Here is a 121,896-nt window from a genome sequence, read left to right as displayed (position 1 = left end):
TAAAACAACCACTAAAATATGCATTTTGGTCTTGTAATTTTTAAAAATTAAAAAATAGTTTTTAGAAAGTAAATCATGCTATCACATAGAGACATAGGAAGACACTTATTCAACCATCTAAATCTCAAAATTTCTCTCCATCTGAGTAGGTGCATCATATCAGAATATATTCATTCCAACATTTCATTTCTTTTTGTTATCCACCTTAGAATGCATAATTGTTCCTATGGACAGTAGTGAGAAAAAAATGAAAACAAAAAATAATTAAATCCATAAAATTTGATTAATTTTAATATCATATCATTGCCACTTACATTTTAGGAGGTAAATACCATTACACAGTGATAGGTTTTGGACCACTAAACCAATCAATCAATAATATTTTCTCAATTTACAATATGAAGAATGAAAATTGAAAATTGTGATTCTCTGACCAATCGGAAAGTCAGTATGAATTAGTTCTTAACAAAATAAAATTTGATCAATAATTAAACAAAGAATTTACAGATGAAACCGTAGCCTTATTCCCCTTTTTGATTTCATGATATTCTTCGATCACATATCTACCACTTTCAAACGGCCCATCGAAGAACCGAAAATTGTGATCCCTAGCCAATCTATTAAACATTACAGAATAACGGAAAGTTATTATGAATCAGTTCTTAACAAAAAGCAAAATTTTTGATCAATAATCAAACAAACAATTTACCAATGAAATATTATAGGCACGTATCCTATTCCCATTTTTTTTATTTCATGTTTTCCTACCACTTTAAAACTGCCCATCGTTGTAAAATGGTCTAACTTTCGTAAATTTAAGTAGAGGGATAATGAAGCGTGGAACTATTGCAAAATATGGAACCCATCGTTGTAAAATGGTCTGACTTTCGTAAATTTAAGTAGAGGAATAATGAAGCGTGGAACTGTTGCAAAATATGGAATACAAAGGTTTGTGGGAATAATCATTGGTAACTGCATATTGTAAGTACATGTTGAATGAAATTAACGTGGAAGGCAAAAGGGTTGGAAATTAATGGGAAAAGGTTTGGAACACAGAAGGTTGGAAGTTATGGATCGAAAGATAGAAGTTTGAGGTTGCTGATGTGGAATATTGTGGAGACAACAGCTGAAGTGGAAAATCCCATTGATCAAGAAAAGGGAGACTTTTCTTATACGATAGATTTTGATGTATCTTTTAATCAATGTCGATTTTAATCAATGAATGGATCTTTTATCGTTACAAATGTTGTTGTTTTGATTTTCTGAGTATGAGTTTGTTTCGTGGATGCATATACGGAAGTATTCTGTATGTGCATCTATAGAAAAAACAATATTAAACAAAATAAAGAAGTGTTTCCTGAGATGCATTTACGAAAGTACGAAAACAATTTTGCAATTCAGTGGTGTGTAAGAGACTCATGGAGTGAGATGATAAATTTTCTTAGGTGTATCTAACCGGGAGAATAATTATATCTAATTTTTTAAATTGAATTTAGGTACTTTGCAAAAAGAGAAAAAAAAATTAGTATAGTCACTACGCTCGTGGGTTTGGCATTCGCTCCAGAAGAAAATGCTGACGCGTAAAGTGGCGCGGCCATTGACATCGAATTCTTCATCTCACTTTCACTCTCTCTCCGACCACCACCAACTCCTCCACCGACCCATTTCCGAACTAAACTCCATCATTAGCTCCTACGTCCGCCAAGGTCAACCCACCTCCGCATGGAACCTCTTCCGCTCTCTCCGTCGTTTACGTCCCGACCTCGATGCTCACACATTCACCCCTCTCTTACGTCCATCTCCTCCATCACTCGGTAAACAATTCCACGCGCAAATGATCAGAACCGGTGCAGATTCCGGAACTGTTCCAAAAACCGCACTCCTTGATATGTATTCAAGGCACGGCTCATTGGATGATTCCCTTAAGGTGTTTGATGAAATGCTTCACAGGGATGTAGTTGCTTGGAACGCTTTGTTGTCGTGTTTTTTGCGATGCGGGCAACCTCGTGAGGCGATTGGTGTTCTAAAGGAAATGGGGAGAGAGAATGTTGAGCTTTGTGAGTTTACATTGTGTTCTGTTTTGAAGTGTTGTGCTTCTTTGAAGGCTTTGGAACTTGGTAGACAGGTTCATGGGTTGGTGGTTTTGTTGGGGCGTGATTTGGTTGTTTTGAGTACTGCTCTTATTGATTTTTATTCTAGTGTTGGGTGTGTTGAGCATGCTTTGAATGTGTTTTATGGTTTGAATGGTTGGAAAGATGATATGATGCATAATTCGTTGATTTCTGGGTGTATTAGAAATGGGAGATATAGGGAGGCGTTTAAAGTTATGAGCTTGATGAAGCCTAATGCTGTTGCATTTACTAGTGTTTTGGTTAGTTGCTCTGAGAAATTGGATTTGGTTACAGGGAAACAGGTGCATTGTGTTGCGGTTCGTCGGGGTTTTACTTTTGATACCCAATTATGTAACGTACTGTTGGACATGTATGCAAAATGTGGGAAGATTTCACTTGCCAGGTCAGTGTTTGATGGAATTCGTCGAAAGGATGTGATTTCATGGACTTGTATGATTGATGCATATGGAAGAAATGGGTGTGGAAATGAAGCTATTGAGCTCTTTCATATTATGAGGGAAGATGGGAGTGAGGTGTTGCCGAATTCTGTGACTTTTTTATCTGTGTTATCAGCTTGTAATCATTCCGGGTTGGTGGAGGAAGGAAAAAAATGTTTCAATATGTTGAGGGAGAAATATGGCATTGATCCAGAACCGGAACACTATGCATGCTTCATAGATATCTTAGGTCGAGCCGGTAATATAGAAGAAGTATGGTCTGCTTATCAAAATATGATTGAGCGGGGTACTAGACCTACTGCAGGAGTATGGATATCATTGTTGAATGCTTGCAGTATTAGTCAAGATTATGAAAGAGGTGAATTTGCTGCAAAGCATCTCTTGCTGCTGGAACCCGACAAAGCTAGCAACGTTGTGCTTGTATCAAATTTTTATGCAGCCATTGGTAGGTGGGATTGTGTTGATGAACTGAGAAGCATAATGAGGACAAAAGGGTTGGTCAAGGAAGCTGGGAATAGTTGGATAGGCGAAGGCTTCAATGGACATGCCAAGTCACTATCTGCTTGATTGTTCAACTAGACAACTGGAAAAGTGAGAGCCTTACTTCTGTTGGGGTGATTTGATTTCTAGTAGAGTCAACCTGGCACTGTTTACATGAAAGGAAAGGAAGCAAGTCAACCGGTAAATATCTGCTTCCCTATTCCTATAAAATTTATCTCCTTGCTATTCTGTCATTTTATGTTTCCATTTGCTTTTTTTTTGTGTATTTTTTAAGTTTCAGCATATTTTTGGTATATATGGACTACGTCAAATAAATTTTCCATAGGAAGAGATTTTCTCATGATGGATTTTGCTTATGTTCTTTTTTTTTCCAAAAATAGATAGGCTAAAATAGTCCTATCTCCTAAAACTATCACTCACTTCTAAAGCTGCAACTCTTCCGAGTTTCACTACTTTTACATTGAGTGGTGGCATGTTGTGGGAGACATATACTATTTCATTGTGCTGCCAACTGCTTGACACTGCTATTTGTCATCTGGCATGCCCCCTATCCATGACTATGACCATGACCACTATCCCACTCCAATTTTAGTAATCTAATGAGACTGCACTCAGGTATGTTCAACTCTCTAACCTAAATATTTATTCTTAATTGTCCTGTTATTTGACTTGGGCGCATTTTTATAGATTTTGTTGCTCATGCACCAACCACTAGGTAGGAAATTCGTTGGCTTGACCAAGGAAGCAAACAACCCACCCCCAAGTTTTCAAGAAAATGTATCGCATTTTTTTTCCTCTTGTTTTATTAATATTTTAGTTTTATAGTCCCCAATCCGGGCCCCATCATTACATGCATGTAGAATGCATGACGAATGATGGATGTATTTTAGAATAGTTTAGAATGCTTATTTGTAGTTTGGAGTTTCCTTATTAGTTATTTTTCTATCATTATTTAAGTGTACCTTCATATAATTCCCTAGTTTCTCCTGTGATTGTGACAGGAAAGTATGCAAAATTGAGCTTAAGGATCAAAGCCAGACTTTTGTAGGGTTAGCAGAAGCTCAGAAAAAAGATGAATTTGGTTCTAAGTCTTCAGTGCTTCACACTTAATTTTCTATGCCTATGCACTTTTGAGTTCAAGAATCAAAGTTTACAACTTCAGCAGCTTGACATCCATAATCAATGTCTAAGCACCCGAAAATGACTCTCTCACGAGTCATGAGACACGATAGTTCTAGTAAAATTTGATCCTTCAAAAAGTAAAAGGGTTGTGAGATTAAAAATGTGAGTCTCGTGTGAAATGTTCTCCAGAGTGAATCTCAATCCCTAGACACTCAGACCTGCAAATGTTACAACAATTTCTTTTCTTATCTGGATTGGATGTATCTAACACCCAAAAAAGAAACTTCTTGAAATGCCATTTAGTGCGTTGAGTAGTTGAATAACTCAGTTGTTCATATTATCAATTTTCTGTTGTATTCAGCTAGTAGTTGGCTTCAGTCAACCATAGTTAGTTATGCCTTTCCAGTTACTCTTTATTGTAATTCTGTTAGGCCTATCAGTATCTTATTATCAGCTGATATAAATAACAAAATATGAGGCTTTGTAATGTTCAGTTGAAACAATCCAATAAATCAACAATTTCATCAATGAGGCCCTTTCTTCTTTCTTTCTTTAGCCGTGCCATGTTTAGTTTTACAACACTCAAGACAAAGGAGACTTGGAAATTAAGGTTCTTGAAGCAAGTTTTTTGGGGTTTTCTATATAGATTCACCTTTCTTGAAGGTAGTTAAGAAGTTTTCTTCACTATTTTATTGATTCATAAACTTTTTAAGTTACAGTTTGAATGACTCAAATGGAATAGTGATAGCTGGTCTAATAATATGTGTTTTCCTTGTAAGTATCATGAAACATGTACAACTTTGAAAAGTCTGCAGATTTTTTTCTTACCTTTTATGATGCAAGATAATTAACTCAGAAGCAGGCATGAGCCCAATAATTTTAGGGGCACCAAAAAATTTTCTTTTTACCCCTATATATATTAAAAAGAAATTTTTTCTATTTTAAAAAAACTTAGTCAGAATTTTTTTAAAAAAAGTATTGGCTTACAAATTACAAAATTATATAGGCACTACAAAGTCAAAATTAATAAAAGAATTTATTTTTCCATAAATAAAATATAGAGTAGAATAACATCAATTAATTCTCCTAAAATAAAATCAATTAATATATCCATAATTTCAGCAACTAAACAATTTAATTGAGACACTAAAATTAAAATAATGATATAGAGAATATTTTATATTATTGATAATGTTATTTGATAGGTTAGAAATCTTCTGACCGTGTCAAATTTGAATTAAGCGGTTGATCTTGATGGTGAAATTTTATTTGAAGAATTGAAAGTTATTAGAGAAGTTTTAACAGTTGAATCAAAATTAAGCTATATGATATTGAGTTTTTTAAAGACTTTTAATTGTTTTCCTAATGCATGCATAGCTTATAGAATATTATTGACTATTCCTATCAGAGTTGCATTTGCTGGAAAAAAAATTTAATTAAAATTATTAAAATTTTATTTGAGATATACCATATCACAAGATAGATTAAATAGTCTTGTGTTGATTTCAATTGAAAATAATTTTTTGAAGAACCTTGTTTATGACCAAATTAATAATGATTTTGCAAAAAAAAAAAAATTCTAAGAGGATGATATTTAAATAATTTCAAAGGTTTGGTCAATTTTTTTATAGGAAAAAAGATTGAATCAAGAAGAAGAAAAAAAGAAGAAGAAGAATAACTCTCATTATAGTGGTTTATTTTTTGATGTAGTATAAACATTGATTCAAATATCCATACTTGTATTTTTTTTGCACAATGTCAAATGAAAATGTGTTTTTTTATCTAATTATTTCTGTTTTCCTTATGTATTTATTGTTTAAAAAAATTATAGGGGCACCACTTTTTTTATTCGCTCAAGGCACCCAAATTCAAAAGACCGACATTACTCAATGATAAGACGTTGTCAACTTATGAATTATTTGTGACTAAACTTGGAACTCTTCCAAATTTGCTTTATTTTTTTATATTTCAAAAACAATATTTTGTAATGCCATAACAAAGCATAATACTTACTTACCTCTGTTTTTTTTATTATAAGTCGTTTTAGATTTTTCACACATGTTAAGAAAAATAATAATTGTTGTATGAAAATGAGAAATTATGAAGGTTTTTACAAAATTATCCTTCATTAATGACATGTGGAAGATAAATTTACATAATTGAAAGGAGAGAAATTATACATAATAACTAAATAATGGACTTTGTTAACTAATTTCTTATATTTCATTAACCAATTTTATTATTTATGTTTAGACACTCATTAACCACGGTAATTATCAATCTTTTAAACTCAATTAAACAACATTGTTTTATTACTTAACTTTTTTTTTTATGACCGACACTCATTAGCAAACTTATTAACTAAATTAACCAATTTTTTACCATTCATTAATGACTTTATTTTATAACTTAATGACATTATTTTTAATGTTTAGACACTCATTAACAAAATTAGAACTCTATTAATAAAATTAGAACTCTATTAGCCAACATATATTTTTTTTCTTCAGTGGCTAACATTTCACCTCTTAAACGTGAATAAGTGAAATGTTGAAGTTCGAACTCACACTCATGCTTCTGATATCTCTGCACAACTATCAACCGAACTGTTTTAAGGAGATTAATCATATTATTACACATATTAATCAATTTTCTATACTTTATTAACCAACTTCTTTTTACAAGATGTGATTTTAATTTTTTTAATGTTTTGATACTAATTAACCAAATTATGAACTGCATTAAACAATCTTTTACATTCCATTAGCCAAATTTTCTAGCACAAGAAATATTTTATTCTAGTATGTAAAAGTGAATAAGTATCACTTAGCTACATGGTTAGGTATTTGTATTCATGGTCTCCCGACCTAACTATTGACTTAGGTTATAACTTTGAACTCTTCCTAGAGACGATTCTTTAGCTTATAAGTTTGGTTACACATAATTTGCCTTTAATCCAATAGTGAGTGAGTCATCCTTTCAATGTAGGAGAATATATAATTTAGTCAGCTTTGAATAGAAAAGTCTCGTAACTGTTGGAACATGCTCGGTGAATCACCCACCTCATATAAAGCAATGGGACATGGATGAATATCCCTACATCTGACATGTCATCGACCATGCTCTCACTTCTTTTTGGTATTCTCAATCCCACTTACGAGATGTTAGGCTAATGAGCTGAATCCATTGACACTTGTTGGACATGAATTAAAACAGAATGGTACATAGTACCTTAAACATGATACATGTAAGGGTGAAGTGGTTAAGTAAACATATAAAGGTCCATGGTCCCTCAAGCACGAAGCATGTAATGTCGAATTGGTTTAAGAATTAACATGGCAGACCATAGTTCCTCAAACATGAGACTTGTAAGAGTGAAATGTTGAAAAAAATATCAATCCAGGTTTAGTTTATGTGGTTAGTTTATGGTTCATTTTGTTTGCTTACCTTTATAATTTATTATTTTGTATGTTGATCGAGAACTATTTTATAACCTAAGATTAGTTTAATAGGCTCAATACAAGCCTTAAATATTGATCCACTCTTGACAACTATTTTGATAATCATATCCAGTATTTTCCCCCTTATTGGTATTTTGCCAAGTACATCATAACTCGGTGAGTTCATTCAATTTTTTTAAGCGAGGTAACATATTTATTTGGTGAATACATATCAAGTTACTAAATTGATTTAGATGATCTTATATATGAACTAGAATGATCAACTATCTTATTATTCTCACAACTATGTTGCCGTTCTTATTAAAAATTAGGTGAGTTTATCTCGTCCTTATTGTCAAAATATTAACGAGTTTTCTCTCGTCGTTTGTATTGAAGGTTGAGTATCTTTAACTTGTGGCTCTTATTGGAAACTGGAATATTATTTTGATGAAGATTAAATTCGTTCAAGCATGTGACTAATATAACTCGCCTATTAAATTCATTATTAATGTCTCGCCTATATGAATTTGGGAGATATTGAACAACACCATTTGATTTTCATTGATTTGTCATTGGTGAGATGAATACATATACGTCAGAGTGAGGTTTCCCAAGTAGTATTTAATGTGACATATCCCTAAAATAGTGCAATCATACTCCCTAGAAAAAGAGGAGGATGTGTGTAGAATGCAGAGACCTTAATCTGGCTAGCCCCAAAACTCCTTATTTATTACCTAACATTGATAGATCAATTGATGAATCGTTAGGACATAAGACCATGAACATCATGGACGCCTACTCCAAGTATAACTAAAGGAAGATGAATCACATATACACGCCCAAAACTGTCTTCATGTCTAACAAATATAACTACTACCATAAAGTCATGCCCTTTGGTCCGAAGAATGCAGGCGTCACCTATCAGAGGTTGATGGAAGTTTTCTTTTTAAATCAGATATGGCAGAATCTTGAGGTCTTTATAGACGACATGGTCGTGAAAACCCCAAAGGAGGAAAACCATTGCAGGATCTAGAAGACATTTTGAATTCAATCAGGAAGTACAACACGTGTTTGAACCCCGTCAAGTGTTCATTCGAAATCCAAGCAGAAAAATGCTTGGGATTAATGCTAACCATGATAGGGATATAATTTTATCTAGACAAATGTCGTGCCATCATTGTTATGAGGAGCCCAACCTTAATAAAAGAAGTCTAACAGTTAATAAGATAGTTAATAGTACTCTCTCGCTTCCTCTCCTATGGCGGAGATAAAGCTTTCCATTTCATATCCATCTTGAAGAAGAAATAGAAGTTATAGTGGAATGAAGATTGTTTTAAAACCTTCTTAAAACTGATGACATTTTTGGCGACTTTACTGTTTTTTCTCGCCTAACAAAAGGTGCATCGTTGTTTTTGTATTTATTAGTAACCCACAGAGCAATGAGCTTCTTGCTTGTCCAAGAAAAAGAAAGCGGCGAGCAAATAATCTACTTTGTTAGCAAGGTATTCAAAGGTTCATAGATAAAATACTAGAAGATAGAAAAAATTGGCATTAGCGATAGTGATAATGACGAGAAAATTGAGGTCTACTTCTAAGGGCATATATTTATGGTGAAGACAAACTACCTCATTCGCCAGATATTAAAGAAACCAGACTTAGGAAGAAAGATGATTCCACAATCCACCGAGCTTCCAAAATACGACATTAATTTCCTCCCAAGTGACAATATAAAGTCTTAGGTGTTGGCTGATTTCCTAGTCAAATTGAGCTCATCATCTAGTGAGGAAGCCCCTCACTTGTGGACCTTATTAGTGGACAATGTGTTAAATCTAAAAGAAAATGGAGTCAGTTGCTTCTAAAAGGTCTCAAGAGTATTATAAGAAAGAAATCTATAAGGTTAGAATTCAATGCCAATAATATTTAGGAGGAATGCAAAGCCTTGATCATCGGATGAATCTAGCTAGATAGACACACACGTTCAGTTGATCACTAGCAAGGTCGCTAAAGAGTACCTGTGAAAGAGGCACAACTCGCCAAATACCTCCAGAGAGTACAAGACCCAACCAAGAATTTAAATTTTTCGAGGTGATCTACGTGACCATGGAGGAAAATGCTCGGGTTGATCTCTTATCCAAGCTTGCTAGGACAAAAAATCCTGACCACAACTACATGGTTATGCAAGAGACTATAGTCATACCTAGCAAAAAAATGAAATGGTCAATGGTATTGACAACCTTAATGCCACATGATATATAACACTATTAATGCAATACTTGACAAGGGATGAACTGCCCCTAAATAAGGGTGAGGTGATAATGGTCATGTTTGTCTTGGTAAATAGTAGGGAAAAACAAGTTTATTAGCTCTACCACTACAGTCATATGAATCAAAGTGACTAGAACTACAACCATAACTCCCAAACATCCCCAATTATACAAGATTCCACTTGACCCCCACTAGGTCACCTTGAAATTTCCATGTAGTTTTTCACACCTCATAAATCCCCTCTTATTTCCTTGGTTCTACAACAATTTCATTTTCCTCGTTTTCTTTGAGAATCACCATCCCTAAACGGGGAAAAAAAGAAAAGGAGGGATGAGTTCAATACCTGTAGCGTGTTTGACAAAGTGTTGGAGATAAATTTGAAGAAGGAAATTACTACCCTTATGAAAATGAAAATACATTAGAATGAAATGATGGAAGGAAAATACCATGGCTTATGTATTTAAAGGGTTTTATTTTCCCCTAGACCGAGTGGGATGATGTTCACCTAAATAGTAGAGTGGCTAATATGACTATAGGGACACAACATAAATGGTTCTCACCATGAGCATCCAAACAAATTAACGTCTTATATAATTTGGCCCTTCCTAATGCAATTCCATCATTACAAAGCAGTTAATGCACCACATGCCCCAAAATCTTATTTGCCACATCTGTTTTAGTCGTGACCTCGATATCACGGAACATCATGCCCCAAAAATAATATTGAATCTTTCACGTTAGCTATGCCTAAATTACTTTACCTTATAGGCTTTGTCCTTAAGGAACTGTGAATTAGGATGACCTGCCTTAATCATATCGCCATTCCAGAATTTGTGCTTGGGAGACTATGCACTAGAATAACCAACATATTAATTATCTAGCTTGAGAATGATGTGGAAAAAGGTTAGGTGCTAAAGGGCGAGATTTTGCGATAGTCTTGAGATAACGCTCGATCCAGCCCAATATATTTCGGTCAGGGATCACGCGACCCCGTCCAATAGGTCTCTACCATAGATAATATGAACACATGTCATGCACATACTAGGGAGGAAAATAATGTGAAAATATGTGCTTGCAAGTATACTGATTGCAGCAATCTGGTGACCCATTTGATTTTGATGATGACAACACTTTAAAGTGAAGTTTTCATTACAAGTGTTAATCAAGGCTATTTGGTTTTGATGGTGACAACATTGTGAAGTGAAGTCGACATTTGATGTAATGATCAATTTGTGGCACTTGAAGATCAATATGTCTTGTGATGTAATGATCAAGTTGTGGTACTTGAAGATTAATATGTCATCTGATGTGATAGTTAAGGTATACAGCTTGGAGATCAAGTTGTCTAAGCCTATTTTTGGAGGTCAACACCAAATGTCAAGCGACGTTCGTCACAGTCAGTGAAGATCAATGATCAAACAATCTCTTTGATAGGTGTGCCAATCAAGAAGAGTTTTCAAGCATCATTAAATATAAGAAATAAAATTTTAGTTGAAGTGCTAAGTCAATGTTGAATCTATAAAGAGATCATAAATCTTCAAAGTTATGAAAGAGAGAAAATGTAAAAACTTGCCATGTTTGCGTCAATTGATATTCCGCCAAATCACAAAGATATTTTAAAATTACTTAGGCTCTGTTTGATAAAAATAGCGGTTGACTGATAAGTTAGCTGATAGCCGGTAGCTTATGGCTGATGGCTGATAACTTATAACTGATGACTAATGACTTATAACTGATAAGATAATTGAAGTGTTTGGTAAAATTAGTGGTTCAACTAGCTAATAAATTAAATTGACATAAAAGACATTTAATACATAATTATTTATTTTAAATTAAAACAAATTATAGAGGGTAAAAGTGGATTTTGGTTAAAATAATAAGGGTAAAAATGGAAGGAAAATGTTAAGCTATAAGCTATAAGCTAAATTGCTATTTGAAATAGCGTCTGGAAAATAAGCTATAAGTTAGTAAAATAAACTATAAGCTCGTAATGAAAATACTGTTGCCAAAAAAATCTTTTATCGTCATATGAGCTTATAAGTTATAAGCTAAAAAAATAGCATGCGAGCCTTACATGTTATGGTGGATTGATAATTTTTTATTGGACAATAGTGAAAAACTATTTTATACTATTAATCAATATTTTAAAAACCGAATTAGAGAATGAATTGGCAAAACGTGTGAGTCAAGGTTCAATCGGTTCAACTGATTAAACTGTGGTTGAACCGCATATTAATGTAAACTAAAAAATTCAATAAATATATTGTTAAACATCCTAATAAATTGTATTTTATATCATAATTTGTAAAATAAAATTCTCAAACAAATATAATAAACAATCTTACAAAAAAAACATGCAATGTAAGGCCCAATAAAAAAATCAGAAAACTAATTAAGCACTAATAGTTATATATTTACCTTAATTCCTTAACTCACACAATGTGATCTCCTTCTATTTGCATTTACATTGTGTCATGTCTCCAATTTTATTTTTCATCTTCCATCTATATAATTTTAACGGTATGTTATAATCAATTTTTTAAATTTAAACAAAAAACAAGAAAAGTAAAACATAAAAATTAATTTTAATTTTTTTAAACCGTCTGATTTAGCAAAATTAATCTCAATTTTGTGATTATTTTAGTTTTTTGTGGTTGAATGCAATCTTAATAACTCTAAGATTATAAAAAGAAAACGATATTATCTTCAACAGTGCGACTTGTAATGTTAACGATATCACTTGGGAAATCAAATTGAAGATTTGGAGATGGTCGTTTTTTGGTGATATTGCTTATTCCAAGTGTAATTTCTACGATTTTTGTAAAAATCCGTTATTTTACCTAACGTAGATTATAGTTGGTTTGTAATCTCTCCGCGTCAGAGCTTTTCTGCTCTTCTTTTGTAAGCGGGTTTGAGTACCCCTAGTACTCTTTCTAATATAATCCTTGCTTATAAAAAAAATAAAAATAAAAAGAAAACATAAAATTAGAGAAATATGTAGATGGATAATAAAAGGTTAGATTATTTTATAGAAAAATAATTGGGTTAAAAAATGTTATAGAATAACGATATACAGTATACCTTTTTCAAAGGAAATAGAAATTTATACAGATTTTAATTTTTCTTTTCTAAAATTTTCACTACGAGTCCTCTTTTCTAAAATTTTCAGAGATTGAAGAAGAGTAAAAGAACTAACGACATACTCAACAAGCTTCGCAATTGGATCTACAACGAATCGAAGATCACAAATGTCACAATCGCGCGATTCATAGATCCGTCAACTACAATCACCACTCTTCACATTTTCTTCATCACAGTTCTTCTCAGTCTCAACAATGGACAAGTCAAGCGCCTTAGAGTACATCAATCAAATGTTCCCTAACGGTATTTCATTTCATCAATTTCAGTTCCAGTTTCAATTTCAATCTCAAACTGTTTCTAATTGATGCTTGATTTCTCAAATTCTTGTGAAATTCGTGAAATTATATACAGAAGCATCGTTAACCGGTGTTGAACCGCTAATGCAAAAAATTCAGAACGAGATTCGAACCGTTGATGCTGGAATTTTAGCTGCAGTTCGTCAACAGGTATTGAGATTTTCAATTGATTAACACTGCATGATTTATTTATTATTATTATTATTTTTGCTTTTTGATTATGGTTTTGTTTCTTCTTTTGATTTTAGAGTAATTCTGGAACTAAGGCGAAAGAGGATCTTGCTGCTGCTACTCGTGCCGTTGAGGTGAAATAATTAGCTCCTCGCTTTCTAGTTTTATTTTTTATTTTTCAGAATTTGAACCTTTCTGTTGCATTCTTAGTTGTTTTATCTGTGTTTTTAAGCCTTTTGGTTTTGTTATGTAGGAACTTATGTATAAGATTAGAGAAATAAAAACTAAGGCTGTTCAGAGTGAAACAATGGTTCAAGAAATATGTAGGGATATTAAGAAATTGGACTTTGCAAAGAAGCATATAACCACTACAATTACCGCGCTTCATCGTCTTACAATGCTTGGTATGTCTTGGTTTTTCCTTTTATATAGTAACAAGTAAAAACACCTTTGTTTATTTATTAATAATGGTTCTTAAGCTGGCTAGTTTAATTGATTCGGAGTTTGAAATTTATAGTAGCTCGATAAATATGTTAATTAACATGAGCAAGTGTAGTTTTTAGAAAAAAAGTAGATATTATACAAAGACAGCCATGCCAAGTAGAAAAACAAGTAGGACAACCACTAAGTGATGGTTTCAATTGTAATTGTATTTGAAACATCGACTTTGAATAAAGTATTAGACTATATTTCTGATGCAAATAGTAAAATGGGTCAGTACATTTTTAACTTACTATTTGGAAATGTAAAACAATACAACTATTATATTTGTTTGTTTCATACTTGATAGTTTTAGGCAAGTTATACGGGGGGCCCTTTGATAGGTAGTCCACATTAGAGCACTATTTTGAAATTTCTTAAACTTGTAATGACGTTTGGCATTGTCCATCGGAAGTAGAAGCTACCGATTCTTCTGGTCTTCACAAGTGAGTCATCTTAGGTGTCAATTCGACAAAAACAAGGGCAAACCAGCATGAGTGTCTCAAACCTCAGCTTATATATGTTTCCCTTATATTTCTGTCAAACTAGCACAGATCAAGTTACTATCTCAGTATTGAGAATATGGAGTTTGGGTGATTTCAAATGCCTGTCCAGCATAAGAAGCTGTCAGTTTTTAAAATGCATAGACATCCTTAAATCCTTGACTTAAACTGGTTTACCTATTATATGGCAGTCTCTGCTGTTGAACAACTTCAAGTGATGGCTTCAAAACGTCAATACAAAGAGGCAGCCGCACAGCTGGAGGTATCTAATATATCTTTATACATTGCTTTTTATATGTTTATTTACTCTATGGTGTGTACCTTGCTATTATATTGGTGTTTTGTTTGTGTATCCTGGAGGTGGTTTTATAAAGCAAATCTATCGTAGTTCTAAAGATATGTGATGAAATGATATTTGTGATTATTGTGTTAGTTTGTAACGCATTTGTAGTATAGAATTTGGAGCTTGTACGTAGGGTTTAATAATGGTTTATTTAGGATTACATAGTTTAGCTGGTTAGATCCTATGACCATTAATAGACAACCTGGTGCTATGAAGCTCCATGTGATGGCCTTATTGTGCACTTGTAAAAGGTTGATTCTACAACTCAAACTTGTGAACTTCTAGACACACAGTAGCGCCACTCCAACTATTGTGCCAAGGCTCCTGTTTGGATCACAGTTTATTACCATTTAGGTTAGAAATTTATTTTCTATTTTTAATTATAGCCTTTTGTTCTTAAGTTTGGGTTGTTTGTTTTGGAGTTTGAGACTTTAAGTTGCATATGCAAAGCATGTAATCTGACTTATGCTTTTAACTTTTCGGCCTTACCGTTGAATTTGAATAATAGTGTTACATTCTTGTATAACTTTCCCCGGTTCCTATTCCCTTGTTGCATTAATTCAGTATCAGGTTATTCTTGTTCTACCCTTCTTGGCCAATCAGGAAGAGGCAGAAATTAGTTCACACAATTAAATTTTTGAGTGGATCATTGATTGAATCAGATTGTACATGTCATTTTGCATCGAAGAGGAAGTGTAGATATTGAGATTTATGAGAAGTTGTCTTTTTTATTCTAGATCACATCCTTGGAGTAATTGAGAAATTTTTATGAAGGCTCAAGCCATTTAATACAATGTATTCTCTGCAAAGGTGTTTCCTTTCAACGTCTTTGTCACATTACTAGGAGTACTTAATGCATCTTAACCAAAGAAACCAAAAGAGTGGGGAAATCATAAATATTTTATTCCAGGAAGGATTCTAATGTGGCTCTTATGTTATGCAGTCTTTATGGATTTTGTGATATGTTAGGATATAGAATAAAGGGAAGTCAAAGTAATTAAGATTAGTTAAGGTATATGGTAAGTTAGAGGAAACTCTATTAGATACTTGAAAAGGCCAAAAGGGATATTCAGGTATTATGTTTTTATGTTAAGTTTAACTCATCCCTGCAAAACTGACTTGTAAGAAGAGAGTTGACACTCTTTTTAGTCCTCATCTCTTTTCAATATGAGATTTGGGTTCTACCCAACATCAGGAAATTGTGTTTGGTAAGAGGAAAACCTTTGTGAAGGTTAAACCCTCGGACGAGAATTCTTTCTCCTTATTTCCATTCAATTGCGTTCAATCCATGAAAATAGTCTAATCTGTGCTTTTGGATGTATGCCTCCTTTTAGCTTTTGGATAGGTTATTGTGTCTCTTTCCACCTAGTTAGATATGGCTTGATTGTTGATTGACTTGTTGCTGAATAAGTTATTATTACCTCCGTTCTTTAATATAAGACAGCTTTGAAAAAAGGGACCAAACCTTAAGATAGTCTTATATTTAGGAAAGGTAGTATATACTATGGAGGCCTACATCAGTTGTACTTGCTCTTTAGTAAATAATAATATTTTATGTATTAATTAGTTTTGTTCTTTCTCACTGAGAAAGTATGGCTCTTGTTTTTTATAAACTTATCTATAAAACTGAGCATTTTTTTTTTTGTTGCATTATCTATTAATTTTTGTTATTTATAGAGTAATTTGTATTTCAGGCAGTGAACCAGTTATGTAGCCACTTTGAGGCCTATAGGGATATTCCGAAGATCATAGAACTGAGGGAGAAGTTTAAGAATATCAAGCAAATACTCAAGTCACATGTGTTTTCTGATTTTTCTAGGTACATTGTTACTATTTCCATTTTCTGCCGTGTTTGAAAATCTCCTTGGGCTCTGCAATGTCAATTAGATACACAGTGTCCATTTAGATTGCTTGTGTGCATTTTTCTTTTTTCATTAGTCGTTTGTGACATGTAGTTAACCTCACTAGTTATGGAAATGGTTTGGTTGTAAAGAGCTTATGTGTAACTGGGTCTCAATTTTCTGTTTTTGTCTCAGCTTAGGTACTGGAAAGGAGACAGAAGAAACCAATTTGCTACAACAGTTGTCTGATGCTTGCCTGGTTGTTGATGCATTAGAGCCTTCGGTAAAGGAAGAGTTGGTAAATAATTTTTGCAATCGGGAGCTTACTTCGTATGAGCAAATATTTGAAGGAGCTGGTATGTTTAATTAGTATGTAACATCTATTTTATCCTCAGTGTATTTGGATTAATGTTTGCAAATGTACTTTTAATTAAAAATGAGTTCTCTCTGACGCGTTTTTTATATTTGGATACGTATTTTCAAACGTATGCTTTACAAGATGGAAACAGAGGTTTAAATAGTCTAAAGACTTTTCGAACAGAAACAGAAAAATGACAAGCATCAGAAGTCTTGCTTTTTCTTGAACAGTGTTTCAATCGAATTTCCTTTTACCAACTGTTATCAAACACAATTAAAAATAATTAAGGCCAAGGCACATTGAGAGATCAAACGGAAATCCAAACATGCTCCTAGTCATAGAATGCTTTTCAAATGTCTGCAATTTTGTCTTTTTAATTTTGTTTACATCCTATAGAACTAGCAAAGTTGGATAAAACGGAGAGACGATATGCATGGATTAAGCGCCGGATGCGATCAAATGAAGAAATTTGGAAAATCTTCCCATCTTCATGGCACGTTTCTTATCGGCTGTGTATTCTATTCTGCAAGAAAACGAGGTATGGTATTTATTTGTTTGAGAAACCTTTTTAACACAATTTATGCGGCAGTTGATTTATCTTGCCTTACATGCATTATGAGAAGGCATGGCCATAGTGAGGCATGATTATCATAGTTTGTTGTAAAATGATATTTTAATTTATTGAATAGATATTATTTTTGCTGCTGCTTGGAAAGTTGTTTAGATTTTGTTTTCCCTCTCTCTCATTTTGAATTTCCAACATCAATTTAATCTACTTCCAGTTTTGAGACAATTTTGCTGTATACTTAATTACTTAAATATATGTTTTTACAGAAGTTAATGGGATTAAGCATTTTGCAGCACCTATACCAAACTCAGTTTATGGTTATTCCATACAAAAAATATTGTTGTGCTTATGTGACCTGTCTCTGCAGGAAACAACTTGAGGACATTCTTTCTAATTTAAAGGAAAAGCCAGATGTTGGGACTTTGTTATTGGTAAGCCATCAAATGATGAATATACTTGCATTGCTGTTCTGATAACTGCTTCACCTGCTTCGCTTGGGAAACTGATTTGGGTTGAACTGAAAACACTTTATGTGTTATTTCAAGTGTTTCATATGTTAATTTGTTGCAGGCTTTACAACGAACTTTAGAGTTTGAGGATGAGTTGGCTGAAAAATTTGGTGGAGGCACTCAAAACAGAGAGATTGGGAATGAGATTGAAGAAATAGGAAGAGGTGCTAATTCTAGTAATAATGCTTCAGATATCCGGAAGAAGTATGAAAAAAGGCTTAATGCACATCAAGGAAGTGAGAGTGAAGTATGTACATGGATAACTGCTAATACTTATTCATAAGGACTTTTAAATATTGCAATTTACTGATGACCATAGTGTTTTGATTTTGTATCAATAGGAAAAAAATGGAACCAAAGATTTGGCAGTTCCTGGAGCTGGGGTACGGTTTTATATGACTATTTTCTAATACACGTAATTGATTTTGTATGTCAAATGCATGCATTTAAGTTTGTGGCCTGAGGTGTTGTCACAATGGTATAGATGCTTTTGGAAATAACTTTTCTGGCTGGTGTTATTGTGTTTTTTCTTGCATTTCTTGTTCACTATTATCCGGTACCACTCTTTATTCAATAATCTTAAGTCTGTCACGCCGAGTTTTATTTGTACAGAAAAACCCAAAATATTCTACATTAGAATATTACTCCATGTTTAAATTTTTGAATCTTGTGTTGTGGTTATTTTCTCCTACTTATTTTATCAATTAAAACCCTTAAAATTTCTGGACTAATATTTTCTTGATTTCATAATTGCTGTTCCTTTGATCCCGAGTTTGGGCTTAGCTGTCAACTTTGGGTCAAATAGTTGTCTCTAAGTTAATTTACTAATTATTTCATATTTACCGAAATGGGAAAGTGGGAACTGAGAAATCTGCTAGTATTAAATTCTTGATAAAAATAAGTCATGTGAGATTGATGTAGAAAAACTCACCGGTCTCTTTGTATTTTCTCTACTGTTGAATGCCAGTGTGACTATTGCTTTCTTATAGGCGTTTTAATTTTATTGCTATTGATCTGTTTCATTAAAATTTACCTGATAAACATTTGGTTGTTTGAACAGTTCAACTTTCGTGGAATTGTTTCATCTTGCTTTGAACCTCATTTAACAGTATATGTAGAATTGGAAGAAAAAACACTAATGGACAGTCTGGAGAAACTTGTCCAGGTAATCCATGTCTTACCATTCAGATACGCACTCTGATTTACTTCTGGCTTTTTCCTTGATTAAAAGTTTCATCCACTGCAGGAGGAGACATGGGATATTGAGGAGGGAGGTCAGAGTAGTGTTTTATCCAGTAGCATGCAGGTGAGTCAGTAGATCTTGTTACAGATTATATGTTACAGTGTTATGTTGTTTAATGTCTTATAAGACCTTGATATTTCTTATTGGGATAAACTGATCTGTTGCAAAAGGGTAATATGGTTAAATAGCTTAAATCTCTTCCCCTTTATGACCAGTTTTGGTATGTTTTATGTTAACTTGGTTATCTTTTGTCATGTTACTTAGTTGTTTCTAATAATCAAGAGAAGCTTGAAAAGATGCAGTGCTTTGACGAAGAGCCAGACACTATTTAATTTGTTTAAGGTAAACTCTTGAACTATACAACAACAACTAAGCCTTGTCACACTAGGTGGGGTCGGCTACATGAATATTGAACTCTTGAACCATAGAGTTTAACATTTATATTAATGAAATACATAAACTTTTCTCATTTTATTTTCCCTGTTTTCATTTTTTGGTGGTTATTTTTAATGAAGCCCAAATTTGTGGATGGTTGCTCTTATTGTCTTTTGGAATTCTGCACTCATATTTCTGGCTCTTACTGCTATCATTTTATCTCTTTATAAAAGGGAAAAATAAGTAGCTAGAGAAAAATTAATACTTTTCGAAATCCAGTTGAAGGGTTCCATAATATGTGATTCTACTAAGTTAACTTATCATTATTCCTTGAACTTCATCAAAATTAGGAGGCCTTTGATTCGATTCATGAGACTTTTAGAAGTATGATTTTCTGTTCCATAATATGTGATTCTACTAAGTTAACTTATCATTATTCCTTGAACTTCATCAAAATTAGGAGGCCTTTGATTCGATTCATGAGACTTTTAGAAGTATGATTTTCTGTCTGAAGAAATTTTCCGCCTAAATAATTCACCACATTGTTGCTGTTAAGAAATGTGGTTGAGTCTAACTCATCCCTATAAAACCGGTTGGTAGGGTGAGGATTGCCCCCACTTATAAGCACATGTTTAGGCCATATATTGTCCGATGTAAGACTCTTAACACACCCCCTCACGCCCAGGAACACACAATTGGAGCGTGGAAATAAATGGTGGGTGGCCGGATAGCAGAAACCGGAATAGGTGGCCCACCGGATCTTAAACAAGGCTCTTGATACCATGTTAAGAAATGTGGTTGGGCCTAACTCATCCCTACAAAATCGGTTGGTAGGGTGAGGATTGCCCCCACTTATAAGCACATGTTGAGGCCATATATTGTCTGATGTGGGAATCTTAACAGTTGCTAACAATTACTTCTTTTCATCAATCCAAGAAAAGAGAATTCTCAGGTCTGGGCAGGATGGTTCATGGCAATGTTGTTAAATACTCCCTCTGTCCCAAATTATAAGTCACTTTGCCAAAAATATTTGTCCAAAATTATAACAATTTCAATATAACATTAATGATATTTTTCCCAATATATACCCTCTATCATTTATTACGAGATACGCAATTTAGTACAAAATTGGTCAAATAGCCGCCACAGTAGCATCGGTGTTATCAATAGTGGCCGATAGCGGCGCTATCCCGGGATAGCGGCTCGGAGCGGTGACCCTTCGTTATGGAGGAGCGGTTCGCATCTCAGTTTGAGATGGTGGCCGCTATTTGATGTTTAGTGAGTAGCGGGAGGGGAGCGCTTCCCGGTCCAAGCGGGTTTGAACTGTTTTGAACGTGAAAATCTAGATTTACCTCTTCTGTCATTTCTCTTCTTTCTTATTTCTTTTCTTTATTATTCTATTTTTTTTAATTCTTCTTTTCCTATTCTTTCTTTCTTTTCTCTTCTTTCTTCCTCTTCTTTCTTTTCTCTTCTTTATTCATGCTGTCCTCTTTTTATTTTTTATAGTAATAGTCATTTAGTAACTCTATTTCTCTTCTTCCTCTTTTATTTGTTTGGTTTTACATTAAATATATGTTTTATAGATTATTCATATAATTAGTCTAAAAAATAGTCAAATAGTAGTTATCCCGCTATCCCATTTTTGGGGTCGGCCGCTCCGCTCCGCTATCTGGAATTGATAACTCTGAGTAGCATTATTGGATAGCAGATTTTAACAACCCATCTATTTTCCGCTATCCGCTATTGACAATACTGATTCATGGCTGATTTCAGACTGAGCTGCACATTCTTCATGCAATAATGTATGTTATAATTTAGCAGCGGTGTCCAATATTTGTTCTATATTTTTTAAGAGTTGGTTGATGTAGCTTAATGTATTAAGTGTAATTATATGTGACAGAAGATTTACAAGAAGGCCACGTGATCTACAATCTAAGATTCTCTTATAGTAGGCTGTTAAGGGGTTAAAAAAAGTATTATTCAACTTCTAGGGCACAAAGGGAAATGATTTCTGATTGCAATTCACAATGCATATACTTGAACATTATGAACTCCAGTTTCATGCAGTTTATGACTCTTCCATTTCAACCTAATTATATGTGACAGAAGATTTACAAGAAGGCCACGTGATCTACAATCTAAGATTCTCTTATAGTAGGCTGTTAAGGGGTTAAAAAAAGTATTATTCAACTTCTAGGGCACAAAGGGAAATGATTTCTGATTGCAATTCACAATGCATATACTTGAACATTATGAACTCCAGTTTCATGCAGTTTATGACTCTTCCATTTCAATCTTAGGTTTTCCAAAGAATTCTTAAAGCATATGCTACAAGACTCTTTGCAAGACTTCCAAAGGGGGGCACGGGAATTGTTGCTGCGGCCACAGGCATGGATGGGCAGATAAAGGTATCTTGAAAGGAATTGTTTTTTCATTATATGTGATAAGTTACATATTCATGTTATCAAACAACTTTCTTTTATATGCCAAAATTAATCTTTGGACATGTTGAACAGACATCTGATAGGGATGAAAGAGTGATTTGTTACATTGTCAATTCAGCCGAATATTGCCATAAAACGGTTAGTTGCTTTTACATTCTTCATTCAGTATAAAACGAGGAAATGCCAGGTTTACTAAATACTAACTTAGCGCTGTGCTTGACAGGCTGGTGAACTGGCTGAAAGTGTTTCTAAAATAATTGATCATCAATTTGCTGATGGGGTGGACATGTCAGAAGTGCAGGTAATTGTGTCTGTTAAATAATTCATTTTCTTATGGATTTCATTCTAACAATGCTATGCAATTATGCAGGATGAATTTTCAGCTGTTATAACAAAATCCTTAGTAACCTTAGTGAATGGCCTAGAAACCAAATTTGACATTGAAATGGCAGCAATGACACGTGTTCCTTGGGGCACCCTTGAAAGTGTTGGTGATCAATCCGAGTAAGTTGAATTCCTTTATAAATTTAACCAACAGTTCTTATTCCCGGCAAAGTTCCTTAATTTAATTGTAATGTTTTCTTTGTAGGTATGTTAATGCCATAAATTTGATTCTAACCACTAGCATTCCGACACTTGGAAGTCTTCTTTCACCTGTCTACTTTCAGTTCTTTTTGGACAAGGTAAATCACCAATACTAGAATAATTTAGAACTAAAATGCCTGTATTGCACAACTAAACCGTACAAATTTATAGACAAGGTATAATCTCTCAAAATAATGAAAATAGGAAACTATCAAAGGTAATAAAGATAAATAATAATCTTAGTTATTGTTATGATCAACACTCTCCCTCAAATTGAAATATATCTATCATATGCATCTAGCTTGTTACATATATGATCAACACTCTCCCTCACATTGTAATACTTTACCGGAGAGAAGGTATCATTATAATCTAGTCCATACACTTTTGTGTACCCTTTGTCCATCAATCGGGCTTTCAAACTATGCATGTATGACTTTTCCAGTGGAAATGGAATTAGGGTTCATGTATGATTGGACTCCAAAGCAGTCATCTCATCAACCATTGCCCGTTGCCTTCCTTGATTAGATTATACTTCTTAGATAATCTTAGGAATAGTGAAAGACGATGACCAAGACGACAATGATACAAAAGAACATTCTACTTGTTGGTCTTTATTGTTTCAGAAAAAAGGAGTTATTGCTGAGTAAATTTGGAGGCAGATTCTGGTTATCCAAGTAATAAAGGTCATTCCATTCTCTAGCATTTCCAATCTCCCTCTTCGAATTCTTGTCCTGAAAAACACATTGTTATAAAGAAACATTACATGATATGTCTTTTGTGGGTTCCTGTGTGGAAGTTAGTCTAGTGGACAACTACGTGTTGGTTTTCTTGTTGCTAGGACAAGGTGAATAAGTGGATAAGTGTGTAGTAGGTAAGGGTGTCATGTGGTTAGTGGCTCCAAAATCTAGTATCAAATATTGCTTATTGGGTGTATTCGAAGCATTAAGTCCAAAAGAAAATTTAAACTTGCCCAGCGGATGTGGAAATGGAAACACGCCTGACTATGCTAGAGAACAACTACCTCTTTGGTTTCTCCAACTTATCGAGGAAGGATCTCACCCTCTCTACTTCATCTTGGTTGAGCTGGCCCGAAATTCCTCTGCTTTCTTTACTAGTGCCTGTTGTGCAGCTATATGCGTGTGTCCTCCCTTTCTTGGTAAACCCCCCTCCCCCTATTCTCTACTAGGTGGATTTTCATGTAACTTCCCGCACTTTTAAAGAGTATGACAAGGCTTGTTGCAATTGGTACACCATACTCCTTCACCTTTTTTCTTCATATTGGTTCCTCCCCTTTCCTTTGGTCAGCCATCGTGACCAACCAAATCCTTCTCAGCTAGCATTGCTGAACTTTCCACTGACGGGGCTTCAAGCAGTGACCCCCTTCCACGTTCTTCACTTCTCATTGTAGCCACTACTTCATTAATTCTTGCTACTTTCTCCTCACCAAGAATATAAACTCTAACCTGATCAAAGTCAGAGTTGAATCTCACCTAGAAATCATAGACTTTATCCTGCTCAGTATACTCCTTGAGTAATATTGAATCTTCTGAACACACAGTTTTATAATCCTGTAATGTAATATAATGATCCAGCTCCATTCACAGCTTTGTGGTGATTTGGTACTCTGTAACAGTCTTGTTTTTCTGTTTTGTAGCCACAGTTTTCACCTTTACATCATATATTTGGAAATCCACCAAAAAAAGATGAAGACAGTGTAGACCCTATTAAACTGGCAAATTAAAGAGAATGCAATGAATGCAGTAAAAAAAAAAACCGCAATGAAGGCGGCTAAGGTTTATGTGGAAATGAGACCCTGAAGAAAGAAAGCTCTAATACCATGTAGAAATTATTTCTGATATATTTCAGGGTTATGAATATTGTACAAGCAGTTATTTGTTAAATCGTCATAGACTATTCTAAACCTAATGGGCTTGATTTACAAATAAGTGAATACAATTATAACTAATAATTATAAATATGCATTATTTAGAACAATTTCTATTAATGTATTGGCAATTTTCAAGCCTCTGTTCTGACAGAATGTAGTCAATTTTCTCTTAAGCTGGATATTTCCATATTTTCTGTACATCTCCTAGTAGTTCAACAATTTAATCACCCTTAATAATTTGTATTGTATGTAGTCAGCTGTCTTTAAATATTTCTCTTTTTCTGCAGCTTGCATCTTCTCTGGGCCCACGCTTCTACTCAAACATTTTTAAATGCAAGCAAATATCAGAAACTGGAGCTCAACAGGTACTGACTGCTTTTCCTTTTTATACCGACAAGAATTTTTTGATGGAAGAAATTTTATTAGAGAGGATAGAGGGGACAATTAGGATATCCTCCAAAACACAAAAATTTAAGGTGAAAAGAACTTTAAAAAAAAATCAAGCGAGGCTGACTGGTTTTTTTTGATACCCTAATCAGTTCTTATCAAGAGCCTTTGAAAATGTCGGACATAGAAGATGGTTATAACTTTAACAATATATATCATTGAGCTTCTCACTTGAATGTTTGTGAAAGGATTGGCAGTTGTAGTTTCTTCTACTTTTGGAACTGAGAAACCTTGGAGTTTGTGGAAGGCTTGGCAATTGAAAAAGCGAACATGTCTTGGCTAGATACTTTGATAAATCCTAGAATGCTCATAATATCATATATGGCAGAATGCTCCTTGGACTCTAGTTTTAAAACTCTGAATAAGAGAAATATTAATTATCAATTATGCACAACTCTCCCTGAATCATTTTTCCATTTTATTTTGTTCTTATAATAATCTTTGTAATATGAGGAACTCCTTGGATCTCTATTTATGATGTACTGCAACGTTAATAGAACAGTAAAATGATTTTTGCAGATGCTATTGGATACACAAGCTGTTAAGACAATCCTTCTTGAAATTCCTTCCCTTGGTAGACAGGTAATCTAGCATATGCAAATTATAGTTTACAATCGTAGTTACTACTGTTTATTCTGAAATACTACTCCCTCCGTTCCTTTATAATTGTCACTTTTTAAGTTTTTCCACGTACCAAGACAACCAATGATTATTGTTACTTTTTAAGTAATGATTATTCTTTTTCCAATAATACCCTAAACTTTTTAATATTTTATTTAACTTTTTCTCTCTCTATCATAATGATTAGGGGTAATTTTGACAAAATAACAAAAATACTTTCTTGAACTTTGAAATGTGACACTTAAAAAGAAACAAATTTTTTTCACAAAAGTGACAATTATAAAGGAACGGAGGGAGTACTAGATAATGCCATTGTCCTCGCTGCTAGAATTATCACCGTCACAGCAAACTTGTGTTTTTCTGTTCTCTTTTGGAGTTTGTATATACTATATAGTGGTTCTGACCTGATCTCTACATTTCAAGTATTTTGGGGAATCTTGTTGACCAAATGCTTCTCTTACTGGAAGCATTTTAATATTTTCCAAATGTAGTTTTCAGATGGACTGTATTTATTGTAAATAAAGTTTTACAGAAAAAATACACACTTATGTGGAGTAGAAATTGATATTTTATGATTAATTCAAGCTAAATAAAAAAAAAAAAAATCAAGTTTCAGCTTTTGCAGGTTATCCATTATAAGTTATATTAAATTCTATCCATACTAAAATACTTTATTTTCCAAGCGGCATTGATGCCCAGCTATAAATAAACATAAATGATTGCTACGTCAATTTGCATTCAGTTCTTGAAACAGAAGGTAGAGCAGGGAGAGAAAAAGTGGCTGCCTTATACTCTAAGGGTTTGTTTGAGAGTTGGTTTTTGAAGGGTTTTGGAGGGGAAGACTTTAGAGGGCTGCATATATATCTTGAAATGTGTTTGATATTCTTAATAAGTTCAAAAAATAATATACTACATTAGCATATAAAACCATATAATTTTTTAAACTTTTTAAAAATACCAAATACATTTCAAAATATAAACGCAACCTTCTAAAGTCTTCCCCTCCAAAAACAAACTTCCAAACAGGCCCTAAGTAACCTGAAAACTGAGAAAGCAACGATTATAAACTATCTGGATCAAGCAATTATTCTATCTTGTATATATATTATACTGCATCAGCCGAAGAACCCCTTCCAGCTCTCTGGAATTCATAGGAACTCACTTGTCATGTAAAACAAATATTGAAAACAACATACTTCTCTTTGCATATCTAATTGTAGTTTTCTCTTGTGCTTGCCACTGGTTTTTCCCATTAAACTGACTGCTTGTTCTATGCGACAGACATCAAGTGCTGCAAGTTATTCCAAGTTTGTAAGTCGTGAGATGAGCAAAGCCGAGGCCCTTTTGAAGGTTTGCCTTACATTTAGTAATGAAGTTTTAAAAAAAAAAATTTATTATGTTTTTATTAGATTGCTGTTGTGGTCTAAGCATCTTACAGTTAATATCTTTACCATATGAGTTTTAGGGAAAAAAAATTGTCCCAAAAAATCAAGCATAGCCAAATATCTATGTAGTTATTTCTGATGCAAATTTGTGTGAATGTCTATGATTAGGTTATACTTTCTCCAGTTGATTCTGTAGCAGATACTTACCGTGCACTGCTACCTGAGGGTACACCCATGGAGTTTCAGCGGATATTGGAGCTTAAGGTTAAAATTATCTATTTCTTACTAGTTCTTCTATCAAATTCTCTAGTATGTTGATTACTTGTTGCAGTATTTCTTTGTTTTGTTGGCCCTCTGGTCATTGAAGTAAAATCTGTCAGTGTTCTTTTATTGAAATATAGAATAATTTTTTCATGGATAGATCAATGAATAAATAAAAATACCACGAGTTTATTACCAATTTGGCTTATTAATTTTATACGGAAAACTTGAGGATCATAGCTCAAAAGTTATTTCAATATCATTTTAGGAAAATTCGTAAATTCTTCACAAATTAGATAATCTGTGACTACTGTTGTTTCCATGGTCACTGGTTCAATAGCTAGGGATGTCAATTGCATCTGTTAATGGGGATCCCTGTGGGGAATATCTGTGCGGAGATTCGAAGTTGGGGATTTTTTTCCCCGTGGGGATGGGGATGGAGGGAAAAGTTCCACCGATAACACTTTGGGGCGGGGATTGGAAAAGTATCCTCCGTCCCCGTGGATTCCCCGACTCCGACGATATATTTTAATTTATATATTTTATATATTATATAATTATATAATTATATAATTTTACATGAAAATATTAATGTATTAGAAAATGAAGAGTCATTAGAAGTTATAGATTTGTCACACATAATCAACCACTTACGTTGGACGACATCGGTATTGTTGTAGTAAATTAGTGGAAGCACGGTAGCAAGTTATGTTACTATTTATTTATTTATTTTTACATAAAAAATATTAGCAACATCAAGTTCTTTTGCTTTTTTTTATTTATTATTGATGCAAGATGTATTTTTATTTTTTTTATAAAATAAAGATGCAAATATATGCGTTTTAAAAAATACGGAAAAAAAATAACAAAATACTAGTGTCATATTTTTGATCAAAAAGTGTAGAAATTTTCTTAAGATTCGATCTCCGTGGATATCCGTGGGGATCTGTGGGGATGGGGATGGGGGAAATATTCCCCCGTGGCGGGGATTGGGGATGGGGATGGGGACTAAATTTGGGGGTGGGGCGGGGAGCGGAGAAGCATCCTCCGAACAATATCTGCCCCGTTGACATCCCTATCAGTAGCACATCAGGACATCTATAATTAATTAAAATGTTTAAAGAAGTATAAAATCGAGAGAAGATGTATAAATGACTGAACACGAATAGGAACTTTTAAAAGCTAAATGATTCAATATTCATCAATATTTTATATTTTGTTTATGGCTGCTATTGTAGTGATAATGGTTTGTCGGTTTTTCCGATTCAAATGCAATTGAGTGCATGATCGGTAAGCTATGCACTTATGCTTCATATTGGGATGACATATTCGTTGTTTTTTCAGGGTCTTAAAAAAGCTGATCAACAAAGCATACTGGACGACTTCAACAAACATGGGCCTGGAATTAAGCAAACTCCAATTACACCTACTATTGCACCAGCTCCTCCAGTAGCCCCTGTAGCACCTATTCCTACTGTAGCACTTGGACTCGTAGGTTCACGGGAGGATGTTCTAACTAGGGCTGCTGCACTTGGACGAGGAGCTGCCACCACAGGGTTCAAGCGGTTCCTAGCACTAACTGAAGCTGCCAAAGACAGGAAGGATGGCCCTTTCCGAAAGCTCTTTAATCCATAAAGAGAGTAATTTAACCCATTTCACTTGTAATTTTTTTCTTTTCTCTCTTTTTCATTTAGTTGTATGTTTCTTTTTTCCTTTCTTCTCCTTGATTCTTTCTGTAATTTTAGTATCATGTTTATCTGTAATTCACTCAATCAAATGGAAGCTGATTTTGCAAATAAAAATATTAACATGTTTCCGCAATTCTCTCTTTAGTGAACCTTCAATTAGTCACTCAAGTATCACTCTCTCTTACTTAGATTTTGTCAAATCTATCATTTTATTTCCTGTTATTATATATTTCATGAGATGTCGCACAAATTGGAATCCATTATTTTTTTGTGTGTGAGCATAGTTGAAATCCAAACTTAGAAATTTATCATTGAATATTACAATAGTCTGACTTATAAAAAGTTGAATGTAAGAATTTTAAGATGAATATTTTATATTTAGTTCTTTAATTTGTGCTTCAATTATTTTAAAAATAAAATAGGAGAGTAATACTTCAGAGATTAAACTGAAAGTCTTCTTTGGATCTTTCAACCATTCAATGGAGGATTGACCCACAAAGAAAAGACAACTACATTACAAAGGAGAAAGAAAAAAAATGTAAATTAACAATCGATATTAACTGCAGAATAGATATATGAAAATAACCAAAAATTTCAATAATTTTCAGTATGCAATGTAATTTGATATTTGATCTCCAATATAATTTAAGTTTAAGTCTAAAATAAACAAAGTTACTTTATGCATAAAAGACTAACATAATTTTTTTAAAAATTAAATAAAAATATTTTAATGGTAAACAAGTTAAAAATATATTAATTATATTAAAATAAATTAAAATTTAATTGATTACTTTTTAAAGTTAAAACATAATAACAATATCATAAGCCTTGTATTAGTATAAAGAGGCATGAAAACAATATTTTAATATTATTGATTTTGTGGTTGATGTAATTCTTCTCTGCCAATGCAGATTCCTAGTTTGATTGCCGATTGGGATATGATTGAATACCATATTTCTTTTTTAATTTTAACTTAATCTTTCATTTATCAAATAAAGAAGAATAAATGATTGAAAATAATATGCAGTGGAGTGCAAATGCAGGTTGAAACCCTTGTATGAAAATGAAGATTCTTTTTGTGATTGGGACGCAAAAGGATAAGACCAGAGTTAGTTTATAAATTTTCACGATTACTTGTGGATCTTTTAACTAAACCAAATATACTCAGAATTTTTTATATAATTGTTATGTCACATCACTTTTTAAACTATAAAAACTTCTTCAAAAATATTTGATTTAATAATAAAATCTATTAGTAATGGTGAAAATTTATTAATTAACTTCAATTATACTTATTATTTTGAACATAGATCTCATAAGGAATAAATGAAAGCAGAGACATTAAAATGATCTTATTAGTGCATACGGCATACCACTGCATATTATTTTCAATCACTTTTCATGCATCATTATACTAGTACTAGAATATGCAAGAGGATAATGTTAGAAGCATATATACACTTCTTTATATTAGTTTCTTTTAAAAATAGTCAATATTGATGGTAATGTTGATGACGGAATGTAGGAAGGTAAAAGTTTGAATTTATTTTCTGTTAAGAATTTGAATCATTGACTAATAAAAAATAATAATCGAATGGTAAATCAACATTAAAAACCTTGTAATCTGCATACAATAAAAAATTATCATTAAATTATTCATTTTTATTAGTCTATGATTCAAGTCTTCAACACAGAAAATAAATTCAAAGTTGTTGACACATTATGTCAAATTTGACATACACCTACAATTTTTCAAAAGATGAATATAATCAATTCAACCATTGAATTAAAAATTCTCGTTAAGAAGATCAAACATTTAAAATTATATGATATTTCAACAAAACATTTTATTTAAATATATAATAATACCTTAATAATCTCTTATTGGAGAATGACTATTTTAGTTAAGTTGTTAAGGAGTTAGTTAAGTTGAGTGTATAGCTCTTGAGTAATGTTATATTGGATTATTGGTTACTTGATGAACCTTATTCTTTACTGTTAACCTGATGTAATGCCTCACCACCATCAATACTAAATACATTAGCAGAAATGAAGTGGATAGTCATGCCTTTTGTAACATATATTTATGGTGTGACATGATCTATTGCATTGAGTGCAAAACCTGGTGTCTTTTTTTATAATTGTTGAAACCAGTGGATGTAAATGCTTTACCACAATCTTGTGGTTTTTTTAGGCATAAGCATTAATAAGAGTATAGGATTCTTCATAATTGACACTATGATTAGGTTTAGGAAGTAATTCCACGTAGTTACTTTCCTCTTGAACAATCAGAGTAAATTTTATGATTGGAGGTAGATGCTCCATTAATAAAATTTGAGTTTTAACAACTGCAAAATTTTATTGTCAAAAATTGAATGATTTGATCTTCAAATCAAAAATTACGCGCATAACACATAGAATTAGATATGCATTTGTTGAGTTTGCCTTGTAGATAATGTCAAGAGAGCAAGGGTACGGTTTTTGGATATTATTGTAATTCGAATCATTAGTATCTCGATATATGTTTGTAACACTGAAATTCAAACGTGTGTAATTCATAACAAGTCAATAAGACAGAACTATAGTTGCTTTATAGTCGCTGACGTAGACAATTTGACAGAACTGTATGAATAAAGTTTTTGTGTGTTTCTCTCTACTCTGATGTGCATTCGCGTAATTGTTCCAACAACATTAATAAATGTAAGTACAAGCTGACATGGATCTCTAATTAAACTCTTTCAAAAGTCCACGCAACTCATCGAGATATAAAAAAAAAACTTGGAACCTTGCTTGAGATTATTGATCTCAGCATGAAGATTTGAAACACAAAGTTGACCAGCTTTAGGAAACTTTCATTAAGGTCAATCCATACATCAATGTCGTTTTCAAAAAACACAACAAGTTGAGCAATTGGTGTAGTAATAAAGTTTAAAATTCATGAATGAGCAGGATAATTGCATTGTTTCCACGCAACTCTATTGAGATCAAGAATTCAGGAATAGGAATGGAACCATCGATAAAATCAAGTTTGTTTTTGGTGTCATGAGCTCGTTGTTTTAATCTAGACCATGACAAATAATTGGATCCATTCAAATTGAGATAAGGGATTCACAAAGTTTGGATTTTTACTTGGATGAACATAGTAAACTGAATCAACATCTCCATTAGAAGAACGAGTTGTAGCACGAGTTGCTCGCGGTGATATGATAAAGGATAAAAAATGCACAAACATATGCAAAAAAGAGGATGAAGTGAAGAGTTCTTAGATACATGTAAAAAAATTGAAGAAAAATCAAAGAAATTGTGACTCATACCATATTAGAAATGATCAAAATCATAATATTCTTTAGTTTGAAAAAAAGAAAGAATTGCATAATGAATCCCTCAAATTGATCATAGCATGAATATGCTTTATATACATGTGGTTGAGCATTCCTTGGCTGCATTTCTTCACCACTTATGACTATGACTTGCAAGGCAAGAAACTGCAAATGTAACTAACTAAAAAAACAAAATTGCAACTAATTTCTTAAGTCTTAACAACTTAGCTAACTCAACAAACTTGACTTAACTAATTCTTTAACAACTTAATTAATTTCTGCGTTTAGTAATACCAACAATAAAAGTATGCTGTGTTGGTAGTCTTTGTGGACTTTTCCAATAATTAGTCTCTACTTATACGTAAAAAAGATATTAAATTGTTTGAATTTTTTATACAAAATAATCAACATAATACAAAGAATTAATAAAAAGTATAAGTTTGGTAAAAGTTTAATATTTATGTTGCATTGAATTGACTTATCAACACCCTTATAATTATATAACCAGTTGATAACCAATCTTTTCATCATTAAACTTTGTATCAAATGTGATTAATTTCTCCTTTTTTTCCCTTCTTTTTCTCAATAATAATTCAATTAGCATGAATAATACTCAATATAACATGAATAGAAATAGAAGAAACAAAATGGAATAGAAACATGGCTGTAGCGAAAATGAATGATTCTCATCTTAATAAATTTTAAGTAAGTATTAAAATTCATGAAATATAAATGTTCTATATATGATTGTTATTGATTAACAGTATAACATTAATTTACACGGTGCATTATCTCTTTTTTCTTAATTCAATTGATAAATTATATTTAAAACTCTGAATTTAAATATAAAATTCTTTTCTTCTGTTAGTTAAGGTGTGTGAATCTACACGGTGTATGTTAAATAATATATATATATATATATGTATATATATATATATATATATATATATATATATATATATATATATATATATATATATATATATATATATATATATATATATGTATATATATATATATATATATATATATATACATATATATATATATATACATATACATATATATATATATATATATATACATATATATACACATATATATATATATATATACACATATATATATATATACATATATACACATATATATATATATATATATATATATATATATACACATATATATATATATATATATATATATACACATATATATATATACACATATATATATATATATATATATATATATATATATATATATATATATATATATATATATATATATATATATATATATATATATATATATATATATATATATATGTGTGAGATTGTAAGAATGAATCTGAATCTCATATTCTCATATAAATATGACATTCTTACAATGTCATATTTATATGAGAATATGAGATTCAGATTCATTCTTACAATCTCACATATATATATATATATATATATATATATATATATATATATATATATATATATATATATATATATATATATATATATATATATATATATATATATATATATATATATATATATATATATACATTTGTTTATCACCACCGATTTAATCTGATTCAAGAGTCAGTTCTAACATCAAGTAGTTTCAACCTTCTCCGAATAGATTTGGATGTATATAGAAAAAAAGAAAGAAGGAAAATTGAATAGCCTAGATAAGCTTCTAGGTGACTGGGAGACCATATAATTTGTTGTGTAGATGGAGAATAATATTAGTGAAGAAATACTTGCATGGATACGAACCTAAATTCATATTTTTAGGCACAACCAATGAAAAGAGAGAGAATATAAATTTATTTAAATTTTAATTTCGATTTTAATTGCCATCATGGGGTGGTTGAGATAAAAGAGGAGAGAGACAATTTTATTTTTATTTCTTAATTAATAAAAAAAATATGATTGGTTATGTGTAAGTACATATGTTATGGTTTTGTAAGTACACGAGAGAGACAATTTTATTTTTATTTCTTAATTAATTATTTTCCATAGTAGTATATGCCACAGTCGTCACTCGTCATTGCTATGGGCCTATGGCATTTTTTTCTGCCAGTTTTTCTTGTATTACGCATGCTACCTGTCACTTGAATCATCACGAGAAAGCACGCGCCAAAAGCGTGTGGTCATACTCGCTTGTTCAACCGATATGACGCAACGCAAGATATTCTGGAAAATGGAGGAGAGAAGTCAAATTGGTTGAGCGCGTGAGTCTGCTGACTATTAGAATTTTTCAAAATTCAAAAAGTTTAGGTAATGGTAAGCTAACAAATATTTCAACCGTGAAGAATAAATTATACTTTTTTATATAAAATAAATATATATTAGATGTCTCTTTATTGCTAATATATAAATTAAATTTATCAAAAAAAAATATATAGAGTGAAGATTACACAAGTTAAATTAATTCTTAAAAAAAAATTCAGATTATATTAATCATTCTTTTAATTTTTTTATTTAAATCGGTTTTTTCTTAATTTTAAATCGTGACTAGACTGCCACGTTGGATTTTATTTATTTTTCATTTTTTAAATACTAAATTGATTTTTGTTTCAATTTCATTTTTAAACAATTATGAATTAATAATATAAAAAGTTAAAATTATTTTATATAAGGAGTTTAACTCAAATCCTTTAAGCCACATCTTACGTCTTTAACGCTAGACATCTAGACCAATGTACATTCATGATAAATAATTCTTCTGATTTCTACAAATCTTAAACAATTCTGAATATAAAACAAAAAATACAAAATTTGTATCAATAGGGTCTCGAACCCAAATTCCTTCAAATTAAATGATAGTAATTTACTACCATAAAAATTGATTTGTCTATTTGTAAATGATAGTCAATTTACTAACAATAGAAATTGATTTGTCTAGTTGTTATTGATAGTCACTTTACTAATCGTCGAAATTGATTTGTCTAGTTGTAAATGATAATCACTTTATTAACAATAAAAGTTGATTTGTCTAATTGTAAATGATAGTCACTTTACTAACAAGAAATTGATTTGTCTGGTTGTAAATGACAATCACTTTATTAACAATAGAAATTGATTTGTCTAATTGTAAATGATAGTCACTTTACTAACAAGAAATTGACTTGTCTGGTTGTAAATGACAATCACTTTATTAACAATAGAAATTGATTTGTCTAGTTGTAAATGATAATCACTTTACTAATATTAGAAATTGATTTGTCTTGTAAATAATAATCACTTTACCAACAATAAAAATTGGTTTTTTTAGTTGTAAATGATAGTCACTTTATTAACAATAAAAATTGATTTGTCTAGGTGTAAAGTGAATATCATTTAACTTGTATAGGTAAAAATTTATGCATAGAATTTGTTAATATTAGTAGAAATCATGAAAATTACTTGTCATGAATATACATTAACCTATTGGTAAAGACACATAAATGTTTTTTTAAGATCCGAGTTTGATTTTTTATAAGAAACAATTAACTTTTTTTTGATAATATTAATTTATAATTGTTTAAAAATGATATTAAAAATAAAAATTAATTTGAAAAATATTAGCAGCTGGTCAAATTTTTAAAGGATTATGTCGGGTTTTTTTATGAGGAATTAATTTGACTTGTATAATATTTATATAATATTTATGAGAGAGCAAAATGAACCACTCAAAGATATATTTACCAAAGACATACATAAAAAGGAGGCCTAACTATGAGAAATTTGAAATTGCTTAGCATAAATTTGTTAGATAAGTAGTGTTGGAGGATGATGAACGAGAGAAAAAGGTTGTGATTCATAAAAATGGAATGTTGGTTGATATATCTAACATTGGTTTCAGTAGTACATCGACTAAGCAAAACACATTTTGAAGATTCAATAAAGAATAGGGAATGCGGGAGGAAATTGGTTCAACCATAATCTATGAGTTCTTGAAAAATACAAATAAAGTTTGAGTTCAATATGAACCTTAGTTGAAGGCTGGTGTTTTAACACAACTATCTAGAAGATTATATAGTTTCCTTTTCAAAAATTCAAAACTATTTCAAAATTCGGATGTTATAATTTCTCTGGTATATTCATATTGACAATCTTGAGTTTTATAAATATTTAATTTCAAGTCCACGTAGAAATATACTAGTTTGCTTTTAAATTATTAGTATTTAAAATGTTGTGAAAAACGATGTCAAGAACAAAATATAATAGGAAACAATATCTCACATAAAAAATGACAAATCTTTGCTCATTTTTCATATGCATTCAATTGGATGTCTATTTCAAATAAATAACATAGCACAATTGGTAAGGAATAAAATTTGCAAATGGTAAATATCAAATTTTGGGCTTTTTGGATGTGGGTTAATTCCTTTCTTGGGTTTTTAACCTAATTTCTAACATTATAAATATGACCATTGGCAATCCTATTGGGGGTTGATTTTCACGTACAAATTGTACACACTTTTTTCCTACGCTTTTCTCCTCTTTCTTGAGAGTTTGTCTTGAACAAACCCCAGCCGTGTTGTTGTCGATCAACAAACAACGATCACAAACCTTTTCCTTTTTTCAAAACTTTTTTTTAAACTCAAATTTCTCAAATCAAACTTTTGGCCGATGACTAATCTATGAGGCATCCCTTTATTAAAATTCAAGCGTTTTGGCCAATGAATTTTTATGAGTTCTCCCCTCTACTTTTCAATATTTTTGTTAAAAAAACTATATTTATTTATTTATTTTTGGCCAATAATTAAACCTTCAATATGAGGCCTCCTATTGAATTTCAATTCTTTTTTTAAATTTGTTTGTTTTAAACCATAAGATGATAAATATGATGGTATAACTTTAAATATATTTTCATATTTTTAAATCAATTTTCCAAAGTTGTTGTTCTTTACGAACAACAACAACAAGGTTGTTGATTTTGACGAACAATGCCAAAATTGTTGATCTTGACGAACAACAACAATTAAAACCCAAAAACCTCATTTTAAAATCTAAAAGCTAAATGGGTCCCCTTGAGTACAAGGGAGACAAATGGTGTCTAAGACCTTCCCTTTGCCTAATTTACCTACATACCCAGATCTTTTATTTTAAGGGTTTCCTAATTGCCATGTCCTTTCATTAGGATAAAACAAGTAGTGGGTGACAGCTCATTTAAAACGTAAATCTTAAAACCGGTTGCTACAGGTATTTATAAAAATAAGTTTTTGTGGAAGAGGGATGGTGTTCTAAATAATGTCATTGACGAGAAAGTCTTTGTTCCACTGCGGAATCAGAAATAAGTGAGATTGGAGAAATTACGGCGGAGCGACGTGTCATGACTGATTTTGTGATATGATACCGTATATCGAAAATTGCGGTCACAATGCTTCTTCAATCCGAGAAGTTGATCTTGAAATGATGTCGTTAATCGGTGTTGATCTTGAATCAAGATTTATTATATCCGATACAGTGGACCTAGGGGTACCTGCATAGTTAGCACTTCAACACTAAAGTTAGTTAGGATTCAAGATAATTGTGTGAAAAATGGAGTTTAGATATTGGGTACTTGAAAACCATTTATGAAGTTATTTATACCTTGGGCTTAATGAAGCAGGTGAATAAATGACCCTCATGCTATAAAGCCTTTGGCCGGTGCAGAGCGGTGTGTCCTTGGGCATTTGGTCATCACATAACAATTTCCCCTAAAACTTGTCGGTCATTCTGGACAATGGGGTGTCTTTTTGTAGTCGTGGCCGACCCTTAAGAGCAATTGTTCGGACGTCGGTTGACATGAGCTGCTTTGGTTTTGCCAAAGCACAATGGGGGAACATGAGTATTTAATGAACTCCCATCACTGAAGCGTTTCATCATTTTTATTTAACATGTGACTTGAAAAGGTGCAGAGGGGCGTGACACGACTTACTATGCACTTGAGTGTACTTGAGTTTGATTGTGTTTCCAATGTGAAATTTAATCGTAGATCCATGCTTGCCTTTTATTTTCAATCTGACCCGCTCAATTGCCTCTTCCTATATAAGGATAGATAGAGAGAGTGGATTTTTTTTGCCATCTTGTAGATTGAGTTTCCCTTGCCTCATTGAGTCTTTTCCTTTTATCTGAGAGAATTTTTTCTAGGGTAACTGCTGTTACACATTCAAAACTTCAAAGCTTCAGAGTTTTGACTTTCAGCCTTCTCTTTGCTTTATCACCTTCGACCTTGCATTTTGAGGTACATTTGCTTCCCTTCAGCTTTTCATTCCATCATTTTGCTGTATTTTCGCTACTACGAACGATAACCCTGTTATCACAGACAGTACTTCGGAGGGTAGTATTTTTAATCTTAAAAAACGCGAATAGAGTCTGAATCAAATTCCTTTCCTTCTGTCAGTGGATATTTTAAATCGGAAGTCATCCTTTTAAGTGATGATTCGAAAATAGAAGGGGCATATGAGAATCTCTTTCAAATGAGACTCCTTCTAAGGATTCTTTGGAAACTTTATTTCTAGCAAAGTCTGAATAGGGTGAAAACCTTGTCGAGAAGCCAATGCCTCCTCCTGTCTTGACTGAGACAAAAATAGAAGTTGCTCGTCAAAGGAGGGAACATGTTGGTAGTTTTGTAAAAACATATCATAGAGTAATTGGTCATGAACCTAGTGATACTGATATCCCTCGTCATTTGGAGTGCCAAAAGTAGTCTCATAATGTTTCCTGGGTCAGCCTTAGTGATCATTATAAACTTGATGTACTGGCTCGCAAGGGGGGCCGACTAATTGAGTCGGCTAATTTCAATAGATACCGTTAGATGACTGTTGAAGTAATTAGGACTCCCCTTGTCTTGAATATTGGCGAGGCTATAACGGAAGCTGACATTACGGTTGGCAACCCCTTGGATTGGTTGATTCTCTATTTAAGTCCTGGAAAGAAGACATGTAACTCTTTTAAGGGTTATTTGGTTCCTTTATACGAGTTCCTTTTCACCAAATTAAAGATAGGCTTTCCCTTCTCCGATTTTGAGGTGGCCTTCATGGACCATTTAAAAGTTGCCCCCACGCAGCTTTATCCTGGAGCTTAGGCTTTCTTGAAAGTGTTCCAACTTTGTGGCACACACAAATATTGGAAGCCTTTTTTGAGGCTCTTTTTAGGTCTTTTTTCTGTGGTCCCTACTTCTCAGGATAATATTCGAGATTAGAGGTTGGTCTCCCTTCACCCTCAAGTACCTTGATTTAGCTATTTTGCCACCGACTTGAGTAATTTCTTGGAACATTTCATACTGGTGAAACATGTTATTCCTGGAGCTTTTCTTTTCTTTTGTTTGTCTTCAGCTCTTTCAGGACGTGCTCGTTATTGCAAAAATAATTTTAAAATTATTGGTCTATAATGCATTTTCACCAGCCTATTCCTTCTTACCATTCCAATATAATTTCTCTATCTTTCGAGGATATGAAAATGAAGGAATATATATGCTCTTAGTATCAAGGTCTCGGTTATGAAGAGGGACTATGTCCTGACAAAGTACTCTATTTTCAACCAAAGAAGAGGCGATTAGATACTTATGTGACATTCAATGAGCCTGATAAGTCTGAGAGACAAAAGCTCTTTGGTGAGGATGGGGATGTGGGGAACCTTTTGTTAATAGTGTTACCTGTTAGATCCGTTGAATAAGGCTCTCGCGCTCGCCAAGGATTAGGGTATTACGACTGGCTTGTCTGGCTAGATTCTGATGGCTCTTGTTGTTTCTTCTACTTATTCTTATAAGAGGCAGATACCGGTGGTAGTGACTGTCGTAGTGGTAGTTGCAAATACGTCCTCGAGTATAATTCCTGAGGTGGAACATTTGACTAGAGTTGCAGGTGACTTTCCTGTTCACGAGCCTTCATCGTTTACATCTACTATCAAGAGGTGTCAGGGTGATAGCCCATCCACGCTTGTTGAAAAAGGCTCTTCCAAATGCATACACTTATTGGAGGGTGTCAAGTAGGATGTTCTTACTCCTTTCTTCTAAATCCCAATCATTCTCCCATCCCGGGTACCAACAATCCCGGAGGAATTTGCTACTATTATGGATAATAAGGACTTGGCTTTTATTTGATGCTTATCCACAACAGTATGGGTCTTTTCGTAGACGCTTCCCATACTTTGTTGATGGTCAGATCCCTAGTCTCAATGGTAGATGCTGGCCAAGAAGACGTATTAGGCTCTAGCGACCTCTCTAGGGAACGAGATGAGCATAAAGAAAAAAATTTAAGGCCCTCAAATGGGAAAATTTTGAGGCTGAGAAGGAGATGCCTATAATGCAAGAAAAATTTGAGTCTGTCCACTTTGGCTGCTCAGATAGAGAAGTTGACGACTTCTTTTACTGATAGGGAGGAATGTTGGACGAAGGCTTCTGAAGAAGTGGCTAAGGCATGTCGAGGGTTTGAAGAGGATCATGATGTTCTTCAACAAAAGAAGGATAACCAGATTAGTGTTATGAAAGATCTTGAGAAGGAGGTAGATGTTGCATGACAGAGATCTAAAAAATACCTTCAATGAGCTGTGGAAGCTATATGTAGGGTTCAGGATCAATTATTGTAGCAGGCGCAAGAGATTTGTCTCGACATTTCTGTCACTCCTGATAAGCTTAACCCATTCACAGCGGTTCCTAGAGAGAGTGTCTGAGGTGGTCTAGACGCTTCAAAGTCTGGTGTTGATGTTTGAATGCTTTTTGTTTTCTTTTTCTTTATTTTTATCTGTTCCGATAAGATTTTTCCGGGCCTTTGTGTCTTGGCTTGTAAACAATATTTTTATATATACATATTTATATTGCTACCTTTCGCATGCTTGTGCGTTTTTGATTTTGTATTGCTCTCATTTAAACTATAGTTATTGTTCGGGTGAGATCTCAGTAGAGTTGGGGCTTACTTTCGAGCCCTGAATTTTGCACAATTTATTTGCTACATGTAGTAGTAAATAATATTTGCTTAAAGTGTAAATGACCTTACATATTTCGTAAGGCCATGGTTGGCCGCTTTGTTTGTGAGTTTTCTGTGTTAAGATGTACACGATGTTTTGGGAAAATTCCTAATCACACGATTGGGGATGTAATTGGAGTGTGCTTGTGCAGAGGAAGCATTGATACATTTTGATGTGTCTGTATGTCGGATCAACGATTATGAGATATGAGTTTGGCTCCGGGATTTTATGTCTTCAATTGTACCTGTAAGCATTTCGTGCAGAACCATCTAGATGCGGCTATGCTTTAATCATATTTACACAGATAAGGCATGAGTGGGGTTGAGTGTAGTTATGTTTTGAATTATACTTACAGACACGAGACATGAAACCAGCTAGATGTTACCATGCTTTTTTTGAACTGCACTCTGTGTCACATATGATCATTTCCCTACCAAGTATAGAGGATCCCCTTCCCTTCCTTGAGGTAAAAGTTCAATTCGAGGTGGACGTCTCCAAACTCCACCTCTCTCGCCCTTGGATTGGATATATTCGAAGTGAGGTATGCCAACTATGCATAAATGCATGTATTTCTTTGACACATGGTATTTGAATGTTGTATTAGGACATGCAAAGCATCTCCGATAGCACCTATGAAGAACTGGTTGTTGTAGTCGGACATGCAAAGTGTCTCCAAAAGCTCCCCTGAATTTTGAAGACGCGCGAGGCACTTTGGGGAATTGATTGTTATAGTTGGACGTGCAAAGCATCTCTGACAACACCCCTAGACTTCGATGTCGCACTCGGCGTTGAGGGGATTTGATTTCTTTGGTCGTACCCTAGTTTACTGTGACGTGCATTCACACTTTGGTGTCATAAAGTGGAGACAAGATGAAAAGTAGAACATCCATGATATAATAGAAAATATATATTTATTTCATTTCAATATGATATCAATAATTTACAAATACATTAATTAAATCTCGCGGTCGACCGTAAGTGTATACCGATCACTCGCCCTCGGATATGTTGTCCTTGTGGCTTGATTGTCAGTTGATTCGGAGGACTGGATCCTTGGCTTGGGAGATGGTCGACTTCTGATAAATGTGTCTGGTTCTACTTCTCGGGGTCAAGGTGGACCGACATCTTTGGATTTGGATTTTCTTCGGGACATCCTGGCTTGCTCATTCCCTTTTGTTGCCATAAAAATCTTTAACGACCATTTTAACTAAAGGTCTAGAGGACTTAACCTCACTATATCTGAATTCGGCCTGGGCATTTCACTTCACTTCACCTCACATCTTTAGAAGATGTTTCTAAGACCAAATGTCGTGCCTTCCATTCGGAGTGTGACCGAAATATTTCTCGCACACAGGTATTCTGGAGTTTGGCTATTCTACCTATCCTCTTCGGGTCTCATGTCAGGGACACGACTCAGTCCCCTGATCCTCCCACCCCCACACATATGTGCTCAGTCAACTCCATAACTTCATTCTATGCAATGGTTACATGGTCGGCAAAGAGTATTTACGATGATGAGATATCCGGCTAGGCCGGTCAAGACGAAACCCACATGGTATTTCCTCTCGAACATGTTTCCTACTGTTACTTCTCGGATTTGATCTGAACTTAAATATAATTGGTCTGAACTCATTGGTCTTGGGTCTAGATCTATGGATATCTGCGAGCGTCCTTGTATTTGAACTCAACGTACATGTCAGTGCTTGATCAAAATCAGATCATAATTCGTTGGATTCCAACGATCTAGATATGAGGTCTTAACTTCGTGGAACCTCAATTTCATTCACCAAAAACATTTTTCGAATTCAGATCTAAGAATTGGATTCAATTTCGTAGAAATTGCAAGAATCGAAAGTCATTTCCCGCAGACGATTCACTGTTTCGTTTGCAGAATCAAAAATTGATGAGATTGAGGAAACTACGACAAAGCGAAGCTTCACGAATGATTTGGTGATATAATACAATCGATCGAAGGTTGTAATTATAGTGCTTCTTGAACTAGAGAAATTGATCTTGAAACAATGTCGTTAATCAATGTCGATCTTGAATAAGTATTTGTTATCTCTAATACCGTTGACCTAGGTGAGGTACCTGCATGATTAGCACTAAAACATTCAAGTCAGTTAAGGTTCAAGATAAATGTGTGAAAAGTGAAGTTTATATATTGTATACCCTAAAACTCTTTAGGAAGGTATTATACGTTGGACTTAATGGAGCAGGTGGAATAAAAGGGCTTCGTGCTATTGGACCTTTTGTCGGTGCAGAGTGGTGTGTTCTTGAACTTTTGGCAAGTACAGAACAATCTTCAGAAAGGTCATTCACACTTAATCAATTATAAGTGATTTTGATAAAGTGATCTCAATCACAAAGACGAATCCAAGTCCAAGTATGAGACATTGACAATTGGACTTTTTCGGAGAAGGTTGCTTGAATGGGAGAGAAATGATTGTGGAGTGTAGAAAACTTTCTAATAATGTCATTTTGTAGGATAATGTGTCTGATACTTAGACTTGGATTCGTCTATGTGATTCAGGTTAATTTCCCAAAATTGCTTATAATTGATTAAGTATGAATGGAATTTCTAAAGACTCTCTCGTCAATGACATTTATTTTGAAACAAGATGGTTCCGTTGATGGTATAGTTGTTTGTCCGATGTTTGTTACTAGCGCTGACAATGAATCAATCCAATTCAAAAATAGTTTGGAACTCGATTCAACTAATAAATCGTTGAACTAGGTTCATGAACCAAATGAACTGAATATGAACGAAAAATTAAGTTCGTTAACTAAATGAGTTGAACTTGAACTATAAATAGTTCAACTTTAGATTCATGAGTAAACTCGATTATATATGAGAATCATTATATTCTCATATGTTTTCTCTAAATTTTAGCCCAATATTTTTTTATCTAACTATTTTAATTAATAATTATATTTTAAGTGAACAAAATATTTCTAAAAATAATTATACAAATAAAATTAACATCTTATAAATTATGTATATTTTGAATTAGTAGATTTTTGAGACAAAGTTAAATTCCAGTCTGATAACTTTTATTTTATTTCAATATTTTTTAAAAGAAATATTAATTTAAAATGTCAAATATATTAAAAAAATAGATTTTAAAAATGACTTTTAAGTCCGTGAAACAATCGAGTTGAACCTAACGAGTTGAATCGAGTTGTTCGTGAACTTATAACAAGGCGAGTTTGAGCTTAAAAAAAGTTTGAGTCGAACTCGAACTGAAATTTAAGTTGAACAAATTTTTAACGACTCGAGCCGAACTGAGGCGAGTTCGAGTCAACTCATTTACAACCTTATTTATTGTATAATTATTCGTTTTTAAGTTATTAAGAGAGATATTATTCAAATAACTTAATTCTAGCTTAATTTTGCTGTTGTTGTAATAAGAATAGGGTGTTGTAGTGCCGTTTGGACCAGTTTTGAAGCAAAAATTCATTTGAATCAACGGTAAATTTACTTTTGTTTCGGTTCTGTTTTGGATGTTATGTGAAAAAAACTGATCCGCTCAAATTTAATGCGATTTATTTTGAATCAATTTTTGGATATTCAAATTATAAACTATATTTTTATTAATATTGTAAAAATACTAATAAATCATATATTTGATATAATATATAATATATAATATATTAAGAGTTAATATTACCAAATAAGAATGATCAATTATAATTGAAATAAATGAAAATTTAAAAATAAATAAATTAAAATAAACTAATAAATAATATTAAAAATATAATTATCATCAAATGATAAATTAACATAACAAATCATACTAATAAAAACAAATATATAAAAATATATAATTACGGTTCGGTTCGATTTAGATCGGTTTTGAAAAATCAATTTAAAATCCTTTCTAAATCGAGCTGTTTTCATAAAATGACATTCAAATATATTCAATAAAATTCCAATTTTTTATGATTTTCTTTAAATCAGTTTGCGATTTTTATTTGAATTAATTTGAATTTAAACACTCCTAAATAAGATAATTTTTTATCTTACTAAAACAATTAAATAAAATATTAAAATTTTGATTGAATATCTTAATATGAAGTATAATAAAACATATTAGAATGATTTAAATGGAGTGGATTAGAGATCTTGTTTTATTGATTGAAATTTCCCATCTCAAATTGAATGAGAAGAAATATGATAAAAAGGGATAAAATATAAAATAAATACATCTTCATTTCGTCAGCTCCTCTAATTTCAAATAATCCAACTTAAAAAGTTTCATTTTATTTTATTTCATACCACTTCTTCCCAACACAATCATGAATTCAAAGTATTAGATAGACAACATATTAAATATAAGTAAATAAGAGCTCCAAAAAACAAATGTGGCTTGCCTAAAAATTTAACTTAAATATATTTTATTTTAAAGTTATTTTTTGTTTTTATTTTATTTCAAAGGGTAATTTATTTAACATAAATATACTTTATAACGTTTCCTGCACCTTGGGTGTTCAAGCAACAAATTAAAATTATAACACAAAATACAAAAAATCAAAACCGATTACATTACATCTGTCTTTTGGAACAAATTTTTAGGTTTGAATTCAGAAAACTATAATTAAATATAATTAAATATGTGTTTGATTAAAATTAGGTTTAGTAAATAAATCAATGAATTGAGTCTAATAAGAAAGGACCGAGTTAATTTAAAATATATTCCAAGAGATCCAGAAAGTTTTAAAATCAAGAGTCAGATACAAACAAAAGAGTCAGTTATGGTTCAGAAAAATCTTTATCCAATAAGACCCCAAGAGATCCGTGAAGTTCTAAAATCAAGAGAACTGATGTTTCATTAAAAGGAATAAGTGTTAACAGCAAAATTGCTGGACCCAATCAACTTGAAGCAGTTTCCAAAAAACAACGATTTGATAAGAGTGGATCCACTCAATACGCATGTGAGCCAGCATGTAGAGGGGACTCGCGCGCCAAGGCCAAGTTTGCCATTTTGGAACTATGTCATGATATTAGTGGGTCTTAGTACAATACTAGGTCAACTTTTAATTTCTGCCCAACGCGAAAGGGTGTGCCTAGCACTGCTAAATACACCCCCATCATTCCTATAGTAAATTTGGATTCGGAGACCATCACACGATACAACACTCCACATTTTGAACCGACAGCAAGTCACTATGGATGGAAATAACCAATGCGCTATGGATGAGGGTGTTAATCAAGAAGAGGGAGTTGTTTGTGACACTCCCATTGAACACAAATTGTCTCGGGTCTAGGACTTGCTTTATCACCTCCATCAACTTGACTAGTTATGTTAGGTTTGAAAGAAGCCACTGTGCTTTCTTGGAAGATCCGAGGAGCCTATAATAATAAGGCTAAAAGGCGCATAATTTTTTTTTAAAAGGCGCATGATGAATTTGATTAGAAAACACTCTCCAATATTTTTAATCATTATGGAAACACACATTGGTTTTCATAAGACCAAGTCCTTCTAGGACAGAGTTGGATATGTGAGTGTTCACTACGTAGATGAACGTGGTCAATCTAGAGGAATTTGGGTGTTAAAGCAAAATGGTAGTAACATTGTAACTGTCATGTATGGTATTTTTATGGATACAATTGAAGTTATATCCCTAAGGGGAGATTGAAGTTGCATCTCCCTAACACATTCAAGGGGAGCACCCCAAATATGGTTATTTTGTTGTTTTTCTTTTCTCTTTCGTTTACTGTTGTTTATTTAGTCTCCTTCATGATAGTACATCTCTAAATCAAGTTTTAATCGATTCATTTTAGCATACATAAATCAATAGTCATATTTGAGTTTGATCATGATGCTTTTAGTTAATTGCATGAGTAAATGGAATAAGAATCATGCTTGTTATTGATTCAAGTTAGGTGGAAATAAAATCTCAAAGTAATTTGAAAATTATGAAAAATTGAGATTTTGTGTGGTTAATTCTAATCAAGCACATATCTTGTCTTGAATCAAATTGAAGAGAGGCAAACCAAAGTTTTTCAAAAAACTTGATTCGAATAAGAATTTACACTTGATTTTAATCAAGCAATTCAGGGTAACCTCTGCTTGATTTTATTCGATTTAGACTTTATACCTGATTCGAATTAGACTTTATACCTGATTCGAATTAGACAGCTCTCCCACATTTCTCTTTTGGCTATGTTTGAATTGATTTAAATAAAAACTTACACTTGATTCGAATCATAGGCTATATAATTCGAATCAAACCTTACACTTTGTTCGAATCAGATGAGAAATGGGTCAAAATCTTTTTTCTTTCTTATCCCACTTCACTTGCTCATTTGACTCAAATTATGAAATGTTCTTGATTCGAATCTAACTAACTTTTTCCATCAATTTATTGTGCTTAATCTCAAGAACATATAAAATCATTTTGTTATCATTTTTCAAGAGAGAGAAAGTCATAATCAACATTGTGATTTTTGTGAAACCAACACCCTCTTATTTTTGAAAAGTTCAAAACCCTTGCAACAAAATTCTTTCATCTTCAACCTCTAGTTTGATTTAAAAAATTTATAATGAGAGATTTGTAAATGATTTAGGGAGATGACGTCTTGAAACTAACCGTTCTTGAAGATTTGGTTGAGATTTTCATGTAGCTTGCAAGATTGAGGTTGTTGTCATTGGTGCTGACAAGTTCCAGTGAAAAGAATGAGGTTTTTCTCTCCAGATTACCTAGGTAGAAACTGCATGGAAAACTATAGACAAGGTGGAGTTCTTCTCAAATCTTCAGATAGTTCATCGCTCAAGGAATCAGTAGGATTCAGTGGTGATTGCTACACACGAATGCTTGGAGCAGATTGGTGATACTGGAAGATTCAAGAAGCGTGAATCTGGTAAATATTACACATAAGAGTTTGGCATTACGTTGTATAAATTCAAGATCCAGATAGAAGATTTATTTTTGTCATCATTATTATGGATTAGTGATTGTATGAACTCTTGAAATATGTGACAAAATAAAAAGGAACAAAGCAGGTTCCAAGAAACCATTAAAGAGTGCAGTAGGCTCATACAAGAAGGAAGAGTCGAAGCACTATAAATCTTGGTATTCTCTATCTCTCTTACTCTTTCATTTAATTTTCGTATGATATTGCATGCTTAGGTTTTCAATTCTAGTGTAGTTTGTCGTTTATTCGATTAGTAGTGATTTACTATGTAAGGTTAGTTTTGTTAGCATTGGTGCGTAATCGAGCTTTAGTGGTGATTAAATTCTGAGAAACCATTGATATTAAAATTTGTTGAAATTGAATTGGTGTATCAACACACCTCGTGAAGTATACAAATGAATCAACTTATTAACTTTGTGTATCATCATTAAACCATCTTTGGTATTTGTGAAGTGATTAAGTGTTAACGTGATCAAGTTTCAATAAAAGTATAATTCTCATATTTTCGCTCTAAACATTCAACAGGCATTTTAGAAAAACCTCTAATATTCTATTTTTTTGAAAATCAGTTGGAATTTTTTTTAGTCTATTCACCCTATCTCTAGATTGTTTTCTACTCCATATTCTCACCTAACAATTAGCATCATGAGTTGGTTTTTTGATTACGTCTAATCGACTTCAAAATTTTTAAGAATATGGCGGACGATGACGATCCAAAGGGAGCGTATAATAGAGCATCGGTTTTCAAAGGTTAAAATTATACTTATTAGAAAGCGAACATGTACGTATATTTATTATCAATTGACGAAAATCCATGGTGTGTTGTCACTGAGGGATCATTTATCAGTTGACAATAAGGCTTCATATGATTTAAAATCAAGGAACATACCTATCTCCTCTTTAAGCGTGAAAGTATTCTACGCTACTTCACATCACACGAGTGCCAAAGGTAGTTGGGGCGCTCTACAAACTCTCAACGAGGCAACGAAAGACGTCGAGGATTCTAATATTAATATGTTTATAGAGGAGTTCAAACTATTTCGTATGGAACTTGGAGAATCCGTGAATTCCATGCAAACTAGATTCCTCCACTTAATTAACAAATTAAACAACCTGGGTAAAAACTTTTCTAACAAAGATTATACTAATAAAATATAGAGATTTATATGCAGGAACTGACGACCAAAGGTTACTGCTATAAAATAATCTAACGATCTTAATACTTTGGATGTTACAAAGGTGTTTGGGAAGTTTGTCGAGCATGAAAATGAACTGAAACGACTAAATGATAGCGAAGTAAAGTTGAAAAAGAAAGAGAAAAGGAAAGAAAAGAAACAAGGATATTTCCTTAAAGGCTTCGTCATCCCAAGGGAAGAAGTTAAAGGAAGAAAGTGACCAGTATGACGAAGAAGCTCCTAAACAAGAGGAGTTGTATTTATTCGTCAAATGCTACAATAAATGCCTAAAAAGAAACAAGCTCAAGCATTCCAACAAAGGTGTTATACTCCAATTTTGCTCCAAGGTCATTCATTCATCGCATTCGCGACATTTGTCAATTATTCATGCATTAGGACGATCAAAATTCAACATTAGGTCAATTTCATTTCATTAAAAAATCCAAAAAATAGTTTAATTGCATTCCATTCATTTTCATTCATTGCATTGCTTCATACGTTGTGTGGAGTCGACCCTAGGTCGATCAACATAAAATTTTGATTCTATAAACTGACTGATAAAAGTGATTTGACATCGCACATGCAATTAGCGGGTGAAATATTTCAAGTTTTGACCTCTACCAGACTGTTTTACGGAACTATGTTATGAGTAGGTCGTGTTGGTGTGCTTGTTTTATTTTTCTGACTCCGTTTGCAGTCGCATTTTGATCAGTCAGAGCCTAAATATTTGGGTATTTTTAGTTGTGATTTTGATCATTTATGTCATGTTTTATTGAACTTTGTTGCGTGTATATTATTTTAATTTTAATGTTAAGGGTGAAATAAACATTTTGTCTTACTTTTAAAACCCTAGGTGTTACTTTATATATTAAAGGTTGGGATTTTGAAAGGGATACCATGCGCAAAAAAATAAGGAATTGATGTCTAATCGAGCTTTATTGGTGATTAAATTCTGAGAAAGTGTTGAGGTTAGAATTCATTGAAATTGAATCGTTGTACAAACACACCTCGTGAAGTATACAACTGAATCAATTGATTACCTTTGTGTATCATCCTTAAACCATCTTTGGTATTTGTGAAGTGATTAAGTGATAACTTGATCCAGTTTCAATAAAAGATTTGATGTCCTTGAGTCGAGACACAAAAGATTTAAATTTTTTAGTAACTTTTTTTTCTTAATTGCGTATTTTGAAGGAGTTGGTGACGAGGGCGAAAAATGGTTTGGGTGGACAACGAGATAAACTATATATTACTTGGTTGCAATTAATAAGTCACACAATCTTGTCAAATCAATTCATACCATCAGAGTTGGTTGTACTTCAAACATTTCAAGCATCTTGTGGCATAGACGTATAAGACACTTATCATCTTCTATATTAGATTTTTAGCTTTAAACATCTTATATTTCCCTTTGGAGAAAAGTAATAATTATGATGTTTGTTCTCTTGCAAGACAAACTAGGCTTCCTTTTTCCGCAAGTTCAATTTCTTATGTTAAACCTTTTGAATTAATCCATTTTGATGATTGGGGACCTTTCAAAGTTCCTTCTTTTTTTGGTGCAAAACATTTTTTTACTATTGTGGACGACTTCTCTCATTTTACTTGGTTTTTTTTTTGTGCATCATGAAAATGAGACAATTTTTTTTCCTCTTTTGTGAAAACTCAATTTAATTCTACCATAACAAATATCTAGGTTGACAATGGAGGGGAATTCTTCTCAATGGAGAATCTTTTAAACAAGGCATATCAACATTCTTGCATATATGCACCTCAACGAAATGGGGTGGTCAAGCGAAAACATAGCCATATCCTTGAGTCAACTCGAGCTCTTCATTTTAAATCTCATCTTTCTTTAAAATTTATGAAAAAAATTGCCTCTAATATTGTTCATATAATTAATAGGTTACTCACACATATTCTTTCTCGCCAAACGCGTTTCGAAAAACTTTATGGAAAAATTCCCTCTTATTCCCTCCTTAGAGTTTTTGGATGTCTAGCCTCTGGTACAAATGCTCACGTTCTCATAAGTTTGCTCATCGTGCCACCAAATGTGTTTTACTTGATTATCCAATTAGTCAGAAAGCATACAAATTATATAATATTAATTCTCATAAAGTCTTCACTAGTCATGATGTTATTTTCCACGAGGATTTTTTCCCTACGATTCTATCTCTTCTTCTCCACCTAAAATAGATTTTTCCATACTTGTTGTTGTCCTAGATTCATCACCCATCCAGCTAACACATGCAAAATCTTCCCCTACCATTCATATTTCTCCAACAACCCCTTTATGTCTTTCTCAAAGAACTCATGTTCCCCATGCATCCTTAGGTGACTATATTTGTAATCAAGTAAGTTCTCCCGAATCATTGTCATTCTCGCTGTCTTTCCAAGTAAAGGTACATGATATCCCATCTTCAATTTTATCTCTTATGATTTCTAATCACTACATTATAGATCATGTATTGCTACTATTTCTAATGATGTTGAACCTACATGTTATGAACAAGTTACCTCCCAATCGCATTGGTAAATAACAATGCAATATGAATTTCCATCTAAAAGGCCAATAACACTTGTTTCCTCACACAACTAACTTCGGGAAAACAAACTATTAGTAGTTGTTGGGTGTATAAAATCAAGTGTAAATTAGATGGTTCTCTTGAATGCTATAAAGTGCGGTCAGTAGTGAAAGGTTACACAGAAGTCAAAAGTATTGATTACGATGATACTTTTTCATTGTCTGCTAAAATGGTCACAATATGTTGTTAATTAGATTTGGCAGCTAATCAAAATTGGTCACGTCATCAACTTGATGTCAACAACACATTTATTCACAGAGATCTCTCTGAAAAAATCTACATGTTTATTCCTTGTGGTTTACAGCGACAGGGGGGAAATCTTGTGTGTCGCCTCAATAAATCCCTATATGGTTTAAAAAATCTTCTCTTCAATGGTTTGCCAAGTTCTCTACAGTTTTTTTAAGGTGCTTCATTTGTTCTATCCAAATCAAGTTGCTCATTATTTACATGTAAGAAAGGAAAATCATATGAAGCCTTATTGATATATGTTGATATCATCGTGATAACCAGTAATGATCTTAGTGTCATAGGTGTTCGTAAACAATTTTTGCATAATCAATTCCATATTAAAGATTTGGGTGACTTAAAGTATTTTTTGGGCATGTAGCAAAAAGAAAGGGGTATAATACTTCTTTCGCAAAGACAATATGCCTTAGAGATTCTAAAAGATTGAGAATGTTTGGGAGTTAAGCTTGTGAATTTTCCCATGTAGCAAAATGTAAAATTGTCAAATAAATGAGATTTGTTGAAAGATCCATCCTCATATAATAAAGTTAAGGGGATTTTTGACATTTTACTACTCACACTATATAAACCATTTTCCCTCTTTTTCTCTCATACCTTCAACTTCACCCAAAAAGATCAAAAACCACTTTCTCTTATTCTCTCTCAATTCTCTTGAATCAAAACCACCAAATTACTCATAATCTCCAACAATCTTCATCAAATCTCAAGAAAAAATCAAGATCAGAGCAAGAATGAAGATCCTCCTCTCGCATTGATCATCAAATTCGATCTCTCTCCCTCTCCAAGGATCTCGCGCCTCTCTTTCCCTCTCATCTCTTGATTTTCGTTCGTGTTCGCGTCGTGTTCATCCGTTTTTGATCTCTTCATTTAATCCGGTAAATTCATTATAAATCTGTTAGATCACTGACTTTATGGCTTGATTCGAAATTAACATGATGATTTTTTATTGTGGATGATGAAATTGTGATAATTGATGATGATATTTGTGTGTTGATTGAAGGATTCATGTTGATGTGGTTTAATTGTTTGAGTCCGAGATCTATCGGTGGATTGTTGTTGCTAATACATGATTATCGCTTATTGTCAAAGGAAATGCATGCTAAGTGTTTGATAATTGGCTTATGTGAAGCATTTGATTTGATTTTGAATGTTAGCATGTGATAACCGTCCGTCGGTTGATAATTCTTGTTGATTTTGCTTAATTGATGAGATTTGAGGTTGTGAGTTGTTTGTTCTACATAACATGTGCACTTTGCTTAAGATACAAGAAAATGCATGCTAAGTGTTTGATATTTTGATTGTGTGAAGCATTTGCTCTTAATTTTGTGCGCTATTATGTGATAATTGATTGCGGACGGATGATTCATGATGTCTATGCTTAATTGAATTAATTTGAGGCTTAATAATAAATTGCTCTTGATGATATGATCACAATTCTTACGATCCAATGCTTGCATGCTAATTGTTTGATGAAATGCTTAATTGTGCTTTTAAAGACCAATCAATTTGTTGAATGATGTCGTTTGATCGAATCTTAATTCTTGCTAATTGTTGTTGATGATCAAATGTGGAATCGGTTGAAATTTTCTCTTCATGCTCGCGTTGCGACACCGGCGTGTCGATTGTTTGCATATCATTCGATGTTAATTTTCATGCATGAATCGAATATACCATGTGGAATAATGTGTTTGCTCTTGACTCATAGCATTGCGTGTTTGATCTTTATTCGTATGCTGAACATTCATGGAGGATTGCATGATGGTTGCTTGCGAGAAAATTTGGTTTTGGCTACTTTCTCTGCATAGGTCGACGCATGCCCATACTTAGGTCGACGCATAGTTTTTCTTGTGGAGCTCGGGTTAGCTCAGGTCGACCCTGTAGGTCGACGCATAGCTTCTTTTACTGCATAGGTTGATGCATGCTTGTGCTTAGGTCGACGCATGAATTTTCTTCCCTAGTTCGGGTTTTCTCAGGTCGACCTCCAGGTCGACGCATAGCTGCTTTTGTTGTTCAGGTCGACGCACAGGCTAACTTAGGTCAACGCATGCTTGCTTCTTTTCTCTTTCCATGCCTATGTTAGATTGGACTTGTTTTCGTTATGTTTTCACTTCCCATTCCATATTTCCTTTTTGGTTTAGCTTATAATATAATGACTCAATTTTGATTGCGGTGTTTTGTTATTTCTAACTTGTGTGGTAGTATGCAAGGCCTTTGGAAAGGTGATTACCGATGACTCTTATCTCATTTGTGTTCAGATTTATTTGTGGGACACAACTTCACTTCCTTGTGTCGTGTTCTCATCTTGGAACACGTCTTTCACTTTATATCTGTTTGTTTGGATTGCTTGTTATTTTTGCAGGTGTATTGTGATTATGCTCGATGTATACGCCGACGCGTGATTTATTTTCACGACGTCAAGCCTTGTTTGCTTATGAGGCTAATCGGTGTGCTGACTATTTGTTGTTGCCTTTGCTAGATTGCTTGCGGGATCTCTGGTTTTCTTTCTTATTTTACTGTAGTTTACAGATCATAATCCGTTTGGTATTGATCTCATTTCATTTTACCTTTTCTCGCATTTTATCACTTTCTTTCATTCTTAACATGAGGAGTAGGACTTAGACATGCATTGCATCTGGAAATCCTCTGAGGTGTGTGCCGAAGGTTTTGTTTTTGTTGGTGTGTTTATGTTTGTTCTTGCAGGAAGCCCTAACAAAAGCCATTGTAAGTCCTCAAGAAGGCAAGCGGAAATGGTTAGCAATCAACCCCTGCAACTTTCAGTCCCCAGGTCGTCCTTATGGTTACTTTTTGCAAGTTTAGAGCTCTGGATAAGTCCCCCAAGATCGCCGAGTCGAAGGCCCAATGGGTAAAGTGAAACGAGTCCATGCAATCGGACCCCCACGTTTCTTAGCTCACGTTGGCCGACATTGATGCTCGGTGTACACACGCACCGATTTGCCTCTACTCCTCTTTGCCCCGGTAGCACAATGTCGCGGTTAAAGATTCACAACTCCTTGGTCTAATGCTTGGTTGACTCGGGTGATATGCTCCCCTTGACTATGGCGGGACCACTTTTCTACTACATGGCATGCGCCTATAGGTGTGTGTGCACGAGCCGAGCTCGTTTGTGTGATATTCTTGTTTGCTTTCGCTTTTTTCCCCATAGGTTGCTAGGTTAGCTTAGTCCTGTACCCTTTGTATGACAACATAGGTAGCAAGCTTTCCCCCATAGATTAGGCTTCCCTCATGCATTCTTTAAAACACAAACCACACTCTTTGATTTTCTTTTCTTAAGAGCTTGTTATTTTCGCTCCATTCCCAACGTAAGTCTCTAAAGGTCGAGTAGTGGAGTGCGAATGTAACTCGTTCACCTAAAAAACACAAAACAGACATAAACCAGTTAGCCGAGCTACGGTACCTCTGATTCCTCAAAACAGATACGTAGGCAGCGGGGTAGGGCCCGTGCGAGTATAACTCTTTCTTTTCCCTATATTTTGCATGCATCCTAGTTCAGTTTAGGCGTAGTTTTGTTACACACCCATAGATTAGACCATAAGCATGGATCCCATCGAGTACGATGGGCGCGAGGGGTGCTAATACCTTCCCCTCACGTGACCGACTCCCTTACCCTCTTCTCTGGTCGTGAGACCGTTGTTTTGTTTCGTGGTTTGCTGGCATTCTATTCCTTTTCATGATAAATATGTTAGTGGCGACTCTGTTGATTTTCGCGGTAGCGACAACGGTATCTAAAGAACAATCCATATCAAGGTTTATTTTTCTCTTCCCAAAATGTCTTATCTTTGCTTGCTTTTTGTAATCCAAATTAGGGATGTTGCCAACATGGCCGACCCTGTGCAAGAGCAACATGCTCTACAACATACGACCCCAAATTTTGGAAGGTTCATTTTTTTCATTAACATTAATAAACATAATGGTTATAATAAAAATTGAATAAATAAAAAAAGATAATATGATGAAAACACAATACATGAAAAAAATGAGAATGATAAAAAATCAAAATTATTATAATTAAATTTATTTTAGATTAATCTTTAATTATATTTTTATGTGTTATTTTTAATTATTATAATTGCAACTTTTTTAAATTTGAACCCATTTTTTAAATTAGAACGGACCTCTGAATTGATTGGGCCGACCCTAATTGCCAATATCAAAAAATCAACTATAGGTTATTATGTTTTCTTAGGATCATCACTAATTTTTTAGAGAACAAAGAGGCAGAAGATAATTTCTCTACCATCAACTAAAGCTGAATATAGAGCATGACAAATGCATTTTGTGAGTTGTCTTGGCTATAATCACTATGGAAGGATTTAGAGATATTGTATTGTGACAATAAAGTAGCTCTACACATTGCATATAATCCTATATTTCATGAAAGAACTTGACACATAGATATAGATTGTCATTATATTCATGACAAAATTCAAGATGGTTTAGTTGCAACGAGTATGTTTCTTCAGCAAAACAAATTACTGACGTGTTCATTAAACCATTAGGGAAGGAAGTTTTTCTTACAATAAAGAGCAAGTTGTAAGTTCATGATATTCACTCTCCAACTTTAAAGAGAGTGTCTGGAAAATTAATTGATTCTTGCAGTAAATATGGAAACTCTTATAATAGAATAACTTAAATATAAGATTATACATTTGAATTATAGGAGCATAATCACCAAATTAGAGATACATGCTTTGTGTATATAGGCCCTATTTAATAAAAATAGCGGTTGACTGATAATTTAGCTGATAGTTTATAGCTTATGACTGATGAGTGATAAGCTAATTAAAATATTTGGCAAAATTAGCAATTCAATTTAGTTAGATTATAAAGGGTAGTAGTGAGTTTTAGTTAAATTAATAAGAGTAAAAGTGGAAGAAAAAAATGATAAACTATAAACTATAAGCTAAAATACTATTTGATCCTTTAAAAACTTTGAAAGTAAAATGCGATCCTTTAATTTAATTTTAAATTAATTATTTATATTTTTATATAAAAAGAAAAAGAATTTATCTTTCTCAACATCTCGCTCCCTTTATGGATTTTTTTCTTCAAAATTACGGTAAAAATGGAAAATATCATATCTTTACATTTTCAGGCCATTCTAATTTACATTTTATTCGGATAACAATTGTAATTCTTTAACGACCTTTTTTTTACTGAAGAGAGGGCTATTAGCCCAGTTAACCACAACCTATCCAGTATCAATCCTAGGATCTACCAATCCATTAACATCCATTGCTAACAGATTCTTAATCTCATTTGGACAATCAGTGAATATAACAATCATATCTGATAATGTATAACTATAATGATCAAGGGCATCTATCACACGATTCACCTCCCGAAACAAGTGTTTCAAAACAACTTCCCAATCCATATCCAGCAGTCTCCAAATATTCTGCACAATTGTTCTTCCTACACCAGCATGATTCCTACTGACCACATCATTCCTAACATTCATTGAATCTGTTCTAACCTCCACTTGTAAAAAGTTCATAGTGCGAGCTAGTTTAAGCCCTTTAAACAACCCCCAAAGTTCAGTAACATACGCATCTCCTCCTCCAACAATATTCGAAAACCCCATCAACCATTCTCCATCCTTCCTCTTATAACACCCCCACATCCGATGACCCCATTTTTGCAAGCTCCATCCAAGTTTAAACATACCCAAACCTCCCCTGGAGGATGCTAACCATGTTGTCTAACATCATTTTGGCTATTTTCCTGCAACTGGGGGATAATAACATTTTCTGCTACTTGTTCCAACATTCGCCGAATCACAATATCCTGCCGCACCGGCCGCACGAAACCTTCTTCATGTTTCTCTTTATTTCGCTTGTTCATGCTACATGGCACCATGTTACCCATAATCTACTCCACCCTAACTGCGATTGAGTTCGACGATTCCCACATATATTCGCCTCAATCCAATCCTGCAAATTGTACATGAAGAATCTGTGTATGTTACTATGATGGACTACATTAGTCCAGAAGGATTTAACAAGTTTACAATCACACATTACATGTAAAATCGTCTCCGGACAGTCCCCATAATGTTCATACCACCCCGTTCCAAGCCCTATTCGTGCAAGCTTGTCATTTGTTAATAATCTTTCATGTTTTATCAACCAAATAAAGACTCGTATACGCTCTAGAACTCGCAACTTCCATATACCATGCCACACCTCATCATGCTCCCGAATGCCCCTATCACAACACATGATACATGACAGAAATAGAGAATTTGTCATGTCCGTTGTCATTGCACATCAACATATCTTCCCCAATTTACTGTAGCCAGGGGTATCAACGCTGCTATACGAGTGATTATCTTTACCGACATCCAAGTTGTCAGCTTTGGCCAGTTCTAATCACCCTCATTATTTACCATCTCCGCCAGTTTCACATTATGAAAATGACCATCTCCGCCAGTTTCACATTATGAAAATGATCTGAAAAACATTAAAAGTGTAAAGGCATAACATTCTATCATAACTAGTAAAAAACCCGTGCATACGCACGGGTTCTGTTCGGTTACGCGAATTTGGATACATCATTTATTTTAAATAAAAAAGTTTTAAAAAAAATTAGATAAATAATTGATTATTTCATATATAAAAATATTTATATCAATAATAGATTTTTTCCGTATACCATTTTTGGATTAAAAATATTTAATCATAAATATCATTTCTCGTATATAAAAATATTTAAATCAATAATAGATTTGTTTCCCGTATACAAACTTCATTTTTGTTTAGGTATCATTTACAAAAATATTTGGATCAATAGTAAATTTCCTATATAAAAATATTTAGATCAATAATAAATTTTTTCCCGTATATCATTTTTAAATAAAAAATATTTGGGTCATAAATACCATTTTTCGTAAATAATAGATTTTTTCCATATACAAATATTATTTTTGTTTAGGTATCATTTACAAAAATATTTGGATCAAAATTAAATTTTCGTATATTAAAATATTTAGATCAATAATATATTTGTTCCCGTATACCATTTTTTGATAAAAAATATTTGATCATAAATATAATTTCTCGTATATAAAAATATTTAGATCAATAACATATTTTTTTCCCGTATACAGACCTCATTTTTGTTTAGGTATCAGTTACAAAAATATTTGGATCAATAGTAAATTTCATATATAAAAATATTTAGATCAATAGTAGATTATTTTCCTGTATATTATTTTGGAATAAAAATATTTGGATCATAAATACCATTTTTCGTAAATAATAGGTTTTTTTCCATATACAAATATTATTTTTGTTTAGGTGTCATTTACAAAAATATTTGGAACAATATCCAATTTTCGTATATAAAAATATTTAGATCAATAATAGATTTTTTGGCCTATTCCGTTTTTGAATAAAAAATATTTGGATCATAAATAACATTTTTCGCATATAAAAATATTTAGATTAATAATAGAATTTTTTTCCCATATACAAACTTCATTTTTGTTTAGGTATCATTTACAAAAATCTTTGGATCAATAATAAATTTCGTATATATAAATATTTAGATCAATAATAGATTTTTTCCCTATATCATTTTTGAATAAAAAATATTTGGATCATAAATACCATTTTTCGTAAATAATAGATTTTTTCCATATACAAATATTATTTTTGTTTAGGTGTCATTTACAAAAATATTTGGATCAATATCAAATTTTCATATATAAAAATATTTAGATTAATAATATATTTTTTGGCATATTCCGTTTTTGAATAAAAAATATTTGGATCATAAATAACATTTTTCGCATATAAAAATATTTAGATTAATAATAGATTTTTTTTCGCGTATACAAACTTCATTTTTATTTAGGTATCATTTTCAAAAATATTTGTATCAATAGTAAATTTCGTATATAAAAATATTTAGATCAATAATAGATTTTTTCCCTATATCATTTTTGAATAAAATATATTTGGATCATAAATACCATTTTTCGTAAATAATAAATTTTTTCCGTATACAAATATTATTTTTATTTAGGTATCATTTACAAAAATATTTGGATCAATATTAAATTTTCGTATATAAAAATATTTAGATCAATAATAAATTTTTTGAATAAATTTCTCCCGTATATCATTTTTTACTAAAAAATATTTCGATCATAAATATCACTTCTCGTATATAAAAAAAATATATTAATAAAAATTTTTTGGAAGAAAGAAGTGAGAAAGTGATAAAAGAGAAAAAAAAATAGAGAATAAAGAGAGATTAGATAAGTTCGATAAAATATAAGAGTTGTATTATTTTAATAATAAAATTAAGAACTTTATGGTACAAAGACAAAAAAACCACAATTTTAATGTGGGGGCAAAAAATCAAATAAGGGTATTTTAGACTTTTCCACAACCATTAATTTTCTTATATTATAGATTAATTTTCTTATATTATAGATTGATAGTTTTTTTTTGGAATAAAGAAGAAAGAAAGTGATGAAAGAGAAAAAAATAGAGAATAGAGAGAGATTTGATAAGTTTGATAAAATATAAAAGTTGTATTATTTTAATAATAAAATTAAGAATTTTATGGTACAAAGACCAAAAAACCACAATTTTAATGTGGGGGCAAAAAATCAAATAAGGGTATTTTAGACTTTTCCACAACCATTAATTTTCTTATATTATAGATTAATTTTCTTATATTATAGATTGATAGTTTTTTTTTGGAATAAAGAAGAGAGAAAGTGATGAAAGAGAAAAAAATAGAGAATAGAGAGAGATTTGATAAGTTTGATAAAATATAAAAGTTGTATTATTTTAATAATAAAATTAAGAACTTTATGGTACAAAGACCAAAAAACCACAATTTTAATGTGGGGGCAAAAAATCAAATAAGGGTATTTTAGACTTTTCCACAACCATTAATTTTCTTATATTATAGATATTTTTCATGATTGAACCGAAAAACATTAAAAGTTGTTATCATATAAAAAAATACCCGTTCTTTTTACTCTAATAAATAAATAAATTAATTTTTAATTTTTATCTTAAATTTTAGGACTCTAATGCATTTTGATTTAATTTTTACGTACTAATTACCCTAGATCATCTCACCTATCAAGTGGTACACCACATAATCCATATTGTTTCATTTTTAATGGCATCAAATGTTGCCTCAAATAGTTTAGGTAGAATTGAGTCACTTGGCCAGATTATATCTCTCTTTCCATTTTTACCTACTTTCTCAAAGAAAAATGAATCAATTCATAAATATAACGATATATTTTTAATTAAAAAATATAATTATATAATATAAATTCTGATTTCTTTTTTTAAAAGATTTTTTCAAAAAATTTCACGTGCATTAATTTTTTTACTAACATATTTTATTTTTTATATTATTTTTTATGGTAACAATAAATATTAAAACTAATTATAATTTTGACTCTTTATTTTAAAAAAAATTTTATGGTAACAATAAATATTAAAACTAATTATAATTTTGACTCTTTATTTTAATTTACTTATAAAATTGTTACCGTATTTTGAATTCAAATAGCTTTGCTTGCTCTATGTTTACACTTAAAATGATTTTAAAAAATTGAATTTAAAATTTTCACACATTTACATTTAGAATTAACGAAGTATTTATTTTTAATGATGTGTGATTTGTGAAATATGTATATTATACAATAATATATGAATCTTTGGAGAACATTGTAGATAAGTAATAAGGAGTTAAAAATGAATACATCATCAATTTTGAACATAAATATCTAAAAAGGATACTTACACTATGTGAATGAATTATAAATAACTAATTTGTGTATGACCTAAAATAGATAACTAAAAGTATGATTAAGTTTAAATACTATTTGTAAAAATTTAAAATCAATATTCATTTTGTAAAGACAAATTTATAAAAATAATATCAATTATTTTTAATTATCTTAATTTTATCAAAAAGAGTTCAATTATTTTAGGGGACGAGGAAAATTATTCCTTCTGGAATAAAAAAAAACAGAAGAAAAAAATATAAATAATAGAAAATGAGAAAGGTGTATTTTGAACTTTGAAGTTTGCAGCTTTCAACAACTTGAAAAGGGAACGTTCGTAAACGAAAAGGAATTTCTCATTTTGTTGCGTTGCTTTGCGCGTTCAACTATTCTCTTCTTCTACAAACTCCTCCGCCGCACACGGTGGTTTCTGACTCACTCCGGCCACCTAGGTTTCACTCCATTGAAACAGATTAACCAACTCACCAACCTTTCCTTTCTCTCTCTCTCAGCTGATTACAATTCTCAACACACTCTTCTTCTTTTCTTCTTGCTGGTAACTTTCATTTTTTAGTAATAATTTTAATTTCTAACCAACTTTTATTTTATTTTATTTAAATTTCTTTTGAGTTTCTTTCATTAATTAAATGCATTGAATATTATTAGGGACAACTTTGATATTTAAATTTTTTATAGTTTATTGAACTAGGTAAAGTTTATTCACGTGATATAGCGTTGCGGTGATTTAATGTTCATTAATTCAGTTCAAATTTCTGAACTTTACCTTTCAAATTTTCTATACTTCTCTAGTGAAATGGTAAATTCAATTTTCCCCTTTTTGAATGTGTTTTCTTCTATTAGGATTGTATTGGGCTATTGAGCAAGTTTTTGAGGGTTTTTGTTGATTGTGAAAACAAGAATCTGTGTCCAAAAATTGAGGGAAGCAGTAGTTGTTGAAATTATCTAATCATAAAGTCTTTTGCATAATAAAGTCTGGCGGTAGTAATCTCGAGTTCGGGTAAATAAAGTCTGGTTAAAGATTATTTCAGCTAGCTATCATAATACATTGATCATAGTTATGATAAATTATTTTTTGATTCTTGCATCTGATTGTTTTTATTTGATGCGTGTTTGTAGAATTAGATATAACCTTGAGTTTTGATTGAACTATAATCGCAGCTCCGTGCTTATGTTATACTTTTATTTAATTTTCACAGCCCTCTGGTATCTCAATGATGACACCAGAGCCATCGAGGGAGTTGGAGAAACTTGAAATCACAGGTCATCATGTCAGGGGGAATACTGAATATGTTAGGCTTGCCATATCGGATGAACCGAGGGCTGTTGAAACTGAAATGCTACAGCCTCAAGCCGAGTCAAGGCTTAAATCTTTCAGGTGGTGGATGAAAGCCTTTGTATGTTGCGTTGTCACTGTTATACTTGGACTTGGTTTAGTCAAATGGGGAGTGCCATTTGCTTTTGAAAAGGTACTTCCTCATACTTTACAATTGTTCTGGCACTAGCTTTGCTTTTCTTGTTGTATCTTCATTGGTGATTTGAGCTTAGCAACTCTTATTCAGAAATTAACCAAAACAATGCTGTTATTTTATATTGATAAAATGATGAGATACTTATGTCATTTTCTCTTCTAGTTTCTTGAATCGCAATATTTTTATGTAATAGTGAAATTTTAGGTTTGGGATGTTCCTTGGCATCAGATTTCTATGTAGGTTATGATTTTCAAAAAGCTGCCAATTTTATGATCTGTCTCGCTCGTCACATAAATTACAAACCATCCCTGCACAGCTCACTATGCTTTAACCAATGAAGAATTTTAGGGGAGCTAAATTGATATCTAATCTCATGCTGTCAACAATTATGTGACATGATTACACCACTAGTTTGTTTTGCGGAGAAATTCAACCATGTAAAATAGGGACTATTTTTCTGCAAGTCAGTGGGAATTGTTACTTCCTAACCTCCCTTTCTTTTTCCTTGTTTGCACACATCTTGGTCCTTTCGAATACAGTATCTAAAAATTCAGTATGTCAATAAACTTGAAGAGGTTGGTGACTTATGTAATTGTGAACATTGATATTTTTATTGTAGGTTCTTTATCCAATAATGGAGTGGGAAGCAACTGCCTTTGGCCGACCAGTTCTTGCCCTTGTGCTTATTGCTTCTCTAGCTTTATTTCCAGCATTATTAATCCCTTCGGGCCCTTCCATGTGGTTGGCTGGGATGATTTTTGGTTATGGCCTCGGCTTTGTTATAATAATGGTTGGGACAACCATTGGGATGGTCATCCCTTACCTGATTGGACTAAAGTTCCGTGACCGCATTCATGTAAGCCATTTCATTTCTCATGTGACCAAAAGTCTAGTCCTCTAATTTTTTTGAATTTTTCTATTTTAAATAGTTTTTACTCACTCTTTATGATTTTGTTTTTTTTATCTTGTTGTTCAGCAATGGTTGGAGAAATGGCCCCAGAACGCTGCAATGATTAGGCTTGCTGGGGAAGGGAGCTGGTTCCATCAATTTCAAGTAGTTGCTCTATTTCGAGTTTCGCCTTTTCCCTATACTATATTCAACTATGCTGTAGTAGTGACAGATATGAAGTTTTGGCCCTACTTAAGTGGATCAATAGCTGGAATGGTGCCAGAAGCTTTCCTCTACATCTACAGGTTTGTTCTTTTTTATTTTCTCGTTACCGAATCTTTATTTAGAAAGTTGCAGGCTGCAGAGCTAGAAGATTTTTCTCATTGTTAATGGTTGTTGATATTGTGCAGTGGTATATTAATAAAGACTTTGGCTGATGCACAATACGGGAAGCACCGCCTGACGACAGTGGAAATCGTATACAACGTTATTTCTTTCATCATTGCCATTATTACCATTGTTGGCTTCACTGTTTATGCGAAAAGGACTCTAAATAAACTGAAAATATCAGAGGCGAATGAAGAAGCTGTGTCTGTCTCAGTTTCTGTTTCCGGGAATGCTAGTCTTGAGATGAAGAAGGGTTCCCATTGAAGTAAAAGATCTTACAATACACATCTAATTTATTATGATATCAGTGTTAATATTTTATGTATCTAACATTGGTTTAGGATTACTTTAACTCTTCCAATTTTAAACCCATTGTAATTACCAGAATCAGCATGTTGGATGGATAAATAGATAGATAGCTCATAGAAAAGCAGAAGCAGTTTCTCATTTTCAGTGTAAGCCTATACAAATCCACACCAACCAATTTCAGTAAACTAATAGAGCTATCATAATAGTCGGTAGTTAATGTAATAAATTGGAAAACGGTATTTTCAAATAATGTGGTCTTTAAAACAAAAGCAAATTCAAAGGTTTGAATTATTGTGTATAATGGACCATGTCTCATTTGTGAATGCCAACAACCATGAATGACCCCAAAAACAATGTCGACGCCACTTTGGAATGCGTTTTTAGTCATAAATACAAGGAAACAAATAGATATTTTCATTTTGAAAGCTCAGTTGGTAACTATGCACTTGAACATCAAGTGTAGAGTCGCGGATGAAGTTACAACACTTTACTTCTCAAATATTTGACAAAAAGGAGAATTATAGCTGCTAAACTATTTGACAAAAAAAATATATTTTATCGACTCAAATATTTGAGTTTTTAATTTTTCGGTGGAAGTAATATTTTCACAAGTTTATGTTTTAACGTAGCTATAAAATTAATTCTCAAATAAGTAGTGGAAATTCAAATGTTACCTTCAAGAAGTTGAACTCTCAATTAGATACATGAGTTAAACTTGGTTCAATGTGATTTGACTAGATTGAAAATTGATTTAATTCAGCTTGATCAATTTCATGCCCAACACTGTTCGTAGTGTTCGTCTATGTTGGAAATAACAAGTGTGAGTTGGAAATATTGAGAAAATAAAGTGCAGAGAAGTCTCACATTGATTAGAAAAGTGGAGACGTGAACATTTATAAGTGAGAGAACTCACACACCACCTTAAGATTTTGAGTGAATATATGATGTGTCTCTTACAAAGTGTGTTGCTCATAAAGAAAGACCACAATGTAAAAAATATTCCATCATTGATGACCTAACAGTGGTATCATGAGTCGTTGGTTTGAGTGAAGGACTGACTCACTTGTATAGAAAGTCCTCCTCACATGGTGGTGGGTACGGGGCATGTCCCGTTTGAAAGAGTGTCAACGGCGTGAGTTGAAAATGTTGAGAAAACAAAGTGTAGGAAACTTCCACATTGATTATAAAAGTGAAGACTTGAATATTTAGTGAGAGAACCCACACACCTTTCACCTTAAAGTTTTGGATGAATATGTGGTGTGTCTCTCATCAGGTGTGTTGTTCATAAAGAAAGACCCCAATGAAAAATGTTCACTCTCGTTGACCCAAAAATTGATGACCTAAATGTCATAATAGCTCGAACTCGATCTAGCTCAAAAATGAACCAAAACCTTTAAATTTTAGGGAATTTCTTAACGGACCTTTAAATTAATAGCACACCTCGTAAAAATACAATAATATTCCATGTTCCGAAGATGCATCTCTGGTAGTACCAAAACTCAATACATTTCTGAATCAGGCCCTAACTCAATGAAAAATATTACAAAAATGTATCTCCAGACGCACCAAAACTCAATACATTTCTGAATCAGACCCTAACTTAATGGAAAAATATTACAAAGATACATCTTCATATACATTACAGAGATGCATCTTCAGATGCTATTTGTTCAAAAATGCGCCAAAATCCTTTCTCATTCCTCACTTCTAAAAATACAACTCTAAACATCTTCATTTTCTCAAACTCTCTCAAACCACGTTCAATTAACTTCAAAACTTCTTCCACCAACATCATGTCCAATCAACCAAATTCAAGCAACTATTTGTAAGTTATTGATTTTTGTAAACTTTATTGAGTTTTTACTTAAATTTGTAGAAGTTGATTATTAGGTTATGAAACAGATATATTATACATGTTTGATAGCTTATACTTAATGAGAAACGAGTTTGATAGGTAATTTTATGATCAATGCATTACTTTTGATGATTTGGGGGTCTGCATTATGCCATTTACGATTGTGACAGTTGCAGAATATTCCGGAGATCAATCTCTGAAATTTTGCAACGTTTGGAAACTCAAAAACCAAAGATGCATCTCTGTAGTCTATCATCTACATTTTTTTTCCTTTTTTGGATCGAACTCATTGTGTAACACTTGTGATGTGGTTTACTTACATGAATCATAGTTGATAGACACGACCGATTGAGACACGACATGAGTGCACAACAAGCATATGTTCAGAGGGAAAAGAATCAACCATCAAGGCTCTTGTTACCTCTAGTTCGGTTGATATGGAGGTGTCAATTTTTGGACTCATTTATCTATGTCTTCTTATTCCTCTTCTTATAGAAGATCGATGTCTCTTCCTCATGCATCTCTGACTCCATATTCCCGTAGACAACAAAGTTCACCTATTTACACACCCGAGGCAACAGGGGCACCCGAGTCAGCGGAGGCACCTCAACACTAGAGGCACCTGATGCACCCTAAATCCTAGGAGACAACATAGGCACCTGGGTCAACCTATAAAACCCGGTCAAACCCACCCAAAAATTAAAAAATGGGTTGGATCGAATAATTTGGTGGATATGGGTTTAAAAACTAAAAAAATCGGGTTACGAGTAAAACCGGACCCAAACCCAAAAAATCCATTGACCCATTAATCAAACATTTATTATTACAATTTTATTGATTTTGATGAATATTAACATAGTTGTTGCAATTTTAGCCTTAACATTGACTATTTTAGTGAACTATGACTTTGACTAATTTTGAATGTTTCACTCTTTGGTTATTTTGACGGTAATATAATTTTATGTCATGTAACTTTAGTTTGTTGCTAGAATTTTACGATAATTTTTATTAGTTGATGTTGTCACTTATTATTTTATGATGCTTTAGTAAAAATAAGTTTTCTATTTTTTTTAAGAAGATAAAAATGTTGAGTAATTTTTATGAAGAAAATATGTTGATTCAACATTTAGTCATTTAATATTAATAAAATAGAAAAATTATTTGGGCAATCCACTATTCAACCCAACCCGAAAATTAGTGGATTTGGCCAAACCTTCCCGTTGGTGTAACGAGTGAATATTTTACCTTGCCCAAATTGGAGTTTTCTATATGGATTGGGTACTGGATTTGACAAAACTCAACCCAAATTGTCCACGTACACCCCTACCAGGAGGTACTTCAGGGGTTTGAAGAAGGCCCGTCAAACTTATCCTTACTGCATCTTTACCCAGACCATATTGTTAGACATACCTGGGACGAAGAGGTAAAATTTAACTGGATTCATTCTTTTGAACCTATGTTTGTGGTAATGTTAAATTATGTTTGTTGGATTCATTATTATTAAATTATGTCTGCATGACCGTGATTCGCTACAAATCATCAACCTTGGACGAAAGATTACTAGCCTACATCAGCCTAATGAGCAGTGATTTCAGGAAGTTTTGCAGTTATCTGAGATGCGAGACTCGTGCAAGACCGGTTATATTACGGTTAACCATGATATACTTAATGCGTTTTTAGAGAGATGACATACGGAGACGTCATCATTTCATCTAGCACATGCTGAGATGTCTATCACACTAGACGATGTCTCGTGTCTCGTGTTTCCAATCCTAAAATGAAAATTCAGTTTATCCAACTTTGCAACAAAAACTAAATTTCTAGCACATCCAAGGACATAAAGACAACTTTTCTAATATATATGATATCCAATATCCAAGATCAATTGATACATCCCATATAAAGAAAATTTTCAAAATCAATTTTATGCATGGCACATATCAATGATAGTTTCTAATTTAAGTTACCATTCTTATCAAATAATCACTACCGAAAATCATAATATCAATAAACAACACCGAAAAATCATAATATCAGTGACAATGCTCTGATACCAACTGTAGGCAAAATTTTGTTTTGGATCTTAATATCATGAATTTTACGGTGCTTTAATTTCTATAAAAAACAATAAAAGTGTAACCGGATCCATAATGTCGATTCTTTACTGGGTTATCAATTGTCCTCTTCTCACTTTCTTCTTCCTTATGTATATCTTTGATGATGAAGATACTTTTGTGTATTTGTGAGAAATGAGAAGGAATAATAAAAGTTTATGTTGTTTTTCTAAAGATGCCCTTTTATAGCACTTTATTTCAACAATCACATTTTATCCAAGAGTCATGTCTCAAAAGTCATGAAGAGAGAGATGAGGGATTTAAACTTTATTTTGAATTTCAAAATAAAAAGCCTATTGACTTAATTATTCATTAACCTAAATAATCATCATGTTAAGGTGTCTTTTATTTAAAACCAAACTTTTAATTACATGAGTGATATTTAATGGATAATAAAATAATGGCTAAATTACCTCTAGGGTCCTTTAAGTTATTTAATTGTAACAAGTCAGTCCTTTATGTTTTTTTTGTTACATTTGGGTCATTTATGTTAATTAACGCATGCACCGTTGACCTATTTTTAATTTATTTTGTTCTATTAATTTTATTTTAACTTCTAAAATTCATATTAAATCCGTTGTTGGTCCAAAAATTATGAAAATTTTTCTAAAAATATTTTTTCTCATTTTACACTTCGTGTAATTTTATGAGAATTTTATTTTCTGTTTTACTATTTTTCTTTAATTTCTTCTTTTGCGTGCATTTTAATTAGTTAAAAAAATACTTTTATGCACTAAAAAATTCTAAACATTTTATTATATGATTCAATGATGCTCTTTGACTCATGTTACGTGACATATCAGTACCATTAATATTACTTCAGCCTTTTTTGAAAGGATTTTGAGAAAAAGATCAACGGTACAGGTGTTAGTTAACATAAAGGACCAACATGTAGCAAAAAAGGACTAACTTATTACAATTAAAATATAAAGGACTAACATGTTACAATTAAAAAACTTAAAAGACCCAGGAGGTAATTTAGCTTAAAATAATCTAACACAAGGTTCATGGATAGCTTTGGAACATGACAGACCCTTTTTAAAGTTACAGAATAATTTAAATGAAAAACATAGCATGTATTTTTTTCTATTTTCAACATAAAGAAAGATATTAATTAAAACAAATAAAACTAAAAACAACTTAAATCCAACGAAATTCAAGTATATTTCTATTTTTGAAAAGAAAAAAAAGAGAAAAATCATTTCACTCTTAATGTTTTAATAAAATTTGGTATCCGATCTGACGAGCAAGTAATTTAATAGAACCAATTACACCGTCTATTTGTAGGGAACCAATTTAAAACCAAAATAAAGTTTTGTATAAACTTGATACAATATAGAAATTACAAAGAAATTATTAAGCCTGAGAGATCTTGAGAATAACACTCTTAAGACTCAAGACTCACCGACATATTAACCTCTCGTAGATTTATTTCACTTTCAAATTGACAACTCTTCTGTTACAATTTTTAAATTAAAAAAAAAAAATTCTAAATCAACACACCTAATAAGTTGGTCAGACATAGCAAGTGATTACAGTCAACAACCACAATTTCTCTAACATCCAATGTTTTTTTCTTTTATTTTCCCTCTCATAGTTTGTATCAAGAATCAAATATTGTATTAACATTCTTTCATCTATACAATCACAAGAAGAATTCATATAAATGAATATCATCAAAGAATATAACTATTGAGTATTGAATACATTATCTCTTTCCAAAGAAGATTGATTCATAGGGTGAAGTTCAACTGTAGATGACACTGCATGATCTTCCATCATGATAATTGCTTGTTCACCAATTTGAGAAACTTGGTTTGATTGGAACAATGGAGGTGATTCCGCCTTATCATCATTCTTATCAATCTTGCTACTGCTACCCATCTTCTCCAATTGAATCCAGATTAAACCAAAAACAAAAATTAGCATGTTAAAGTTTTTGATGAAATCTAATAGTTGTATGTATCTAATGGAGAATGGAGAATAGAGAATGCATGTTCATAGATTATTCAAACCTGAGTCACAAGAGTGTAAAGAGGCAAGGTGCTGTAACTGCAAAGTACTTGAACAATTACACTGCATAACATGAAAACTAAGCAGTAAGATAAGAACTGAAAAAACATCATATATGATTCTTAGAAGCGATATAAGTTATTTGTTACCCCATTATAATTCTTGGGATGATGTACGCGATTTTCCCCATAATGCACGAATCAAATCCATATGTTGACTGCATATAAGCGATAAAACTTGATGTTAGAGATTGACGAAAAGATTCACAAAGTTGAAGGTAAAACGCTGTTCAATGCACTCACCCAAATCCAAAAGAAAAATGCGATCTCGTAAGCGTTTTGAAACAAAGTGAAGTGAAGTAAGTCGAGGACAATGGCCGGGTGGCCGAACCAAAAATATTCGTCCGATGGCTTCACTCGTTCATCTGGATATGCCTGTGCTACCGACTCCTGGCCTAAACGAGTGATTATGTGCTCTAACTTAGCCCCCACAAGAAGTAGTATCTGTTACGTCGTCAAGCTGAATATAAGTCTCACTAATATTCCATTCTTAACATAGTAATGTTAACAAAATGACTCATTTGGAAAGAATCTAAGCACTTACTATCAATGGTAAAAAAGCCAGCCAAAAATAAGTGTGCCACCCTGCAGAGGAAACACTTATCAGTAGGTATATTTTAAAACGTATTGTTAAAGAGAGTTCTTGATTTACCGTCGAGATTCAGCAGCAAAAACAGCACGACAAAGACCCAAAGATACCAGCTATATATGGTAGGTACAACAATAAAGATTGGTTGGTTAGTTCGTTTAAATAGACTATTCTAAAACTAATAGACCCGATCAATGATCAATGAACCAAAAATGTAGATTAACATGTTTGAGACTTAGAGCCCTTACCTTATGCCAACAACTTTTCTGAAGTCAACTTCAAGTGTCCGCATCATGTAATCATAAAAATTAAAATCGGGATCGTTTGGATGGTGTTCCTGGAAAAAAGGGTACAATACAAAAAATATATCTTTATCTCAATCTACATAGGATCAAGTTAGCTATTTTTCGAGAGATTAACAGTATATAACTTGACAATTGTAACCTTGATAAATCCATGCCGCAGTGCAAGGTAGTCATATTTTGTAACTGAGGAAAAAAATTGTTTGAAAAATGATCTCTGCCAACACAAACCCAATCAACAAAATTTCAAATTATAGGTAAAAGTCATAATAAGAATAAATAAGGTTTTGAACAAAACTACATCGGGAATTCTAGGACTTACAAGCCAGCCAACTACAGCTGCTTTTCTCCAATGCCCCTGAGCATGTTTATTTAAGAACTCGTCTAGCTCTTTTCTAAGAGTTTCACCTGCAGGTGATAAAAAAAGTAGAACTTCAGAAAATCTAAAAAAGCTAACTTGTTTGTTTTCTTACATATTCATCATCTGGAATTTAAGATTCAAATTATGAAATTATCACTTGAGTCTATCGTATTCTTCTTAGCATGATCCTCCCAGCTTTTCCACTGACGAATCTATTTCAGATAAAATAGAAACATAAGTATGCTACAATCATTGAATGGACTAATTTTTTTTACTAGCAAACACTATATCATATTGCCGACTTATTACCCTTGCACCTCCGAGAACCACTGTTGTGACACAGAATACTACATGTACAACAGCCAATACAAAGATGAAAATATGAAGATGATGCAATCCTTCCAGCGATAACAATGGTACCTTCCCCTGCATGAGGTGAAAAAAAGGAGGAATATAAATCTCACTACATGCTTTCAATTTATGTAAATTCAGTTGCAACGTCTAACGAATAAGACTAAAATTTATCGATAATTACCTCTAGTCTACAATGCTGTGAACCGGTATCTGTAGATAAAAGCCTTCTTCTGTTGATTATAGTATCATAGTATATCAGATCATGTTCTGAACCTTGTGAAGATCCTTGAGACCTCTTGCATGGAAGCATTTTGGTTGCATACTTAGGTGGGATGCAAATGTGGCTTATTAGACCTTGAAAGACGGTTAAGAGAAGGGAAATGAACCCTAAGAGCATCAACTCTGGTAAAAATATACACATAAGTTAGTGTAAAGAATCATGTTGAAGTATATTGTGTTTACCATTACTTTCTTTACTCAGAAGACTCAAATCCTTTTTTTGGAGCAATACTAATTGATTGCCGATTCAAGTTCGTACATGAAAATCTTTGCATGTCAAAATGTCAATGTTGAAGAATTATATGATACTTCAACACATTATAGTATAAATCATGTTACTGGAGAATTATATGATACGTCAACACATCATAGTTTAAACATGTTACTGGAAAAATTGATTAATTTCAAGCTTATATAAGAAACAACCTTCTTCCAATTTTTTTAAGGCTCTAGATAATGCTTTCTGATTTTTCCTCTTTAAGTACTGTAAAATTCAATCAAATAAAAAGCTCATCACAAACAAGAAAAATCATAAGTATATCAAAGCAATTACTATACGGATTGAAACCATAATGCTAAAGAATAGATTTGGAACATGAAGATCGCAGAAATATGAAAGTATGTGCTGATTTACCTTTCCAAGGCGGTGAAGAGCACGCTCAACGCACAGAGAGATGAAAACAATGACGGAGCAAACGACTGCAACAATCCATGTTGGTGTATATTCAAGAGACTGGTTCAGTTCTTCTTCTGCCATGTTTCTTTTATGTGTCGAAGACAATTCTCTTTTTTTATTTTTCTGTTCAATATATACATGTTGGACAGAAAGTGACAGTTGTTAAGGAAACTATATTCTGCACACTATTGATTCCAGCAAGCAAAGAATGTTTTCCTAGACATCAAGGCATACACAGCTAAATGGAGTTGGCATAAAAAGTAGAACCGGATTCTAAAGTTCGAATCACGGTTATATTATGACAAAAAAACATAACTTGTTTCACACCCATGATAGGAACATTTGCTTTTTATAATTTTTTCCTTCTTTTCTGAGATAAAGATCTTGTATAAAAGAAGATAAAACAGGCTATGAGGGAGTGGTGTGTTCTTGCTTATGTGCCAAGTTTAGTTTGTTTTTGACATGCCACATGCCAAATAAGAGGATGTTTCTTAGCAGTTACAACTATGTTTGTGCTTGCATGCATAAAAAAATAGCTACTACTCTGGTCACTTTTATAAACAAATATGAATAATTAATGTATCTGATCTATATCTAAACCAAAACCAGAGATACATAAGTTATTCAGTGAAACTGAAAATGGAACCTTTATTCAATGAAACTGAAAAAGGAATCTTTGTTTATAATAGTGATTTAGTGTGTATATTACAAAAATAAAATGAAAGAGAAACAAGGCTTCACAAGAGAAAGGTTTTATATGAAATAGAGGTATAGATTGAAAGAAGTCAAGAGTAAAAAAGTAACCACATTAGATGAAACTGTCAAACAATTACAAGCTGTTCAGTTTTTATGTTTAAAGAATACAAGATTTGGTTTTGATACAAATATACTATGTATATCACAAAAAGAAAAGAAAAATACAAAGAGACACTCTCAAGTACCACTTTATCAAAGTCTTAATTCTACTCTCGAGTCACCATTAGCCACACAACCAACTAGATTCACTAGGCCAAGTATGTTTGCCTTGTCTTCAAAATTTTCCTTGAAACTTTTAGTCGAGATATAAAACAACTCAAGTTACTAATGCACTCGAGTCGTTTGTGGTACTTGTTGTAGAGAAAAGATAACGACGTGACGTGACATGACACCTTATGGTTTCCATGGTGCTGGAGGTGGTGGTGGTGTTGGAAACATTGGTGGAACAGCAGAGAAAAGAGTATTTTTGTCAATCGGTATGCTTTTGTCACCTGATAGTGCGACTAATGCTGCTACTAAACCAGCATTTCCAGCAAGTGTTGGCTCTGTGTAATTGTAGTTTGATCGAACATCATGGAAACCGTCGTGCCTGTCAGGACCAGCAACCATGGCACCAACAAGTATATTTGGATTTGGCTTTGATGTGTCCCTCCATTTCCATCCACCTTTGCAGTTATATTTAACCTTGTTCTTTGGTATAGATGCACCTCTATGGTGAACATGTTTTGGATAATGATTACCAAAACCTACAATATAGCTCATTTTCCGTGGATTCTTCCCAAGGATGTAATCAATCTACAAAAATATAACACAGAAGCAAAAAAGAAAAATTAGCAAAAACATCATAGTTATGTATAAAAGCTTATTTCTTATTCATACAAGATATAAGTTATTTTCATCGATTATCCCAACGGGCATGTGGAAATGATCATGGCATAAGCTGTTTTCATAATCTCTCACAAACGATCTCACAAGAGCTCAACTATCAGACTTTGATTCAAGAAGAGATAGCTCTCAAATACAACTCGCTTAAAGGAGCAGCATAAGACATACCTGTGTCCTAGCAAACTCGCGGAGTTTTTCGGTTGAATAGAAATTAGGTCCACAATACCACCCAGGTGTATCGGCAGCATCAAGGTAATCACTGTATAGGGTAGCCAAAAAGGCTGCATTGACAACATATTGGAGGGGCTGAGGCCTACCATGATTTAATTGAATCAAGCCTCCTGTGTGCGTAAAAAAAACCCAACATTTGCATCAGAACCGAAATTGGAAAATCATGAACTCTGGTGTCGAGTTAAAAGCTTAGAAGTAAGAATTGGTTACCTTTGGTTCTGTTAAAGCTTGTGAACACAGGTAGGTAGGAGCACATGATTATACTGGTCTGATTGTGGAAGGTCCTTAGAATTTCTTCGTATGGATACCCAGGACTCAAGAACAACCTCAAACGACTAAGAAGAACCTGAATACAAAATGTCAAGATCGAATTAGTCAAGTTTGTCAAAATCAAATTACATGTGCATGCCTTAACGAAGCATCTCAACAAAATTACCTGTGCACCAGCAAGCTTGTTATCCCAGCTCAGTACTCCGTAATCAGGGCCTCCCCAGAAAGCACCGGCATGTTTAGCAATACCGGGATTAGTAGCAAGCCTAAGGTACGTGTTATTTCCGGTGGCAAAGTACATCCACGCGCCTCCCCAAACAAACTCATCAAAATAGCCGGTAGAATTGTAGAATATCGAAGCCTCGGCACTACCTGCACTGTATCTGCCTCTCTGATCCCTGGAAAACTTAAAAAGTGTACCGGCACCATGAACAAGTTTCTTGGAATAGGCTTTGTTGTCTTTGAAAACAATAGATGCAGCCGCCAAGGCAGCAGCCATCTCTGCAGCAAGCTCCGAACAACTGTGACATTCGGTGACTGGCCTGTCGTAATCAATGTCTTCTGGACGCATCCAGCAGTAGTGATCATTGGGTGTCGTACTTCCATCTGAGGTATCTCCACTCCCAACCTGTCGAAGAACACCAAACACATGAGACCCACGGTCACAAAGAATTCCAGTAATCAACAAGGTAAATTGACTAAACCATCTCTTGATATGCCATACCACAAAACGATCAATCAAAATAGACACAATAAACATAAAATAGAGAATCAGATCCATATTAAAAATCAAGAATTGAAAGCAAGATGGTTGGTTACCTGAGCAGCAATAGTGGTAATGGTATCAGCAGTATTATTGAATGTCTTGAGAAAATAATCAGTACCCCATTTAATGATTTCCTTGACATGATCAAGCTCCCCGGTAGCTTCATATTTACCACTATACTCAATAACACTCCAACTCAACATAGTGATGGAAAAAGCAGCCGGAAAATTGAACTTGATGGCATCTCCAGCATCATAGTATCCACCAACCAGATCCTTGATCGCGGCAGAAACACCATCACCCTTTCCATCTTGCATACACGAAGTTCCCCTCCAAGAAACATTGTTATGCTTTGGAAGTTTCCCAGCTGCACAAAACCGCAAACACAAATCAATTTAAGATAACAAAAAAAGACAATTTTTCATCAAAAAATCAAAATTCACACTATTTGTCCATACTTGTCAATCAAAATATAATGAATCACAACACAAATCAAGTGAAACAACATAAGAACCCATTTTCCATCAGAAATCAAATTTTACACAATCAGTCATATATGAAATTGAGATAACATAAACAAGTTAAGTTTTTTTTTTAAAAGCATCAAAAGATCAAACTTTACACTATTAGTCCTTATATAACACAAAATAAAAATGAATCACAGATCAAATCAAGTAAACTTACTACCATAGAAAACCCATCTTCATCAAGATCCATACTTTACACTATTAATCACATACCAAATTTGTTTCTATTGACAAAATTCACATAAAATTAAGCTAACATAAACAAAAAAAGAAACATTTTTCATCAAAAATTGGAACTTCAATCTCATGTTTGACACAAAAATAAAAATCAAATTTTGAACTATTAGTCAATCCCTATGAAACAAAATGAATATAGATTTAGCATGAAAACACAAAAGGACAATCAGAAAAGGATAAAAATCTAACATTTTTGTGCATTGAAGAACATGAGAGCTTTATGAAGAGCAAGAGTATAATTATCCGGAGGAGGATGTTTATGATGATGGCGAGGAACAGTCTTAACAATAAGCACAACCAAACCAGCAAGAGCAGCAGCACAGAGAATAGTCCCAACAGTCCAAACAAAGATCTTGCGGCTAACAATGATACACCCCAGATCTACATACTTCTTCTTCTTCTTCTGTTCAGTGGGACCCAACAACCAACTCTGTTGAGTTTCATCTAATGGACGAGACAACGCTGCTCTATCCAGCTCTTGAAGATTCCTGCTACGATCTTCATCTGTTGCTGAGTCTGTGGCGTTGATCTCTAATGGACCACCCCATGGATCTCTTCCGTACATACTCAAAGGCTTGAGTTAATGTATGAACTATGGAGATGGAAATGGAGATGGAAATGGAAATTCCACCGACAAAGATGATCTCAATGAAGAAGAGGAAAACACATGAATTATTGTTTGGTTTTTTTTTCTCTCTCTCTAGAAGTGGAGTGAGAAAGAAAGAGAAGTGAGAAATGTGAATCAAGTGAGATGATCTATAAAACCATTTGTGCTGGCTGGTTTTTAGCTGTCTTAGCATCTTATTCTTTTTATATAAAAAAAGAAATCTGTTTTTTTAATAATAATTTTCCTTTTTTGATGCTTATAAAAATCTTCAAATTAAGGTAATCCTTTTCAACTATATAATTATGCAAATTTAATCATTAAATAGTGTACTTAGTTATTAAAGTTGTATAATTAATTTAACTCATATTATTGATGGATGGTGTAAAGAAATTTTTAAAATGGTAAAATATTAATTAACATTGTTGTTAATAATACTATTAAATTTGATCTAAACTTATTAAGAAAGTAAAAGTTACTAAAAGCTGATTTATCTTAATATTTTTATAAAATAAATGAGATGTTAAAATATGTCACACATGTTAAACAAATTAGGTTTTGAAATAACATAATTTAGATTAAATAGGTCTATATTTAGTATATTTTATTATTGGGAAATTTAATATTTTGTATTAGTTGGATGAAAAGACAAATATGTTTTGGCTTATTTTGGACGGTAGTGACGGTGCATATTTGCTTAATAATTGGGTAATATTGTAAATCATGTGGGTTGTGCTTTAGCTTTCATAGTGATAATAGTATTAGTATTTCTTAATAGTCCTATTTTAATGTGAATGAATATAATTAAATTAGGTAGAAGACAATGACCAGGCCGCAGATCGAAAGTGACACTCTGGCTAAAACCCAGCACCTTCTTCTTCTAGTTCTAATAATAATAATGAAATAATTATTTTGTTTATTATAATGTTAATTCTCTTCATACAAATGGGGTTGCTTGCTTGGTGGTACCTACACTTATATTATAGAATAATCTAATATAATCCACCTAACGATAGTATGTAGTATTAAAATGGTCACTGTTCTTAGTATGTCATATGCTAAATGACAGTAAATAAATTACTTGTATTGTAAAGTAAAGTATTTACTATATGCTGCCGTTTATTTGTTTATTGTAGTAGTATTTGAAAAGCTTTACAAAAGAACCAACCACGAATGACGGTTCAGCTTTTGTTTTCAACCAAAGGTTTGCCGACACTCTAAGATATTATTATCCTCATTCACTGTTCTTCTCATTCTCTATCTCATACTTTTCTCCAAACCTCACTATTCTTTTTATACGCGTTAATAATAATAATAATATTGTTTCACATACTCATCCATGATGTTGCTAGTGGATACACATATAATTAGTTTATTAACAAGTATGTTAGTGGTTATTAATTTTGTATTTTGGTGTGTATAAATACCATAATAGAAAAACTATGAGGACAAGAATAAATAACACTCTCATTCTCTCCCATATGTATATAAGTATGTGTTTGGAATCGCAATTGCCTACATAAAATCAAGTTTTAAAGCTCTTTTAATGTAGAAAATGAGAAATTGAAAAATGGAGTTTTTTCTTATTTGATTTTGTAACGTATAAAATCAACCCTTTCTCCTTTCTCACTTCTCGTAATACTCTCAAACAACCCAATTTCATCTCTCAAAATCTCTCAACTTACATTCACTCAAAATCATTCAAGACACGTCCAAATCTTCTTCCATCAACATCAAAACGATCCAAGAGCTCATTCAACATCAAACTTCAGTCACATTTGGTAAGTTTTTTATTTTTCTATTTTTTTTTTTATTTTCCATCAACATATGTAGAAATTAAGCATTAGGTTATGTAATAAGTAGTTTAGATATGTCATTTACATTAACAATATATTTGATAGGTTGTTTTATTGAAAAATGCATTACTACAGTTGTTTGGTCGAACTGCATGTCCGCCATTTACGAGCTCTGAGTTGCAGAACCTTACGAAGATGCATCTCCGTAAAGTTGCAATGTATTTCCCAGAATCGGAGATGCATCTTCGAAAATTTCCTATCTTCATTTGTTTGCTTGATCTGATATGTTTCATCTATCTAATGGTTGTATGTTTTTCTTTTAGGCACTATGGTTGATGGGCAAGATAGATTGAGGTACGACAACGTTGCGCATCATGCATCGATTCAAAGGGTAAAATTTGAAGCCTTCTAAACACTTGTTTCTAGCCCTGTTGTTGCTTCTAGCCCAGTAGTTGTGAAGGCATCAACTTCTAAGGGGTTTACATATTTGGCTCGTGCATCTCCGACTATGCCATCCCGTGGAAGACATGTGTCACCTACTGATGCACAGGAGGCACCCGAGGCCGTACATGAGGCACCAAAGACTCCGTAGGGGGCACCCGAGGCCCCGAAGGTGTTTGGAGGAGGCCCGTCTGACCTATCACTTTTGCCTCTATATTTGGACCAAACTATCAGACATGTCTGAAACGGAGAGGTAAACCATGAAAATAAAATGAAAAATATTTCTTCTCCATCATACTTTGAAAAAACATGTTTGACTAGGGGTGGCTAAACGGGCCGCCCGCCCAGCTCTGCCCTGCCTTAAGCCCTCCATAAAATGAGTGGGACGAGCAAGTGATAGGAAGATTCCTATCAAGACTATAAAATTAGGGTTTTCTAACTAAAAGGGGAAGAACACTAAAAGTAAAGGAAATTAAATTAAAAGATAACTTTGATTTCTTTGATTCATAATGTCTCTATGAGAGTACAATATATAACATTAATAATGGATCATAAACCTAAAAGCCCAAAGCCCCAATACTAATAAGAGTCCAACTAAATAGCCATATAAATAAAATGACTAAATAAACTATAATCTAGCATTCATCCTCTATCATTACTCACCCCTTTAAAATCAACCTTGTCCTCAAGGTTGTAACAATAATGTCAAAGATAGTGCTAGAGAATTGAATTAAGTAACCCTACATATAACCTGTTCTTTATATCTTGAAAATTCATACTCATAAAACAGTAGACACAAGCTTAAGCAAATCTACTTCACTAAAGCACAAATCTCCTAGCTTTGAAGCACACAGAACAACTAATGCATGTCTTGTTAATATTGGTAGCCATAGCTTTCAAGCACACAGAACTACGACACAACAGCGAATTCGGCGGCAAATCCTCTCGTCGGCATAAGTTCCATTATTTTCTTTACAATCTTAGCTATAACTCTATAACCCCATATCATTAGCCCTGCAACTATTCCAATTCCACCCCAAGCAATAACATCGATCGAAATAACTAACTCAACTCCTTTTGCAGCGCCTTGCAGAATAGATAGTGCACCGGCTAACGGACCTATTGCGTGTGAGACATCATTTCCACCATGAGCAAATGACGTGAAACATGTTGATAAAACCTGCATGTAACTCAAAAGTTCGTTTAGAGTTTCTGTGTGTAACATGTTATCACAGGGATAAAGTGATGCACTAATTGGTTTAAAAGGTTCAAAATCAATTGTCACTTTCTTTTCCCTTCCATCATCAGTGAAACTGGTACTGGTATAAAAAACCAATCCATTTAGAGGAACCTTGTTATACAGTTTCAACCTCTGTTGAGTAGAAGTAATGCCTCCAAGCACAGATTGCCGGTTTACCCTACTTTTGATATTTGAAGCAGTTTCATATTCATCTCCCAACATCTTAGTGACACGAGATATTTGATCGTGTGGAGGCATTATCATAGAAATCCTACTAGTTTCATTACCTCTTGCAGCTTCCAAAACTTTGATCAACTCTTTGATCTTCCATATCTCGATGTTCTTGTCAGATTCACCGTCGTAGACGAAACTTTGGATTGCCATATCAAAAGCTGCGTGTATGTCTACATCAAAGCACTCGTCACCATTAATCGGAGGCCAACAAACTTTGTATGACGCAACTCTGGATTTCTGTGAACCAAACAGGATAGAACCAAACCATTTGCCAAAGATAATGCAAGACCGTCGTAACGAAAAATAATGCATAACAACGTCGTCGTCGAACTTAAGAAGCAAGTTTGTTAGCCAACAATGACTTCCACCGGGATCGAAAAGGAACATGAAGTTTTCTAGTAGCATTACTGAGAATATGTTCAAACTCATCTTTCCAACATGTTGCAGACTTGTGTTTAATGTGAAAATAGTTTCTCTGGGAAGATAGAGGAAAATGAAGTCCCTGTTTGGCATTTGATCAAACACCTTGCTCGCACTATTCAAATAATTCATTTGATAATATATGTTGAAGATAACAGTTCTAGGAGCAAAATAATTGTGAGCAAACAAAGGAAAACTCATTGTCGTGGTGGAAGGTGGCAATGAGAGTGGACCTGGATCAAATGGTGTATTTGAAATTGACTTATTCATAACGTGAGGGAAAACAACATTACCGAGACGAGGGAGTGGCGGATGAGAGTCAACAAAACTAAAGTGATTATCGTTGTGAAAATAGAAGTTATTGGAGGACTTCTGTGTAGGGCATGGAAAGGGGTCCAAGTCTGAGTTTGAACTATTGTATTCAAAGAGAAGATCAACAACCTCATAGGAATCAGATTTGAATTTTGTAGATGAAATGGAATCCTAATTAAAAACATGTTCATCAAAGTTCCTGGACGGTGGTTTCAAGGGTGGAGGTGGTACCGGAGGTTGATCAAAAAGCATCGCCAAAGGTGGCTCCAGTGATGACTGTGTTTCATCATCTTGGCACAAAAGTGAAGGAGGCATGTTAGTTTTGAGATTCCAAGTAACATTGTTGTCGACGTCGAAATTAGGATTTCCGCCAGGGTCGAACCCATGATCTGGATGTCGCGACGCCGTTAATGATAGGATATTCCTCACCCTCGTTTCTGGTGTGGTAATGGTGACATGGTCCATATTGGAGGGGAAATTAGAGCTTGAGTCTGAAGATTGAGAGAATAAGCCACGCTTCATGCATACAGAGCCATCGAAGACGGGATCGGAGGGAGTGAAGGAACCCAAAGTTGAGTCGATGATAGAATCTGACCCCACACACAGAGCAAGATCGGCGTTGAACTGAGAGTCATCTACAGTAGAAGCTTCTGTAGATTTCAATAGTGCTGGCTCTTCTTCCTCATCTACTACATAATTAGTAATAGAATCGGTAACATCACCAATAAGCGATTCTGAATCTGGATCTTCTTCCTCATCTAACACGGGTAAAATTGTTCGCCATTCAGGTTTGAAGTGCCAAAGAAAAGGATGAATAAATGATTCCCAGCTTTCCAGTAGATGGAGGTGAGACCATTGAAGCCACCATTGTAGAGGAGGACCTTGTAACGCTGAGACAGCCATTAACAGTTTTGACGATGATGATATTCTGGTTTCAGCAAAGAATTTGTCGATGTCAAGCACCCACCCATAAGCATCATCCTCGCCACTAAACACCGGAATGGACATTTAACTTGGGAGAATGAGATCGAAAATGAGAGCACCAATTGATAGGAAGATTCCTATCAAGACTATAAAATTAGGGTTTTCTAACTAAAAGGGGAAGAACACTAAAAGTAAAGGAAATTAAAATAAAAGATAACTTTGATTTCTTTGATTCATAATGTCTCTATGAGAGTACAATATATAACATTAATAATGGATCATAAACCTAAAAGCCCAAAGCCCCAATACTAATAAGAGTCCAACTAAATAGCCATATAAATAAAATGACTAAATAAACTATAATCTAGCATTCATCCTCTATCAGCAAGCCCTCCAAGTGAAATTAGACTTAAAAATCTGACCTGCCCCGCCAAAGTGACAGGTTCACGGCGGCGGGCTTGCTCGCCTATTTTTTATTTATTTATTTATTTAATAAATTAATAGACATTTTTTACATTTCAAATAGATTTTTCACTTATTTTTTAAAATAATTTTTTATAAAGCTTGTCAAAGAACAAATGTAAGAATAAGGATTGATAGTTACATGTTAAGCTTTTTAAAATAGAATGACTTCAATTGTTGATGATCTCAAATTCTGCTTCATATTTGTTATTACCAATGGTATTTTCAAATTCATATATTCTTAACTTTATTGTGTTTATAAACAAAATAAATGGAATTGAATGATGAATGCATCCGGAAGTAGCAACTTTAATAATATTATAAAAAATAAAATTAACATGCTTGGAAATTAAATTTTGTTTCAGAATATAGACTTGTGTTACGATATTTGAGTAGGTTTACTATTACTGCAACATTATTGTTTCAGTAAACAGGTGAAAAACAAGACGACAACTATTACAAAATTGTTTACTAAAAAACATGGCAATCGAAATCACGTAAATAGGAATACTATGCAGTAAAAAGAATAACCTTGAATGATACGCTTTCAAAATTATAAATATACACATGATATAATCGAGAACTTATTTCATTTTTTACTACACATGAAATAAGAAACTAGTGTGATATAATTGTTAACTCCAAAACAAAATCATGAACGGACCGTGGACCGCGGGCCGACCAGATGGGTGTGTGGGGCGGGCTGCAACGAGTGCGTGGGGTGGCAGGAAGATCCAAAATCCCAAGCAACCCGTTAGTTTTTGGCAGGTGCACGTGCCGACGGGTCACGACCCATTTTTCCACCCCTATGTCTGACGATGATTTATTCTTATTGCAGGACCATGATGCTTTAAAATTCATCAATCATGGCCGAAAGATTACGAGTCTACAAGTTCCTAATCAACAATGGTTTATGGATGTGTTACAACAATTCGGGCTGAGAGATTTGAGCAGGATCGGTTATGTTACGGTTAACCATGGTATAATGTCTATGTTTGCAGAGAGATGGAACTCGAAAACGTCATCATTTTATCCCCTACATGGTGACATGTCTATCACGCTGGACAGTGTCTCGTGTCTGCTGCATCTTCTAATCAGGGGAGATTCTTAGATCACAACAGGATCAACAAAGATGAGGCACTGGTGATACTAGTATACTATTTGGGAGCTAACCCATAAGAAGTCACGATGGAGTTAGAAGCCATCAGAGGGGCTCATGCTAGGTTTTGATACTTGGAGAAGGTGTATACATATTGCTTAATGCAGAGTAGGTTGTAGAGTGATATTGAGTAGGTTGCGCGCCATAGAGTATGCGCTATTAGAGCATACCTATTGTATTTGGTTTGCACACCATCTTCAGGGACAAGAGTGCCACATATGTCGATGTGGTATATTTGTGATACTTTAATGACTTGGAGCGGGTCCATGAGTATAATTGGGGGGTGGCTTGTTTGGTATACTTGTACTCCAAGTTAGACAAATTTTGAATGTTGAAGACGAAATAGGTTACACTAAACATATAATACATTTCATGACAAAGCTCTCACCTCACCCAACAAAAAGTCAATGTATAATGCCAACGCACACCATGTTTTATTTGTTTTTAAAAAAATCACGTGTTCCCTCGGTTTTTAATATAACCGAGGAGTAAAATAATCCAGGACATGTTTCGAATCCCAGCTAATGAAGTTTATGTTTTTTTCTTTATAAGTGAAACATTTTTTTTATTTTATTTTTTATTTGTAATCTAAATGATTAATTCCTTCGGTTTTCGTAATAATCGAGGAATAAAAAAAATCAGATTTTACTATAAAAGCACTCGTTAAATAAAATTTACCTTAATCCTAACTTATATGTAGCTTAGGTATACTCATCATTCTTTGGGATGGATTGAAAGACAAAAAAAATCTTCAATGTTCTTCTATCTTAAACATAATATTTTTGTTGCCCTTGCAAACTATCTCCAATAATGATTTTGATCTTGTTGTTGTTGTATTTTTGGAATAACTTTTCTATGTTGTCAATCAAAGAAAATAACATTGCTTTGCTGGGTCGACAATATTAAGAATTTTACTCTTAAACATGCTGTAAATTGCACACACAAAATGGTGACTAGTAAAGACTATTTTAGATTATGATAAATTTTAAGGAGTAATAAAAAAGATCCATGTAATTGTAAATAATATAGGAATTATCTTAAATTTTATCAATTAATTTGTATCTTTAAAATTTAATGATTTTAATAAATGAATAATATATAAAACAACAATTTTATTGGTCAATTTATATTTTTGTTTAATTTATTTTAATTCAAAAGAATAATTGATTGGTAGTCATTTAAATAGTTAAAATTTTAGGTTTGATGGGTTTATAATAATAATAATAATACATTGCAATACAAATTGTACTAAAATATAATGAAAAAAAGAGTTTTGAAATTTTTAATGTTACATTTTTTTAACCTCTATCTGGCCTTGATAGATAATTATTATCAATAATAAGTAATAAATATAGTTTTAAAATTTCTAATAATTCGATTATTGGTTTAGGAGTTAGATTAGATTGATAGATAAGTAGTAGTAGTAAACAGTGAGAAATTGAGATTCAATTTTTTAAAAATTAAAATTTGGCATTAAATATATTAAAAATTTATTGGTAGATAATGTCATTAATATATTAAAATAAAATTTGAATTTTTTTTAGAGTTAAAATTTGGATTGATAAATAAACATAAACATTGAAGAATGGATTTTAATGTTTTTTTAATAAGTCATTAATTGTTGAATAGGAATGTAGATTTATAGATTATTATTGATCACAATTAGAAAGAAATAATAAACAAAACTTATAACAATTAAAATGAAAATTAAATATTATTAATATGCACTAATTATAGTGTAAGAATTTTGATTGTTAGAAATTATTTGTCTAAAGGAATGAAATATATTTTTTATAAAGAATAATAACATCAACTATTCCATGTTGCTATGTCAAAAAAAATTCCATGTTACTAAACCAAAAAAAACATTTTGAAATTGAGATGAAAGAAATTAAACCAAATAAATTTTAAATAATAATTGAATAGAAATTAAATATTGTTGGTATGATTATATTTAAAATAAATCATAAGTGGAAGAATGAAATTAAACAAAAAATAATCTAACTGGTATAGTGGTATGGTTATATCTGAACCATAAATTATAGTTCTAGAAAGTTGATCATTCTAACGTTGTTATTCGTAAAGGCTGATAAACTTTTGAATTGCAAAATTGGTAAACTTATGTGCATCTTTATCACAACAACAATAAATAACATATATCAAAATAATTATGAATATAAAATAATAATTAAAAGTTATACTACATAACAAAATAAGAATTTATATTTGAAAGAAAGCATAAGTACTACTCCCTTTGTCCCATATTATTTATCGCAATTGACTATTTCACACAGATTAAGAAAGAGTAATAAATGAAAGAGAGAGAATAGTAATTTTACCAAATTATCTTGATTAATTATTGGTTTATTCAAATTAGCATTAATGTTAAGTGAGAAAACAATAAATTAATAGTATTTATTAGAGGGTACAAGAAGATTAAATATAAAATTACATTGGTAATCTAAGGTAACAAATATTTTTCCTAAATGTGACACTTATTTTAGAACGGAGGGAGTACCATTCTAGAATTGTGAAGAAAAAGGGGTTAGATGAAGGCAACTTATCTAGAGGAGGTGAATAGATCTGCGGTTAAAAATAACCTCTTTAAATTCTGTTTTAAAACTTTGTTAACTATGTACAACGATAAACGTCCGAATCAATTCGTCTAATCCAAACCGTTATCGAAAAGCTCATATATGTCTTAAACCAATGTTATATGCAACTAGTAAAAAACCCGTGCATACGCACGGGTTCTGTTCGGTTACGCGAAATTTGAATACATCATTTATTTTAAATAAAAATGTTTAAAAAAAATTAGATAAATAATTGATTATTTCATATATAAAATATTTAGATCAATAATAGACTTTTCCCGTATACCATTTTTGGATTAAAAATATTTAATCATAAATATCATTTCTTGTATATAAAAATATTTAAATCAATAATAGATTTATTTTCCCGTATACAGACTTCATTTTTGTTTAGGTATCATTTACAAAAATATTTAGATCAATAATAAATTTCGTATATAAAAATATTTAGATCAATAATAAACTTTTTCCAGTATATCATTTTTAAATAAAAAATATTTGGGTCATAAATACCATTTTTCGTAAATAATAGATTTTTTCTGTATACAAATATTATTTTTGTTTAGGTATCATTTACAAAAATATTTGGATCAATATTAAATTTTTGTATATTAAAATATTTAGATCAATAATATATTTTTTCCCGTATACCATTTTTTGATAAAAAATATTTGATAATAAATATAATTTCTCTTATATAAAAATATTTAGGTCAATAATAGTTTTTTTTTTTCCGTATACAGACTTCATTTTTGTTTAGGTATCATTTACAAAAATATTTGGTTCAATAGTAAATTTCGTATATAAAAATATTTACATCAATAGTAGATTTTTTCCCGTATACCATTTTTGAATAAAAAATATTTGGATCATAAATAATATTTTTCGTAAATAATAATACAAATATTATTTTTATTTGGGTATCATTTACAAAAATATTTGGATCAATATTAAATTTTCGTATAAAAAATATTTAGATCAATAATAAATTTTTTACCGTATACCATTTTTGGATCAAAAATATTTGATCATAAATACTATTTCTCGTATATAAAAATATTTAGATCAATAACAGATTTTTTTCCCCGTATACAGACCTCATTTTTGTTTAGGTATCATTTACAAAAATATTTGGATCAATAGTAAATTTCGTATATAAAAATATTTAGATCAACAGTAAATTATTTTCCCGTATATCATTTTGGAATAAAAATATTTGGATCATAAAAACCATTTTTCATAAATAATAGGTTTTTTTCCATATACAAATACTATTTTTGTTTAGGTGTCATTTACAAAAATACTTGGATCAATATTAAATTTTCATATATAAAAATATTTAGATCAATAATAGATTTTTTGGCCTATTCCGTTTTTGAATAAAAAATATTTGATCCCAAATAATATTTTTCGCATTTAAAAATATTTAGATTAATAATAGATTCTTTTGCCCGTATACAAACTTCATTTTTGTTTAGGTATCATTTACAAAAATAATTAGATCAATAGTAAATTTCGTCTATAAAATATTTAGACCAATAATAAATTTTTTCCTATATCATTTTTTAATTAAAAATATTTAGATCATAAATACCATTTTTCATAAATAATAGATTTTTTCCGTATACAAATATTATTTTTATATATGTATCATTTACAAAAATATTTGGATCAATATTAAATTTTCGTATATAAAAATATTTAGATCAATAATAAATTTTTTGAATAAATTTTTCCCGTATATCATTTTTTACTAAAAAATATTTCGATCATAAATACCACTTTTCGTATATATAAAAAAATATATATCAATATTATATTTTTTTTGGAAGAAAGAAGTGAGAAACTGATGAAAGAGAAAAAAATAGAGAATAAAGAGAGATTTGATAAGTTTGATAAAATATAAGAGTTGTATTATTTTAATAATAAAATTAAGAACTTTATGGTACAAAGACCAAAAAACCACAATTTTAATGTGGTGACAAAAAATCTAATAAGGGTATTTTGGACTTTTCCACAACCATTATTTTTCTTATATTATAAATTGATAGATTTTTTTTTGGAAGAAAGAAGTGAGAAAATGATGAAAGAGAAAAAAATAGAGAATAGAGAGATATTTGATAAGTTTGATAAAATATAAGAACTGTATTATTTTAATAATAAAATTAAAAACTTTATGGTACAAAGACCAAAAAACCACAATTTTAATGTGGTGGCAAAAATCAAATAAGGGTATTTTGGACTTTTTCACAACCATTAATTTTCTTACATTATAAATGATAATGATAAAACAATCAAGATAATATATTTCCACAAACAACACGTTTGAATATAATCACAAGAGTGTTGTGTTTCCATTGAAATATAAAGCAACAAACACAAAGAGGCAAATTGTCAAACACTTCATATGCAATCAATGTTAATCAGATTATTTTATGGTTTTGTTGATTTAAAACTCAATTACAATCTTATGGATTGTAATAAAATCAACAAAATAGTCTTGAAATGATAAAAAGTTTATCTAATCGTGTCAATTTTTCAAATCAATAAATTTAACAATTTGCAATAGAAAGTAAATGAGAGAGAGAGAGAGGGAGAGAGAGAGAGAGAGAGAGAGAGAGAGAGAGAGAGAGAGCATAAGAATTTGTTTAGGCCGTTTACCAATCGTCATCATTATGGCTACGCCCGCCCCCAATTCCAAACAGAATTGAGATAATCAATCTTACCTTGCAACAATTATTTATAAGAGAATAGTAGCAATCTAACCCTACAATCCCCGTGTTTGATGTTGATTATAACTCATTCTCTTCCCTTGATCTTGAGATTAATCAAGTAACTCGATGATACCAATCGATCCTCTGGTTACCACTACTCCTTCGAGAGAACCTACTTTCTTCTAAGCTTTCACTCGTCTGAATCCAATTGGGAATTATCGTGACCCAATATTTTCAAACGATCCTCCGATTATCGTTACTCCTTCAAAAAAAACACCTTCTTCGAAGCTTTCACTCGTGCAAATCCGAATTGTGAAATATCATGCAAAATTCCCCAAATCAACACCTTGATCTAGGGGGTGTTAGCTAAAAATTTCGACCTTTAATTGAAGTTGATTTAAGAATGTCACGTTTTTAAACAAATTGGCATGAAGTATGGCTTCATAAAGCTATCTTGAGTTTATTCTTGTAAGAAAAATGAATATGTCGAAGTAAAACCCAAAATCAAATGTACGATAGAGATATTTTCGAAATATTGAGAAGTATGCTTCGACAGCTACGTTGGATGATTTCAAAGCTTCGAGCAGGAAAATTTGAAATTTGAACTGGTTCGTTTTCGCTAGAAAAACATGTGGGATCGTCAGAGGATCCTATCATTTGAAATGTCGAACGTGGCACACATCCGTGTAGAGACTGTTAGGGTCGAATTATTATAAATAGGAGTCTTAGATGTTAGGATTCGTGTGTTTTACATTGTATACAAAAAATCACTCAAATACTCGAAGTACCGGAGCGAGAGAAAAGAGTTTGTTGATTATGTATGTATAAGAACACCACTACTTTCGTTTACAGTCATTTTCATCTTTATCAATACAAGTTAATCTTATTGTCTTTCACTTTCTTTCATTTTAAACAAAATCAAGTCCTTTTGCATTTCTGTTGAAACTTTACAGTTCTGTACTTTACATTCCTGAAAATATTTAAATCCAAACCTTTAGATTTCATTTAGAATTCATAGTCGAAGTTTAGTTTTTTCTTCCTTGGATAGTAATACCTTCTTTTCTAGAGAAACCTTGTTTACATTCATAAGTCAAAACGATGTTCAATTTTGAATCAAACTGCAAGAATACTAAAACTTAAGACACATGTCCTAGGATCAATCTAGTCGATCCTGTTGTCATACCCCAAATTTGTCCTACCCTTAATTTCTAACTGGCTTAGACTTTGCATTCATGTAAATATCCTTTATTAGGTCATCTAACACATCATGCATCATTAATCAATAAATTTGGCTTGGGATCAAGGATCTTGGAAATTAGAATTTCTACTTCTATCCAACTTGATTCATCTGGTCACTCTTGGGCATTAGACTATGAAATTGAAGGGTTCAACTGAGGATCTTAGGAGCTAGGGTTGTTTCCTCTCAAGCCTCATCATCAATTTTCATTCAAGTTTGCAAGATGAAGATATGACACTACAACTTTATCACTTGATTCAAGTTTGGCCAATTGAAGAATATGAAGATTGAAATTTTAAGTGAAGCATAATGGAGGGGAAGTTCAAGATTCAAACTGAGTTACATAGAGTCAAATTGTATTTCAAAAGTCAAAATCCATTACAAATACAAGAACATATTCGTCTTCATCTTCACCCCATCATGTCAAAAGTACATCACACTTCATGCCATAACCTATAGATACATTTTAAAACAACTTGCTGCACTAGTATGCCGCCACATAATCACCATTACATTCATCACAGTAGCATCCAAGTTCATTATAAAAAAATCCTATCATCCTTACATCTATCACATTACTTCCAGGAAAACCACATATAAATATCCTAAGTCCATTCCTAAAACCTTCATGTTTCCATATAAGTCTTCAAGCTTTAACTCGCAACTTCATCCAAATCTGTCCAAGATAAAAGCCATAAAAACAGTCCCATCTTCAAGCTTGCCAACTTCAAACCATCTTATGTCCTCAATTCATAAACCTGCATCACAAAAATCAAGAGCAGACCAGTACAAACATCAAGATACAATCCACATAAGTCCTCCATTAAACATACATGTACAAGTTTTTCAATCAAATCAAAAAGAAACAGTTCAGCAAATCCGAACTATCTCGCACAAACATCACCATTCATCATTCATGTCAATTCACCATGTGATTACCATCTAACTAGCTTGTCCACAACCCCTGCTGCATTTTATCCAAACCCCATACACTCATAGCATTTGAACCAACCCTGCATATATATTTTCAACATAACAGAACTTGTCATGATTCAAAATACTTCACAAAAAGAGACCTAACAATCCCTGCATCATTCAAAAACCAGGCCAAAATCATCATAAACTCGCATTATAATTCATGCACAATCGTCGCACACTTTCACAATCCTATCCGAACTCATACTTAACCATTTAAACCTCATCCATTCCCAATAACCAAACTTAGTTTCACATTCAACAGCTATTAACATTCGACTTACATCAATTGCAAATTACCATTCTCTTTAAACTTCCCATAAACCTCTGTCAAACTCACTTCCCATAAACCTCAAAACAGAATCAACAACTAACTGTTTTAACTACCTATAACAAACTTTTAAACCAAAACTAACTTCACTATAACAGAATTCATACCTGTGATAATTAACCCTCAACTGTCAAAAAACCAATTCAGTTACAAACTAACCGAATTCCAAACTGACCTAACTAACTTGTCACACCTATAATCAGCTTCCCAGTACTCAATAACTAATTCATAACTGACAGATCCCCACCCTTAATTCTCTAACCGATTTCAATCCAAGGGCTCACAAAACTTCTCAATCCCTAACTGATTTCTCACTACTCTAAATCTCTATATAACAGGACCATCACCCTAAAGCTCAAGGTTACACGCTTCATTCATCACAAGCACCCTTCATCCTCTTCCACTCTAAATCCACATTCTTTCTAAACTCCACGCCATTTCCACCATTCATCCCTCTCCCTCACCTTCACCAAAGCTCATCACCACCATTGTTGGAGTTTCAACCTCTGAAACTCCTTCAACAGAGCTAAATCACTCGCACCATCCTCACACACTCAATCTCAATTCCTCTCAACACGTAGCAATCAACAACGCTCTGAATCTCTCTCAATCATACCGAGTTCATTTCTCGCAATGCTTTCAGAAGGACTTCAAAGAAGGAGAGTAGGCGAAGAAGGAGAACGTTAAAGCAGAAAAGGCTACCTGAAACGTAGTCGCTTGCCTCCGATATTTTCGGTTCCATTCGAGCATCTTGAAGAATTGTCATCACCGACTCGTACACCCTTCGATTTTGTCCTTGTGGTTCTAGCGTCTTTCGGTTAGGCCCGGCATAGGGTGAGTCGCCGTGAGTTTGATGAATTGAGGTTTTGAATCAGAAGAGATGTTTAAGGAGAGAAGTCTTTCGATTGGGAAGGACGGATGTTGAATCGGAGAAGAGGTCTTCGCCGTCGTCGCACGGTGAGAAAGAGAGGGAGTCGTCGTCCGTAGCTTTGTTCGGTGAAAGAAGAAGAAGAGCTGAGAGATCCAAACGGAAGGGATAAGTATGCCACCGCCGTACTGTGCCGTCGCCGTTGATGCAAAGGAGTCACCGCCGTCGCACAGGAGGTATCGTGCACGAGCTTACACGAAGAAGAGAAGAAAGAGATCTCAAAGGTCACGTTATAATTTAGCCCTAAATCCCTTTTTCATATAATTTAATTTGGTATATTGTTTGATTAGCATAAAGCTTAGTTAGTAGAATTTAATTGATATTAAATGAGTCATGAATTTGAACATTAATACACTAACTGATAGAATTTGATTAGAATAAAAATCTGTAAATATAAAATCTAAATGGTGATGGATCAAACAAACAACAACCATAGGCCTTCCTGTGCAAATCGTTGGGCCTTATCCCTTTGGCCAAACACGAATTGCTTCTGCATACCCCCCATAGAAGCCCAATACGTCACTCTCTTTTCTTTTGGCTAGACAAAATTGATACAAAAACCAACAGTTGGGCCAATACCCTTGGGCCCAGGGATTTTCTATTCACCACCATAACTTCAATATCACACCCCCCTGTGTTCACATACTTTCTCCTTGTAGAATTAGGTTCTTCTCATTTTTCTTTGGTGATAAAAAAACAATAAAATCAATAAAAATTTCCTTGTTAGATTTTAGATCACTTTTGAGAATTAATTTTAGTCCCTTTAATTGGATACCTTTCACATATAAAACTCATAAAAATAGTAGAATTTTTTAGGTTAATTTTGACATTTAATTTCCTTCAATAAAACTCATAAAAATAGTAGTATTTTTTAGTTTCATTTTTGTACTAATGCTTGAATTGTTTTTGTGCTAATTCCATGTTACTTTTGTATAATGTTTGTGTGATTTTATTGCTTGTATTTTTTGCCTTATTTAAGGCCTATTTTGTTTTAATGCTCCTTTTAGAATCAACTCCTTACCATGTTAACATTAGGATTTAGACTTGTAAACAACAATAACACTTAGATTAGAATTTAGGATTAGTACCCCATTTCATTCTTTTTCTTTTCGACTTTTAAAATACTTAATAAATACCGATGAAGATCATACCGTTACTATATTTCATAGTAGGAAAGAAATGATTGGGGCGTAGGCCCCGATGTATGTTCTTTCTTACTTAGCGGAGAAGAAATGATTGAGGTGTGAAGCCTCGATGTATTTCTTAACCGTTGCTTAAAGAAACGATTGTGGCGTAGGCCTCGGTGTGCATTCTCTAGGTACTCACAAAAGAACTCCTTTTTGTATTTCCTTTACTTAGCGGAGAAGAAATGATTGAGGTGTGAAGCCTCGATGTATTTCTTAACCGCTATTTAGAGAAACGATTGTGGCGTAGGCCTCGATGTGCATTCTCTAAATATGCAAAACAAAACTCTTTTTGGTATGATCTAAGTCCCAAATAAATTCCCTTAAAAAACACCAACCAAAAACACTTAAAACACTAATAAATGGTCAGATTTAAAACAAAGTAAGGAAGTGATGCGAAGCCTTGTAGTGGGTCTTCGTCATCATGGAATTACCCTTAAAAGATACAAACAAATTCTCTCTCTCTTCCCTCTTTTCTTAAGGGCATTGTTATCTCCGCTCCATTGCATCCTAGGCTGTCCCCTTATGCAAGAGCGCGAGCGTTAACGCCGCCCAACTAAAAAACACAAAAACAAACAGAAAAACGTGAGCCGAACTACGGCGCTCTGATTCCTGAAAAGGATACGTAGGCATCAAGTTGCGGGGCTTGAACGAGCACATTTGTAAATAATTCCTTCTTTTCCCCGTATTTCTTTTTGCATTCATTCGCATGTAGACATAGACATAGTACACACCCTTTAGATAGAAACAAACATAGGTGGATACCATCGAGTACGATGGGCGTGAGGGGTGCTAGTACCTTCCTCTTGCGTAACCGACTCCCGTACCTTGATTCTCTGGTCGCAAGACCTTGTTCCTTCCTTTTCCTAGGTTTTCTGATATTCCTTTCCCTTATGGGATAAATATATTGGTGGCGACTCTGTTCATTTTTCGCGAGCGTGCGACACCTGTAAGTTACCGAATTATAGAATTTGGAAGACTAGCAGTTGTTTGTCAGAAATCACTAGCGAACAGGGGGACAAACCCTAACTGGTTTTTCCCAATGAAACCCCCAAAGATTCTCAATCCAATTTACAATTCAACAACCTAAATTGAACGTTATCAATCTGAAACTAGATGACACCGAACAAGAATGATTATATGTAATTGTTGTGTGCATGTATAGATGTGAGAGATTGAAGATGAAGAGAACTCTATGTATGTTTATGGTTACATCAAGACTGTAATGATGCATGTACGAGGTATTTATATGTGTGCAAGTTGGAGGCAAAAAGAAAACTAGAGGTTTAGAAAGTAATGTAAAATTTCAAAAAAATTACACATGTGTCGCCACATGTAATTCATGTTTTGACTCATTTTAACACATGTGTCGACACATGTATGTCATGAGTCGACTCATGGACGAAAATTTTCTACTATGTGTCGACCTAAAGAGAGCCGACTCATGTAAACAGAAGCTACATGTTTTAAAAAGCAAGTACACGTGTCAATTTATATGATGAATGTGTTGATTCATAGAAGAAATTTTTCTTTTATGTGTCGACCTGAAAAGCTCCATGTGTCGACATATGCATTACAGAGCCTGCAGCCTTTAAAATGCAAGCACATGCGTTGACTCTTAGGTCATATGTGTCAACACGTAGACTTGTTTTTCATATAAAATCTTGTTTTTAATGCATGAAACCTTTTCTAAACAGTTCCTAAGCTTCCTAATACTAAGATGCACATTAAGACTCGGAGATACCGTCCAATATACAAAAATGCTAAAGCTTTCCTAGTTTTGACATCGTGCAAAACATCTCTAATGAAAAAGTGCACTCACATACTCCCCCTTTTTTATGATGGCAAAACTTATGACAATGCATTTTGTGTCTTCATGAAGGCTCCCCCTGAATGTGTGCATACCAACTTCGTCTTGGTAGATGCTTCTCCCCCTTTAACAACATCAAAAAGAGACAAAGCAAGCCATGAGAAGTATCTTATATCAGACATATACTAATGTATCATACAAAAACGTTTGCAAAGAAAGAACGTGCACTCACATAAACCACATACGTGAAATGACGCAAAATTGAAATTCATAAGTATAAATAAAAAGGTTATTCAAACAACACTATAATATTGTTTCCACAAATCACCCCAATAAAGATACAATAGCATGAAAGATGATGGATACAATGCAATGATAAACTCTTGAGCCACTCCAAAAAGCGTCACATTTACATGATTCTTTCTTTTAGTGCTCCCGAAAACTACACACGTATGTTCTTTAGCAAGATGATAATCACCACATGAACCAAAACTAGAAAAATATCCATAAGACTTGTTATGACCAGTTTAAGAATTTTATTAACATTATAACATGTTCAAACATATTTTTTGCAAGAATATATTAATAACATGCTCAACCGCTAATACCATCAATGATACTTCAAATGTGCATAATTTATATTATGAAATACATATGATGATGAAATACACATGATTAAAACATGAAGTCACTATAAACATATGGATTGAAAACACTCTTGGGTTAATAACAAATTTTTTGGAAGTGAACATTCATGGGATTACATCATACATCAAATATATCACACTTTTTGGAGCATAAACAAGCAATTAAATTACAAGAGACATAGATAAGCAATGCATGATATAGAAGATTATGAACAAAAAGATAAGTGACAATGATATTACCTCACCAGATGAATCGACGGAGGATGCACTTACATGAAATAGAACTTTCGAGCGAAAGTTGAAACAAGTGTCAAGAGTGCCATTATACCTTTTAATGTCAACGTCCTTACCACTTTCATCTTTGTATAAGTTACCAATAGTGGGAATTGGAGTGTTAATTAACTTTGCATTTGCCATTCTGAAGCGTTTAAGCAACTCTTAGTAGCACTTTGATTGACACTTAAATGTCCCTTATTTAAGATGCTTGATCTTAGAGCATGTAGTTACGCCTTTGGTAATGTCTCCAAGAATGTTGTCAATTGGATGGGTCCTTAGAAGTCCTCCACACCAAGGGAAGATCATCCACTTTAGTTGGAATCTCATCCTTCTTCTTTTCATCATCTTTATTTTCCTCCTTCTCAGGTGTCACAACATTAGGTTTATCAATTCCTTCTCAGGTGTCTTTGAGTATGTCTTTTGAAGATACACTTGTTTCATGAAAAGAAATACCTTTCCAATATTTTCTGGATAAGATTCTTCAAAAGTAACATGCACAGACTCTTCAATAGTAAGTAGTCTCTTTTTATAAACTATATAGGCTTTGCTTGATTAAGAGTATCCAAGAAAAACATAAAAATATTATTTACCCTGAAGCCCTTAAACGAGTAATCTTTCTTATCATTATGTTCAATCATGCACCAACTATTTGTGAAAGTTATTTTATATCACTTATCGCATCGTTTACAAATGCTAAGTATATTATGTTTAAGGCCTTCAACAAGTATAACAATAGAGATAGTAGTAGAAAAGGGATTATCTACACCATCTTTACCAAGTATAACACCCTTTTTGTTGTCTCTATAGGTTTCATACCACTTCTTCTTTGCCACAAATTCAATGAACAGGGAGATGTAACCCGTCATATGTCTTGAGGGTCCACAAACGAGAACCCATATTCTCTTCATAGAGCCAAGACATTTATCTTGCAAGAACAAAAAGAAATGTTAGGTACCCAATCTTCATTGGGTCCTTGAGGGTTAGTGAAAACATGGTTGAATTTAGGCAACCACTGAAAAACACCTTTAGGAACCAAAATTCTCATAAATTTGCATTTTGCAATGGTATGACCCTTCATATAACAATAGTGATAAGTTAAATTGTAAGGAGAGTGGTCTTTCCTATTTGGATCATTTTCAACAAAACTATAATTTTGTATGGTGTATTCAAATACTTTTTAAATTTTGTAGGATCAATAGCAAATGTAATCTTTGGTTGTAATGCCTTGTCTAATTTATCCTTAAGAGTATTGACCTCTTTTTGTCAAATGTGACAAGTTTCACAACTGAACCATGATGGTTATTTATCCTCATTCTTAACTTTTTGAACATCTACCATAGATTGCTTTAGAGTTTCCATTTCGTTTTAGATTTCTAAAACTTTAGCTTCTAAGTATGAAAATATCTTTTTGTTTGAAGCTAACTTTTTAAAAGCGTCTACAGTTTCTTTTTGAAGATTTTCAATGGGTAATTGTAATTCGGAATAAGATGATTAATCAATATGTTCATATTTGGAATGACTTATATTCTTTTTCTTCTTTAGACGTTAATGGGCGGAGAGACATAAATTTGTCGCTAATTCACTATCACTTGAGCTTTCATTACTTAAGGAATCACTATCACTTTCCCAAGCAATATAAGCTCTTATAGACTTGCTAGATTTCTTGTGTTGACCCTTTCCCTTATCTTTGTTAAGCAATGGACAATCCGGCTTATAATGACCGATTTGCCACAATAATAACATGAACCTTTGATTTTTCTTTCTTATTCTCATTTTTCTTTTAAAGAGTTTGATTGCCTTCTAAATTTGACGAGGTTCTTGTCGGAGTGATTTACACCATTTCTTTTAATGTACCTATTGTACCTTTTAACAAAAAGCTCAATTTCTTCATCATCTAAATTCTCGTCGTCACTGGTATCACTATCAGTTTGCTCATTTATTGAGAACTTGGAACTAGAAGCCTTTAGAGAAATAAACTACTTTTCTACCTCCTTATCCTTGCCTTTCTCCTTCTTTAGCTTCCTCTCGTACTTTTTCCCATGTATATATAAGCAAGTGAGTTCTTGCTCATGTTCTTCAAGCTTACCAAACAATATAGTGAGGTCTAATGTTGTACGATCATTAGTTTCCTTGATCGGGTGACCTTAGGTAGTCATTACCTATTAAGACACCACAAAACTTTATTAGTAGAAATTTCATTGGAAACTAGCTTACCAAGTGCATTTAAACTATTTATGGGATGAGTGAACCTCTTTTACATTTCAGCAACGGTTTCACCACACTTCATGCGAAAAACCTCAAACTCTAGGTTTAATGTATTGACTGTAGCTTGTTTGAATTCATTAGTTCCCTCATGGGCAACTTGTAATGCGTCCCACATAGATTTTTCGGTTTAGGAAACATGATAATATTCATCAACTCCTAGCGCAATTTGAGAATATTTTCTGCTTTCCAATCATATGACCATAATTTCTTATCATTATCATCTCATTGTGCTTCCGGTTTAGGTACATCAACACCATTAGCCTTCGTCATTGTAATTTTATTAGGACCATTGATAACGGGGTTCTATATTCCCTTATCAACCGAGTTGATATGAATACAAATATAAGATTTTCGATAACCATAGTTTTCACCGGTGAGGATGGGAGATCTATGTTAGAACAATAATTGTTCTGATCAATATTCTTAGTTTTGATGATAACAATGTATATGAATTTTGTATAAGACAATGTGGTACTCTAATCCTATGCATTTTCCATTTCAGGAAATATATGATGGGTATGCACAAATCAGCGCCAAGAAGCACTGACTCAGAAGGTTCAGTATGCAACATCAGAACATGCTCTCGCAAGACATCAGAAGATGGTCAAGAAGAATCAGAACATGGTCTATTAAAGCATCAGAAGAACTTGAGATCAGAAGCAGAAGCACTGAAGTTCTTATGGTATCACGCTAGAAGCACTTCAAAGTCAGAAGACAAGAAGATGCTCTGCACCAAGCTGTTTGACTCTGATTAATTCAAACGTTGTATCTACAAAGATCAGATCAGAAGCAAGTACAAGATGGCAGGCTACGCTGACTGACAAAAGGAACGTTAGAAGCTATTAAAGGCAAAGTCAGTTAAAGCAGGAAAAGCAAGGCTCGAGGTAGTTGACAAAAGAGTGAAACATTAAATGCAATGTTGTACGGATCACGCAACGCATTAAATGCTCCCAACGATCATCTTCTCAAAACACCTATAAATAGAAGTTCTGATGAGAAGCTGAATACGAACTCTTTGCGCAAAATATAGAAACGCTGTCAAATTCAAAAGCTCTCAAACTTCATCTTCAACCTCACTTCATTACTGTTGTAATATCTTAGTGAGATTTAAGCTTAGAACTTAAGAGAAATATCACAGTTGTGATTATAGCTTATTAAGAAGCATTGTAATACTCTTGTAAGAATTTGTTTACATTAATTTGTAAAAGGTTCCTAGAGTGATCAAGGTGTGATCAGAATACTCTAGAAGACTTAAAAGGTATCTAAGTGGAAAACCATTGTAATCAAGGTTGATTAGTGGATTAAATCCTCAGGTGAGGTAAATCACTCTAAGGGGGTGGACTGGAGTAGTTTCGTTAACAACGAACCAGGATAAAAATCATTGTGCAAATGTTTTTATCTTAAGAGTTTTTAAAGTCACACTTATTCAACCCCCCCTCCTTTCTAAGTGTTTTTCTATCCTTCAATCTATTGTACGCCCCTTTAGGTTCAGAAGCCATAATCTAATAAGTGTTTTTGAAGCACGGAATTAACCAGAGCTCGTGATACCACTTGTTAGACTCTGGAAAATTATCTAGAGGGGGTATAAATCCCAAGTTAAAAATAACCTTTAAAATTTTTGTTTTAAAACTTTGTTCATTATGGACAACGGAAAACACCCGGGTCAATTCGTCTAATCCGAATCGTTATCGGAAAACTAGAATATGCGTTAAACCATTATTATATGCAACGATAATGATAAAACAATTGAGCCAATATATTTCCACAAACAACACATTTGAATATAATCATAAGAGTAATGTATTTCCAATGAAATATAAAGCAACAAACACAATGAGGCAAATTATCAAACACTTGAGATGCAATCAATGTTGATCAAATTTTTCTTATGGTTTTCTTGATTTTAAACTCAATTACTATCTTATGGATTGTAATCAAATCAACCAAACATTTTTGAAATGATACAACGTTTATCTAATCATGTCAATTGCACATTTAACAAATTTAATAATTTGCTAATGAAAGTAAACGAGAGATTGTTGTGGCGGTAAAGCTGCAAGCAACAAAAGTTTTGGAAATATTTATCCGGGAATTTATCGTGTCCACAGAAATCGGTTCTACTGAATTGCCGTTCGACGGATTCTTAGTTATGAGTTTGGGTTAAAATGGGTTTAGACGGTAAATGCGGAAATTTAACTTATGAACACAAAATAATTTCATTAGTCGGACAATAGAGACTCTCGAGATTTGAAACTCATATACCCGTTAAATACTTAAACTTACTACTCAGTTGAAATCAACCTAAACTACAAATCAACATCATCACGTATCGCTCACACGGAGGTTATGTCTAACGCAAAGTGAGACAACGACCGTATTACTCGCGTCGACGATCTCTCAGCACAATACGAGCAACACGGAAGCATTAAGAACCGACACTAAAGTGAATACCAAGTTCTAATCTATATCTAGAGTTAAAACCCGATAAATGTTCTTCCTAAACCTGGATTCAAATCATCCATGTCTGAAACAATCCAAACCCACATAGAGAAAGCAATCACTAATGAAGATTTGTAATGAAAGCATTAAACAACACCATGAGCAATAAATATACATATAGACAAAGCATACTTACAACAAAACCCCAACATAAATGGTTACAAAGAGAAGAGGAAGAGAAGAAAACCCAATTTCTCGCGGTGTCAAACACGATCCACTAAGCTCCCGACTCCGGATCATCCATGAGCAAGCCATAAATGTTGTTTTCTAAGCTCTAATGTACAAAAAATGAAGGTGATGACTTTGGGAACAAATACCCCAAAACCATAACCTAAAAAAATATGTTTTTCACCTATTTATGCAATTTTTGGTTCTGGTACAGCGCGCGTCGCGCACAGGAGCTCGCATCGCGCGCTGACTGCTGTCATGAAAAATCAGCATTTAGTGTTTTGGCCATAACTTGAGAACCGTAACTCCGATTTGCGCCCGGTTTGAAGCGTTGGAAAGCTTATTCAATTTCCCATCTAACAATGACAACATATCAACCAAATTGGTGATTTATTATTCTTTGGTTTTGAGCTTTATTCGCCGAATGAATTGATTCCGCCGCTCAAAATCGCGCGTTTGAAGCCGTGTCTTCGCCATGTTATTGCTCATGCTCCAAATACGCCTAAATACCTACAAAATGAATAGAAAACTATCAAAAAGTATAAAAGTATATGAAAATACATCTATTCACAAAGTATATATATTTATACACAAAACGGGATATTATTCGAACGGTATTAACAAAAAGTATCGATAAGTGCCACTATTTACAAACACAAAATAACTATATTTTGGCACTTAACAGAGATAGAGAAAGAGAGAGGACACGGAGATTTGTTTAGGCAGTTTACCATTTGTCCTTTCTATGGCTACGTCTGCCCCCAATTCCAAATAGAATTGAGATAATAAATCTTATTTGCAATAATTGTTTACAAGAGAATAGTAGCAATTGAACCCTACAAACCATATGTTTGATGTTGATTCTAAATCCTTCTCTTCCCTTGATCTTGAGCTCGATCAAGTAACCTGATAATACCAATTGATCTTCCGGTTACCGCTACTCCTTTGATGGAACCACTTTCTTCGAAGCTTTCACTCGGCTAAATCTGATTTTGAATTATCGTGACCCAAGATTTTCAAACGATCCTCCAATTATCGTTACTCCTTCGATAGAACCAACTTCTTCGAAGCTTTCACTCGGGTGAACCCGAATTGTGAAATCTTGTGCAAAACCCCTAAATCAACACCTTGATCTTGGAGGACAAACCCTAATTGGTTTTTCCCAATGAAACCCCTAAAGATTCTCTACCCAATTTACAATTCAACAGCATAAATTGGACGTTCTCAATCTGAATCTAGATGACACCCAACAAGAATGATTATGTGTAATTGTTGTGCGTATGCATAATTGTGAGAGATTGAAGATGACGAGAACTCTTTGTATGTTTATGGTTTCATTACGATTAAAATGATGCATGTATAAAGTATTTATAGGTATGCAAATTGGAGGCAAAAGAAAACTATAGGTTTAGAAAAGAATGCAAAATTTCAAAAAAATTACACATCTGTCGACACATGTAAGTCATGGGTTGACTTATTTTGACACATGTGTCGACACATGTATGTCACGAGTTGAATCATAGCAGAAAATTTTCTACTATGTGTCAACCTGAAGAGCCTTATGAGTCGACTCATGCAAATAGAAGCTACAAGCTTTAAAAAGCAATTACATGTGTTGATTCATACGATGAATGTGTCAACTCATATAAGAAATTTTTCTTCTATGTGTCGATCTGAAAAACTTCACGTGTTGCACATGCATTACAGAGCCTACAGACTTTAAAACGCAAGCACAAGTGTCGACTCATAGATCGTATGTATCGACTCTTAGGTCGTATGTATCAACACGTAGACTTGTTTTTCATATAAAATCTTGTTTTTAATGCATGAAACCTTTTCTAAACAATTCTTAAGCTTCCTAATATTAAGATGCACATTAAGACTCGGAGATATCGTCCAATATAAAAAAAATGCTAAAGTTTTCCTAATTTTGACATCATGCAAAACATCTCTAATGAAAAAATGCACTCACAAGAGAAAGGAAATTAAATATAAAAAATAAAATTAATAAAAACTAAAATTATTTTAATGAAAGCGTTGGTATTATAGTTTCTTGAATTATGATACTCTAAATGATTGTAACATACATATATTTCAATCTTCGTTTTAAGATTGTTGTTTGTAGAAGTTGAGGCCGATTAAAGTTTGTTTGGTTCAACGGAGGGAGGGTAGAGGAGAAAATTTAGTAGAGGGGAGGGGGAAGAAGGGAAGGTGTTTTTAATTAAATATATATTTGGTTCAAAGAATGGGAGGAGATGGATCTTTAACTACATATATGTTTGGTTCCTAAGGGAATGAGAGGAGTTTTAAAATTAATTTACCGTTTAACCCTTAAAATAAACAATCATGCTAAATAAAAAAATAAAGTGATATTAAAAAAAAAGTTTTCCATTTATAAACAACATAGATAATCAAACACAAAATATTTAAGATTTCAAATACTCTCAATTATATTCAAACACAAATAAAATATTAATAAATTTCATACAATTATTATATGATTCATGATCAGATGAATTATTTTTCCATGTTGTTGATCCATCTAATTCTATAAAATATTTATAAAATTAAATTCTAGATATATAATACAACACAACAACTTATAAAATAATTAAGTTTTTACCAACAAAATAATAAATATAAATGAACAAAAGAACACACATGAAAAAATACAGAAATGTTAGTCATATTAATAAAAATAATTGAGTTGCAAAAATTAATGTATAATATTTATTAAGGATAATTTAGTATTTTAATAAAAAAATAAGGATAATTTTGTCAATATAACAAAAAAATATTTTATCATAACTCCTCCCTCCTCTCCCTTTCAAATCAATCGATTTGGGGGGACGAAAAAAATACTCCATGAGTATGAAATAAATGTGAATATGATAAAAATAATATTTATGAAATGAATTTGAATATGATAAAAATAATAAAATAAAATTTATACAGAATAATAAAATAATATTATTGAAGAAAATCAAACATCACATATTTTTTGATTGAATTTATATTTGTGTAATTGAATTTATAATTTACATTTTCTTTGAATTTACCGTTTTATAAAACTCTTTATTTTCTAAATATTAATTTTTGTAATAATTAAAAAGATAATATAATTAAAAAATTATAACTAATATTTACACCAAAAATAAATTGTAATTAATATATAATATAATGATGATAACATTAAAAACTAAAATTAAAAAATTAATTACATTAATAATTACTACTTAAAGATAATTTTCAACAAAATAAATCGTATAAGAATAAAATTATTTATTACTTTATATAAATTTTAAATTACTTATTTTTTTTCAAAAAAAATATTTATAAGAGAGTTATTAAAAACTTTATTGATAGTAACTAAAAAGAATATTGGTGGTAGATTTTAAGAATAAAATATATAATAACATTGTAAATAAAATTAAAATTTGTAATAAGTAATTAATTAATTAATTAGATCAAAGTCTCCATTTTTAACATTCTCTCTTTTATTTTATCACTCCGAAATCCAAAGTCTCTTATCTATTTACTAATAACACCTATATTTAAATAAAATAATGTAATCAATGAAGATTCTCTCTCACATAAAGTAATTTTTTATTTTATACTAAGACAGATTTTTTTAAATTAAGTCATTTAAAATCTACAAACTCATAAAAATGATTTTATTTTTTACAAATTAATAAAATAGAAATTCACGAAGATAAACTCATTATTGTAGTATATTAGTTACAATTTAGTGATTATTAATAAATTTATTTATTTTTTATTTTTATTTTTATATATTATTAGTGTATTAGTTAGTATTTAAGTGAATATTAAAATGATATTCATTTTTTATTTTTTATCTAAAGAATTAAAATTAAAAGAATGAATAATTTTATAAGAAAAATATAATTATATCAATTTTAGTGGTGCCTAAATATTATTATTATTATTATTATTATTATTATTATTATTATTATTATTATTATTATTATTTTAGTGGTGGCTAAATATAATTCTTACATATAATTTTAAAAGAAATTTTTTATATAATTTAATATGTAAATCATGGTTAATTTAATATATCTATTTTCTAAAAACATAATCATTATCAATTAAAAATATTTTTCACTTATAAAATTATGGTCAAAATTATAACATTTATTTTTATTATATATTTCTCTAATAAAATTAATATACTGTTTATATAATAGTTAGTGTAAATAAAAACATTTATTTTAAAATATTAAATCTACATATCCAACATAAAAAATTAGAAAATGATTTTTAATGACAATAAAGTTAAGCAAAATCAAATAGTAACACATAATAATATTTAACATTGATAAAGTATTTTAGAGTTTAAAGATAGTGCACCGTCATTTTAAAACAGTTTTACACATACAACCAATCAAAATGCTTTAATTTGTCATGTAATTTCAGTTTTTTAAAATTAAAAATGGGATTTATTCTAATGCATGTCTCTTATTGGTTGACAGTGTAAAAATACTTTACACTGTCAGTGCATTTCCTTTTTTTTTCAATATTTTAACATAAAAATTCATTTTAAATTTGGTTCTTTTCATACACAGGACATAATTCTAACGAAAAAATCATCATTAAAAAAACACTAAATACAATTTAGATTAAAATAAATGTATTCGCTACTAATTAAAAATATAAAGATCTAAAATAATTCTCTTCTCTTCCTCTTTCTCTAGGGCGATTTATGGAGGAAAGTCACTATTTTCGACGACTGCTTATCAACACACCAATGAATTGCAAACCACAAGCAGGTATGGCCTTGGCCAGTCTGGTTGGGAGTAGTAGTAGGTTAGGGTTTCAACTGCATTTAAAGATGACACAGGGGCGAGGACGACCGAAGAAGAAGGTATCATCACCAACGATTCCATCAGGGGTTCCAAAGCAAAACATAAAGACCACCTGAGAGAGATGATGAAAAAACCAAAGAAAGTAGTGGAAATACAACAGAGAATGAAACGGGGACAACCCAGAAGGAAGAATCTCTCACGAATACAAAATCCTTAAACCCTAAATTGGGTGAAGGGGAACTTTGGGTCGATGTAATCAAGGACAATCGAGTACCCGCTAATGGTATGCCGATTGAAGAAATGGAAAAACAGATAGAAGAGGAAGACATCATAGGTGAAGTCAAGTACTGGGAATCAGCTTTGCTTATGTATGTGATTGGAGGAAACTTGAGTATGAATACTGTGAAAAACTTCTTAACAAAGTTATGGAGCTTCATTCAACTGCCTGAGGTGTACTACAATGATGAGGGATTCTTCATAATGAGATTTAAGTCACTAAAGGACCATGATGAAGTTTTCTTGAGAGGATCCTAGAATATTATGCAAATGCCTATGTTCCTTACTAAATGGAAGCTAGATTTTTCAATGAGCAAGGACATGCTAAGGATGATTCCAATATGGATTAAACTACCAAAACTCCATCTATACTTATAGGGTGCATGCATCTTGAGGAAAATTGGCAGTGCCATAGGGAGGCTAATGTATACCGATGAATGCATAACAAACAAATATAGAGTCTCTTATGCGAGAATCCTTGTGCAGGTTGATGTTACACAAAAACTTTGTGAGGAAATAACCATCAAGGACACTAAGGACAACCAAATGAAACAAAAAGTGGAATATGAGTGGAGACCAATCTAATGCAAAAATGCCAAAAATTTGTGCTTAGATGCAACAATGAGGGGAAAAAGAAGCAAGTAGTGAAGACATAACAACCCGTTGAAAAGGAAAAGCAAGTCATGGAAACAAAGAAAATGACTCAAGAACCAAAAGAAATTACTTAGGATACTCATGAAGCAACACCATGGAAAAAGGTCAGTAGAGCTAGCACCTCTAGAGGCAATGCCCTTTGCATGACCCCCCCCCCCCAAAGAGCAAGTATGTAGCACCAATGGTTTTGAAACCCTGAGGATTTGGAAAGATCTTGCAGGGGGCGATATGAATTTAAAATGATTATTGCCTAGAATATTAAGGGGTTAAACAAAACAGGTAAAGTTAGAGAGATTAGCTCCCATCTCAATCAACTTAAACCTGATATGGCTATATTATTGGAAACAAGAGTGAAAGCTAACAATGTTGACAAAGTAAGAAATAAACTAGGCACATATTGGTCCTATATTGATAATTACTCACATCATGAGAATGGGAGAATATGGATCCTTTAGAATAGGAATAAAATCTCTATCAAGATCAATAAATGTAATGATCAGTTGATACACTATGAAATGGGAACCCCTGAGGGCAATTTCAAGACTGAGATCACTGTCATTTATGCCCACAACAAACTTGAACAAAGAAAAACCCTATGGAATAACCTTGAAAACATTCACATCCAGTTAATAGGGCCATGGTGTCTGTTGGGGGATTTCAATAATGTTTTGAAACCCCATGATAGACTTGGAGGGAACCCCGTAGTGGAGAATGGGTATATTGACTTGAGGAACATGATGGACAAAACAGGGCTCTATGAAATGGACAACAATGATGATAAATATACCTGGATAAACAAACACCAAGACAACCCCATCTACACCAGAATTGACAAAGTCCTAGCCAATGTGAAGTGGTATTAAAAACATCTGGACACCTTCTTGCACATTCTTGTTTGTAGTGTCTCAGACCACCGTATGTTATGTCTCAAGGAGATAATGCCTCTTAAACCTCAGAGATATATGTTCAGGTATATGAATGGTACCAGTCACCTTGAGGGTTTCCATTAGAGAGTTTCATATAATTGGAAGAAGCCAATGAGAGGAAAGCCCACGGGAGTGTTTTTGAACAAACTCAGAAGGCTCCAACCTATCATGAGGAATCTGAATAGAAACATGATGGGATCCCACAAGAAAATTCTAGAAACTAGAAAGGAGTTATCTGAGTACCAGAACCAACTGAATAGAGATACAATTAATGCTCAGCTCATTGAAAAAGTCAAATCACATACAAAGAAACTCATTAGACATAATGAGCTGGAAAAACAAGATTTGAAGCAAAAATATAAAATTGATTGGCTCAACTTAGGGATGGAAATAATGCCTTCTTTTTTGCATCCCTCAAGAGTAAAGCCAAGCAAACCCAAATCTCTCAATTCCATAGTGCAGATGGCAGTCTGATTCAGAAACAAGATGAAATTGAAAAAGAGATTATAACTTTCTATGGAGACCTGATAGGGAAAACTAGTGGGAGCCTCATTGGCGTTGATATTACTGTAGTCAGACAAGGAAAAATGGTAAGTATGAAGCAAAGGAAACAAATCATAGAACCTATTCATGAACCTGAAATTTTGAAGGCTCTTAAAGGCATAAGAGACCTCAAGGCCCCTAGCATAAATGGTTATGGCTCAAAATTCTTCAAGGATACCTAGAGCATCATCAAAGATGATCTTGTTGCTGTAATCCTTGAGTTTTTTTAGAAAGGTATCATACACAAAGAAGTCAACCCAACTTTGATTACCCTCATTCCTAAACATCATGCAACTCAAAATATAAGAGAGTTCATACCCATTGCCTGATGCTCTACTGTCTATAAAATCATTGCTAAGATCCTAACTGATAGTTTATGGAAATTTTTGCCATATATCATAAGCAAAAGCCAAGAAACTTTTGTGTGTGGTCAAAAAATTCATGACCACATATTACTAACATATGAGCTAATCATAGGTTACTCCAGGAAGGGAGGAACACCTAAATGCTTGCTCCAGATGGACATCCAGAAGGCTTATGACACAGTTGATTGGTATGCACTTGAAACTATCATGAAGGAAATTGAATTCCCTAGAAGGTTTATTGGTTGGATTAGGCTGACCATTACCACCGTTATCTACAAATTTAGAATTAATGGAGTCTATTCTAAGAGGTTGGAAGCTAAGAGAGGATTAAGCCAAGGAGACCCCCTCTCCCCTTTGTTGTTTGTCATCATGATGGAGTATCTCCACATGAAGCTTCAACAACTTTACAAAATATTTGATTTTTATTTCCACTCCAAATGTGAGAAACTCAAAATCATTTATGTTAGTTTTGCAGATGATTTATTGCTCTTCTCAGGAGGTGATGCTAAATCCGTGGAACTGTTAATGCAGTTTTCAAGGAATTCTCCTCAGCAACAGGCTTGGTGGTTAACCCTCAAAAGTGCAAAATGTATTTGAATGGAATTAATGATCAAGATCATGAGGAAATTGATCAGACCACACATTTTGACAAAGGCAGCCTCCCCTTCAGGTATATAGATATTCCACTTACATATAAAAGACTCTCAAATCATCACGATCTTGGTTTGGTTGAAAAGCTAGTCAATCGTATTAGACATTAGAGCACAGGTCATTTGAGTTATGAAGGTAACACTTAATTGATTCAAAGTGTTCTCTTTGCCACCACCAACTACTGGCCTTAATGCCTGTCCCTGCCTAGAATGGTCATTTAGTAAATCAACTCCATATGTAGGTCTTTCTTTTGAACTGGCAAAAATGACATCTCTAGGAAATCTCCCATAGATTGGAAGTGTGTTTGTGAGCCTAAAAACTATATAGGTTTAAATTTGATCTCTCTACTCACCTAGAACAAAGATAACCTTGCCAAAAAACTTGTCGAACATATGCAATGAAGCTGATTCTCTCTGGATTAAATGGGTTCAAACTTATTACATAAAAAATCATGATGTGATGATTGTCCCTATAACTAGTAATTGTTCCTGGATCCTAAAGAACATCCTTAACTTCAGCCACTAAGTATGCAGGATGCAAACTTGGATGGACTGACAAATCAGAAGAAAATTCAACACTAGGATAATCTATGAAGAGCTCAAAGGGAATATGTGTTGCACCCAAAAATTTCCCCTCTTTAGTTGAGCCATAAGTTATAAAAGTCGTTTATTTCGTCATTCAAAAATGGAAGGAAAATAATAAAGAGTTCTCATGGTTTTAAGGAAATATGGTGTGAAATTTGGTTTGTACGGTGAAAATGTGAAGAAATTTACAAGTTTTAGCTGGAAGGTGCTATGAGCTTGGTTCCCTACAACTTTCGTGTTTGACTCAGAAACTAATTCTATGAGGAAGGTGGTCGAATTAGCAAATTACTTGAGCCTTCACAGAGAAAAATGGTGCTGAATGTAGGTTTTCGGGCCTTAGAAAATTCATATCTCATGATCCGATTGTCGGATTCGCTCGAATTTTAACTACAGCTCCGTGCCATTATTCTCGAGATTTCATATGTTCGGTCCGTCGACCAATTATGCACGGAAAAATGCCAAGCATTTTGAAGATCGTCGTGGTTTTTTTGTGAAAAGTGTGTTTTTGGGTATGTCGTGACAAGTTTGAAAATTCACAACTTCTTCGATTTTTATTGTATGAAGTCCATTTCGGCGGCATTATCTCAGAAATTTTGCTACCTTCGATTCTTCGTCAGACATGCTTAGTCGGATTTCGAACCGAAGGATGAGTTTTATCGAGTTCTTTGAGTGGTACTCATAAAATTCTGCACAGGCGCGCCAGATGAATCGGCGTTTCTCGTCATTCAAACGCACATAATTTCTTCACCACTTATCGGATCGAGACGATTCTCACGGCTATGAGTCACAAATTTAGTCATCTTCAAGTCGACATTAGTCTCGTTTCTGAATTTCGTGTCGAGCCACATTTCCTTGAAAACGAGCCAAAAGGAGATAATTAAGGGCGTTTCTGACATTTCACCACTCACACTATATAAACCATTTCCCTCTTTTTTCTCTCATAACTTCAATTCACCCAAAATTCTGAAAACACTTTCTCTCAATTCTCTCAATTCCCAAAGATCAAAGACTACAAAAACACACAAAAACTTCATCAATCTTCATCAATTCAAGATCAAATCTGGAGATCGAAGCAAGAATCAAGATCCTTTCATCCGATTGAAGTGTTGCGCGCATCTCTCCCTCTCCAAGGATCTTGCGCCCCCCTTTATCCTTCACATCTCTTGGATTTCGTTCATGTTCGTCTCGTGTTCGTGTTCGTGTTCATCCGATCTCAATCTCTTTGTTTGATCCGGTAAATTCACTATAAACTTTGCTAGATCATTGATTTTATTCCTTGATTCGAAATTGATCATGATGATTTTCGATTGGGGATAATGGATCTATGATAATTGATGGTGATAATTGTGTGTTGATTGAATGATTCATGTTGATATGGTTTAATTGTTTGATTTTGAGACCTATCGGTGGATTGTTGTTGCTAATATGTGCATATTGCTTGTGATCAAAGAAAACGCATGCTAAGTGTTTGATATTTTGTTCGTGTGAGGTATTTGTTCTTAATTTTGTGCACTAGTATGTGGTAATCGATTGTGGATTGATGATCCATGATGCCTATGCTTAATTGATTTAATTTGTGGCTTGATAATGAATTGTTCTTGATGACATGATCACAATGCTTAAGATCCAAGGTTTGCATAATAATCGTTTGATGAAATGCTTAATTGTGCTTTTGAAGAACCAATCGATTTTTCAAATGATGTTGTTTAATAGGATTCTTAACTTTGCTATTTGCTATTGATGATCAAATGTGGATTGGATGGAATTTACTCTTCATGCTCATGTTGCGACACCGATATGTTGATTGTTTGCATATCATTCAATGTTAATTTTCACGCATGAATTGAATCCTACATGTTGCATAATGTGAATGCTTTTGGCTCTTAAAATTGCATGTTGTATCGTTGTTCGTATGATGGTTGTTTGTGGCGGATCACATTTTGGTTGCCTTCGCGAAAAAGCTGTTTTTTGGCTGTTTGTGCTGAGTGGGTATGCTCAGGTCGAACCTATAGGTCGACGCATAGCCTCCTTGTGAAGCTCGGGTTTGCTCAGGTCGACCCCATAGGTCGACGCACAACTTCTTTAGGTCGACGCATGATCTCTTCAGGTCGACGCATGGACTTTCTTGCCAGGCTCGGGTTTGCTTAAGTCGACCTTTCAGGTTGATGCATGCCCTGTTTAGGTCGACGCATGATTTCTTCAGGTCGACGCACAATTTTACTGCCAGGCTCGGGTTTGCTCAGGTCGACCCTTCAGGTCGACGCACATATGTGATTTTTGCTCAGGTCGACGCATATGCTTGCATAGGACAACACATGCTTGTCTTTTTGACCTTTCATGATTGTTTCTTCATTTGCAAGTTTGTTTGCTCTTGTATCTTCATGCCTAAGTTAATTTTGACTTGATTTCTCTTTGCTTTCATTTCTTATCTTGCATTTCATTTTCGTTTTAGATTATAGTATGATAACGCAATTCCGATTGCGATGTTTTGTTATCTCTAACTTGTGTGCTAGTATGCAAGGCATGTGGAAAGGCGATTACTGATGATGCTTATTTCATTTGTGTTCCGCTTTATTTGCGGGACACAACTCCATTTCCTTGTGTCGTGTTCTCATTTCGGAGACACGTCTTTCACTTTATACTTGTTTGTCTGGATTGCTTGTTTCTCTTGCAGGTGTATTGTAATTATGCTTGATGCGTACGTTGACGCATGATTTATTTTCACGACGTCAACCCTTGTTTGCTTATGTGGCTAATCAGTGTGCTGACTATTTGCTGTTGCCTTTGCTTGCTCGCTTGCGGGATCTCTGGTTTTCTTTCTCATTTTGCTGCAGTTTACGGATCATAATCCGTTTGGTATTGATCTAGTTTCATTTTACCATTTCTTGCATTTTATCGCTTTCTTTCATTTTTAACATGAGGAATAGGACTTAGACGTGCATTGCATCTGGCCAAGCCCTCGAAATAGGCTCTATTTTTGTTGGTGTGTTTACGTTTGTGCTTGCAGGAAGTCCTAACCAAGGCCATTGTAAGTCCTCGAGAAGGCAAGCGGAAAGGGTTAGCAATCAACCCCCGCAACTTTGAGTCCCCAGGTTGTTCTTATGCTCACTTTTTGCAAGTTCCGAGCTTTGAACACGTGCCAAAGATCATCGAGTCAAAAGACCTGTATAAGGCAAGAGAGAAGGGTTTAGTAGCTAAACCCCGCACTTTCTATAGCTCGCGTCGCTCGACGTTGATGGTCGGTGTACGTACGCACCGTTTCCCCCCAGATCTTTTCTTGCCCCGGTGACATGATACCGCAGTAAGGGACCCCTTTTCCCATAGTGTGACGGCTTGGTTGCTGAGAGGGACTCGCTCCTCTTGTCTATGGCCCGATCTCCTTATTGCGCTTGGTATAATGATTGGTTTACTCGAGTGATCCGCTCCCATTGGCTATGGCAAGACCGCTTTTCTACTACTTGGCCCGCGCCAGTAGGTGTTTGCTTTACGATCGAGACTCGTTTGTGTGATACTTTTGCTTGCATTCACTTTTTTCCCATAGGTTGCTAGCTTAGCTTAGACTTGTACCCTTTGTATGATAACATAGGTAGCAAGATTTCCCCCCTTAGCTTAGGTTTTCCTCATGCATTCTTTAAAACACAAACCACACTCTTTGATTTTCTTTTCTTAAAAGCCTGTTATTTCCGCTCCATTCCCAAGTGTAAGCCTCTAAAGGTCGAGCAGAGGAGTGTGAACGTAACTCGCTCACTTAAATAACACAAAACAAATAAAAACTAGTTAGCCGAGCTACCGTACCTCTGATTCCTAAAAAAGGATACGTAGGCAGCGGGGTAGGGCCTGTGCGAGTATAACTCTTTCTTTTCCCTACATTTTGCATGCATACTAGTTCAGTTTAGGCGTAGATTTGTTACACACCCATAGTTTTAGACACAAGCGTGGATACCATCGAGTACGATGGGTGCGAGGGGTGCTAACACCTTCCCCTCGTGTAACCGACTCCCTTACCCTTTTCTCCGGTCGTGAGATCGTTATTTTGTTTTGTGGTTTGCTGGCATTCCCTTCCTTTTCAGGATAAATATGTTAGTGGCGACTCTGTTGATTTTCGCGATAGAGACAACATGAACAAGGTCAATTGGACTTTGATAATCTCGTCAAATATAGGGCATTATTCACCCTATGGATGGCTTGCCACGAAATGCTTCCTACAAAAATCAGAATGGTTAGAATTGGCCTGCTCAATGATGAGACTTGCAATTTCTGTATGGAAAAAGAAAACATTGATAATTTGTTGTTCAAGTGTGAAAGTATCCGACCAATTTGGCATGAGGTCTTAACCTAGATGGACCTATATCACATACCTGAAGGTTGGAATATGGAGATTCGATGGGTCCTTGATGCTAGTAAAGGAAAGAATGAGAAAGCCAGACCACTGAAGATGGCCTTTGCTGAATCGGTTTATGCTATTTGGAATTACTGGAATAACACTATTTTTTAATCAAAAGATAACTTTCATTAATTTAAAAAACATATACAACCATGCGATCAAATTGATCCAGCAGCATGTGTACTAAAAGGATAAGAACCAAGTCTAATACACCATCATCAATCTAGAGATGTGCTCTCGTAACTTTGGTTTCATCCAAATTCTATAAACAAGAGTATATATAACTTTATCCCATATGTGAGTATCCTTTGTACTATATGTAAAACACATTCTATTTCTACATCTCCATGTCTCATAAACTATTTCGGTGAAAGTTTCTCTTAGAATTGTAGCTTTCCAACCATTTCCTTTACAATTGTTTAGGACCCATGTTATCTTAGTATTCCAACTACCATCCATATGTTGTATGTTAAGCAATTCCAAAACTTTTTGCCATATTTCCTTCAATTCAGTACAATCAAACATGATGTGGTCTCGAGTCTCAACTTGCATGCGGAAACAGCAGTAGTCCATATTAATGATGCCAAACCTACTGAGTCTCTCTCTAGAATCCAAATGATCATGGCAAGCTAACTAAATGCAGACAATAGCTCGAGGCCGATCTAGATTGTTGAACAAAAGCTTGCTCCAAGGTGCATTCTGTTGTACAAAAGTATTCAATCTTCTGATTGTTTGGTAGCACTCTCTGACATTGAGCCTCTCCCCATTCCAGCTTTTAATATGTTGTACTGGATCCCTTTGTTTTAGAATTTGCTTCAAAATCCATGAACAACTCTGCTTTATTGGTACTGTCACGAGGGTCTCCTCTTTGATATAGTAAGAGTAAATCCATCTTACCCATAAACTGTCCTCTTTACCACTCAAATTCCACAACAATCTAGTCATATTGGCCCTGTTCCAACCCCATAGTGCAATGATGTTCAAGCCTCCATTCTTTTTTGTAGCACACACTTGGTTCCAAGTAACTGGGGCCTTCTTAGATTTAGTGTCCCCATCATCCCAGAGGAAGGTCCCGTAGAGGGATTCAATTTTGTTTATCACAAACTTAGGCAAAGGGAGGCTTTGTGTAACACCCCGTAATTTCATAAATTAATTTAATTAAGTTAAATTAATTATTTGGAAATCATTTAATTATTTAGTAATTAAAATTGGATTTTGGAAGAATTATGGGAATTATTGTTATTGGACCGTGACGTAGTTAGTAAAAGAGGAGGTGCCAATGGAGAGGCCTTACTAACTAATTATCCTATTTTTTTTTTCATAAAATAGAGAATTTGTGAAAATAAGGAAAAAGGAGAAGCAAAAGAGGAAAAGAGAAGGAACGTGAAAGGGGAGAAGAGGAGGAAGAGAAGAATTCAAGGTTCTTGGCTAAGGTAAGGGGTGACTAATCCTTTTAGCCTATATTATCAGTTTGGGAATGATAGAATTGATTTATTATATTGTTTATCTCAATTGAATGTATGTGAGGTTTTGGGGTTGTAAGTATCAGATATGCCTAAGAGGGGGGGTGAATTAGGTTTTCAAAAATAATCGATTTTATGAGAATACTTTTACTAACTTTTTGGTTAAGTGTTTGAAGGTTTTGGATGGTTCTTATCTTTTTCTTGGTAATGGTGATGAAAGCGGTAAAGTGCGTAAAGGTAAAGAACACAACGATATATACTGGTTCCCCTCACAATCCTAGAGTACTCCAGTCCCCTTTCAAACACGAAAGAGATTTCACTATAGTTAGAATGATTGTACAAGCCTATGCTTACTATCTAACCTATAGGGTGATCAAAGGTTCTTAACACCTTTAAGATCAAGCAACACTAATGTGAATGAAGAACAATCCTCTTCAAACACACCACTTACTTCCCACAATCCTGGATAGTAAGGAAAAAATATTCTTTTGAATTTATACAAGAGTTTTAGATGAAGTATGGAGAGCAATATCAATCTTGGATTGATCTTCTTCTTCAAGTAAACAATTCTCAAAATGAATATAAGTGTTCACAATGTATGCATGAAACTTAGAATGATTTCTCAATGAAAATGTGTATAAAAAGTTTCACTAGAAAATTCTGATTTGATGAACACTTGAAGATATTGAAAGATGAAGAATTTTATGTTTATGAATTGTTAATGAAGAAGGCGTTTAATGAATATGAAAGATGTAGTATATATATAGTGTGTTAAACACCCTTTTGAAAGGTTATTTTTCCATGAAGCAATGCAATGATCTAGTGGAAAGAAAACAAATTTGTTTGGATGAAAACATGCAATGGAAAAAACACACTGGTTCAGTAGGAACCGGTTCCTGCATGGGACAACCCGGTTCCTGCTGAACGTTACAGCAGAAATTTGAATTTTTGAACTTGGGAACCGGTTCCCACCTAGGGACAACCCGGTTCTAGTAGTAAAACACAGAATTGAAAACATGCTGAATGCTGGAACCCGGTTCTCACATAGGGAGGAACCGGTTCCTAAAACCTTAACTTAGGATTTTACTTTTGAAAAAAGGTTTTAAATGAAATTTAAAGTATGAAACTTTGTAGTATGTTTATGAAATGCATGGAAATATATTTGTGAACAATTATATATCAAAGTGAGTATTGTTTATACCTTTGACGCTTTAGCTCGATTTAAATCTTCATAATTTCTTCAAGACTTGAAATGATGTATATTTGCTTTAAAACTTGATATTATTTTTACACATCCTTTATGAAAGTTGATTTCCACATTGTCTTCATCAAAACCAAATATGATTGAGAAGCTTGCAATTACATTCTCCCCCTTTTTGATGATAACAACCAAGTCTTGAAATGTTTTTGAAAAAGTTGTTTTGTGCTTGAAATATGTTGGACAATGCAAGGCTCCCCCTATGATAGTGACTCCCCCTAAATCCATGATTTCTCTTTGATTTATGGTAGTGAGTTCATTTGATGCTTTTAACTATGGCCTGCATTTTTCTTTGAAACAAAACAACAACAAAACACATGCATATTTTTCTCCCCCTTTGTTATTATCAAAAAGGATGGGAAAAAGAAAGAATAGATATAAAACTTAAACATAACACACGTGAAATAACATAAACATAACACACATAAACGGAACGATACGTAGTTTTAACGATTACAACACATAACACGAATACTTAGTCTTAAACATCACAAAGCATAAATAGAACATTGTCTAGAAAACATAAATATAAAACGAACAATAAAACATAACATAGAAATAAAACACATAATTAGTCACTTTCATTCATTGCTCTTCATCATCTCCACTTCCATTCCCACCATCTTGGTCATCTTCCTCTTCACTTGCTTCTTCTTCTTCTTCTTCTTCTTCTTCTTCTTCATAGTGAGCCAAGATGCATCTTTGAGTGCGTTGAATCTCACGGATTTGCCTCCTCATAAGATTATGTTCATAGTTGTTTTCCCGTTTGTTGTTATCAATGGAGGTTTGAATGGAGCAAAGTTTGTTGAACATCATCTCCATGGTATAGCCACCTTCAGGAGGTTGAGGAACATGTGGGACGATTGGCTCGAAATCAATTTTGTAGAAGAATCTTCCTTCACTATCCATAACAATTCTGGTATTCTTAAGAGCGGTTGTGGTGGAGATAACACATTCTTGTTCATCCATAGTTTTCTTAGGTTCCCTTTGGAGAAGGACACCGACATTCCTAACAATGTGAGACATTGCCCTTGCATATGGTAAACCACCCTTAAGAGAAGCCATAAGTTGCATGTGGCGCATGATGGAAAGAGCCCAATTAACTTCAATGCCACGTCTTAAAGCAACCAAGACCATCAATTCAAACTCATTGATCCTGAAATGGTTAGAATTTTCCGGAAACAAAACATAAGCAATGATAAGATGTAACATCCTATCACTTACCGATAAACTTGATCCAAACATGTTGAACTTAGTAGCAAGTTGTAGGCGAACCGTATCACGTTGAGTAGGTCGGCACATTTCAACAAAAATATCAACCTTGCTATATGGTTGCCAATCTTCCGGAATATTCCCTTGAGTGAGTACTAAACCCTCATTTGGAATTCGTAATAGTTTGCCAAAATCCTCAACATCTAAACAAATTTCTTTTCTTGAAACTTCAGACAATAAAGTGAAATCACCGAAATCATCAGTCACTATCTTAAGGTTATGGTAAAACTCCTTAACCAAATTCGGATAATATTCACCATGGTCACTCACAAAGTTAGCGATGTAGCAACTTGCCCTAAAAATAAAGGTTTTAGAGTCGCCACCTATTCTGAAGGGCGAATAGGAAACCCTACGCAGTTTAGAGATCGGGGTAAAATTATTATAATCAGGTCGGGGGAAGGTGTTAGGAACCCTCAACCATTTCCTAAGGCTTTGAATCTAAGGTAACAGTTTCATGGCAGAAATTATTAAGGTTTAATAGCTAAGGGAGTGAATAGGGGAAAAAATGAGATTTTATGGAAGGGGGACTCGCCTTGGTTATCCAAGTGCCTACGTATCTCCTTAGGGAGAATCAGAGTCAACGTAGTTCGGGCACAGGCTTGTACGCCTTTGAATTAGTATGCGGTTGTTTGTAGTTGTTTGGAGGCCTTTTGAATGACCTATCGTAGTTTTTGAAATGCGAAGTTCGAAGGTATTTTGAATTACCTTATCGTAGTTGTGAACATTGCAGTGTTGAAGAGATGACTTTTGTAGTGTCGTGGTTTAGTGTGTTTTGAGATTTGGGCGTACAACCCTGATTTGATATGTCACCGTTAGATGCGATGATCAATAGATTTGATCAGTATAGCTAACGGATTAATGGGCATTGCTGGTTACTCTGATCGATAGATTCGATCGTCACAGGCAGCAAATTGAGTGTATTTTAGATTTGATATTTTTTCATTTTATTATTTTATTGCTTTATTTGGATATTTGATCAATACGACATAGAGAGTCGACCAATTCGAAGGCGGGATGAAATAGATATTCACTCGTCATTTATCCGTTAAAGGGGGTTAGAATTGACGTTTTTTATTATTGGATTTGATTAATTAAATTAATCGATTGTTAATCATTGCGACCAATAGGTTTAGTCGAAACGAATAACAAATTAAATCCTAAAACTTTGGCCAAGTGGCCAGTGGGATTGGGCAAATCCTAATAGGTTGATACCCTTTCTAGGGTTCTTTGTGATTTTTATTATTATAATAATTAAATTAATTAAGTCGAATTTAATCGAGGAGATAATCGGGAAATATAATTCCTAAAACCTAATATGACCCTAATCCTAATTTTTAATCCTAATCCTAATCATATTCTAACCCTAACTAAATTGATTAAATTAAATATAACTAATTAACTACTCCCTCCGTTCCTTTTTAAGTGTCGTTTTAGAAGAATTTTTTTGTTCCTATTTAAGTGTCGTTTTATAATTTAATGTTATAATTTGTCATTTATACCCTTATTTTCTCAATAACTCCACCTCAAATTTTTCAATTAATTATTGGAAAAAGAGAGTGTATGATTGAATTTATTTAGAAAGAGAAAAATAAATAGGGATATAATAGGAAAAGTAACTCTAATAATCCACTATCTTGGTTGAAGAGCTTTTTGCTAAAACGACACTTAAAAAGGAACAGAGGGAGTAATTTTTAATCTAAATATCTTAATAATAAATTAAATAAAAAGGTATAGAAAACCTGGGTTTTGATCCTGTATGGTGCATTGATGAATGAGCGCTAGATCTGACTGCGGGGAGATCTGGTGGTAATGAAGTGAAGGTGTATGATCGGCGTACGTTGATGCGCAACATTGGATCACAAAGTTTGTTAATTTGGAAAATAATGTAAAAATCAAGAGAAGCGCTGGGTCTCGAACCCGCGTCCTGATAGTCCAGCATACTCCTTGCCAACTGCGCCAGCGTTACTTGTTGACTTATGAATGAAACAAATACAATAAAATGAAAACAAGAATTTAAACAGCAAGATTTACGCGCCCAGCATGTCTTCATCTTCTTCACGTTTTTTGCTGAAACTGGAAAACTTTTGGCAATGGTTTTACGCGGCGTGGCCATATCCCT

At 33.1% G+C, this 121,896-nt stretch overlaps 6 protein-coding genes across 13 annotated transcripts; 3 read left to right on the top strand and 3 right to left on the bottom strand.

The window, feature by feature from the left end:
- The first annotated feature begins 1,509 nt into the window (after positions 1 to 1,509).
- Positions 1,510 to 4,720, top strand: LOC131595347 (pentatricopeptide repeat-containing protein At5g66500, mitochondrial). Of its 5 annotated transcripts, XM_058867678.1 has the most exons (4): positions 1,510 to 3,250; positions 3,451 to 3,685; positions 3,758 to 3,847; positions 4,072 to 4,720. In XM_058867678.1, exon 1 carries the CDS (start codon positions 1,571 to 1,573, stop codon positions 3,134 to 3,136), a length of 1,566 nt encoding a protein of 521 aa, XP_058723661.1. In that variant the 5' UTR covers positions 1,510 to 1,570; the 3' UTR covers positions 3,137 to 3,250; positions 3,451 to 3,685; positions 3,758 to 3,847; positions 4,072 to 4,720. The 5 variants fall into 5 exon arrangements, with proteins under 5 accessions (XP_058723661.1, XP_058723663.1, XP_058723662.1 ...); XM_058867680.1 differs by lacking the exon at positions 3,451 to 3,685; XM_058867679.1 differs by lacking the exon at positions 3,758 to 3,847.
- Positions 4,721 to 12,997: 8,277 nt separating this feature from the next.
- LOC131595346 (vacuolar protein sorting-associated protein 53 A) lies at positions 12,998 to 29,215 on the top strand. The gene is made up of 24 exons (XM_058867676.1): positions 12,998 to 13,281; positions 13,390 to 13,484; positions 13,583 to 13,639; positions 13,759 to 13,909; positions 14,680 to 14,750; positions 16,526 to 16,650; positions 16,868 to 17,028; positions 17,427 to 17,568; positions 17,966 to 18,029; positions 18,169 to 18,354; positions 18,449 to 18,490; positions 19,168 to 19,272; positions 19,354 to 19,413; positions 19,615 to 19,692; positions 22,026 to 22,133; positions 22,242 to 22,307; positions 22,393 to 22,470; positions 22,540 to 22,673; positions 22,759 to 22,852; positions 24,933 to 25,010; positions 25,612 to 25,674; positions 26,995 to 27,063; positions 27,267 to 27,362; positions 28,704 to 29,215. Exons 1-24 carry the CDS (start codon positions 13,233 to 13,235, stop codon positions 28,992 to 28,994), a joined length of 2,463 nt encoding a protein of 820 aa, XP_058723659.1. The 5' UTR covers positions 12,998 to 13,232; the 3' UTR covers positions 28,995 to 29,215.
- A 33,066-nt stretch (positions 29,216 to 62,281) lies between these two features.
- Positions 62,282 to 65,219, top strand: LOC131599819 (uncharacterized). 2 transcript variants are annotated; one of them, XM_058872074.1, is made up of 5 exons: positions 62,282 to 62,562; positions 63,224 to 63,493; positions 64,116 to 64,352; positions 64,473 to 64,690; positions 64,796 to 65,219. In XM_058872074.1, the coding sequence occupies exons 2-5, from the start codon at positions 63,239 to 63,241 to the stop codon at positions 65,034 to 65,036; spliced, it is 951 nt and encodes a 316-aa protein (XP_058728057.1). In that variant the 5' UTR covers positions 62,282 to 62,562; positions 63,224 to 63,238; the 3' UTR covers positions 65,037 to 65,219. The 2 variants fall into 2 exon arrangements, with proteins under 2 accessions (XP_058728057.1, XP_058728056.1); XM_058872073.1 differs by lacking the exon at positions 62,282 to 62,562 and adding an exon at positions 62,583 to 62,823.
- A 5,382-nt stretch (positions 65,220 to 70,601) lies between these two features.
- On the bottom strand, positions 70,602 to 74,346 carry LOC131595345 (MLO-like protein 13). Of its 3 annotated transcripts, XM_058867673.1 has the most exons (14): positions 73,642 to 74,346; positions 73,434 to 73,491; positions 72,910 to 73,130; positions 72,684 to 72,800; positions 72,532 to 72,586; positions 72,336 to 72,421; positions 72,156 to 72,230; positions 71,960 to 72,048; positions 71,775 to 71,824; positions 71,667 to 71,707; positions 71,366 to 71,566; positions 71,213 to 71,280; positions 71,066 to 71,126; positions 70,602 to 70,934 (listed from the first exon to the last, which is right to left on the bottom strand). In XM_058867673.1, the coding sequence occupies exons 1-14, from the start codon at positions 73,762 to 73,764 to the stop codon at positions 70,740 to 70,742; spliced, it is 1,440 nt and encodes a 479-aa protein (XP_058723656.1). In that variant the 5' UTR covers positions 73,765 to 74,346; the 3' UTR covers positions 70,602 to 70,739. The 3 variants fall into 3 exon arrangements, with proteins under 3 accessions (XP_058723656.1, XP_058723657.1, XP_058723658.1); XM_058867674.1 differs by lacking the exons at positions 70,602 to 70,934; positions 71,066 to 71,126 and having other exon boundaries at positions 71,209 to 71,280; XM_058867675.1 differs by lacking the exons at positions 70,602 to 70,934; positions 71,066 to 71,126; positions 71,213 to 71,280 and having other exon boundaries at positions 71,394 to 71,582.
- A 129-nt stretch (positions 74,347 to 74,475) lies between these two features.
- LOC131595344 (endoglucanase 25-like) lies at positions 74,476 to 78,135 on the bottom strand. The gene is made up of 6 exons (XM_058867672.1): positions 77,545 to 78,135; positions 76,645 to 76,958; positions 75,992 to 76,453; positions 75,766 to 75,901; positions 75,493 to 75,665; positions 74,476 to 75,234 (listed from the first exon to the last, which is right to left on the bottom strand). Exons 1-6 carry the CDS (start codon positions 77,918 to 77,920, stop codon positions 74,833 to 74,835), a joined length of 1,863 nt encoding a protein of 620 aa, XP_058723655.1. The 5' UTR covers positions 77,921 to 78,135; the 3' UTR covers positions 74,476 to 74,832.
- A 2,574-nt stretch (positions 78,136 to 80,709) lies between these two features.
- On the bottom strand, positions 80,710 to 82,360 carry LOC131599818 (uncharacterized). Its single transcript, XM_058872072.1, has one exon. It carries the CDS (start codon positions 82,358 to 82,360, stop codon positions 81,107 to 81,109), a length of 1,254 nt encoding a protein of 417 aa, XP_058728055.1. The 3' UTR covers positions 80,710 to 81,106.
- Positions 82,361 to 121,896: the final 39,536 nt, after the last annotated feature.

The sequence above is a fragment of the Vicia villosa genome, linkage group LG4, assembly GCF_029867415.1.
Source record: "Vicia villosa cultivar HV-30 ecotype Madison, WI linkage group LG4, Vvil1.0, whole genome shotgun sequence".
Taxonomy (NCBI): Eukaryota; Viridiplantae; Streptophyta; class Magnoliopsida; order Fabales; family Fabaceae; genus Vicia; species Vicia villosa.
The sequence above is the reverse complement of the archived record's forward strand: the minus strand, read 5'-3'. Positions and strand labels throughout refer to the sequence as shown.

Excerpts from the sequence above, each read along its gene's own strand:
- LOC131595347 (XM_058867681.1), top strand. The coding sequence starts at position 1,571 with ATGCTGACGCGTAAAGTGGCGCGGCCATTGACATCGAATTCTTCATCT.
- LOC131595346 (XM_058867676.1), top strand. The coding sequence starts at position 13,233 with ATGGACAAGTCAAGCGCCTTAGAGTACATCAATCAAATGTTCCCTAAC. Across the intron at positions 13,640-13,758 it reads CTGCTACTCGTGCCGTTGAG|GAACTTATGTATAAGATTAG; the intron begins GTGAAATAATTA and ends TTTGTTATGTAG. Across the intron at positions 25,011-25,611 it reads CAGAAACTGGAGCTCAACAG|ATGCTATTGGATACACAAGC; the intron begins GTACTGACTGCT and ends TGATTTTTGCAG.
- LOC131599819 (XM_058872073.1), top strand. The coding sequence starts at position 62,755 with ATGTTCATTAATTCAGTTCAAATTTCTGAACTTTACCTTTCAAATTTT. Across the intron at positions 63,494-64,115 it reads TGCCATTTGCTTTTGAAAAG|GTTCTTTATCCAATAATGGA; the intron begins GTACTTCCTCAT and ends TTTTTATTGTAG. Across the intron at positions 64,353-64,472 it reads AGTTCCGTGACCGCATTCAT|CAATGGTTGGAGAAATGGCC; the intron begins GTAAGCCATTTC and ends CTTGTTGTTCAG.
- LOC131595345 (XM_058867673.1), bottom strand. The coding sequence starts at position 73,764 with ATGGCAGAAGAAGAACTGAACCAGTCTCTTGAATATACACCAACATGG. Across the intron at positions 72,231-72,335 it reads CAGCTGTAGTTGGCTGGCTT|AGATCATTTTTCAAACAATT; the intron begins GTAAGTCCTAGA and ends TTGTGTTGGCAG. Across the intron at positions 72,049-72,155 it reads TGCGGCATGGATTTATCAAG|GAACACCATCCAAACGATCC; the intron begins GTTACAATTGTC and ends CCTTTTTTCCAG.
- LOC131595344 (XM_058867672.1), bottom strand. The coding sequence starts at position 77,920 with ATGTACGGAAGAGATCCATGGGGTGGTCCATTAGAGATCAACGCCACA. Across the intron at positions 76,454-76,644 it reads TTACCACTATTGCTGCTCAG|GTTGGGAGTGGAGATACCTC; the intron begins GTAACCAACCAT and ends GTTCTTCGACAG. Across the intron at positions 75,902-75,991 it reads ACAAGCTTGCTGGTGCACAG|GTTCTTCTTAGTCGTTTGAG; the intron begins GTAATTTTGTTG and ends TTTTGTATTCAG.
- LOC131599818 (XM_058872072.1), bottom strand. The coding sequence starts at position 82,360 with ATGAATAAGTCAATTTCAAATACACCATTTGATCCAGGTCCACTCTCA.